The sequence below is a fragment of the Oryza glaberrima genome, chromosome 4 (genome assembly GCF_000147395.1).
Source record: "Oryza glaberrima chromosome 4, OglaRS2, whole genome shotgun sequence".
NCBI lineage: Eukaryota > Viridiplantae > Streptophyta > Magnoliopsida > Poales > Poaceae > Oryza > Oryza glaberrima.
In genome coordinates, this window is record NC_068329.1 from 6,158,699 (window position 1) to 6,280,594 (window position 121,896).

At 42.3% G+C, this 121,896-nt stretch overlaps 4 protein-coding genes, 3 long non-coding RNA genes and 1 pseudogene across 30 annotated transcripts; 3 read left to right on the forward strand and 5 right to left on the reverse strand.

Moving 5' to 3' along the window:
• Positions 1–19,206: 19,206 nt before the first annotated feature.
• On the reverse strand, positions 19,207–20,861 carry LOC127771123 (uncharacterized). The gene is made up of 2 exons (XR_008017091.1): positions 20,753–20,861; positions 19,207–19,507 (listed from the first exon to the last, which is right to left on the reverse strand). It is a non-coding gene; the product is annotated as an uncharacterized LOC127771123 (long non-coding RNA).
• A 1,512-nt stretch (positions 20,862–22,373) lies between these two features.
• On the forward strand, positions 22,374–87,585 carry LOC127771118 (pentatricopeptide repeat-containing protein At5g16860-like). 4 transcript variants are annotated; one of them, XR_008017082.1, is made up of 5 exons: positions 22,374–22,809; positions 23,366–23,521; positions 23,774–23,970; positions 29,344–33,297; positions 36,075–37,732. XR_008017082.1 is itself a non-coding variant. In XM_052296947.1 (5 exons), exons 4-5 carry the CDS (start codon positions 29,376–29,378, stop codon positions 32,054–32,056), a joined length of 2,610 nt encoding a protein of 869 aa, XP_052152907.1. In that variant the 5' UTR covers positions 22,374–22,809; positions 23,366–23,521; positions 23,774–23,970; positions 29,344–29,375; the 3' UTR covers positions 32,057–37,746. The 4 variants fall into 4 exon arrangements, 3 of the variants coding, with proteins under 3 accessions (XP_052152907.1, XP_052152905.1, XP_052152908.1); XM_052296947.1 differs by having other exon boundaries at positions 29,344–29,385; positions 29,457–37,746; XM_052296948.1 differs by lacking the exons at positions 29,344–33,297; positions 36,075–37,732 and adding exons at positions 85,949–86,876; positions 87,047–87,585 and having other exon boundaries at positions 22,391–22,809.
• Positions 38,964–47,251, reverse strand: LOC127771119 (uncharacterized). 2 transcript variants are annotated; one of them, XM_052296949.1, is made up of 5 exons: positions 46,828–47,251; positions 46,116–46,271; positions 45,667–45,863; positions 39,673–40,600; positions 38,964–39,502 (listed from the first exon to the last, which is right to left on the reverse strand). In XM_052296949.1, exons 4-5 carry the CDS (start codon positions 40,576–40,578, stop codon positions 39,404–39,406), a joined length of 1,005 nt encoding a protein of 334 aa, XP_052152909.1. In that variant the 5' UTR covers positions 40,579–40,600; positions 45,667–45,863; positions 46,116–46,271; positions 46,828–47,251; the 3' UTR covers positions 38,964–39,403. The 2 variants fall into 2 exon arrangements, with proteins under 2 accessions (XP_052152909.1, XP_052152910.1); XM_052296950.1 differs by lacking the exons at positions 45,667–45,863; positions 46,116–46,271; positions 46,828–47,251 and adding an exon at positions 41,121–45,655.
• On the forward strand, positions 57,648–59,032 carry LOC127771120 (probable methyltransferase PMT20). Its single transcript, XM_052296951.1, has 3 exons — positions 57,648–58,036; positions 58,125–58,202; positions 58,314–59,032. Exons 1-3 carry the CDS (start codon positions 57,663–57,665, stop codon positions 58,531–58,533), a joined length of 672 nt encoding a protein of 223 aa, XP_052152911.1. The 5' UTR covers positions 57,648–57,662; the 3' UTR covers positions 58,534–59,032.
• LOC127771117 (uncharacterized) lies at positions 63,387–76,766 on the forward strand (annotated as a pseudogene).
• On the reverse strand, positions 77,457–81,620 carry LOC127771121 (uncharacterized). 8 transcript variants are annotated; one of them, XR_008017090.1, is made up of 8 exons: positions 80,826–81,620; positions 80,461–80,556; positions 79,655–79,719; positions 79,245–79,287; positions 78,672–78,766; positions 78,439–78,558; positions 77,867–77,909; positions 77,457–77,742 (listed from the first exon to the last, which is right to left on the reverse strand). It is a non-coding gene; the product is annotated as an uncharacterized LOC127771121 (long non-coding RNA). The 8 variants fall into 8 exon arrangements; XR_008017088.1 differs by lacking the exon at positions 77,867–77,909 and having other exon boundaries at positions 80,826–80,912; positions 81,216–81,618; XR_008017084.1 differs by lacking the exon at positions 77,867–77,909 and having other exon boundaries at positions 80,826–80,907; positions 81,216–81,617.
• Positions 87,586–98,283: 10,698 nt separating the features above from the next.
• On the reverse strand, positions 98,284–107,908 carry LOC127770183 (uncharacterized). Of its 11 annotated transcripts, none has more exons than XR_008016889.1 (8): positions 107,482–107,908; positions 107,218–107,251; positions 105,189–107,125; positions 105,058–105,122; positions 104,784–104,924; positions 102,075–103,938; positions 100,720–100,785; positions 98,284–99,655 (listed from the first exon to the last, which is right to left on the reverse strand). It is a non-coding gene; the product is annotated as an uncharacterized LOC127770183 (long non-coding RNA). The 11 variants fall into 11 exon arrangements; XR_008016896.1 differs by having other exon boundaries at positions 102,075–102,165; positions 103,693–103,801; positions 103,885–103,938; positions 105,189–107,908; XR_008016893.1 differs by lacking the exon at positions 107,218–107,251.
• Positions 107,909–110,466: 2,558 nt separating this feature from the next.
• On the reverse strand, positions 110,467–120,744 carry LOC127769313 (disease resistance protein RPM1-like). 3 transcript variants are annotated; one of them, XM_052294854.1, is made up of 3 exons: positions 120,610–120,744; positions 115,401–116,723; positions 110,467–113,531 (listed from the first exon to the last, which is right to left on the reverse strand). In XM_052294854.1, exons 2-3 carry the CDS (start codon positions 115,408–115,410, stop codon positions 110,803–110,805), a joined length of 2,739 nt encoding a protein of 912 aa, XP_052150814.1. In that variant the 5' UTR covers positions 115,411–116,723; positions 120,610–120,744; the 3' UTR covers positions 110,467–110,802. The 3 variants fall into 3 exon arrangements, with proteins under 3 accessions (XP_052150814.1, XP_052150815.1, XP_052150816.1); XM_052294855.1 differs by lacking the exon at positions 115,401–116,723 and having other exon boundaries at positions 120,610–120,743; XM_052294856.1 differs by lacking the exon at positions 115,401–116,723 and having other exon boundaries at positions 110,467–113,615; positions 120,610–120,743.
• Between the last annotated feature and the right edge of the window lie 1,152 nt (positions 120,745–121,896).

Below are 121,896 nucleotides of genomic sequence, written 5' to 3' on the forward strand. Positions count from 1 at the left end.
TTTGTGACGGACGACAACGGGTGAGCTCGGTCTTTTAAAGGCGCGACGCCTTTTCCAAGATGATGAGAAGGCCGCTCCACCTCCCGCCGAGCGATATGTGGGCACCATGTTCACAAAAGCAGGAGATGAGGTGCTCCACAAGTACACTACACCACCGCTACTCCATCCACTCCGAAGGAGGATCGGTTTCGCATTCAAGGAGTGTTAACTCCCGGCGGTGGGTATGGCAAGGGTTTGCTCTGGCCTTTGACGACATCGGAGAAGGAGGGGGCAGCGGAATCCCGTAGCCCTCCACCTATGAAGGTGAAGCGTCATTTGACGCCCCCTCCAATTATAAGGGCGGACGGCCAATTCCAAGAAGATGAAGTAAAATCACAGGAGCCCTCGGTCTATAAGCTCGCCGCGCAAGTAAAGAAACTCCGCAAGGACAACATAGAGCTTAGGGATCGCAACGCGGAGCTAAGGGTAGAACTCGCTGAACTTAGAAATAATTTTGATACCCTTAGTCATGGTTTGTGCGCTAAAATCAAGCGTGCATTCATAGAGATGGGGAAGGAGAATAAGTATTATGCTAATTAGATGTACCCTCTCCCACGAATAAAGTAGTAGTAGGTGCTTGGTTTTTATTTTCCAATCATGTAAGCACTTGCTATAAATAATGTGGCTCATTGGTGTTAACCCCAATGCATGCCAAGTTTGGTTTTTGTTTCATGTTTAATAAAGTTCAGGTTTTGAATAAGTGTGGGGAAGATATCCCAGCTTCTGACGTGCGCATACTCTGAAAATTGCTGAATCTCTGAACACCTGGAAGACATTGAACTCTACAGAAAATTGCAAAGGGAATGGGCACCAGAGTGGTTCGGCCGAACCACCACAACTCTGCAGAAAATTGCAGAGGGAATGGGCACCAGAGTGGTTCGGCCGAACCTGGTGGTTTGGCCAAACCAAAACTGGCCCCAATCCCTCTCAATTTTCACAGGTAAGTAGGTGAGCGCGTCTTTTATCTATATATCTCCACCATGGTATAGTACTAGAGCTGAAAATTCAGAAAACAATTGGTTCAAGCATAATTAAAAAGATAAAATTTCCAACTAATGAAAATCTTCATATGGTTGGTCTTGTATATTCATTATTCTCAGCTGAACTTGTGCTTGTGAACAACCATCCATGTTTAGGAACCCTTATACATCTAAGTAATTGCTTTAAGTGAGATGATTAAAGTTGAAAGGAATTTTTGCAACTTTTGTTATGACTCTTGGGAATCTGTTTTCAAAAATAAAATTGTTTTAAAAAGCTCATTCCTCCAATTGACTTCATTTTATACCTACCAAGGACATATGCAAATATATCTTTGATGAACCTTATTATGTGTATGACTGCTTGACATTATATTGAGCTTTGTCAAATCTGTGTGACTCGTGCTAGATATCTTACATACTCTCATAATCAAGGGGTCATTTCCACTTTTGTTTCCACATACATAATTAAGCTAAGCTTCTACACTGGAAGTTGGCTTCCCACAAAAATTCCATTCAAATAAACTTCTACATTAGATTATGCTTTCTTCTCCTAGAAAAAAAAGGGGGGGTCTTGGCAAAAAGAAAATGAGAAAAGGAGGGAAAGGCGTGGCTATGGAAAAGAAAAAAAGAGAGGAAATAAAGCGTGCTCTCAAAACATTGAGCATGATGAAAAGAAATATAGCCATGCCTGTCACGCCCGGAATTTCTATCCAAAATTCCAAACGCTTACATGTGCGCGAACCCTCGTCCAGGAATCAGCCGAGGCACACAATAACAAATTGGTAATAGAGTACAATTATTACTCTAATTAATAAGCGAATAAAATGTCATTACAGAGGTAGATAGTTCCTCTCAATCAATAAAGATCTAAGCAGCGGAAAATAAGATAAACGGCGCAGACGATTCCACTCCACAGGCAGCTTGACCAGGGCTACACCTAATCCTCCACACCATCAGCATCACTGTAGAACTCCTCCTCTGATGAATGATTGCAAGGTGAGTATATGACATACTCAGCAAGCCACGCAGCAAATATGCAAGTGCACAGGATAACAAAGGATGGCATAGTAGGGTTTCATTTGCATAAACAGCATTTAATAAACATTTCAGAATTTAGTAAAACAGTTGAGTAATAATTAAACAATATTAATCCAACGCTATACAACATACCCTGTTGCATAGGCCCAACCATTCTGAACAACCAATCCCGGCTGCACAGATCTATCTCCAAACCAGGAATATTCCATTCCAAACCAGGAGCTAATCAAATTATTACCAGTCATAGTATCTTTTATTATGATGAGAGGTGTGAGACTAATCACGAAAGACATTGTTAGACCCGCCCATAACCGCGGGCACGGCTATTCGAATAGTTTTACTCTGACCAGAGGTGTACCACTGTACCCACAAGACACAGCCCCACGACATGTCACCATGCGCCTTGATACCACCACGGTACCTCAGAAAGGAGCTGTGACAGTACCCCTCGCACAACACAATCCACCACAGCGCACCGTTCCTGGATCATAATCACCCCCTTATAAACAAGGCATGGACTCCCCAGCGACCCCCGTGGGCTTATCTCCACCACTTCTCAGTCTGGTGCCCCGCCATGAACCATGCTATACAAAAGGTAAAGCCGTTGCCCACGCTGGCTTGTGGTTGACACGGTTAATGTTTCACAACCGAAACTCGTGAACCGGTCCTTAATTGTCATGAGCACGACCATCAAAACCATGTGCTCACAACCCACCATTATCAGGTTTTAGTTGGCAAATTAATTAATTTACCAATCATGATTAACCATCATGAGTCATCATTAAGCCATCATTAAATAATAGTGAGTCATAAGTTATCCCAATAGTGTGCTAAAGTTTCTAAGCATGGCTAAGCAATCACATCTAATATCTAGCTGAACCAATATAAAGCTCAACTAGTCAATTTATAAGAACCCAAGGTATCAAGGAATAAAGTAATCAAGAACAAAAGGGCTATAACAAACAATAGGTTAATTCCACCCAATGACATTCGAAAATAAATGCAATAGTTGAATAGAAACAATAGCTTTAAATGGGATCAACATGCTCAAAGGGGTTGTTTGGGATCTGTGTGACTTGCCTTGCTGGCCTTGGAACTCTTCAAATTCTTCTCCTGCGAAAACGGACTCTCCGGAAACGTCGGAATCTAAACAAAAAAGAGCAAAACACCAAAACAGCACATAAACAAGCATGAACAGTACATGTGGATATTTTTAACATGTAGATCTCAATTTTAGAAAAATTTAGAGACTTGAACCAACTAAATCCGAGCTAAGATGAATTAGTTATGAATTTTTAAAGATTAAATCGGATTAAAACACTTATATGGATTTTAATTGAATTATGACGCAATAATGAATTATTTTTGAAAAGGAAAAGAGGATTTATTGCGTCAGCGGCTAGGGTTTGCGGTGGACCGGGTGCACGGCGACGGTTCACGAGAACGGACGGCCGAGATCGATCCATCCAAAACGAACGGCCGGGATCGATCGGTCCACAGCCAGACCACAGCGGTCGGCACCGATGGCGTCAGCGGTGACGTCACCTCCGGCGGCGACCGAACCGCGCGAGCTCGCCGGTGAACGACGGCGCGGCGGCGCGAACGGAGAGCACCTACGGGTAGCGGACGGCACGGCGAACTCACCGGTGACCAAAGAAACGGCGGAAGAACAACGGTCAGCGACAGCGGCGAAGAAGAAGCGGCGGCGACCTCCGGCTTGACGACGGCGACGATGTTCTGGCGGTCGACAGCGACGGCGGAGGGGCGGACGAGGACGGCGACGCGACGGCGACCACGACGGCGGCCTTCCCGAGCGACGGCGACGACTGGAGCGACGGCGGCGCACGGCTGGAGCAGCGGCGGCGACGGCGGCGCTAAGCTACACGGTGCTAGAGCTCTACCGGCGACGAGAGGCGAAGGCGAGGGTGGCGACGGGTAGCGGAGACACCGGGGATCCTTTTAAAGGGGCAAGGAGGCGGCGGCGAAGGCCCACGGCGACCAGCGACGCGAAGGAAAGGTTAGGGTTCGGGAGAGAGAGACGAATCCGATTCGAGATCGAATCCACGAATTTCCAAAGCGATTTAGATAAAGTTCCAAAAGGGAAAAGGTAGAGGAGGTCCCGAAGATCATTTCCCCTCTATTGATTTCATCAGAAACGGAAAGGATCGGCCGGATTTGGAAGGCGACGACGGCGGCGCGACGCTAGGGTTTCGGGCGGCGGCGGCGCGAGGAAGACGACGACCCTGACAGGCGGGCCCCACCTATCAGCGGGCGGACGCGCGCGAACGGCGGCTGCGGACTGGGCCGACTTGGGCCGAGGAGGAGAGAGAGAGGGTTTTGGGCCGACTTTCGGCCCAAAGCCAAAAGAGACTTTTTGAAACTTTTTCCAATTTAAATTATTCATGAAATGCAATTCCATTTATTAAAAATACTTCCTTAGCTCAAATAAATCCCAGAAAAATCTAGGAATTATAGAATTAAGCAAAGTATTTAATAAAATTTTATCTGGCCCCATTTTATATTGGAATTTATTATTTAAAATTAGATCTTCTCTTCTAGGCTTTTAAAATCAATTCTAATAATTCCAATTAAACAACAATTTATATATTTGAAATTTTTAGGATGTGATAATGCCCCTTCCATATTCATGCCAAGAAAACAAAAAGGAGGAGAAAGTATAGGAAAAAAGGGAGAATCATTTCTTTATTCCACCATTCCACAAAAAAATTTACTTTTCCATTTTCTACCACAAATAAAGACCCTTGATCTAGGAGTATCACTGATGATCTTCTTGAGTCCGTATTTTTGGCTTTGTAATATATATGATGCAGGTATGTCACAATTTGTCCCTACCGAGCTCCACATATCAGCCTTAGAATAGGGGTAAATTCTGGTACATTTTGCCTTGGTGAGGATCCAAAAAGAAAATATACATCCTTGAGAGATAAGAGAGAAAGTCAATATGAGGAAAAGAGCTAGTTTGCAAAAATTCATAAAAATCCCATGAGTCTGGCAGAGAAGCAAGAAGGAATCGAATCGAGATCGTTCCATTTATCAATTGCTCAAGATGGTAAGATAGCCATTGATAAAGTTCACAGGTACATGTATGGTTGTAAATGATTTTATATGCCTGATTTATATCTTGAAGAAATTCATTCTACACTAACTTTTACTCAGGGATGAGCAAAGAGCTAAGTGTGGGGGGTTTTGTTGGCGGCTGTTAAATTTTGATTCTATACCACCAACATCTGCATAAAAGTCCAGATAATAAAACATCCAACATAGTGATAGGTGCTTAATCTCACATATTCCACAAGTGTTGGTGTATATTTGTATGCAGGTGATAAACCCCGAAGTTGGGAGGAAATCTAGACTAAAGTGAGGAAATCTTGTATCAACACAAGGATGGGTTGTGAACTTCATCAAAATACCAGAGAATCAGTCCAAAATACCGAGGAATGGATAGAGGAGGACCAGGGGAGGACATGGGCCAAAGGCCAGGCCTGGGGGGCATGGCCCAAGTTCGGCAGAACCCTGGTGATCACCGTTGATCTCAGGTTTTGGCATGGACATTCGAGATCACTCCCTGATGGCGGTTGCGGGGCAGTTCGGACATTTCCCCTTCGCTAACCGTCATACCTACCTCTATATAAAGACTTCACTTTACTCACTTTGACACACACTTCCAAGCTTGAGCTGAATTATAAGAGGCTCTATTGTACTACATTGCATACTAGAATAGGAAGAGAGTAGAGTAGAAGAAGTCGGAAGAATTCTGGAGTTATCGGTAATCTTCTCTCATTTATTTTATTCTGTTTATTACTCTGAATTCAATATAATATTCTTCCTGAGTAATTTAGATTTATCTCGTGAGAATTATTTCTTGGTTAGTTCCTAAATAGCATACGGGATCATTGTTCACTATAGTTTATTTATTTATAGTGGTTGCTTTAGTGTTTGATCGGCACTAGAGTAGTTATTAATTGTGTAGACACGGTGTCTGGGTAATTAATCTCCAGTGGTTGCTGTGCATCCCACAGTACGTTTGAGGTAAGTATAGAGGTGGTGACAGCACTCAAGAGCACTTAAGTTCTCCCTGTCCGGGTACGTAGTAGAGCGACATCTCGGAACAGCGGGTTGCCAGTGCCCGAAGTATTGCGTTAGGATTAAAATTAAGCTTTCCGTAGACACTGTTTCTCACTAGTAAATCATCTCTATCCTGGCCTATTATCTGCTTAGTGTCCTTGGATGAACCGGAGGAAGATCTGACCACACACGTTTCCTTGGATTCAATACCCTTCGAATACTCCGTAGGGGAAGTGCTACATCGGTATATCCGTGCGCTTGCGGATCTTATCTGTGATCGTAAAAAATACCAACAATGATCTAAGCCCTTTAAGAAAACATTTTCTTCACATAGGTTGTTCGAAAATAGATTCTTTTTTCTTATCTACATGCTTTAACACACTAAGATTTTCTGGAAGAATTTTCTCTCGTATTGGATGTAACATCCATTATCTAAATGTTTTCACTTGCCCATCGTCATTTTGCCACATTGACTGCGATCGAGAAGTAAAGAAAAGGCGAGCTAGTTGATTCAAGATATGGAGCTAGCAAGGTGGGCATAATGGTCGAGTAAGGCAATAGCGTAAAAGAAAAGAGGAGGTGGTTGCTCAATGGTGGAGGGATATTGCGGCATTTCCAAACCTTAGGTAGAGAGAGGAAGAGGGAAGTAGAGGGCCGAGTAGAACACAATCAGAATTAAACATGGAAAGAACGATGAATCAAGTCCTACGACGTGTCTCAAATCGGCATATAGTTTTAAATCAAAACTTGACATGAGCTAAGCGTCGCGTGGGATATACATGATCTTGTCGAGACATCAAATCTAATCAACCCAATCTTTGACAATAGAATGCCTTACACTGTAATCATGAGCTCCGAGACGGTGAAGAATGCTGCCTAAAGGCACGAGGAATGGATACTACTCTACAATGCACAATTGTTTTGGATGGGATATGATGATTTAAAATTTTAGCCCTTTGTATTTTTTAAACCAGTCTATAAATTTTGCTAAAATATACTTTTCCTAAATAAAAATGCAAAATAGCTCTAACATAAGAAAAATTTACATTCATAGCCTTGGCCCACCTGTAAGCCACACATGACATTATATCCCTCCCTCCACCTACCTTCCAGATGCATCGGAACTTCCCCCAAATATCCATGTTCCTAGCGCGAAAAAAGAAAAAAAAGGACACCACCCACCCCCCCCCCCCCAACCACAAATCGACACCGTTTCTCTCCCTCCACTCCCAGAAATCAACGCCACCACTGCTGAATTCCTCTATACATTCATGGAGATGCTCCTGCCACCACCGGTGAAGTCCACCCCCCCCCCCCCCCCGCCCCCTCCACCCTTCCCCGCCGGCGACTTTCCCCTCCACCTCCTCCACCCACACTAGCAGCGCCGCTGCTCCCACTCCCTCTCCCCCTTCGCAACGGCCCACGGCGCCCTTGCATGACGCCTTCCCTGGCGAGCGGCGCACTAACCTTTGCAGCCGGCACCTCAGCCGCGGCGCCCTCCCCACGGCCAGCGGAGCTCCTTCCCACCGGCAACTTTTCCCGTCACACTGTCCTACCCCTGCCGGCAGCGCCACTGCTCTTGCTCCCCCTCCCCCGCTGCCACGACTCATGGCGCCCTCGCACGGCGCCTTCCCTAGCGAATGGCGCCGTACCCTTGGCGGTCGGCGCCTCAGCCGCCGTGCCCTCCCTCCGGCCAGCGGAGCTCCTTCCCTAGCGGGCGACGCCCTATTCTCGGTGGCATCATCCTCTTCTCTAGAAGTGGCTCTGTGGCAGCACCCTCCTCGCGGCACGTGGCGGTGCGCCCGCCAAGCCGCCACAGCCTCAGGGCATGGGCGTGCTTGGCCTCCGATGAGCAGTGACACCTGTGATTTAGTTCTTCGGATTTAGTTTTTTGGATATTTGATTCATTGTTGTTGTATTTGTGATTTTGTGATTCAGTTTCCCTATTTCCGTTCATATTTCTTGGCTCATATGGATTGGATTTGTTCTTCTGTACGTGCGTGCGGGACGGGAGCGACGCGTGGTCTCTCGATCTCGCGGACAGACGAACGAAATGACACACGGACGAAATGGACAAGTGACGAGCAGAAAATTACAGTTAAGATTAAGATTTTGTAAGTAGGTTATGTTAGGTTAGACTAGCAAAAGTGCCCGTGCGTTGCACCGGATAATTGCGGGATGTGTACAGTAACCCAAAAAGTATTGTTTGGTTTAGACAACTAATCTGCTAAAAAATTATTTGTTTTTAGATAAATAATTTGCTCTATATTTGCGGAATATATATGGTGTTTAGTTTGGATAATTTGTAGCTTGGGAGAAAATGGATGGATGAACAATGCGATTGTCTTTGCCCAATAGGCAACGGATGAAAATTTGTATGACGAACGGAAATATTTATTTTTTATGTAGGTAAGTCTGATAAAATACGAGTGGAATTTTTGTACTCGATGTACTTTGAATTTCGAGAATATATATTTTTTTAAGAAACACATAAACGCGCTCACAACACGAGCATTGAGATTGACGAAGTCACCACGGAAGCCTTAAACACACGTGTCAAATCAAAGATTTGAATCCAGATTGACTGGTTTCACCACAAGAAACTACGGGAATATACCTGTGTATGTTATCTGAAATAAAATGTGTGGAGTTTAACAAATCGTAAAAATCAATCTTTTTTATTTTTGTGAGAGTGAGTATTGTTTTTGAGTTACAAATTATATTTGAAGTCAAATATTAATTAGTAGACATGAAAAAAAATGAAAGACGATTAGACAGTGAGGGGAAAAAAATTTTAAAAAAAAAGAGCAGACAGGAACAAAGAGAAAAACAGAGAAGAGGGGACCGATCGAGAATTTTTTTATTATTTAAACATTTTAATAAATAGATGCAACGGGTAAAATAAAAATATAACAAATACAAAAATATTAGGTTATTAGGATTTTAGTTTTTCATGATATGAGCCCTTAAAAGATATACTCCTTAGAAATAAAGAAGTTGTAAAAAAAAGAAAAAAAAAGGCCCATTAGCCCTTACTTTTCTGATTCAAGTGAGTGAACCATGAGTCCATAATGGCGACCACCCGGAGCAACAGCAATGACATCACAACACAGCCATGAGCGACGTACTCATGTCGTTCGTGTCTCTAGTGAGCCCCGGCGACAATGGAGACCCACGACCAAAGCGAAGCCAGCTAGCTCGTGTTGCACGTTGCACTGGTCTAAGCGAGAGATGTGAGGGCGACTTGGTGGAGTGATGACGGCAAAGCTTCCATGCGGAGTTAGCTGATGCCACGGTGTAAGAGAAGGAGGTGGGAGACCAGCTTATCGGGGAGACGGAAGCCAGATACCCAGAGCGGACGACACGTGCAATGTGGCGGCGGCGGCGACTGAGGCAGGCGCTCTGATGGCGAGGGTGCTGCTCGTGATGTCGTGCGTGGCGTGCCTCAACGACAACCCAGACTAATTAAAATAATTAATTAGTGCAGGTAAAATAATTAATTATGTTTTGTAAAAGGGGTATTTCGCTCTGGGTATCTGGAGCCAGATACCCAGAGCGGATGACGCGTGCGACATGGCGACGGGGACTGAGGCAGGCACTCTGATGGTGAGGACGCTGCTCGTGATGTCGTGTGTGGCGCGTCTCGACGACGAAGACAATAGGGGCCGGAGGCATCATGGAGAAGGCGTGGCGACGAGCAGGTGGCCAGTGCCCAGTGCCGATGCAAAGTACCAGGTGATTGATCGATTTTATTGTATTGCAATCTCATGGTTCCATTCAAGCTGATTTTATTGTGGTTACTGGTCCGATTCTGGGTCCAGATCGAATCCATCCTTGTTTTTCCCTTCGTTTTAGTAGCACCTTGGCTGGTTGCATCGCTCAAATCGGATTGCGAGAAAGGAACGAAGGACGAACGCTAACACAAATGTGCGTACGGTCGAAAAATGGATTTACGAACGAAAAAATTAGGTGGCGAACGAAAAATTACTATTTTTTTAAGTAGTTAAGATAAGATATACCGCTTTTATAAATAAAGTACTAAGTTATAAATGGTTTTCTTAAGAGGCATTAAATTTGCTATCGGTTTTTTAATTTTTACAAGGATGTCACTCGAATGATAATTCTAGTGGTATTTTTATATTTTTTTAGTGCCATTTTTTAATAACGTTTAAAAATGGTAAATTTATAAGGGACGCGCAAAAATCAAAATTGAACAGTCTTGCGGAGCCCAGTTGACTCTGCCCCTACAGAGCCCACGTCACCTTGCCACACTTGGGCCGATTCAAGCACACATCTCAAAGAATATGTGACGACCAAAAAAATCGCATGATGCAGGCCACTAAAATCTGTTGACAGCTTACTTAGCAATAACCGCTCGGGGAGAGAGAGAGGAGAGACCGAGAGAGAGCGTCGTGCACGGTGCGCCTCGATTCTTCCACCCATTCTAATCTCCTCATTTTTCTCTCCTCCACCACTCATCCTTTTCTCTTATCTTCTCTTTTTCTTCTTCTCTCCTCAGCCCTCCGTCTCCGTCCCTTTCTCTCCCCACGGAGGCGCCGCTCCCTAGGAGATATTGAACTATATACCACTTTTAGATGTGTCAATTAACTATTTGCCATTGGACCCATATGTCATAGAGACATGTGGACCCACATGTCATTGAGATAGGTGTGGCAAATAGTTAATTGCCACATCTAAAAGTGGCAAATAGTTAAATGCCCCGCTCCCTAGAGCTGACGGTGCCCTTCCTCCGAGCCGGCGGCTCAGCCATGCTCTCCCTCTACCTACGACCCCGCCGTGGCGCCTCCTCTCTCCCTCTCCCTCTACATGCGACGCCATGCCAAGGCTGCCTGGCGAGCAGCGGTCTACGACGGGCTGGGGAGCAGCGGCCGGCAAGCTACTCCTCGGCGTCGGCGGCGCTCCTTCTGCGAGCGGCGACGGGCGGCGGCGTCTCTCCGCCTCTCGCCTTCTCTCCCTCGCCATGGGGCCGTGGGAGGGCTCTACCGTAGCGGGCGGCAGCGCCCTCCCTTCCGGCGGGAGGGGAGGCGGCGGACAGGGGCGGTGCCCTTCCCTCCGCCGGATCCAACGGGAGGAGGGAGGGGAGCCGACGGCGGCCCACCGGCGTCCCAGCGGCGGCGGCACCCTCCCCTCCGCCGGATCCAACGGGAGGGGAGCCGGCTGCGGTTCTGTGGCACCTTCTCCTTCGATCTAGTTGCATGGCAATTTTGGGATATATTTGTGTATATATGCTTCAGTTTTTCCTTTCTCCGTCTATTTGTGTGATGAAATTTCAACTGTGATCTTTTCTGGGGGACGGACGAAAAATTAGATTAAGATAAGATAAGATTTGAATTTGATTTGGGTTTTCATGCATTCGGTCATACAATCGAATTAAGGTTATTAATTTTGGAAATTTTGGGGGAAATTTCAATCTGATTTATTCCCTCTTCCCCAATTCCTTTCTTCTTCCCCGCAAGGCCGTGCGGTGGATTTCCCACTCCGATTGCCCTACCTAAATACAATCGGATAATGAACAGAAGAAGCGGAGTCGTGGCTATCGCATCTTGCGGACGAAGGGACGAACGAAAATTGAGGTGACGATTGGAAAAATACCAATCTTTTAATTAGTTATAAGATATGCGCACACGGGCAGTATTACCCGGAGCCAACACAAACCGACTAGGCTCTGGGTTCCACCGAGACCTGGACAGTAGCTACATAGGCAGGAATTCACAAAGCCATACCGTTGGAACTATATATTAAAATAATAATATCTATAGCTAATTATTAGCCTACTCATATTCAGGGTAATACAAATCAACTAGGAGAGCCATCATCTTACATAAAAGACAACATAAGCAAATATTATATACTTCCAAAAGGGACTTTCTCAGAGGTGAAAACCAATGTTTCAGGATTGTTTTAAAAAAGAAAAAAAAATAGAATAGCACAATAGCAAATTCAAAGCTACTGATAGCATGTTAGTTAAGGATTAATAAGGCATGACAAGATGCGTTATGTAGTAGTGTGCAGAGGCATTTTAGCAGGAACTAGTAATATATCCGTGCTAAACGCTAAAGTGTAATTGATAATACAAACCAAACAATTCACCATGCTAAACGCTATGGTGTAATTGATAATACAAACCATGTTTTTTTTTTAGCTTCATGTAAGGTTGTAAACGGATATAAAAGAATGGCATGAAATAAATATCATTTCTTGTTTTCCTTCACAATACTAATGTTTTAATCCTAAAAGTGGTAATAGATAAATTTGAGCAGTCAACATTAAACTCGCATAGTATGAGCTCCTCTCATCCTAGGTGACTTGGCCATCTGATTAAAAAAAAAAGACATGCCTAGCTCCAAAATAGATTTGCTCCACCTCCTACCTCCTTGATTCAGGACTTCTCTGTTTCCCCCCACATCAATGTCTTCTTCTATCACAAATAGTAGTCAGCATAGCACCTGATGGTGTATGATGAATCTTCATAGCCAAAAAATGATATTCCAGCACAAATGATCTTCCATCTCTTTACAACCAGCAAATTGCAAACAATGATAGGTTGATGATTAGCCATGGCATGAGAAAGTTCATAACTGGAAATGACCGGCCAGGGTTGACGGAGCTCTAGATCGGCGTCGCTGTTGAAGGTGGGAAATGGGATCGTTGCAGTGATCTATAGCCACCGCAACAGGGGATTGGCAGCTAAGGATCATGCAGGAAACACCATATCTCTACTAAAAACTTTTTCTGTCCGATTGAAAAAGGAAGTGCAAAAAAGGATTTCCGTTTTCCGTTAAAAAAATAAAGAAATATTTCTGTACGGAAAAAACAAGGGCTAAAAAAAGGGTGAAAAAAGTGTGAAAAAATATTTCCGTCCGATTAAAAAAAATATCCCGTCGTCCGTGCCATAAAAAAAGCAAGCGCAAATTTTTTTCTGTCCTATTAAAAAAATCTCTATCCTTATCTATATCTATATCTATCTATTATCTATCTATTATACTACTTAAAAAATTAGAGAAATTTCCGTCATCTGTGCGCCAAAAAAAAAGTGCGAAAAACTTTTTCTGTCCGATTGAAAGAGGAAATGCATGAAAGGATTTCCGTTTTCCGTTAAAAAAGAAAGAAAGATTTCTGTACCGAAAAAACAAGGGCTAAAAAAAGGGCGAAAAAAGTGTGAAAAAATATCAGAAAATCTAGATAAAGGGAACGGGATGCCTTAAAAGGTCTACATTATTTCCATCAAAATAATTGTACACGCATGCGACACAATTTCCTACTAAGTGGCAGGTCTATACTCCACAACACATCCACTTGTACGCGTTCTTCCTGCAGCACAAGGACTCTAGATATATTGGTTGGGCACTTAGGCCATGTGAATCAATTTGGGCATGCACCTCTGTAGGCTTGACTTACATCTTCTATATACCACGGTCATTTTTAATTTTTCGTTTTCTCCTTTTCTTGCTTTGTTTCTTTTCTTGAGTGAGACACATTGAGATTTAGTATGTCGTGTAAATTAATTGACACAATGATATTATGTAACATAGATTTTTTTTTCTCTTTTTGACTGGTGTTCTTTTTTCTCTTTTTGACTGGTGTTCGCTTTTCCGCCGCATGCTGATACCAGCTGATACCAGTATGGTACCAGTTGCATGGTACCTGGTACCTGTGACAGCTGTGTAGCGCCCGTTCCGTCGTGGCGCCTAGCGGGAAAACTATCTCTTAAAAACCCTAGTTGCGAAATCTGTTTCTTTGCTTGTTGTCTAGTGTCCGTGCCATCTCAGATCTCAAATCCCCGATCTATCGTCGAGTTCAATCCCGAATCCAAATCCTTCCCAAATCAAATCCCTCCACAAAAGTCTATTTTGCCTTCCTCGGGTTCAATGGGCCGAATCCCTCTCGGCCCATCTCCCCCTCCCTCCCCGACTCTCTCTCTCTCTCGCCGCTCTGTCGTGAGCCGCGCCGAACCCTCCCTCCCGCTCTCGCTGCCATTCCCGCCGATGCCGCCCAAATCGCCGCGCCGCCCGCGCGCGCGCGCGCGCCGTGGTGGCCGACCGGCCAGTCGCCGCCGCCGTCAGCGCCTGCCGCGCCTGCCCCGCGTCTGCCACCCGTGTCGCCGCTCTACTCCAAACCGGTCCGCCGTCATCGCCGTCGTCATCGACCCGGCCCCGCCACCGCCGCGCGCTGGCTTCCAAGGGACGGAGGCTGAGCCCCGCCCCCCTCTACCGCATCGCCCCCGTTCCCTCCTCCTTTTCCCAAAGTGGCAAGGGGCAGGCCCCCTTTCTTCCTTCCTTTTTCCTTTTTTTCTTCCTCCGCCGGCGTCATTCCCCTCCTCCCTGTCGCCGATTTGGCCGCTAGCCGGAGCGCCAGCTCGCTGGCTTGACCGTCCAATGTCGGTTCCCCTCTCCCAAACCGACATTGTCGCCCATATAAACCCAAGCTTCCCCCCCTTTCCTTTCCTCTCCCATTCGCCCTCGCTCCACCGCGCCATTGCCGTCCCTTCTGTCTCGCCGATCGCCGACCGCCGCCGTCACGTGTGCCGAAGGAGTCGGTGCGCGTTAGGACGAGGAAGGGGACTCCGGACGCACTCTCTCCTTCCTCTTCCCCGGCCCGAGGCCGGAGAGATCACTCCCGTGCCGTCGGCTCATCGTCTCTGCGCCCCGTCCGCACGGTAGTGCATCTCCCCGTTCTCCCTCCTCAATCCATCTCTTCCCCTTAGTTTTCGGTAGTAGCATGTGTAGCCTCCCCGTAGCTAGCCGGCGCCGCCCCGACTGCTGCCGTCGCTCGCCGTGTGCTCGCCGTCGTCGCCACCCGAGCTCGGAAGTGCCTCTCGTCGCCGGCCTCCCTCGATGCGATTCCTCCTAATCCGGTGCAAGGGTGGGTTCCCATAGCCGCGTAGATGCTCTCACCGCCGGGAATCGGCCCCTCATGATCTCATCGCCGTTTCCCCCCTCTCCCGCCGCCGGTTGCCGCCACCGCAATCCGCCGCGTCGAGCATCCCCCGGCGAATCCGAGCCATTGGCTCGTCTCCCCTTGTCCTGTGCAACATCCCGGTGTGCTCGCCTTCGCCTGTATCGCCATGGTTCGCTCCACCGCTCGCCGCTGTCGTCCGCCGTCCGTTCCGGCCGGCGTCATCGTCTACCTCCCGCCGGCCCGCGTGGCAGCCACGTAGGCGCCACGTCGGCGCCACCTCGGCCGCGACCGGGTCAAGCAGACCCCGGTCCGCCGCTTCCCTCTGCCCCCTCGCGCGCGCGGTCCACCGCGAGCCGTGAGGCTGCGCGTGGGCCCGCCGCACCGCATCCTCCGCGAACCGCGCGCATGCGCGCCTCCGTCCCCAAACCCTAGCACGCCCCGCGTGCACCTCGCTCACGGTGAGCCGAGTCGCCGACAAGCGGGTCCCACCCGGGACAACGCGGGATGGACCCGGCCCACCGGCTCTCTCTCTCCCCTCCCCGCCCGCGCGCGCGCCTTGGGCCGCCTTCTTGGGCCAGCCGGCCCATTAAGCTCGGCCGAGCCGTCCTTTTCTCTCGGGCCGCGCCCTAGCCGTCCGAGGAACGTCTAATTTCCCTCCATCCTTCTTTTCTTTTCTTTTCTTTTTCAAAAAGGATTTAAATAAATCCTTTTCCTTTAGACCAAAAATCCAATAATCTTAGAAATTCAATATCTTCCCAACCGTAAGTCCGTTTGACTCCGTTCAACTTCCAAAATTCCTCAAATCTCGAGATCTATCTAATGGCACACTTAGAGGTCAATAATAGGGCTTTATTTTCGCCGTTTGCTGAGTTGTCCCGTTTCGCGTGTAGTTTCGGAGCCCGAAGACCCGCAGTGCGAGGATTTCGAGGATCAAGCTCAAGATCTCGAGCGAGGCAAGCCACCTTTGAACATCTTGAGCCTATATTTGAACTTAATTGTGTTGCTTGAAAAATATTATGCATTGATAGGATCGTACTTAATCTGCTTGTCCCGTCTGCAAGGCAGATTGGCGGACTTACCTAATTTGTTGCATTTGACCCTCCCATTGTAATTGTTATACCATGTTCCCTTGTACCCACCTAGTTGCGCCTCGGTAATCGTGCACTCTGCACGAGTATCGACGGTCGCCTTCAAACTTAAAATCTGAGAAACATCTTGGGTAAAACTTGGGTTTTACAAAAGACTTGGAAAACCCGACACCTGGGTCGGTGCTTGCGAACCTAAATGAATTTCCAAAATCGTGGACCGGGTAACGTACCGAGTGTACGGTTTCCCACTCTTGCACTTAAGGACCGTTTCCTTGGAATTTCATCCGAACACATGACAAGTACGACCACATGGGTGGAATGGGACACCCCTGGCTGAGTAACTAGCTTATCGGGGGAGCCATGATGCTAAGAGACATGTGGATTCGCCGGGGTGGTGTCGGGGAGGACCCCTGGGCTTCCTGGCACAGTATGGTCTGGGACCTAATCTGGTGTTGGTCTGGGACCCCTCTCGTTGGCATATGGTGAACCTGTGTCGGCTTTCGAAATGCCTTGTCATGAAAGCCTTAAGGTCTCTAGTCGTGGCCGTTCTGCACGGGCTGGATGATCCGGGTTAGTAATGTCGTGTGGGTAAAGTGTACCCCCTCTGCAGAGGTTATTAAACTGTTCGAACAGCCGTGCCCACGGTCATGGGCGGATGTGAGGTGATTCCTAGCGTAGTTTTGTTTGACTACTGCTTTGTGAAATTTGCTGATGTGGTTTGGGATTGATGTTTGGAAAATCTGCGGCTGATGGGATCAGCCAGGCCCGGGTGGCCGTTTGAAAGCTGTTGGCCGGGTGCCAATCTTGATCAATTCAAAAGACTGATACATGGCACATACTCCGACCAGACGAGACGCACTGTCTCATCCATGTCGTTTGAGAAGCACTCACTTAGTTGTTTCAGAAAAGAGTTCAAATAAAATCAGTTGCAAAAACAACAGCCTTTCCTTGAAGCCTGCATTAAACACTTATTTCCCATGGCTTGCTGAGTACTCCCGTACTCACCCTTGCTCTATATAAATAATCCCCCCCAGTTGCTGAAGAAGATGAAGTGGATCCCGCTGACGAGTTCTTCCACGCAAGCCGGCTACGATGAGTTTTAGGGTTCCGCCTAGTCCCCAAGTCGCGCCTGTGATGTTTGGTCCAAGTCTTGGCTTCCGCTTCCCTTTTGTAATGCAGTTGTGAGCTCGGGATCTATCCGCAGCCCAACATGACTGTACTCCTACTCTATAATAAAGAGACCTCTGTTGCTGTGATATTCTGTCTTCCTGTGATACCAGCACTGTTTCCTAGGACTGGTATCGATTAACAGGTTAATTTGGAGCGTCACGGGCTAGTTCCGCTCGGGACTAGTTCGGGGCGTGACAAGCTGCTACCTGATATCTATGATACCTGATACCTGTGACACATGATACCTGATACCTGGCACCTGGTACCTGTGATATCTGGCACTTGGTACATGTGATACCTGGTACCTGATACCTGTGACATCTGGTACCTGATACCTGTGACACATGATACCTGATACCTGGCACCTGGTACCTGTGATACCTGGCACTTGGTACATGTGATACCTGGTACCTGATACCTGTGACACTTGGTACCTGATACCTGTGATACCTAGTACCTTAGGTACAACATGTTGTACGCTAATTGATCACACGTAAAAATTGTCCCGTGACTTCACTTTTCCAAAGTATCCCGTGGGCTAGCTGCCCTCAAAAATATTTCCGTCCGATTAAAAAAAATATCCCGGCGTCCTTGCCAAAAAAAAGCAAGCGCGATTTTTTTCTGTCCGATTAGAAAAAAGTGTGAAAAAAGGGTTTCCATCTTCCTAAAAAAAGGAAAAAAAATATTTCTATTAGATTCTTAAAAATAGTATGTATAAGCCGGTCCTCCAAAAAAAGGTTAATGGAAAAAAAGTTCCCGTGCAACGTTAAAAAAAATGCCTGATTCCATAAAAACCGTCAAAGTAGATTTGGAAATGTAAAAGCGAATTCAATTTTCTCCTTTCGAATTACTTTTTTTATTCATTCAAATTATCATATATTAAAATCCACCTAAAGATGTCGAAGTTTATATAAACCGCGCGAGAAAAAAAGCCCTTATAAAAATGAGTAAAACACCTTTATAAAAAAGATAATAAAACCATCCGACTCAATGCGAGGAAAAAACCACCTTTTCGTGAGAAATCCGTATGATTACGCGTGAAAAACATCACTATTTATAAAAGAACAGCTTTGAAAAAACCGTGTGACTCAACGCGAGAAAAACACCACCGTTTATTAAAAGAAAAAAACTGGTTCGGCACTGTGCAATGCAAAAAAAAGTCCGAATTTAGAAAAAATGCATCTGATTCCATGAAAAAGATTCGTGACATTTGTATCGTCCATAATCTACCATGTCGGTTTGGTTTTTTCAAAGCGTTGGTTGAATGTTCTAACATCTGGAACTAAGACAAGTCTTGTTTGGGCCTTCTTTTTATGAGCACAAGATCAAATTGATGGACGTTTATGTCTGATAGGATCCATCGATTTTTTCCATCTCCTTCACGGCTTTTGTTTTCTCATCTATTCTCCTATAAATTATCATACTACTATAGCTACTATTCTTTATAACATATTATATGGAAATAATATTAAAAGGAAAATATGTTTTAAATTGATATTTAGAGAAGAGTGCACGATGGCTCTATTTTTTTAGACTTTACCATGCAAGGCAGTGTAGGATTTTGATTAATCATATTTTTTATTGCAAGAATAGGATTGAAAGAGTATTTTAGATTATGGCTGTGTTTAGTTCCACGACAAAATTGGAAGTTTGGTTGAAATTGGAATGATGTGACGGAAAAGTTGGAAACTTGTGTGTGTAGAAAAGTTCGATGTGACGGAAAAGTTGAAAGTTTGAAAAAAAAAGTTGGAATCTAAACATGGCCTATATGTATGCTGTCACATGAATAATCCAATTCTTTTGGGCAAAGCATTAGTAAGATTGTCATCGTCGAGGTTGGGCCATCAATGGAAGATGTTCTATTTTTCCTTATGATATGTCTTAGCTACAACAATCAACACAAACATTATTATTCACATGGTTATTTATGAAAAACATATATTGTCATTGGAATTTTTCTCCCGTTGCAGCGCACGGGCAATTTTGCTAGTCTGATCTAAAAAGAAAGAGCCATGCTCAGTGCCACCAACTGATTAGTACATGCTTGCTTACTGATCACAAACAATGGAAAATCTCATAAAATAGCAGCACTGAAGTCACCAAAACTGAAAGAAAAACTGCATCCACAGTAGTTCTCATTGAGCAGGACATCGGCTCCTCATCCACGGTCAAGCGCCATCCTTCGTTCTGCAAAAATGAGTAAAAAAATCAACATTATATAGCAAAAAACTAAATATGACTCAAGTCAATAGTACATCTCAGTTCCGCAACCAGGATCTCAAGCACAAAACAATACTACCCTAGTTAGTTCCCTTCCTATTCAATCATCATTGGAGGCACTGAGTTCAGCTAATCCAATTATATGAATTCAGGGTAAGAGCTGCCTACATGTGCATCAAAGGGAAGTGCTATCAATAATATGTTTAACACAAATGTACCATGTTTCACCCACAATGACTCAAAATGATGTAATTAATTAAGCATTGACTAATCACAAGTTTGGATAAGGTTATGTTATCCTTATTGTAACATTGTATTGTATAATGAGCTTTGAAGGAGAATTTTATCTCCTGACCTAGTAGTAATAAATAAATAAATTATGGCAAGATTAAACCAAAATATACATCCATACATGCCAAAAAGAAAATCAAACTTTAAAGATTCCTAGACTCGTAGCATCTGATCAGTGATGATCTTGAAAAAGAATCTCCCAAGAAATACAGGGAAGCAGCAGTATATTATATTTCCATTTTATATATTTTTGGTCATGTTCTCCACACAATTAAACAATATTATAGGGATTCTAAGCCATTAGACTCAATTAAAGGAAGTATAATTTCGTAATACATAGGGCACTGCATTCTAAAGCAAATAAATAACATTTTGTTCCAACCCAACCAAATCTCCAGGAAGCAAACACACAAGCATATCTAAAAGGACACATATCCGGCGATGTTTATTAGTGATTCCACTAAGAGCATAAGCATATCTAAGTAAGCAACGTCGGACATACCATGAACACTGCACAATTGGGTCTAAGTTACAGCAGAGCAAAGTTTAGCTGTTCCGCTCCATAATCCATGAAGATTTCAAAATACATCTATCAGTAAAAAATAGTACCTATGCCTATGTTAATTCTCCTGAACTACCATTGTATAATTCCACGTCTCCGCTCGCCAAACTGCTCGATCAAAATAGACATAAACCACTTTACCACTCTGCGCCTAACATATGGACTTCAAAGTTAAGCTATAAGGGTTAAAATATCTGGGTTTGGTGATTGCAAATCAGCTGCATATACCCACATATCTGGGGTTGAGAAAATTGTATGTTGAAGTCTAGTAGATTTGAAGGGAAAAAATAGATGGATATGTATTACCTGCAGATTATAGTATTAGTAGTTTAGTACAATGCTTATCAATGGTGAATTACCGAAAGATGCATCCCTTGCAATGTTTATATAAGTAGAACTCTGTCAATAGAGTGCAGATGCAGAATTCCTCCACGATTTCCATCCACACCATGTCATATCTTTTTGTATATGTATGTATATGTGCCTGCAATTGTAGTATTCATGAGATCGTGCTAATCAGTTAGCATACTGCATAAATTAATTGCAGGAAAGACAGGGTAATTCAAAAGAACATGCCTGTAAAATCACAGGATATTTTAATCAATTAGCTAAATGCATAACACAATAATGTGTACCCATCTGCAAAAGAAAGTACATGCCTGCTTGAATGATCAAGAGCAGTGGAGGACAATTGTGATCATCTCCAACATTGGTGTTTTCTTGAGCAGAAGATTATCCTGTTCCAATCTATTGTGATACCATGAAAAACAAGGGGAAATTTTTAGTACAAATCATTCAGGCTTAAACAAAGATTGCTAATTACTTAGAAATAAATTCAGCAAGCAGACCATCAGTGGATTAATGCTGGGCTAGCTGTTTGTGAACAACCAAATATCACATGTCCTATTTTGACCCCTAAAGCACGAGATAATTTTTTTCCTTTTGTCCCCAGACTATCATGAATGCATCGAATAGTATGTTAGCATTTCAGGCAGAAACCCAAAAATTAGTTGGCACTAACACATTGGCGTAATACATTCCAACCAACGATAACAAAATTGCTTGACGAACAGGGTGGCGGACTGTTTCTGCAGCATTCAATAGAAAACATCATGTGCGTGTTCAAAAACATACCTTGCTGGTATATCACAGCCAAAATCAAATTGGCCAGTTTGTTAAAAAAAAATCAATCAGGCCAAAGAAAAATAATGAACTGGAAGGGAGAAGAGATTGAAACTGGACAACAGAAGAAAAAACAAACCGTGCAGAGGAGACCGGTGGCGGCGCGAAGGTGGGCGACAGTGTGACATGAGCCACCGAGGGCGACAACCCAACGCTGCTCCGGCGGCGGATTTCGAGGTGGAGATCAGGTGAGACGCGGAGGAACCGGCGAGTGGGGAGGGGAGCGCGCAACAGCGTGCAGCGCGTATTCGTGGAGAGAGAGGAGGTTAGGGTTAGGGTTTGGAGAGAGTTCCTCCCGCGAGTGGGGAGAGGAGCGGCATGCGGCGACGGCGACCTGACGGCGCACGATGGGGAGTCCAGGAGAGAGGAGGGGGGCGATGCGTGAGTTGGGGGTTGAAGATGTGGCAGGGAGGGGTGAGGGCGTGATGTGCGCGGGGGGTTGGCAGGGGAGGCGCGGAAACGGAGCCGTGACGAGCGATCGGCATGCGGAAGAGAGGCGGAGCTGATCTTGATCGTTCGATCGGGGTAGAGATATATGAGCCATTGGATTTGATGAATGAGTAATGTAGGTGTAAGAGTGAGTTGATGTATCTATCTACCCTATAGTTGAACAAATGGTTTTACTCATTCATCATTCATCATGTCACACATCCAAGATCCAAATCCATTTGATGACTTAAATCCGACGGCTCCCCGCCTCCCTCCCGATCCGATCCAGATCGCGGATCGCTTCCCCTCCCCCGGGCAAAATCACCGCGCACTCCCTCCTCTTTCTATCGCTCCTGTCGCCTCGCCTTTCGCCCCCCTCCATCTCGCCAACGCCACCGCCTCCGCCTCCGCCACCCCCTCCGCCCGCCGCCCGCCGCCCCTCCTCCCCTGCGCCGCCGCATCCGCACCGCCCAACCCCGCCGGCCACCGAGGACGCGGAAACCGCACCTCACTCCCGGTCTCCCACGCCTCCCTCTCCTCTTTTAGTCAGAACGCGGACGCCCTCCTCTCTCGCAGCCGTCGTTGGAGCGAGCACCGCCACTCCAATCGCCGGCAATCCCCTTCGCCGTGCGCACCCGTCGTTGGAGCGAGAGCCGTCGTCGGTTCCTCCTCCACCGTCGCCGCCACCGGATCACCGACGCCGACCGCCCGCATCGTAGCCTCCGTGCCAATCCCCCCATCTCGCGAGCAGAGCAGGGGAGGGGAGGGGAGGGGTGCCGACGTGCCGTGGTCCTGCTGCATCCCGGTGAGCATCCACATCATCTTTCTGATTCATCTCTCTCTCTCTCCCACACCCACTTTTGTCTCAAATTTACCTGCATTAACCCTAGCTTCTCTTCTAGATCTGGATGGAGCTCTTCTCTTATTTTGTTTGTTTGTCTCCCCAAAAGTCCAAGTTCGATCCGCCCCTGCTAGGGATAAATAAGATTCAATTCAACACGAAACACACGCAAAATTAATCTGAAGCACAAGCCCCTTCACTCCCTTCACACGCAAAATCACATCTGGTTCTTGTAGTTTAGAATGAACATAATGCTACAGTATGCCTTGCTGCTCATGAACTGCTTGACAAAATGTCTCTCAAGGTTATATCTGAAATTCTGAGCATGTTAATTTGTGTCTCCCAGTAAGGTTCTGTCATCTTCTGTCATCCATTAGTGCCCAATCAAAGAACTTGCATATAATAACATATATTCTATTCTTTTAAAAAAGCAGAAGCTATTACCTGAAGTTCAGCTCTCAGTTTCACAGTAAATTTACATAATTAACAGTGCATGTAATTTGTGGGTACTCTTATATAGGAAAGGAAGATCAGCACAATACTGACGGGTTTCTCTTCAAGATGATCCCGTGGTTGTCAGTTTTCTGCTTTCTACACTGTCTACATCTTATATGTGTTCATTGAAGCTACAGATTGATGGACATAGCTGTCAAACCTGAACCTACCAGGCCTCCAGGTCATGTTTCTCCTCAGCTCTCATCACATTTATATGTTTTCTTACCCAATTCCATACAAAAAATTTTACCAAGGCAGACCCGTTAATTTTGGTATGGATCATGTGAATTTTGAAGAGAATACGTACACCGTTAATTTATTCATGCATTCTGCTTTATACTATAGTCTACCCAATTTATTCAATTATTCTGCTTTGTACTGTGGTCTAGCCATTTTATTCATTTTTTTCGCGTTGCCCTCCGCTGTCGTCCAGGACCGTCGCCCACGGCGCCAGCGACGATTCACCGCCGACGTCATCGTCCAACACCGTGACTTGGCCCTTCGTCCTCCATGTCCCCCGCGCCCTCGCCGCCATTCATAAGAACAACATTGCAGCACCCAATCTGTGGCACCCCGTCGACACATACAACCGCGTCGCCCTGGCTCATCGTGGCTAACCCCACCGACGAGGTAACTAGATTTACCTTTTGCTTTTGTTTGATTGTTTGACGGCCGAGCAACAGGGATCGCGACCAGTCGGCAAGCTGACTGTTTTGGTTAACTGATAAGTGATAACTGAGGAATTTAAAGCTGTGTGTGCTTGTCATGTGCTTTCGGGTAGCTGTTCTTAACCACTGCCAAAAGTTTTGGAAGGTGATAGAACCAAACAGGTAGTTCCTTAGCTGCCTGTGCAGTGTGCAGTGTGTCTCTGGACCAAAGGTTGTAAATGTTGCATAAATGTTTTTTTTTAAAAAAAAATCCAGTTGAGGTACTCTTGGGTCCAAAGCCATAAATGCATAAATAAGGTCCAAAGGCACTAATTTCCATTGCTAGCTTTCTTGTCACTTAGTTTCATTACATTTGACATATACCCAGATGATTTTTGTTCTTGTTTGTGTACAGGTTCAGAGTTTTTTATGTAATAATTACTCTCTTTCCATATATGCAGTACATTTTTATTACACGATAACATCAGTGTTAATGTTCTATATGGCATTACTATCATTATTTTTCAACTTATGTCATGCATATCATTCCATATCTTTTACTTCTCTTTTATTATGAAAATGACATCTTTCTGATTCGTTGAGGGCATGCGGGGTAGTATATCTGTTATTTTAATATATTCAGTGTTTTCATCAATATATTGACCAAATATTCGGTTTATATCAGTAAAGGGCCATGTTCTTTTCACAAGATCTGTTTCTGAATATACAGACTGTGTTGCAACATTTATAGAATTCAAGTTGTCCGTAGTCCTGCTTTGCATGAGTAAATGCCAATCTTATGTGTCTGAACTCTTTTCTTCTGTGTCTGAACTCTCAAGTGATGATCTATGTTTCCCAAAAAATCTTATGTCTAGCAAACTTAGTTTCTGTTTCCAAATGAAAAATCAAGTAGTGAATAATGTACCTGTATTAAATGTACTGGTCTCTTATTTAGTAATGTATCTAGATACATATGCTGAATTTTTATATATAGAAGCATATGTTGCTTTTACACATGAAGGTGTATATGCTATCAGGTTTCTATAATATGGTTCACAAGTGAACAGCATCAAATGTCTACATTACTTTAGTTTGAATGTACACGCTGATATAAAATTTAGAGAGCATTCTTGGAATGTACATACTGTTAAGAAAATTTAGATGAATTAAATCCTTATGCCTTATATGTTTTTTCTCACACAGTTGTAAGTTTGTTTGGAGAAGGGGACATTCACAAACTGCTTGAAAGAGGTGTTTTGGTATCTCAATATATGGTGGAATATTTACTACTGCTTTTAGTAACTCCTAGATAATCTTTTTTTACATACATGCATAACTAAATTTGCATATATCTTCATGTGCAATTGCGCTCTCTGATATTACAATGGTAGGATTTGTCTTTGAATTGGTATAGTGACGTATTTCTGATTCATTAAGGGCAAACTGGGGAGTAGAACTGTTATGTGCGAGATATTCAGTTTATATTTCTAAACTTGGGTGCACTTTGAATCAGGACGAATAGGCTCAGTTGAATCTGTTGAGTTACATAAAGAAGAGGTGGATGTATTGAACTCACTAATGTTTTTAGGATGATGCTTACTGGATTGCCAATTTTGAAGTTCCATTCAGATCAAATATTAATGATTTATAGATTCAGGTTTGTCTGAAAACGATATAAAACAATATGCTTTGCTGAACTTAATACTGGGAGATCACTAGGGTGGGGTAGACGGCCTTCATGGCGTCTAGGTTCTATTGTGGTCCAACACATACTCTTTTTACCGATCCTAATAGATTTGGCATAGGTTTATCTACATCTGACTATGACTACTGTATATTCCTCAAAAATCCTATTAGTATATGTTTTCTGTTCTGACTCGTCTGGTTGTCTCTTATATTAAAGGTAAGGAAATTGAAGGAGTTGTAGCTATCCAAATACATCAGCTTCTCAAAATAGAAGAGCTAAATATACTAGTAATATGCCCGTGCTAACGCTACGTGTATGTTTAGTAATAGAAATCATGACACATGGTTCGGTATCAAGTATCTAATATGATAAATTTAATATTTAGGAAAAAAGAACTACGGAGAGAGTTATTATATTGTTGCTAATTATATAGCCTCCAAATACTCATTACTCATTCATCATATCACACATCTAATGGTATAGAATCAAAAGATGAGGTCGATCCGACGGCTCTGATCGATAACAAATCGCGCACCCCATCAGTATCGCGCAAAACGCGTCACCCGACTCGCGGCGCAGATCGCAGACTCTCGATCAAATCGCGCTCGCCCCTCCCAGACGCGCGCGCTGCGCTCGCCTTGCATCGCCGCCGCCGCCGCTGCCGGTCTCCACACCGCGCCGCCGCCCCTCACCTCTCCACCGCGCCGGCCTCCTCTGCAGCGCTGCCCACGATTCGCCCCCGTCGCTCACAAATTGTCGCCGCCGTCCCCACACCACGCCGCCGCCCCTTGCCTCTCCACCGCGCCGGTCTCCTCCGACAAATTGCTGCGGCGACTTCGTCCTCGGCCTCCGCCTCAACCGCTGCCGATTCCTCTAGATCAGGCGCCACCAAGTCGTCGTCCATCCCTCCACCAGTCGTGCTGCCACGCCGCCACATCCGGCGACTAGCATTGTAGGGAAGGACCTGATTCCTTCTACCTCCGCGCGCTGGCTGCCGCCGCCTTTTTCCGCACGTCTGCACGCCGGCCACCCCCGGCCTCCCCCTCACGCCAGCCGCCCTGGCCTCCCTCCTCGCGCCACTCCTCCATTGCTCCTCTCTCTGCGCTCCGGCGCCGTTGTCGTGCCTCCTCCCCGCGCCGCCGCCACCTCCTGCTCGCTCCCCGCATCGGCGCCACCACCGCTGCCGCCATCGAGATGTGAACGAGAAAGAGGGTCAGGCAGGTTGTGAGATTGGGTTGAAGTGAAAATGTATGGAGGGTATTTTGGTCAGTTTTAATAGTAGAATGATTTTTTTTCTTTTCTTTTTGTGAAACCCTAAGGCGTAATGTAAATAGGGTCAAACGGCATGCTCGATTTTAAAAAACGGGATGAAATTAGCAAACTAAAAAATGTAGGATCAGATTGGTAGTTAGGCTTCAAAACATGGTCAAATGAGCATTTGTCCCTATAACTAGCCTGTGGCGCGCAATAGATCTGTGAAACCATTCGAGTTGAAAACCTGCTCCCCTATATTTGTGTTCATAAGAGAGAAAACCGTGCTCAAATGACATGGCAGCTTGATCTCAGCCTTATAGGAGAAGCTATTTTCGCTGGCGGTCCTTTAGGTGCATTGCCAGCGAAAACCTCAACATCTTTGCTGGTGGCCCGCTTAACTTGGCTGCCAGCGAAGATAAGTTTTCACTGGCGGTCCGAAACCCCCTACCCCTCCTTACGTTGTTTCTGACGGTTTTCGCATATGGCCCCTAGCGAAAAGTTTAGTGTGACGCCATGAAAAAAGGGTCGTTTTACAGTGAGATGTCAACCCAATATTTAGATGCTCATATATATGGGAAAATATGCTCGTTGGAAGCGTTTGTGACGACTTTACCAATCTTAAGATTGGTCGATCTAGTCTCAGGAAGTGATAACATTATGGGCCGTACGTGTGGCTTCAGATTGGGCCGCTCCAAAATCCAGACTCTGGACGGCTCCGTCACAAGTCACGCCGCCGCCGCCGCCCTGCAGCTCCGCTCCCCTGGTCTCCGCGCGTCCGCCCCAACGCTCCGCTGGCCCTTCCCTCGCTTGCTCAATGCCATTGCCTTCCGGCCACTGCCTCGTGCCTTGGCCTGTTGCGGCTCGTCGGCGCCCTCCGCCGTCCGCCACCTCCGTGCCTGCGGCTCCAACGTCTTCTTCTTGCGCGCGGACGCCTGGAGGGCAGGTAATAACAAAGCTCTTCCTTCTCCCAGCTCCTCTCCAACTCCAGTGGTGCTGGTGCTGGTGCTGTGGCGGTGGCTCTCCCACATGTGCTCCATTTGATCTTCTTCTCCTCTTTTTTTTTTTTTTTTTTTGTTTTTGTCACTGAAACATATAGCTTACTGTATTTAAAGAAAATCTCTATACATTGTAGTGGGACGGGTTCAGCATCGGCAATTAATCGTGTCTGATAGAAATTGAAGGATGATGAAGTTTCATGGTTACTTTCCTTTATTCATGTTTTCTTCTTTGGCAATTATACATTGCCGACTCCCACTGCTTCCAGTGTTGATAGTTACGCCATATACCGCTTAAGCCCAACAAAAAAATGAAATCATTATTTATGTTGTCAATTAATTTTGAAAAACTGTTACTATGAATTATTATGCCAGATTTAGATTTTATTGCTCAAAATAAATGCTTATGGTTAATCAATAGTACAGACCACAGATAGAGAGTAGTACAAGCAAATCCAATTATCAAAGGTTTCCTTAAAAAGTGGATTTCAGTTGTTCTAAATTGAAACAAGGGGACTTGTACCAGGACTTCAAGATTTAGATCGTAAGAAGTGGAACCATTCATGTTTTTATCTTCTTTTTTTTTCCATTGTGTTCTGGTTGTTGTAAGGTTTTCAAAGAATTGAATCAAAATGGATGGGACATGGTATAGTGAGAAAAGTTGACACCCTTCAATGGCTTCGATTTGTCTTATTAGTTGTAGTACTGAACTTCGAATTTTTTCCACATACTCCTCATAGATTTAGGAGGCGTTGATATGATATAAAGAACAATTTAGTTTGCATTCCTGGTTGATTTGAAATCATTCCACTGTTGCTTCTCATGGTTGATTTGAACTGCAGTGTTTGTGAATACAAAAGGTACAAACAGTTGCTCCTTTGTTATTATTCTTCCTTTCTCATTCTCTCGTGCGTTCTGACAATTTGGTAAACCTATAGTCATGTCTATGTGTGCATCTGTTGCAGCTCAAATTATTTTCATGTTATACCCCCTTATCACACATAAATAGTCAAAATTTTCCTACTAGGGCTAGTATTTCCGCTGTTGTCCTGAGATTGACATTTGAAGTGAAATGATGAAATGGACATTCAGAGTCACATGCTCAGGTGGATAATTTGTAAGCATCGCAATGCTTTAGTGCTACATAGAACAAGCTTTGGGCATGAATATTGTCACTGGGAGTTGACAATTGATCTTGCATGATGTTAGGTTGTTAAAACCTCAATAATCCAGATAAGAAGGATTTTACAGGATGGTAGGATACTACAAACTACCTTTGATTCTGCAACCCTGATGGATAGCATGCCTATTCCCCTTTGTGATCTTTGACTTATTCTTGCTTTACATTACATTGTTTTGCATTAGATTGATGTAATATGTATGATGGCTTTTGCTAATTCAGTTATTTTTGGTCATACAGTGATGCAATGGCTGTTTCTTTGAGGATTCATTATGCATAATGGTATTCTACTGCAGCTATGCTTTTGAACTTGCCTAAGGCGGTAAAACCAATTGGAGTATGGTTCCTTTCAGGTGCAAGGGCAGCATGCATTGGTGTAGATGTTTATCCTAGTCACTTTGCATCCCTATTGAAGGAATGCAAGTCTGCAAATACAGTTCATCAAATTCACCAACAGATAATTGCTTCTGGTCTTCTTTCTTTGCCCACACCATTATTGTCAGTCTCACTGCCAGCATTGCCATCCGAACCATTTATATCTCCAAGATCTCTGGGTACTGGTGTCGTAGCTTCTTATCTTGCTTGTGGTGCTACCGACTATGCTCTCTTGGTGTTGGAACGTGTTACACCGTCACCAGCTGTGTGGTGGAATCTACTTATCCGAGAACACATCAAACAAGGCCGCCTTGACAGTGCAATTAATGTCTCTTGCCGCATGCTGCGTGCTGGAACTAGGCCGGACCATTTTACTCTACCACATGTATTAAAAGCATGTGGAGAGCTACCTTCATACCGTTGTGGTAGTGCATTCCATGGATTGATATGCTGCAATGGCTTTGAGTCCAATGTCTTCATATGCAATGCGTTGGTGGCAATGTATTCCCGTTGTGGTTCTTTGGAGGAAGCCAGCATGATCTTTGATGAAATAACTCAGAGGGGTATTGATGATGTTATCTCATGGAACTCTATTGTTTCAGCCCATGTTAAAAGTAGTAATGCTTGGACTGCATTGGATCTGTTTTCAAAGATGACATTGATTGTCCATGAGAAGCCTACAAATGAAAGGTCAGACATCATTAGCATTGTCAACATACTCCCTGCATGTGGTTCTCTAAAGGCAGTACCTCAAACTAAAGAAGTCCATGGTAATGCTATTCGTAATGGCACATTTCCAGATGTTTTTGTTGGTAATGCCCTGATTGATGCTTACGCTAAGTGTGGTTTGATGGAAAACGCGGTAAAGGTTTTCAACATGATGGAATTCAAAGATGTGGTTTCTTGGAACGCAATGGTGGCTGGGTACTCCCAAAGTGGCAACTTTGAGGCAGCCTTTGAGCTTTTCAAGAACATGCGCAAGGAAAATATCCCATTAGATGTGGTAACATGGACTGCTGTAATTGCAGGCTATTCTCAGAGGGGATGCAGCCATGAAGCACTCAATTTATTCCGTCAAATGACATTTTCTGGGTCCTTGCCAAATTGTGTCACAATCATCTCTGTGTTGTCTGCCTGCGCTTCTTTGGGAGCATTTTCTCAGGGTATGGAAATTCATGCCTACTCCCTAAAGAACTGTCTTCTAACCTTGGATAATGATTTTGGTGGTGAGGATGAGGATCTTATGGTGTACAACGCGCTAATAGATATGTACTCAAAGTGCAGAAGCTTCAAAGCTGCACGCTCCATATTTGATGATATACCTCTAGAGGAACGCAATGTTGTGACCTGGACTGTCATGATCGGGGGGCATGCACAATATGGGGACTCAAATGATGCCCTCAAGCTTTTCGTGGAGATGATTTCGGAACCATATGGAGTAGCCCCAAATGCTTATACAATTTCGTGCATTTTGATGGCCTGTGCACATTTGGCAGCCATACGTATAGGTAAGCAGATTCATGCTTATGTGCTTCGTCATCACCGATATGAATCATCTGCATACTTTGTGGCGAACTGCCTCATTGATATGTACTCGAAGTGTGGGGATGTTGATACAGCTAGGCATGTATTCGATAGCATGTCTCAAAAGAGTGCTATTTCTTGGACATCAATGATGACAGGGTATGGAATGCACGGTCGTGGTAGTGAGGCCCTGGACATATTTGACAAGATGCGGAAAGCAGGCTTTGTTCCTGACGATATAACCTTCCTGGTTGTTCTTTATGCTTGTAGTCATTGTGGAATGGTTGATCAAGGTCTATCGTACTTTGACAGCATGAGTGCAGATTATGGTTTGACACCTCGGGCAGAGCACTATGCCTGTGCTATTGACTTGCTGGCCCGCTCTGGGCGATTAGATAAGGCATGGAAAACAGTTAAGGATATGCCAATGGAGCCCACCGCAGTAGTTTGGGTTGCATTACTGAGTGCCTGTAGAGTACATTCAAATGTTGAACTTGCTGAACATGCTCTGAACAAACTGGTCGAGATGAATGCTGAAAATGATGGATCTTACACGCTTATCTCCAACATATATGCCACTGCAGGGCGGTGGAAGGATGTAGCGAGGATCAGGCACTTGATGAAGAAATCAGGAATTAAGAAGAGGCCAGGATGCAGCTGGGTCCAGGGTCAAAAGGGCACAGCATCTTTCTTTGTCGGAGATCGATCACACCCACTATCCCCACAAATTTATGCTCTTCTGGAGAGTCTAATTGATCGCATCAAAGCTATGGGATATGTTCCTGAGACAAACTTCGCATTACATGATGTTGATGAGGAAGAGAAAAATAATCTTCTTGTTGAGCACAGTGAGAAACTTGCTCTTGCATATGGTCTCCTCACAACTTCCCCTGGTTGCCCAATAAGGATCACAAAGAACCTGCGTGTATGTGGTGATTGCCATAGCGCATTCACCTACATTTCCAAGATTGTGGACCATGAGATCGTAGTGCGTGACCCCAGTCGTTTTCATCATTTCAAGAATGGTTCATGCTCATGTGGTGGCTATTGGTGAGGGTTTCTTTTGTGAAAGCATCAGAGGTAGAAGCATAAACTAAGTAGTTAACAATGTATTACTATATATTTTCCCACAGTAAGGAATACTGATGTAATCTAGATTCTTTATACTCTAGCCATGAAAACTTATCATTTTGGGCATCAACATGGTCTCCTAAATATAACTTTGATAAAAATTTCTATCACAATATATTTGCAAGACAATACTTTGATCACTAATCTCTAGCCCTTCTATCAGGCCTTACCCTACTTACACTTGCATTAACCGGAGTTATTTTTTTGGAACTGTTAATTTTATACTCTGGCCTTAACCTATTTATTAAACTCATCATGTAAGAGTGTGAGACTTATACCACCATATTATTACCTCCATTCTTTTTTACTTATATTTTGGATATCGTCAGTCTTCCATGCACATGTTTGATCATTAATTTTTCAAACTATGTATTTATAAAACTTAATAAAAGTATAACTATATGAAATAGTTTTTCATAGCAAATCTACTAATATATATTTTCATATTCAAATCCTAATATGTTTTCCATATATTAATCGTTTAACATTTTGAGGTTTGACCGCATGCATTTTATGATGTCATCCTTTTAAGGATGGCGGTAGTATATATAACTCATGGGCCCTATGGGTTCTACACCTACATACACGAAACCCCTTTAGGCCTTGTTCGTTTAATCCCTCTTATGGGTGGATTTGAAGGGGATTTATTCCCTTCCAATCCCTCTCTCTTGGGGATTAAACGAACAACGCCTTAGAAATATGGCTGCTCAGTGCTGGCTGGCCATTGTATTCTCCAAAACCAGTTACTCAGTTTGCTAACTACCTTTGTGTATTAGTTTCTGATTAGGTATGGAAAGAGCTGGCTTATCTATCGTTTGGAATTACAAATATATCATATATGGAATAGCAAATATATGGAATAAAAAAATGTCATATATGCTACAAACATTTCAAGCACTTCTTTGTATTTCATGGAGAATTGGAGACAGATATTTATATTATTCTGCTTTTTCTGGAGTAATATTGTAGCTTTCAGATCTGTTGCAGTACAGGTTTGGTATTTGTAAACTCTTTTGGTCCTAATCGAATTTTGCATGTCAATCTAATTGTGGTTGCTTCTTGTACCATCTGACATATGTAGCTAGCTCTTTCAAAGATCAGTAGCTGTCCTTGTTGGTGCCTCCTGACAAATGCATGCACTGCAAGCATAGGAAGCCTTTGCAGGTATGGAAACTAATCAATAATCTTTATCAGGATGGGAAATTATTTCACTGCATTACTATATGCCAAATTTGGACCTTTTTGCGATATAATTTTCTTAGAATTGCTTAGACAATAAAGTAACGATTGTTTGTCTAATATTGAGGTGAAGAAAGTCACCTGCGTACTGTTCAATTCAGATTCACCTGCTTCTGTTCTGCAGCACTTTAGAAATTGTGTTACTGATTCCTTACACAAAGGTAGATTATTAAAACTATATAAGAAGATATCGGTGATTAAAATAAACCTCATTATCATCATATCATTTTTATGTACGTTCAGTATTTTTTTTATCATTTGTGGTTGTCTCATAAAATAACTTATAGTGGAGAACCTTCTATGCCAATTTGTGAGAATTTGATTGTCATGTGCACCCACACATATATCATGTTATACACATATGCCATCATGCCATCATGGATCTACCCTATAGTTCAACAAATCCTTTTACTCATTCATCATTCATCATATCACATATCCAATGGTCTAAAATCATCCAATCCAACGCCTCAGATTACCCCACCTCTCCCCCTCCTCTCCTCCCCGCACTTGAAATGGCGAAATCACGCCGCATCCACCGTCCTGTGTCTCGCTCTTCCCTCCTCTTTCTCCCGCATCTCCCATGCATTTCCTCCTCGCGCTCTCTCGCCCCCTCACAGTCGTGCACTCGTGCACCGGATTTTTCACAGAATCGACGCGCTCCTCCGCAGCCCGCACCACCATCGTGCCGCGCCTCTCCCTACCGTGAAAAAACGCCGCGCCGGCGCCCACCATCGTCACCGCCGCCCATCGCTCTCCACCGCGCCCCCATTGCGCCTGACGCGAAGGAGGAGCCCGAGGAGGAAGAAGAAGAACAAGGAGGCTGACGCCGACGCCTGCAGGTAAAGAAGACGACCGAGACCTTCTTGTATGAGGGAACACCGAAGAAGTCGTCCACGCGCGGGCGACCGGGGGCGAACCCTAGCCCCTGGCCGCCGCCACCCACCCCTCCTCTCACCGCCTCGCCACCGCCGGAAACCACGCGGACGCTGGGATGGCGGCGGCGGGGCCAAAACCCCTGACGGCGGCTCGTCTCCGGCGCAAGGAGGCGTCACAGCGCGCCACGAAGGCCTCGCGGCGCGTGGCTGCGGATCCGCCGCCGCCGGATCTGGCCCTTCCGTGGCTGGATCCGGCCCGTCATCACCGGAACTGACCGGTGAGCTGACGGAGCGGGCGACGGCGGCAGGTGGCGTGAGGACGGCGGCGTTTGGCGGGGGAGACGGCCGACGGGAGACGCGGGCGACGCCGCGGCTAGAACTTGCTGACAGGAGGTGGTACGGCTCCGGCCGCTGCGGGTACCTCCCCCTCCGCCACCCACCACACGTCGCCCCCCGGCAGATTCACCGCCTGCCTGCTCGCCGTCGCCGCCATCACCACCATCTTCGCCCTCGCCCTCACCCTCCACCGCCCTGACCTCTCCGCCGCCTCGCCACGGTGAGCGCCCGCCCCCCCTTGCTCCCTCCACCAATTGCTCGCGGGTGCGGTTCGCGATCAACGCGGAGGACAGCCTCAACAAACAGGTTCAGGCCCATCCAAGGGCTCACCACCGACGCCGTCTTCTCCGTTGACGACGACCTCATCGTGCCGTGCTCCACGCTGCGGTTTGCCTTCGCCGTGTGGCGGAGTGCGCTCTCTGCCATGGTGGGCTTTGTGCCCCGGATGCACTGGCTTGCTGACCCGGTATGCACAAATGCACTCAAACTCACGACCATTTCTGAATTTTTAGTGCACCATGAGTAATCTTTGAATTTGTGGTGCATCATGAGTAATCTCTGAATTTCTGAACTTTTGGTGCATCATGAGTAATCTGTGCACTAATTGAGGATGGCTACACATTAAATAGCTACTCATCTCTTGCAATTACCAACATAAGTAAAGTACTTAGCACAATGTTAGCCTTTTGTGCTTGCTTCATCCCTTGTGCTTTAGGCATGATGAACAATAGAATAATAGATTATCATCCCGGCCAACACACGGGAACTGGCTTTACTACTGCACTTGTCACACTTGATGCCAGGTATGTTCAAATGTAGAAGAGATTAATTCTAGCAATTTCGTTCTACAGTTGATTGCAGATTGTAAAGTTCAGTGAACCACCCTTTGACATCAGAAACCTCTCACTAGTGTGTCTATCTAATCCGTTGATGCTTTCTTTAGTTAGACAAACTATGTGTGTTCTGAGTTAGAATATAATATCCTGGATCTTCTGTGTTCTGTGCATGTCTCTTTGTGTATATATGCTTGGAGTCATGCTGTAATGATCTTCAATTTTGTCCAAGATTACCACTATCCATGAGAACATCTGCTATTGCTTTATTTGGATTTTTTGGTGATCTATGAGATTTTACTATATCCTATACTGTTCAGATAGCCTGAAATTCTGAAATCTTTTTCTTCAGGAGCTATGTTATTCCTGTTTAGTTTTTATATTATGAGAAATATGTGGATCATTTATACCCTGGGTTGAACTGCACTTAACTTCTCCTGAAGACCATGTGTTGCCTCTATATTTCCATCATATCTTGTGCCATTGTTTGTTCTGAGGGCTGTAGTTAAACTCATTTTTTTTTTCCTGTTGGACTGCTGTGTTTTCCCCTGATTTTTCCATGGTTATGTGTTTATAATTTTACTCCTTTGACTTGACATCTATTTGTAGCACAAACGGATAAGGAATCAGAGTTGTACATTTTATTTTCTAGCAGTTATCCATGGGATGGCAGCTGGGAGGCATCTGACCCTGGCTGGTAAGACATACAAGTGCCCCTCTGCAGCTGTAAAATTCAGTCCTGAATCTTTTCACTTAATTTATATCTGTAGTGTTAGCAGAACAATATGATCATTAGCCATTGAGATGATGTAGCAGGCAGTCATATGAGATTTTTTTGGACCTCAATGTTAGCATGGCCCATTTCCTGATTAATTGGACTGGTTGATCTGCAAAGGTTGGTCTTGTTAGCTGAAGTGACACCATATGCAGCTTATTACCTTGATAAAAATGGGAGCAATGCTCTCATGCGTTTTTGAGGGAAAAAAAGAGGAAGCAGTGTCAACGGAAACTGATCCTTACTGCAGAGGTGCATCAATACTGAAATGAGTCTTGTGCTACAGTTAATTGTAGTAAATCACTACAGCAGTAGCAATGGTGTTTCCAGTGTAGTGCAGACAACTTCTGTTACTGTAGAATTTCAACTGGAAAGTACACCTCTGATCTGATGTTCAGAATTGATCCTAAAACATGACCCAAAATTGATGCCGACTCAAGTGAACTTGTCAAGAGTCTGCGTGACAAGTTGCTTCTGTATTTAAAGTTGGTGATGATAATGCCAAAATTCTGGTGCATGAAGGTTCTCTAACCCGTTGTTGGATGGGTTTTAAGAAAAACAAGTTGTCAACCGATTTTTATTGTAAATCATTCTAGGAAACATACTCCAAACTACTATGAATTTTCCTGGTTATTTATTTAATCCGTGTGCCACTTTACGTAGAAAATCATGTGTTTGTGTAAACCTTAAATTGACATGTTGGCAAATGTCAATATAGAATTGTTTTTCAGAATTTCGAGGTGTTGAAGACATTTCAGTGAGGAAGGTTACAATATAACATCGAGTATAAGGTGGTTACAACGCATAGTTGGATGATTTCAGAGGCGTGTACAACATGCATAAGGTGTTTTTCATATTTCGTTTTACTTATATATTTTGGACGTACATGAAATTGTTTTAGAATCAGTGGCGTTCTACAATCAATGTCTTTACCGCAAGAAAGATTCAAGTTTTCCAGTGCTTGTAGTAAAAGTTTCTTTATAGGGATTTTTATGGTCAATAGGAGGTATCGAGAGGTTATTAGAGCTAATACTTCCTCCATCTAATTTTAATAGTCATATTTTATCTTGGCACACAGAACAAGGATAAGTAATTTTACTTATCATCCATTTAAACATACTACTAGTGAGAAATACCCATGTAGCCAATCATATGTGGAAGAATAGAGAGACATACATTGAATCCGAGAAAGTCATTAAGAGGATATGTTGTTGGATTGAAATATGCCTATCAAAAATAAATTTTTTAGATTTAAAAAAAATGACTATGGAGGGAGTATAAAGGTACGTAAAATCTATTTGGAGAGGCATCTTGATTTTACCTTAACTAGCGACGCCTAAACAGAGGATTACTGCGTGACCATATTCGTAGGAAAAAATGTAAATCTAAATAACATGTCATGTAAATTACCGGGCACACAGTTAGTGAGGTATTGTATGCACCTATGTACCTAGAACTAATATCGAAAACAATTATGCCATTCTCTATCTCCTACGAAAATTATCATTTTACTTTTACCCCCTACTCCCTCCGTCAAAAAAAAAAAAACTCAACTTCTAGAGTTTGAATTTTGTCCCATAAAAAAACCAACTTCTACTATCCTATACCATCCTACCATCCTACCTACTCTTTATAGATAAAACTCCCTTTAATACCCTTTACCTACCTATTATTACTCTTACTACTTTTCTCAATGATTAAGGACATTTTAGTCATTTCTATCCTCCACTAATTCTATCTTGGGATGCTAGGATTGGATTTTTCGTGGGACGGAGGTAGTAAGTCACTATATCAACCTTTTAAGTGGTACCTTTCATTGTGCAGCGATAGACTTTTACCCTTTTTAAAATACAAACACCGTAAAAGATCTCCAGATTATTTGTTAGGATAAAACCTAGGAAACCAGTATTTGCAAAAAGTACCAGCCACCCAAGCCTGACCAGTAATTAGCGATCTATTCCCTCCGTTTCATATCATAAAACTGATTGAGAGAAATTGATTAGGTAGAAACAGAAAAACTCCCTCGTATTTTACACGCATATTTTCTGAACTACTAAATGATGTTTATTTTATAAAAAAAATCTATAGAAAAATTGCTTTAAAATATCATATTAATCTATTTTTTAAATTTTAAAATAATTAATACTCAATTAATTATTCGCTAATGCTCACCTTGTTTTGCGTATCTTCTCAATTCTCTCTTTTCCCCTCATATAAAAAAGACTTTAAGTTGCTTGATTTTTTTTCCTAGTCAAACTTTTTTAAGTTTGATCAAATAATAAAAGAATATAGCAACATTTAAAAAAAACATATTCAATGTTACATTTAACCGAACTATTTTTTTTAATAAACTGTCAAACCTAAATAAATTTGGCTAGAAAAGATTCAAAATAACTTATAATATGAAACAGAGGGAGTAGAATTTACTGGACATAAATCCAAATCGAATATTAGAATTTGAATAACGGTTTTCCCAGAAAAAAAAAGAATTTGAATAATGGTTACGGATCAGGGACTAGTTGAAAAAAAAATGTTTGACATTCTTGTAATAATTTATACATTGAAATAAACATCATACACGAATCCATGATAAATGAAAACGACACAACTTGTAGGAGGTGGAGATATCCTATCAATGGGCATTATACATGTGAGGGCATGTAAACGGTACTAAGTGTAAATCAAAAAATAAAATTTGAATTTAAACCATTCCAACAGTTTACCGATAAATGCTAGTGTTCCTAACCTTGATCTGGATCATTGAAAAAAAAAGTTTCCAAAAAACAAATAATAACATTGTGAGGAATAGCATTTAACTTCAGCTAGTGGGTATTTAGCTGGTACAGGGAACGGAATCAGACTGGGAAAAACATCCCTTACTTCGAGCATCGCCCTTCCATAAATTAAACAAAAATTAGCATTCCTGATAAATTATTCTCAATTTATATGAAAAAAAAGAGTTCCTTGGACAAAATAGCAAGGATAAAATAATGTTATACTTTTACACCATAAAAAACTAACCGATTTTGAGAAAAGAAAAATCATGAGGGGAAAATTATAGTTGTAAAGGAAAAACGTGCAGAATCTTGTTCTCTTCTGTGTATACTGTGAGTGGAAACAACTCTTCAACTATACCATTCAATATCCATGCTGCATTTTGCTGCCTCAAAAAAAAAAACTTGCATTTTGCTCTGGAGACGCCATCCACTCTAACTCGAATCATCTTTTATTTTGGCTTCAAGATTCTTTACAACATTAGTAAGAGATCTTACATCCCGAGATTTAGCCAGTTTACCATCATTGTCATGCTGCAGAACAAAACCAGATTATTTCAGTAAATCATATTGTTGCAGTCCATGTATGTCTTCTTTTTCACAATAGTTTGACAGCAATGTTTCCAAATCAAGAAAATAAGGCAGCCATTTTAATTGAAAAACATATGTTGCACATTGTAAATTAACAAGATCAGGAGCCTAACCTTTTCCAGCAGTAGAGCATGGTCCTTGAGCCCCTCATCTGTAAAACCTTTCTTATGAATAGCCTTGAGGAGTTTATGGAGGTGTGCCTGAAGAAACTCAGAACAGTGCTGCTCAAGATTACGCTCAGGAAAGGAGGAATCACAGCCGAAAGGGCATTTCATGGGCCTCATGGGGCACACAGTCACGCAGTGCCTATCCATATCACGCCTCAGAAGCCGCTTCTCACAGTTCTGCTCACATGTAAGGATTTTAAACAGGCAAGCTGAATCATGGTCTTGCATGCAGCGAACAGAAACTTTCGCTCGGCATCCATCATTGGGGCAGGTAACAGGTCTGAAGCTACACTGGGCCTTATGATCAGCGAGACGTTCTTCATTTTCATATTTCTCAGGGCAGTGGTACTTGGTTTTCAGGTCTACATTCTTGAGGAGGACCTCAGCAATAACTTCTCTCCTTTCCAGCGGCCAGAAGCGGGCCATCTCCATTTCTTGGACAAAGTCATCAATCTTATCTTCGCGGCTGTCGCTCATCAACCACCCAGAGACATGGCCGATAATGTTCCTCTTCGTGCTACTAAAATCATCCATGAAGATGGACACGATCTCAAAAGGGTCCTCCGGCATCTCGTTCTCTTGATCCTGACTTGCTTCTGATTCGATAAGTGAATCGGATATGAATGTCTCGCTTCTCTGCGTGACATAGTCCACCATTTCCTTCCTCATGTCAACGGCGACAACCGACGGCTTCCTGAAGAGATCGCCTGTCGTGCAGTCAATGCATACCGCAGCCAAGCCGGGGAGCAAGAACTGCGCGAGTTTGTGCATTGCCTCTGAATCACAATAGGGACACTGCAGAAGCAATCCTTCAGCCCTCACCGGCCCAGGATCAGCAACTGGGAGCTCCATTTCGCAAAGCGATCAACAACACCTGCATAGGTCGAATACAGATCAAGCAACATTCATATGCTGAAGTCAAGATCAAGATTGGAAATTGGGGCCGACTCAAGGTGAAAGACAAATACCTGTATCACCCAACATTTCGGAATTAAATTGTAATTTACTAGAGATATCAGAAAATTGCTATGTCCAAATCGAATTCGTCCTAGAATCTACTATATATCTTCGATGAAATATATAATTTACTAGGACAATGACAATAATGTTTAAAGAATTCAGAGTTTCAGGCACCAAGAAAACACATTGCAACTAATTAATCCCCCATTACAGTATGACCAATCCCCCATTACACGTGCCGCACACGCCGGAGCGAGAGCGAGAGAGACTTGAAAAAAACAGAATTAATTGATATTTTAAAACAATTCTGTATCTTAATCAGAAAGGATTTTTTTCCCCCCAAGAACCGCACGCGATACAGTACAGGTAGGAAACAACAACGGAGTGGGGATCGAGCAACGCGAGGAGGAAAGGATCTCGGCTGGATCGCTCACCTGGGGGGGGTCGGCGGCGGAGGGAGAGGAGTCGGTCGATCTCTTGCTTTGGTGGAAGGGCGACGAGGAGAGGGAGGAAGAGGAAGAGGAGAGGAGAGGAGAGGAGGAGAGGGTGGCCGAAGGAGGCAAGGGGTGACCGAGTCACCACCTGAGGAGAGGAACGCACGCGGCAAAGAAAAGAGAAACCCCCTTCTTATTGAGGAATTTATTTATTTATTTATTGCTAACAAAAACTGAATATTCCGTCCCTAAATTTTTGTATTCAATCTAATTTTCATCTCCTTTCCTAATCTTTATCTTTTCTTTACCTATTATAAAAATTAGAGATGATTATGTACTCACACCCTCTTCTTCCATCCTCTTCGTCCGTCATTCTAGTCACCATTGGATCGGGCGATACAAAATAAACTGAGTGATTTATTGGTACATCATCTGACTCCCCTGCTTGCCCTCGTCGTTAGCTTTCGCTTTTGCACCGTTAGGCGTTGCACACATCCAATTCAAGAGTGTGTTCGTCTTCGCGTCCGCCTGTGGTTCTCACATGTTCACGTCCGTGGTCCGCCTACGAATCGTTCGTATGTGTCGCCTTGGAAAAGGAGGGGAACTTCAATTTCTCAGCAAACTTTATAGATGGAAGAGGTGTCCGGCTGCCAACACAAGTGGGCTGGTTGAGGCGGCAGCATCCTCACTGATGGTTGTTCCCATAGGCGGAGACAGAGAGGCAAACGGTGGCGTGTAAGCGTAGTCTGCGGTGGCTGTGCGCGAGAGATCGGGAGCTACAGGGTGAACCAAATAAGACCAAATCCAAGCAGTAGAGAGGAGGAAGAGGCTAGATCCAACAAAACCAACCTCATCTAGCTGCACCAAGCTCATTGACCAAGACCTCATAGAATGGATGGTGGTGGATTTTGCCGAACAACAACTCATGATGTCGTTAACCCGGAGCACCGCGCCCATCTTCCCCCTCTTTTGTTTCTGGCCTTCGACTAGGGAAAACGATGAACAGTTGTCGATGGGGAATACCCGCAGACCGTATTCTGAAGGTATTGGGGTATGTTGATTCGAGGATCCACACAATACCACATCAAACACATATTCCCAACTTCTCTCCCTCATTTTCCGCGCGCACACTTTTCAAACTGCTAAACGGTGTGTTGTTTGCAAAAAAAAAAAAAAAATTCTATACGAAAGTTTCTTAAAAAAATCATATTAATCCTTTTTGAAAAAAAAGCCAATACTTAATTAATCACCTGCTAATCGCTGCTCCGTTTTCCGTGCCTCTCGAACGCAACCATAGGTTATACTAATTCAAGCCCCTCGTAAGGTAATAGCCCTAACCCAGTTTACAGAGGATTACGAAGAAAACCACATAGTACAATTGTCACGTACAGAAATTCACGAACCATAATTCTAATGTGCATTAAAACCCTTGTCTAAAACCCGCCAAGGTACACACAACAAAGTTGATATACAAATTCACATCTTACAAACATATTGAAGTCTTACATATGCAATGAAACTAAAAGCGAGCTAAACTTTGTGATCACAAATCACAATAACTCTGGTTTTAGGAAATCACTTGAAAATGATAAACATAACACTCTCAAAACCATATCACCACTGACTTAGTTAAGCTTTTCAATAACACGCAAAATGAGATAAATCATTAGCACATGAATAATTAAGTATTAATTATTAGAAAGTTCTAAAATAATTAAGTGCACACTACTTTCATCACCATCCTTTTAGTTGAACAAATGACCATGTGTTTGTGGTCTCCCTATAGTTCAACAAATCCTTTTACTCATTCATCATTCATCATATCACATATCCTTGGTCTAAAATCATCCAATCCAACGCCGTTGCACAGATCGGCACTGCCGCCGACCCGATGCTCGCCCTCGTGCATTCATCGCCACCCCATCTGGCCCCTCTGCCCATCGCGCCAACTCGCCCTAGCGCCGTCTCGCCGCCTCGCGCCATCTCTACCGGTCGCCGTCGCACCGCATCAAGTGGTCGCCGATCCCATCGCCGACCGCTCTCCATCGGGACTTCATCAAATCGCCGCCATGCCGCCTGACCACTATCCCCGCCAGTCTCTGTAGCGCGCTCGGTCTCCATCACGTCAACTCGCCTTCACGTCGACACCGATCCTCTCCGGGCCCTGACGTTCGGTGTCTAGAGCTCTACGGCAAGTTTGATTCTTCTCCATCCCAGTTCATTATTTTTCTTGTGACTATTTGATTTTGACTACGATGCAAGAGCAAACTATTAGATGTTAGCGAGCCTGATCTACCTCTGTTAGTCCACCAGCTAATTTGTAATATGAAGTTTGGTTTGTATTATTTGTAGGCAATATGTTTTGTTTGTATTCCTAAGATACAAAAGTTGTGATTTTATATTTGGAGGCTATATAATTAGCAACAATATAATAACTCTCTCCGTAGTTCTTTTTTCCTAAATATTAAATTTATCATATTAGATACTTGATACCGAACCATGTGTCATGATTTCTATTACTAAACATACACGTAGCGTTAGCACGGGCATATTACTAGTATATTTAGCTCTTCTATTTTGAGAAGCTGATGTATTTGGATAGCTACAACTCCTTCAATTTCCTTACCTTTAATATAAGAGACAACCAGACGAGTCAGAACAGAAAACATATACTAATAGGATTTTTGAGGAATATACAGTAGTCATAGTCAGATGTAGATAAACCTATGCCAAATCTATTAGGATCGGTAAAAAGAGTATGTGTTGGACCACAATAGAACCTAGACGCCATGAAGGCCGTCTACCCCACCCTAGTGATCTCCCAGTATTAAGTTCAGCAAAGCATATTGTTTTATATCGTTTTCAGACAAACCTGAATCTATAAATCATTAATATTTGATCTGAATGGAACTTCAAAATTGGCAATCCAGTAAGCATCATCCTAAAAACATTAGTGAGTTCAATACATCCACCTCTTCTTTATGTAACTCAACAGATTCAACTGAGCCTATTCGTCCTGATTCAAAGTGCACCCAAGTTTAGAAATATAAACTGAATATCTCGCACATAACAGTTCTACTCCCCAGTTTGCCCTTAATGAATCAGAAATACGTCACTATACCAATTCAAAGACAAATCCTACCATTGTAATATCAGAGAGCGCAATTGCACATGAAGATATATGCAAATTTAGTTATGCATGTATGTAAAAAAAGATTATCTAGGAGTTACTAAAAGCAGTAGTAAATATTCCACCATATATTGAGATACCAAAACACCTCTTTCAAGCAGTTTGTGAATGTCCCCTTCTCCAAACAAACTTACAACTGTGTGAGAAAAAACATATAAGGCATAAGGATTTAATTCATCTAAATTTTCTTAACAGTATGTACATTCCAAGAATGCTCTCTAAATTTTATATCAGCGTGTACATTCAAACTAAAGTAATGTAGACATTTGATGCTGTTCACTTGTGAACCATATTATAGAAACCTGATAGCATATACACCTTCATGTGTAAAAGCAACATATGCTTCTATATATAAAAATTCAGCATATGTATCTAGATACATTACTAAATAAGAGACCAGTACATTTAATACAGGTACATTATTCACTACTTGATTTTTCATTTGGAAACAGAAACTAAGTTTGCTAGACATAAGATTTTTTGGGAAACATAGATCATCACTTGAGAGTTCAGACACAGAAGAAAAGAGTTCAGACACATAAGATTGGCATTTACTCATGCAAAGCAGGACTACGGACAACTTGAATTCTATAAATGTTGCAACACAGTCTGTATATTCAGAAACAGATCTTGTGAAAAGAACATGGCCCTTTACTGATATAAACCGAATATTTGGTCAATATATTGATGAAAACACTGAATATATTAAAATAACAGATATACTACCCCGCATGCCCTCAACGAATCAGAAAGATGTCATTTTCATAATAAAAGAGAAGTAAAAGATATGGAATGATATGCATGACATAAGTTGAAAAATAATGATAGTAATGCCATATAGAACATTAACACTGATGTTATCGTGTAATAAAAATGTACTGCATATATGGAAAGAGAGTAATTATTACATAAAAAACTCTGAACCTGTACACAAACAAGAACAAAAATCATCTGGGTATATGTCAAATGTAATGAAACTAAGTGACAAGAAAGCTAGCAATGGAAATTAGTGCCTTTGGACCTTATTTATGCATTTATGGCTTTGGACCCAAGAGTACCTCAACTGGATTTTTTTTTAAAAAAAAACATTTATGCAACATTTACAACCTTTGGTCCAGAGACACACTGCACACTGCACAGGCAGCTAAGGAACTACCTGTTTGGTTCTATCACCTTCCAAAACTTTTGGCAGTGGTTAAGAACAGCTACCCGAAAGCACATGACAAGCACACACAGCTTTAAATTCCTCAGTTATCACTTATCAGTTAACCAAAACAGTCAGCTTGCCGACTGGTCGCGATCCCTGTTGCTCGGCCGTCAAACAATCAAACAAAAGCAAAAGGTAAATCTAGTTACCTCGTCGGTGGGGTTAGCCACGATGAGCCAGGGCGACGCGGTTGTATGTGTCGACGGGGTGCCACAGATTGGGTGCTGCAATGTTGTTCTTATGAATGGCGGCGAGGGCGCGGGGGACATGGAGGACGAAGGGCCAAGTCACGGTGTTGGACGATGACGTCGGCGGTGAATCGTCGCTGGCGCCGTGGGCGACGGTCCTGGACGACAGCGGAGGGCAACGCGAAAAAAATGAATAAAATGGCTAGACCACAGTACAAAGCAGAATAATTGAATAAATTGGGTAGACTATAGTATAAAGCAGAATGCATGAATAAATTAACGGTGTACGTATTCTCTTCAAAATTCACATGATCCATACCAAAATTAACGGGTCTGCCTTGGTAAAATTTTTTGTATGGAATTGGGTAAGAAAACATATAAATGTGATGAGAGCTGAGGAGAAACATGACCTGGAGGCCTGGTAGGTTCAGGTTTGACAGCTATGTCCATCAATCTGTAGCTTCAATGAACACATATAAGATGTAGACAGTGTAGAAAGCAGAAAACTGACAACCACGGGATCATCTTGAAGAGAAACCCGTCAGTATTGTGCTGATCTTCCTTTCCTATATAAGAGTACCCACAAATTACATGCACTGTTAATTATGTAAATTTACTGTGAAACTGAGAGCTGAACTTCAGGTAATAGCTTCTGCTTTTTTAAAAGAATAGAATATATGTTATTATATGCAAGTTCTTTGATTGGGCACTAATGGATGACAGAAGATGACAGAACCTTACTGGGAGACACAAATTAACATGCTCAGAATTTCAGATATAACCTTGAGAGACATTTTGTCAAGCAGTTCATGAGCAGCAAGGCATACTGTAGCATTATGTTCATTCTAAACTACAAGAACCAGATGTGATTTTGCGTGTGAAGGGAGTGAAGGGGCTTGTGCTTCAGATTAATTTTGCGTGTGTTTCGTGTTGAATTGAATCTTATTTATCCCTAGCAGGGGCGGATCGAACTTGGACTTTTGGGGAGACAAACAAACAAAATAAGAGAAGAGCTCCATCCAGATCTAGAAGAGAAGCTAGGGTTAATGCAGGTAAATTTGAGACAAAAGTGGGTGTGGGAGAGAGAGAGAGATGAATCAGAAAGATGATGTGGATGCTCACCGGGATGCAGCAGGACCACGGCACGTCGGCACCCCTCCCCTCCCCTCCCCTGCTCTGCTCGCGAGATGGGGGGATTGGCACGGAGGCTACGATGCGGGCGGTCGGCGTCGGTGATCCGGTGGCGGCGACGGTGGAGGAGGAACCGACGACGGCTCTCGCTCCAACGACGGGTGCGCACGGCGAAGGGGATTGCCGGCGATTGGAGTGGCGGTGCTCGCTCCAACGACGGCTGCGAGAGAGGAGGGCGTCCGCGTTCTGACTAAAAGAGGAGAGGGAGGCGTGGGAGACCGGGAGTGAGGTGCGGTTTCCGCGTCCTCGGTGGCCGGCGGGGTTGGGCGGTGCGGATGCGGCGGCGCAGGGGAGGAGGGGCGGCGGGCGGCGGGCGGAGGGGGTGGCGGAGGCGGAGGCGGTGGCGTTGGCGAGATGGAGGGGGGCGAAAGGCGAGGCGGCAGGAGCGATAGAAAGAGGAGGGAGTGCGCGGTGATTTTGCCCGGGGGAGGGGAAGCGATCCGCGATCTGGATCGGATCGGGAGGGAGGCGGGGAGCCGTCGGATTTAAGTCATCAGATGGATTTGGATCGTTGGATGTGTGACATGATGAATGAGTAAAACCATTTGTTCAACTATAGGGTAGAACTATATAATAAATTAACTATAAATTAGCTTTAATTTTTTTTCTTCTTTCTATCTTTTACTTATACTTTTAATGTATGTCTTGGAACATATATTAAGCTAGCTTTATATGAGAACCAACACTCTTTATGTTTTGATATCTTTCTTGTTCATACAGGGCTTGTTCACTTTGCTATAATTTTCAACCTTACCAAGTTTTAGCATTGTCAAATTTTGATAAGGTTGCCAAAATTTTGATAAGGTTGTTAATTTTTAGCACGATTTCATATGTACTTACTAAAATTTGGCAACAACTAAACGTAGCTAAAATTTTGATAACTTTACTTTAAAAAAATAGTATGGTTAAAAATGATATCGAAGTGGACAGACCATAAGTTTACGATATACTTGTACTCAGTACGAAGTAGTACTATTATACTTGCTGTGGGTGATGTGGCGCGTCACCCGCCCACCCGACCGGAAGAACCCACTTGGGAATAGCGAAAACGAAAATTCCGCGGTCGCTGATACTACCACATCTTGCCGAGCTCGAGCGCGTGTGTTCCTACCACCACACCTAGGCGATCGATTGATCGATCGATCGCTACAACGATCCACGCAGCATAGCCAGCCGCCCGAGCCGCGGACGCACGCAGGCGCAGGACGTACGGGTAGTGGTCCGCTCGATCGGTCCCGCGAGTCGCGGCGCATCGCTGGTCGCGGTCGCGCGTACGAACGTACTCCGTATACGTACGGGTACGCCCGCGGGGGCAAGGCGTCTCGCTGTCACACACACTTGGTCTCCAATTCTCTCGTCGTCTCCCCGGCGCGCGCGAGCGTTCTTCCCGGGCGTGTTGGCTCGGCAGTTACACGTACGTGGTGTAAGTACATGTTACGTAGGTTAGAAAACGATAGGCAAACAAACGATAAATAACAGTAGATCAATCACAAAACACGAGATTTTAACGTGGAGCTGGCTTTTATTAAGTGCAAATAAATTTGGATCACAACTCAACAACGTACGTGGACGTGTGGTGGCGTGTGGGTGATCGATCGATCGACGAACGTGTACGTGGTGTCCCGTCCCGCGTTATCAAAGGCTCGCGCGCGTGCGTGCGGCGCCACCGTCGTATTTTGCCGATTAGTTCGACCGGTCTTAGGTAGGAGTAGTATACGTCGTACGTGTACAGTACTATGCGCGGTGAGTAGTGGAACGCCGTACGTACACGATCGATCGACGGCGCGGATAGGTCCAGCCGAGTGGCCGACCCCACGCAACGTTGTCTACCGCCGTACGTACAACTTCGGCGGTCAGACTGTGATCAACTGTCATATGCATTCCAACATGTGGTGGGACGTGGTTGGTGGTTAGGCGGCTCCTATTCCCTCCGTCCCATAAAAGAACGATCTATGATGAAATATGACGTTTACTAGTACAATAAATTTAAGTATATTAAAAAAATAGCATATTTTATTTTAGATTAGTTTTTTATGAGAAAAAATACGTTGAAAGACTTGTTTATATTGATGTTATTTCAAATCATATCACTTTTTGGTAGAGTTTTTGCCAAACTTTAGTACATAAGAAATCCTACTAAAATTTTAACAATATTATCAAATTGTCAAAATTTGGTTTATTTTGTCTACAATTTGAACAGCCCAAAATATTGAATGGTTGTTAGATAGATGTGCACGGGCCCTATTACAAAATTGATGAATGATAGTGCCAGCTCTCGTTTGTTGTCAACTTGGCATGATATGAACGGTGTGGGATGGTTCTGTAATAAAGAGGACCGTTGTCACACCATGGAGTATATTAGTGTCACAGGATTTTTATACTCCATCCGTCTCTAAATATTTGATGCCGATAACTTTTTTAAACATGTTTGACCGTTCATCTTATTCAAAAACTTTTGTGAAATATATAAAACTATATGTATACATAAAAGTATATTTAACAATAAATCAAATGATACGAAAAGAATTAATAATTACTTAAATTTTTTGTATCCTTGCTATTTTACCCGTGCTAAACGCTACGGCGTAACTCTATTTATCTTTAATAACTATCGCCAATGCCTATATTAAAAGATGGATTTTCACGTTTTCCTTTTACATATTTGACAGACAAAAAATATATTTTGTTTCTCATTAATCGAATTCCCCTATTTTAAAGCACTACAATGTGATTCATGTCACGTGAGAACTTTTTTTCCGTGCAGTAATTAAATAGTTTTTTTCACAATCCTTTTTATGGCGTGCATTCGATAGTTAGTGTATTTAAGGATTTATTTGTATCATATTTAAATGGGCAGACCAATTTAATTTTTCATATGTACGAGTATAATGTATTTTGAAAAGCACCACATGGGCGAATTAAGAAAATTACCTCTCGGAATCAATTCAGAGGGGAGGAAACATTGAAACATATGGATCCGTCGAATTTCATCGAAGCTACAGAACAGGCTTATGTATATTAATTGGATGAACAAATTGAAGAACTGCAGCCCACCATTTCACCCGTATTGTCGAGGTTCCTTTTGCACTCGCTTTTGCCGCCTCCTATGTATCAAGCATGAAAAATTTTCACAAGTCAAGGCTATTCAAGTCAAGCAGCTTTGTAATCTTCTTTTCCTATTCTGCTAGCCACTTTTTACAAACACATCTACTTGGTGCGGGGCTCGATCCTATTCTTCTCTAACAATCGCTTGCTGAGCTGCTCTCATTCTGCAGCACAAAAGACATAAAAAGGATAAATACCCAATACTGCACACACAGCAGTTATATAAGCTAAATGGCAAACACATAATTGCCCATGACCACTTCTCTATCCTCTGATGAGATAGCATGATCAGGTTCCCTCTAAAATGTTAGGAAGAAATTTCAGTGACAACCATATGTTTAATCGTAAACAGGATACTTGTTTGATATGCAATTGCCAAACCATTGATAACCGATAATGAGTACTATGATCTGCTCGTCAAAGACCACGAAAAAAAAATGATCTACAGATGTCTGTAACACACTAATTCTTGAGGATATATTAGCAACAATAACCTTTTGGTATGCACTTTTGTTACAAATTTTATAACATCGAATGAATAACAGGAAACCTAACCATTACCAGAAGGATATTAATAGTGTCAGCAAATAAAGTTGGGTAAACATTGCAAAAATCATCTCTCGGGATCAAGGTATATTGCAATCATGTTATCTTACAGGAATCCTGTAAAAAAAGCAAAATACCAAGGCCTATATTGTGCATGTTGGAAGATTTAAAAAATTGGTAAAAGCAAATGTAATTGGCAGAGTAAAATGACAGGAAGGAATAATACGAGATATAGCTTAGGACGTTGACAAATTACAGATTAATTAGCATTCTTTAACTGTAGATAGAAATAAATGTAAGATTTGATGCAGACGCCTACTCAGTGCTCATATTACTTCCATAGATACTCTCCATGCACTTTAGCTTGTTTTCACTTACAGTAAATCGGCATCCTTATGAGAGATTTAGTCTCATGGGAGCATAAATCTCTACTATCTCATAACCATTTGTGATACCTTTTTTTTCGAGGGTGGTCATACCTGAACACAAAAAACTAAACTACATTCTTATCCTTGAAAGTTATCAAAGGCCATTGATATGCAGCTTGAGGTGCCAGGGTAGAAATTAGGCGAGATTCCCCATGTTGATACATCTGCTGATGATTTGCAGTTATGCACCCATCCACAACAAAGTCAATTAGTATACCTGGGGATACTACCAGCTTTATATGAATGATAATCAAATAGTGTGTTCCCAAATTAGATAAGATATATTGAGCACTCAACCATTGGGAGTTTATATATTGAAGGACAATAAGTACAACGTATCTGAGAGCATATTTTGAGAGTTTGTGAACCATTGGGCGGCGACCGGCCGGTGATGGAATCAGTCTGCGGCGCGATGTAGAGATACCACTTCACATAATGGTTCTAGCATGTAGCTCATAGAATAATCAAATAATTTGATACCCTGAATACCCCTATTCTGGAAATAGTACAACTGAATAAATTGGCTAGACTACAGTACAAAGAAGAATAATTGAATAAATTGGCTACACTACAATACAGAGCATAATAACTGAATATGTTGGATAGATTATAGTACCAACCAAGTCTAGGTTTTATTCTGTTCAACAGAATTAACAGTGCACATGCTATTCTCTTCAAAATTCACACGATTCATACCAAAATTAATGGTTCAGACTTAGTAACATTTTTAACATGGAATCAGGTAGGGAAACATACATACACGATGAGAGTTGAGGAGAAACAAAGACCTTTCTAGCAGCTATTGTTAGGGTCTGGCTGTTTGGGCGTCCGACACCCAAATTCAGATGCCGTTTGGGTGGGCGTCTGACACCCAAATTCAGATCCACAGGAGTCAGAAAAGCAGCAGTGACGATCCCATTGAACTGCAGCTCATCCAATGTATAAAGTCTAGTACCTGATTTAGATTTCAGTAAACAAATGACTACATATGATTGAGTAAATAATATGGGCACACATCTGCAAATAAAAGTAACATTATTATGATATAGTTATTGTAGTGAATACTCTTTTCATATATATACTCGAACTGCTTGTAAAATAATTTAACAACGATGTTCTCTTCTCCATTGCAAATATACAAATAAATAAAAACCCATGAAACATGAAGCTCAATTTATTGTAAATCCCATCATCATGACATCATACCATCTCATTTTCAAATTACATTTTCAAGGAAAAAAATTATTAGTCTGCACAAAGCAGAATTTGACTGACAACTAATAGTAAAAACTGAAATCAAGAAAACGAATAATCTGAAAACTCTTCCCTACATTAGTTAGTACTGAGTACATACAGATCAGTGGTGAGAGGGACATACCGAACTCCTTGGCGGAGGTCGCGCTGGACCGGACAGCATGGGCGGTGCCCCGTCGGCGGGGAAATCCGTCTGCGGCGCGATGTAGAGAGACCGAAGGAGGCGCGACGGTGACCGGGTGGCGGCGGCGCGATGGTGACCTGCGGGGCGACGGCGATTGACGGCGACCTGCGGGGAGACGGCGGTTAGGGTTGGGAATCGTGAGGGCGACGGGGTGCGATGGTGGTGAGGGCTTCCGGCGGCGAGGAACGGTGGCGGAGCGGAGAAGATCGGTGAGGAAGGCAATGCAAGTGGGAGAGATCGGTACAGAGCAGATCGGCGCGGGCGGCGACCTGGAGACGAGAGGGTGAGGATGGAATTTTTTTTTGGGGAGAATCGCGAGAATGAGGAGAATCGCGCGTATGGGGATAGAGGGGCTGAGCGCGTCGATGAGTCTGACCGTTGGATAAGCGTTGAGCAAGGAGGTGCGTTGGATGTGTGATACGATGAATGATGAAGGAGTAAAACCATTTGTTGAACTATAAGGTACTCAATTAAAGAATTTTTTATTATTTGTGAGTACCCTACAGTTCAACAAATCCTTTTACTCATTCATCATTCATCATATCACATATCCAATGGTCTAAAATCATCCAATCCAACGCCTTAGATTAGCCCACCTCTCCCCCTCCTCTCCTCCCCGCACCTGAAATGGCGAAATCACGCCGCATCCACCGTCCTGTGTCTCGCTCTTCCCTCCTCTTTCTCCCGCATCTCCCACGCATTTCCTCCTCGCGCTCTCTCGCCCCCTCACTGTCGTGCACTCGTGCGCCGGATTTTTCACAGAATCGACGTGCTCCTCCTCCGCAGCCCGCACCACCATCGTGCCGCGCGCCTCTCCCTACCGCGAAAAAACGCCGCACCGGCGCCCACCATCGTCACCGCCGCCCATCGCTCTCCACCGCTCCCCCATTGCGCCTGACGCGAAGGAGGAGCCCGAGGAGGAAGAAGAAGAACAAGGAGGCTGACGCCGACGTCTGCAGGCAAAGAAGACGACCGAGACCTTCTTGTACGAGGGAACACCGAAGAAGTCGTCCACGCGCGGGCTCCTCTCACCGCCTCGCCGCCGCCGGAAACCACGCGGACGCTGGGATGGCGGCGGCGGGGCCAAAACCCCCGACGACGGCTCGTCTCCGGCGCAAGGAGGCGGCACAGCGCGCCGCGAAGGCCTCGCGGCGCGTGGCTGCGGATCCGCCGCCGCCGGATCTGGCCCTTCCGTGGTTGGATCCGGCCCGTCATCACCGGAACTGACCGGTGAGCTGACGGAGCGGGCGACGGCGGCAGGTGGCGTGAGGACGGCGGCGTTTGGCGGGGGAGACGGCCGACGGGAGACGCGGGCGACGCCGCGGCTGGAACTTGCTGACAGGAGGTGGTACGGCTCCGGCCGCTGCGGGTACCTCCCCCTCCGCCACCCACCACACGTCGCCCCCCGGCAGATTCACCGCCTGCCTGCTTGCCGTCGCCGCCATCACCACCATCTTCGCCCTCGCCCTCACCCTCCACCGCCCTGACCTCTCCGCCGCCTCGCCACGGTGAGCGCCCGCCCCCCCTTGCTCCCTCCACCAATTGCTCGCGGGTGCGGTTCGCGATCAACGCGGAGGACAGCCTCAACAAACAGGTTCAGGCCCATCCAAGGGCTCACCACCGACGCCGTCTTCTCCGTTGACGACGACCTCATCGTGCCGTGCTCCACGCTGCGGTTTGCCTTCGCCGTGTGGCGGAGTGCGCTCTCTGCCATGGTGGGCTTCGTGCTCCGGATGCACTGGCTTGCTGACCCGGTATGCACAAATGCACTCAAACTCACGACCATTTCTGAATTTTTAGTGCACCATGAGTAATCTTTGAATTTGTAGTGCATCATGAGTAATCTCTGAATTTCTGAACTTTTGGTGCATCATGAGTAATCTGTGCACTAATTGAGGATGGCTACACATTAAATAGCTACTCATCTCTTGCAATTACCAACATAAGTAAAGTACTTAGCACAATGTTAGCCTTTTGTGCTTGCTTCATCCCTTGTGCTTTAGGCATGATGAACAATAGAATAATAGATTATCATCCCGGCCAACACACGGGAACTGGCTTTACGTCGCCACTGCTTGTGACCTGCTTGATGGAATGCTTGCCTTGGAGTTCTTAAATATATTATCAAAATGTACATATATGCCTTAAATTACATCTTATAGTACCCATATGAATGTATATACTTATACTTATAGTACCCATATGAATACAAGCATGTGTTTAGTAAAATGCTAACAAGGTGCATAGACCTGTCTAGGGCATTGGGCAATGACATGTCATCATTTCTTAAGTCTTGTTTACTGTCCTTCTATGCATCTATCTAATTAGCTCCATGATAAATAATTTTGAGTTACATGGATGCTTCATTGAACAGAAGCTTCTACAGCTTTGATTATTTATCATGGCTTAAAACCTTTCATTTCTTCTATCGTTGTGCAAAGTTAGAAAAGGATGATTGGGTCGTGCGTGAATGTCTGCATATGATTGTCTATTGTGAAATACTTGTCTTGTATTTTGAGTGATATCTACATGGTCTCCATCATGTTACTTAAATTATTGATTGGACCTAGAGTTTATATCACTGCATCAGTACAAGTTTACAAGAACGGATCTTGTTCGCTCTGAAATTAACCTTCTAGCTTCTACAAATTTATTTTATGCCACATAAGTAGTGGTTTTTCTTGCATCGGTACCTCCAAATTTAGAATATTATCTTTGAGTGAATTTTTTCAACATTTGTCATATGAATAATAGAAACAATCAACATATCCCTTGTCTCCTTCAGAGGTCACCTGACCTGTGGGACTCCTGGCTGTTTTTTCACCTGTCCACCTCGGCTTACTGTCCACCGCCAGGGATGCACGAAGGGAAGCTCGGACCTTGCTAGCTCAAGGTATTCTTGGCTCCTTTACCATGATGTTTGGCTTAGTATTTCCTTGATTTGGTCCTGTGCGCATTTGATTGATATTGCCTGGACTTACCTGTGCATGAACTACGTACGCAAGCTATGTATCGTACCATTTAAAAATTGCTAAGCGGTTCTATCAATAGAGCAGTCTGGAAAATTTTAACTGATGGGGAATATATTTTATATGTTGATGATGATCAGTACAAAATTAAAAATCATATCATCTCTAGAAGATCTCATTGATGCGTTATAACATCTTTCTTTTTCTGCTAATTGAGATACCATGCCTAAAATGCAATGAAATTAACAAAATAGTGGTCGGATCAATAGCAAAAGCAGTATCTCTAAGATGCAATATTTAGTTATTTAGTGAAAAATACATCTAACACAAATATAATGACTGACCACTGTAGCAGTATATGGTATTTCTGTTTTCCTTGTGTGATTGATATGACCAGATATTTTGCACATATTCTTCTCAATGTCAAATGGCCAATGAAGGGTACTGATGTTCATTTTCCCCATTTGGCTGATCTCAACATTGCCACTCCAACTTAACATTACAATTACCATGCATTTAACCATGAAAAATTTTACTCCTAGCATATATGTTACACCATAAATAAAACTACTGAATTTGAAGGCTGGGCGTATTACTGAGAATATTTGAAGACACTTTAGTCCTGAGTCAATATATCCAGACCAGGCACTTCATTGGCAGTCCAGTCAAAACTCAAACATGCATTCTCTAAAGATGGCACCCCTACTGCTGGTAATGTGTAATGAAAGTTTGTTAGGCACAACCGTTGATTAGTTGTATTCACCTCTCAAGATTAGTGTTTGTTTTAACCCATAGGAAACGCTAGCCAAGTAAGTGATGGTGCTCGAGCAGTCTTACTAATGAGACGTGACATTGCAATGCAAAAGGGTCTTCCAATAGTTGGCGTCTTCAGGTATTAATATTTTTCTATATATCTCATATCTTGGGTCACAACTCACATTTATAGGCATCGTTTTCAGCCCTAATTAAAAAGTACCAAAGCACTCAGTTTATAGATCAGACAAGGCTACTCTATGTTTCCTTCTGCTCCCTTAACATCATGAAGTCTGAAAACCAGCGGCATGAAGGCATCAGCGCTCCCGGGTAGAATTTCAGTTCGTTATATTTTATTCTTCTTATTTAATTGGTTAGCACTTTTAGGCGTTTTCTTGAGTGCAACAATTGTACTATAGGTCTGAGTGTCTGACCAATGACTTTTCTGTTCATTTTGTTCCATATTATGGTGTAATGCAAGCAGAATGGAAATGAACAAATTAATTAATATTGAGGATGGCGATTGTTTTGAGTTTCATCTTGCCTGTCTTGTGCCAGTGTGACTGCTGTTTACCACCGATTACTGGTGCTGAATTTTTCATGCCATCGGATCGAAAGGAAAGTTAACAGCATGTAAGCACCATAATGTTTGTGTGGCGAAACCCAAGCACCTGAAGAGCATGGTGGATGGTATGCACGCGACCTTGAAATATGCCTCTGGTTTTGTTAAGTTCGTAGATGCAATTGTTAAGAAAGAAAGCAATGCATTTCTTTTCTGGATTATCTACCAAAACTCAAAAGACATTTGAAAATTCAAAGGCATTCACGAAAATAATTATTTTTTATATAAAAGAGACTTTGTGAATACAATGAGACATGACATATTGATATTGGTATTGCTGCTTACGTTTGCATTGAAAATTTGAGGGTATTTTCTCCATGGAGGCAAGCGTGCAGCTATAGTAGCGTTGTGCCGCCGGGTTGACTATTGCAACCGTAACGTTAGCACGGGCAAATTACTAGTCTACCCTATAATTTACCAACTCATTCTTACACCTACATACTCATTCATCAAATCCTACGGACGAGAATCATCCAATCCAACGCCACAGAATCGTTCCACGTACCCCCTCAACCTCCGCGCGCATTTCCCCCACTCCCCTCAACCGAAAATCACGCCGCTCAGATCGCTCCTCCTGCCATCTTCATCTTCAACGCTCTCCTGGTTTGTTTCCGGCTTATTTCGGTGGCTTTCAGATATAAAAGAAGGGAAAAAAAGAGCAGTGACTGTAGCAAGTGTGGAGCAATACCTGTAGTCATGGCATATTACTAACGCTCGAAGGTTTAGCCAACGCTTATATCCATAGGGTTATAAACCATTTGGCATATTACTAGTAAGCTGTGGCTGTCGCGACGGCCGTGTGGCAGAAGTCCACCGACCCTGCCTGCTACGACAAGCTCACGCCCGTCTCCTCGCCGCCCAAGTGCGACGACAGCGTCGACCCGGACGCCGCCTGGTACGTGCCCATGCGCTCCTGCCTCACCTCGCCTTCTTCCACTTCCTTGCGCTACAAGAAGCTGGCGCTCGACGCCACCCCCAAGTGGCCGCAGCGCCTCGCCGTCGCCCCAGAGCGCATCGCCACCGTCCCCGGGAGCAGTGCCGCCGCCTTCAAGCACGACGATGGCAAGTGGAAGCTCCGGACCAAGCACTACAAGGCTCTGCTCCCGGCGCTGGGGAGCGACAAGATCAGGAACGTGATGGACATGAACACCGTCTACGGAGGCTTCGCCGCCAGCCTCATCAAGGACCCCGTCTGGGTCATGAACGTCGTCTCCTCCTACGGACCCAACTCCCTCGGCGTCGTCTTCGACAGAGGCCTCATCGGCACCAACCACGACTGGTGACTATTTGCATTTAATTCATTCTTCTACTATATCATAGCTTAATTATTCAACTACTCATTGTCCTTCCAATCAACTCTACTGTAGGTGTGAGGCATTCTCTACATACCCCAGGACGTACGATCTATTGCATCTTGATGGCTTGTTTACTGCAGAGTCTCATAGGTACGTACACTTGCAAATCAGCATTTCTAACTTCAAATTCACAAGAAAGCAAGTAAGAAATACTCCATCCAGTTACAATTAACACGTACTTACCGTACGTTGCAATTGCAGGTGCGAGATGAAGTTTGTACTTCTTGAGATGGACCGTATCCTTCGTCCCACTGGTTATGCCATAATCCGCGAGAACGCCTACTTTCTGGATTCTGTAGCCACCATTGCCAAAGGAATGAGATGGAACTGTGACAAGCATGACACCGAATACAAGGCAGACAAGGAGAAGGTCCTCATCTGCCAGAAAAAGCTTTGGTCAGGAAAGAACACCCAGCATTGAAAAAAATAAATCAATAACTTGATAGCCTCACCTTGATCGAACCTGGAGGGATCACAATGTAAATCTGCTCAACGATTTCAAGCCAGTGCTCAACCTAAGGCACTTCACCCTCCCACTAGACTTCACACTCTGATACAAGAACATTCGTATAATGATTAAATTAAATAAAATGAGCAATACTCCAATATAGGATCCAATACTTCCTACTCTCTGCCAGTTATCACACAATTATTTTTTACAGTTACTAGGGGACCAATTAATTAATACCACCAAGAGGCAGCTGTAAGTTATTACTTTTTTTTTTAGAATGGACAACTGTAAGTTACTTTTATACTACTATATAGCGTGTTCATTTGTATTAGCCATAGCTTGTTTCTACGATTGTAACAATAGGAACGGCTATATATTTATTTTAATTGAATGTTTACAGGAGTAAGATATTGTTGTTGGTATATGTTCCTCAAATTAACAAGAGTTGGCTGTGGGTTTTGCTGTTGCAAATCACGATCGATGAAGGAAGAGTATATAACGAGTAACAATACTATTACCATGTGCAATCAAATTGCCCTAACAAGCATGACGAAGCACTGTTTTTCTGAGGCACATCAGTACACTACCACCATGCACAACCAGCAGCACTTGCTTTGGCATACTTTTCAGTGACACTACATCTGAGAATATCAAATTGTAAGCCAAAGAAAACTAAAAGGGGAGCCCTTCTCGGAGCAAGAGGTGCATAGTAGGGCTGTCAAAAAAGCTCGAGGCTCGCGAGCTGCTCGAGCTCGGCTCGTCCTAGGCTCGATTCGAGCTCGGCTCGAGCTCCAGACGAGCCGAGCCGAGCCTCTCCCTAAGCTCGCGAGCTTTGTCGAGCCGAGCTCGAGCTTTTAACGAGCCTAATAATATATCATTTTTATTGTTATTTAATAACTTAGGAGATCAAATATGTTATTTGTATGTCTTATATTGACATAATATATTTATTTTATTCTTTTTTCCTCTTCTATTAGTATGATAAACTAGAAATTAATTATTTTTTTAAAGATTATCTTTGAAATATATATATATTTTACTTAAAAATCAAGCTCGGTAGTCGAGCTCGAGCTTGATCGAGCTCGAGCCGAGCCTGTTGGAAAGCTCGAACATTTTATAGGCTCGGCTCGAGCTCGGCTCGAGCTTGTATCGAGCTCGAGCCTAGGCTGACGAGCTCGCTCGAGCGCGGCTCGTTGACAGCCCTAGTGCATAGGGCCATTAAGGAGATGCCCACCGACAAAGCCCCAGGGCCAGATGGCTTCACTGGGATCTTCTTCAAAGTCTGCTGGGAAATCATCAAAGAAGACATTCTTCTAGTCTTAGACTCAATCTATAATCTCATATGTGCACATCTAAATCTGCTCAACTCCGCGAACATCGTCCTAATACCTAAGAAAGAAGGGGCTGAGGAGGTCGCGGACTACAGGCCAATTAGCCTCATTCACGGTATCGCCAAGATCTTCTCCAAGATGCTTGCGCTGCGGCTAAGGCCACTCATGCATACGTTGATTTCGGTCAATCAAAGTGCCTTCATAAAAGGAAGAAGCATTCATGACAACTTCCTTTTCGTAAGAAACAAGGCTAGAAGATACCACCGCTTGAAGCGAGCAATGCTGCTATTCAAGCTAGACATAACTAAGGCCTTCGATTCCGTTCGCTGGGACTACCTTCTTGCCTTGCTATAGCAAAGGGGTTTCCCAACAAGATGGAGAGATTGGTTGGGGGCTATTTTCTCAACGTCAACTTTGCAAGTACTCCTCAATGGTTCGCTAGGGCAGCGAATTAAGCATGGCAGAGGCCTTAGACAAGGGGACCCCCTTTCACCACTGATATTCATACTTGCAATTGACTCCCTGCAACGAATCCTCTCAAAGGCAACAGAGCTCGGTGCAATCTCGAAGTTGCGAGGGAGAACGACCCGTCTGAGGACCTCGATGTATGCGGACGACGCAGTCATCTTCATTAACCCCACTCGAGGCGATGTCACGGCTTTTGCAGACATCCTACATCGCTTTGGCACTGCCACAGGACTCGTCACCAACCTTCAAAAATCCCAAGTGGCGGCCATCAGATGTGACACCATTGAGTTGACGGAGGTTCTTGAGGGCGTTCCGGCGATAAGAGCAAACTTCCCCATAAAGTACTTGGGCCTCCCCTTGGTACTGGGTAGATTACGAAAGGCGGATTTGCAACCTATCTTTGACAAAATCTCAGGAAGGATAACAAACTGGACAGGGAAGAACATGGCAGCAGCTGGAAGAATCATGCTTGTCAAATCTATGCTTACGGCACAACCTATCTATCTCCTGACTGCCTTGAAAACCACGAAGGAATCCCTTGAGCAAATAGACAAGCAGCGCCGTCGCTTTCTCTGGGCCGGAACAGGAGATATCACCGGAGGAAAATGTAAAGTCAATTGGAAAAAGACGTGCTTGCCAACCAGTCAGGGAGGATTGGGAGTCCTAGATCTAGAGAAATTCACGAGGGTCTTGAGGCTGCGATGGTTATGGCACGAGTGGAAGGATCCGACCAAGCCTTGGGTGGGACTGGAAACGCCCTGCAATGAAATTGACAGGAGTCTTTTCGCCGCCTCAACAAAGATAACAATTGGAGATGGGAACATGACGCGCTTATGGGATTCCGCTTGGATCGAGGGACAAAGACCCAAAGACCTCATGCCACTGGTCTATGCGATCTCTAAAAACAGAGGGAGGTCTCTTCGAAATGGAAAGGAGGAGGACGCCTGGGTTCAGGACCTGGCTCTGGAATCACACTCGCCTATTATAGTAGAACTAGTTGAACAACTGGTTGCCCTGTGGGAAGCGGTCCGGAATGTCCACTTAGGCATTGGAGAACCGGACCAAATTACCTGGAAATTCACAAGTAGCGGACGCTACACGACCTTCTCGGCCTACCATGCGCAATGTCAAGGAACATCGAGCACAAGTTTCAACTCCTTAATCTAGAAAGCCTGGGTGCCGGGGAAATGCAAATTTCATGCTTGGCTCATTATTCAAAATAGAGTATGGACTTCAGATCGACTTGCGACAAGGGGATGGCAAAACAATGGGTGTTTGTCCTCTGCCGCTGCGAGGCTGAGACGGCGCTGCATCTCATTGCCACTTGTAGATACACTAAAAGGATATAGGGCCTCGTTGCTGGACGGGTGGGCTACCAGCAGATTGAGCCGGCTCAATGGGAGGAGGCACTGTCAGTGCAACAGTGGTGGGAGAACCTTGCAAACATGCCAAATGCTCCGAAAAAAGGGCTCCGATCACTCATAATGCTAGTTGTATGAGAAATATGGAAAGAGAGAAATCGGCGAATCTTTGACCACAAAGAGGTGGCAACAAGTTTCCTCATGTCGAGAATCAAAGAATAGGCTAACCTTTGGGCTTTAGCAGGGGTAAAGCGGCTGCGCGAGTTAATCCCGCACTTTGTATAGTGTATAGTTGCAGGCTCCAGATTTTTTTTTCTTTTGCCCCTAGGGGTTGTATTTTCTACTGCTCTATTCAATGAAAAGTCACTATAGTACTGTTTTCCGTTCAAAAAAAAAAGAGCTAACATATTATTTTGTGTGTGGATTAGAGTACATGATCTGCAATTTGAAAAGCACAGCTGTCTCAAAAGAAGTCTAGAACTCTATATCAGTTCAGTAATTAAACTTGATAATTCTTTGGTTTTTTAGATAATGGAAATGGTATATAATGATTCTTTGTTCACCAAGAGATGAATTTTTTTGAAAGGATTCACCAAGAGATGAATTAATCTGCTTTTGACAAAATCAATGAATTGGGAGCGAAAATAAAAGTAAAAAAAAAAATAACAGAAGCACGTTGGCTATGTTTTCAAGCTTCATGTAAAGTTTTAATTTAATCTAGGGATTGATGTCTTAAAAAAATGAGCCTTTGTGCTTGTAAGTCAAGAAAGGTGCAGTCAATGCAAGCTATGGAACTTATAGGTCCATCTGTAAGCAAGGTGGGTACTCAACAAAGTCCACAGGAGACACCGTACGAATGCGACCATGGTATGTACGATACCATGGTGTATTGGTGTATACACACACACGCACCTAATATAACCCCAATCAAGTCCATGCTACACTGTTAAACTATCCCAAAAAGGTGCAGTCAATGCAATCAGTACTTGAATCAGTTAATACAATATATATTTGCAGGCAGAAAGGCTAGCTAGAATGCAATATATTTGCAGGTTAGAGAAAGTACCACACTTAGAGATAGGCACGCGACAATGGATCGAGTCAACAGATAATATATAGGCACCATACGAAGAGCAGTGTGCAGGAGTGTGAATGGCGAAGACCCTTTAGGATTGCAGTGTGAAGGCACACAAACCAGTGAGTTCGATCAGGCCGGCTTCAGTGTGACAGGGTGTATATATCTAGTCCAGATCTAGATAGATGAAACTACAGTATCTAATTCTTGAACCTATTTTTGAATGAACAAACTGTTTCCTGCAGAATTTCAGACTCACAGTTAACAACCAGGTTGGTGAGATTGAAATTAAAGGAGACAGAGATGTAGACACACAGCTCGTGTACATGCATGCATGGAGGCGTTTCATCAAACACCTTGCGCCTGCGGGAGAGGAGGAGAGGAGAGGATCCAAAAGGAAGGCAACTGAAGAAGAAGTTGTAAGGTGTGGTCTGCCGTCTGCGGCGGGGCGAAATGTGTGGTGTGGGCTAAAAAATGTAGTGTAGGAAGTAAGGCCCAAGGCCCATCCGATATCGACTCGACTCTTATCTGTGTGGGCCGTCGTCGTCTTCAACCCTCCTCCTCCTCGGACTAGGACTAGGACTCGGACTCTCCCCTTCCTCCTCCTCCTCTCTACCTCTACCTCTGTGTGGGCAGCCGCAGGAGCAGGCCGGCTGGGCTGCGCTGCGCGATGGAACCGGAGAGGGAGGCATCGTCGGAGTGGGAGATGGTGTCGGGGTGCTGGGTTTCCGGGTGAAGGCGTCTTCGCGCGAGCCGGCGGCGCAGAAGGCGGCCAATGTGCTGGAGCCGGACCTGCGCTCCCACTGGTCCACCGCCACCAACACCAAGGAGTGGATCCTGCTCGAGCTCAGCGTGCGTACTAGCGACTTGTTGTTTCTTCCCCCTCTCTAACTAGGAGTCTCCTTCTCTAGCCCTGAATGAATTGCTGAATTTGCTGCTGCAGGAGCCGTGCCTCCTCTCCCACATCCGCATCTACAACAAGTCCGTCCTCGAGTGGGAGATCACTGCCGGCCTGCGCTACAACAAGCCAGATACCTTCGTCAAGGTTCGCCCGCGCTGCGAGGCTCCCAAGCGCGACATACTCTATCCTGCCAACCACACCCCTTGCCGCTACGTCCGCATCTCTTGTATGCGCGGCAACCCTATCGCCATCTTCTTCATCCAGGTAGGAGTAACTACTAGTATAACTTTTACTCTTCCTCCGGATATATTCCGAGTAATAAGTCACTCTTCTTCTTCAGCTCATTGGAATCCCTATACCTGGACTGGAACCTGACCTCCAGCCTCTAGTCAACTACCTATTGCCACATATCACTGCACACAAACAATCCTCTCAAAATATCCACCTCCAGGTTTGTTTCTTCTTCTTCTTCTTACTTCTGTCTGTGTCTTGGCAACATATAAGTTTCTTCTAATCATGCAATTTTTTTGATATTAGTTACTCAAAGACATTGCAAGCAGGCTACCACCATTTCTGCCCCAGATTGAGGTAAGCTTTCCGACTAGCATGCATCTCCCCATGTCCATGTATGGTATGTTGTGCCTTTGTTGTTTCCCTTTAATCGCCGCTGTCTATCTGAGTGCAGGCTGACCTCGCTAGTGTCACAGACACTCCAGACAGCAGTGTACACTTTTTGGCTCTGCTTGCTGGGCCATTTTATCCAATCCTCCAACTTACAAATGAAAGGTGCCAGTTCCTTGTTCAACATTCAACTGCATATCAATTATTTTTTTTATACTAAGCTCTGTGCTGTCCTAGATTATTTTTCGGACAGATTATGTGTTTGTGCAGGTTGCTGTACAGACATGTGTGCGCACACCTACATGCAAGCACTGCTATCTGAAACACCTTCTTATTTTACAGGGATTTTACTAAATCATTAATTAGCTCTGCTGATTCAGATGCTCTGAAAAGTAGTTTGGCTTCTACTCCAACGGTTTCTTCAAACTTTGAGGCATGTAGTTTTTTTCTTTCCAATGTACTTCTACCGCCTTTCTAGTTTCTGCATTGCACTATGATAATGTGAAATGTTATAGCTGATATATGCTGAAAGAGTGAAAGCTTTGATTAAATGGTGCTGTTGCACTTGCTGCTTTAGTAACACACAATTTTCATTTGTGTGAAGTGTCTGTAAGACCTAACCTTAATCTTCAGCACATTGTTTTCTCGAGAGACTACGGGAATTCATAGTGCTAACTAAGGGTATAGACACCTGGCTCCTTTAGACCTTACCTTGAACTATAGGAACAGAAGCTAATGGCAGGATGCATCCCACAGTGACATAATAAAATTAGATAGGTTTTATGGTTGGATCCAATAGACAAAAAGTCCTTCATGACTATTACTCTGTAGGCTGCAATATCTATGTAAGATTTGACTTAATGAAAACTAAGAAACACAAGTTGTTTCTTTTTTGAAACCAAAAGTAGTATCATGTAAATCATCCACATTTTCTTATATTTTACTGGAGCTTTCTGTATTCCATAAAAACCATCATGTAAACCAATAAGACAATTTGGGATGGTTGGTCAATATTATAAATTATTCCCTACATTCCAAAATATAAGGCTCAACCACCCTTAACCCAAAAACCAAGATATTATCACATCATAGTTTGGATCATCCTAATCCTATATACTTATAGTTCATCCCCACTAAGTGTAGTTAATGCTATTTCTCTCTTCTCTCATGAAGCCACATCATCTCAATTATTTCTAGCCTTTGGATGATAGATCTATGGTACACATAGTCTCTTCTTTCTTCTCTCATAAAACCATGCAATCTCAATTTTTAGGCTCAAAATTCATAAGTATCAATTACATAAAATATGTTCACCTTGCACTATATTGGAACCATTTTTAGGAGGTCATTTTGTTTTGGTTATAAAATATATTGTGGCTTATTTGTACATATTATACAACTTAATTTCCCACAGAAAGACGGCGGGGTATTTATCTAGTAAATATCATGCATGCACCCAACAGAATTAAAGATCTTGAGTATGGAGGATTTAAAAAATAATAATTTAGTGGGAAAGAAGTGCTAGTTAATAGCATGCATTCATTCCTTATATTATGAAACATCTCGAAAAAGTAGTTGCGCCTTATATTATGGAATGGAGGGAGTAGTAAATTATTACTACCTCCATCCCAAAATATAACAACTTCTGGTTATGTATCTTGGGACAGAGGGAGTAGTTATCACCTACTTCCTCCATTTCATATTATAAATCATTTTGGGTTTGTCCTAAGTCAAACCTCTTTTGTGACCAAGCTTATAAGAAAATATAGCAACATTTCCACAAAATAAATATACTACAAAAATATATTTAATGGTGAATTTAATGAAACTAATTTGGTGCTTTAGATGTTAGTACACTTCACTATAAACTTGGTCAAACTTGAAGAGGTTTGACTGGACAAAACCGAAGTGACATATAATATGAAACCGAGGGAGTATTTAGGATTTATGCGTTTTTCATATGGGCATTTATCTTAATTGCTCCTTTCAGTTTCTGAATTCTTTGATTCCCTCCAGGCACAACCTAGGAGATCACGGAGTCCATCTTCTGTTCAGCCTGCTTGTTTTCTGGCATTTCGATCTGAAACAGCCGTACTGCTCTTAAGGAAAGCACACAGAGACAGAGCCCTTGGAATTGTTTGCCTGAAAGTAGGTTCTTTGATGTCCTTTTCCTTTCTTATTGATTACAAACTCTTCCCCTCAGAGGGTTTTCATGACATGTATTTATTTTGAAATTAGGCATCAAAGGTCCTGCAAGAACTTCTGGAGCCCGATCCATTGTTAGATGATGCTTCTGACCAAGTACTTTGTACAGACTACTCTAGTTTGTTTGGAGATGAATTTAGCTTATCGGAGAATCGCTTTGATGCCTCTATTCTGAACATTTTGGATATTGCTGCTGTTGAAGAAGGCATTCTTCATATACTATATGCAGCTTCATCACAGGTTCTGTCTGAACTCTGAAGTTGTATCTTTGTATATTATTTCAGTTCCTCTGCATTTACTTTCTGTTTTTTTTTCTAGAACACCTTTATAACCTTTTTGGTTTCAATTGTAGCCTCTGTTATGTTGCAAGCTTGCTGAGAAAGGTTCAGACATGTGGTCTGTCTTACCACTTGTTCAAGCTCTGCTTCCAGGTATTAAGTGGAACATATACACTTGTGCTTTATATTTTTTACTTTTTGATCCAAATGGCCAAAAAAAATGTGAATAGATAGAACATTTGTTACCAAATAATGTACATATTCCCCCATGCTCATTCATATCTTATCCTATATATACCAAGTGATGACAGGCCTCTGCCAACTGGTGTAACATAATGACACCTTTGTTTTTGTGGATTTTCTGGGATTTATCCTTTGGCCTCTCTGTTGGCATGGGCCTAAGGCTTTGGGATGATTGTAATTAACTGCCTAACTTCACCCATTCGTTGAGTTAGAGAACGGGAATTCCTGCAGTTGCATAAGCGTACAACACAGATGGCTTTGTTGACTGGTGTCACTGATAGTATGCTTTTTCTCTCTCGTGTTCCTGTAGCACTTCGTCCTCCACTTAGCCCTGGTTCTACTGAACAGATTGATGGTTGTCTTAGCCAATGGAATCATCCAAATGTTCATAAAGCTCTCTCTCAGGTACCTGAATTGGCACTATTTTATTAGCTTTGTCATGCATCACGGACATCACTTAATATTCCTCAAGTTAACTGTTTCTGCAGATTGCTACAATGTCAATGTCATCATCAGTTCTTCATCCTCTTCTCAGAGCCTGTGCTGGTTAACTTTCATCCTACCTGTCATCACATGTTTGTTACATAACTCTCTCCTACAAAAATATCCCATTTCTTCTGAAAATTAGTGATGTCTCTTATTTTCATTGTTAGGCAAAAGCAGCCTGTGTTTTGCTTGACTTATGCAGGGGACCATTATCACCATGGGTACCCATGATCACAGCAAAGGTTTCTTTTTATGATTTTTCCCCACACTTATTTCTACAATCCATATCTTTTTCACAACCTTGTATACTCTTTAAACAGGTAGACCTTGCCATTGAACTTCTGGAGGATCTCCTGGGTATTATCCAGGTATGTACAAGTTAAAAAAAAACCTTAGCATGGCATAATTTATGTTAACCTTTGATGCATGTAATCTGGCATATTTCTATATTGAGTAAGTTGCCCACGCATTATAAGAACACTTGGCTGGCTAGAGTTTTATTTTGCATGTCGCTGAAGATATGTGTGGTATGTAATCTGGATCCTCTTGGACAAAAGTACACAGCGAAGTCAGGTCTGGATGCACCACCATACTCTGCTATTGGAATATCAATCAAGTGATCAATCAACTACCTGTAGTGCTCTTCCCTAAGCTCAGCAATTCTATTCCTGTTGTGTGTTTCTAGTAAGATTTTTTAGTGGATAGTCACCTTCTTGTCGTATGCACAATTGTGCATATCTTCTGTGTATCCTGGAGTGGACAGCAGCATAGATGATAGATGGCACATGCAGAAGTGTCTGTATCATCATGGCAGAGTGCATGGCAATGGACCATGTCCGTCGAGTGTGCTGACCCTGCATCTTGAGCATAACAAATCCCAGGTAGAAACGTGAGCGATGTGAAAACATCGAAAAAGTCCGGATAATATTTTTGCAAATCCGAAGTTGACACGTGCTAGCGTTGACATGGGCCTCCTAGGTATCAACCAATGTTATCTGCTGATGTGGAAAAAATCATGCGTGGCATGCTCTATGATAAAAACACGCTACCTGACCAGTCTTTTTCACCTGGAGGCTCATTTTCAAATTCTTGCACCAGATTCTACCCATCTGCCAAGTTATTAGAGCATACATAATTTACTCTTCTGTATCTTACCATACTTCTATAGGATTGACACTTTTGTACCAATAACTAATAAATAAAGAAATCAATTCTTCAATTTATTTATTTTTTATTTTGGGTTGACTCTTGAAGGCATTTAAATATACGATGTGTGAAGGTGGTATGACAATATTGGTCATGTTTTCTCACTACAAAAGGAGTATTTTACCATGACTATGCGCCTTTCCTTTTTGCCATCCTAAGTTAATATAGATGATTTGCTTTGTTACCCCAAATTTATGTGGGATCAAATGGTTTTGTTTCTTTTAATGTTTTTCAGGGAGTTGGTCAATCTCTTACTCGTTCTCGTGCAGCACTGAAGTATATTGCATTGGCCATATCTGGCCATATGGATGATGTTCTCACAGAATATAAAGTACATTCATTTTTCCTCCTGAAAGTGAGCTTTTCCTTGGTGATTGGTTTGTTTTACAGACTCCTTAACTTGTATTATGTAAATTTACCTACTCTCAGGACGTCAAACATAAGTTACTTTTCATTCTGGAGATGCTAGATCCTTTTATTGATCCTTCTGTAAGTGTCATGACAGATGCAATGGCATTTGGTGATGTGTCTGTTGTGCATTTGGAGAAGCAAGCAAGCGCTTGCAATATTTCGTTAAATATTATCCGTACAGCAGTGAAGAGGCCTGCTGTTCTCCCTTCTTTAGAACTTGAATGGCGTCGTGGTGCTGTTGCCACAAGGTTGGTGAACTCTATATGTTTACATGCTTATCATAAATTTGCCATTAAGATTGATCTGAACTTGTCATGGTTGATGAGAACCAGAATAGTACTGTCATTATTTAATTGTGACTTCCTCTGGTCACAAAATTCTCCATTGGAAGCATGCAATTGAACTTCATCATTGCAGAAAAAAAGAATACCTTGGAGGAACTAGTTTTGCCTTTAGCTAATAAGAAAGATATGCACCCAAGTTTGAACCAAAGAGGACTTGGGATGTATCATAGAACCTGGTAAACCGTGTGACTTTAGCATGCACATATGATTGACGGCTTAAACATTAAAGCATTTCTCTAGCTCAGACCTACTTTGTATGCTGGTAAAAACATGCTAAATCTAGATTTGATTTGCAGTGTTATTCTCTCTACCTTGGATCCGCATATGCCACTCCCTCCTGACATAGACCTCTGCAAAAGTTCAATGCCTGAGATTGATCAAATATCTCTGATAGTTCCAAACTGTCCACCGCACTCCTGCAGTGCTGAAGATGCTGATGGGCGTGATACATCTGAAACAACTCCCAGGGCAGATATTCTTGAACAGTGCAATTCTTTATTTGCTCCAGAAGAATTAGAGCAATCTGAGTTGACAAAGACTTTGGAAGAAAAAAAGCATGAGAAAATAAGTACAGATTTGGACCAGGACTTCCCAGAGGACACAAAAAGTAATGGAAAATTACCAGCTGGCCTTTTTCAGTTAGATAATATTTTTGCTACTGATTACTATGATGCACATGCTGATTATCTGCAGCTGGTGAACTATCAGGACTGTGAATTAAGAGCTCTAGAATTTCAGCGCTTAGCACTGAATCTATGCACACAACAAGAACCTACAGTTGAGGGGCATAATGCTGGAATAGATGCTTTTCTGTTAGCTGCTGAATGCTATGTTAATCCACTCTTTCTCTTGGATTTCCATTCTAATTCGGAGTCTTTGGATGAAATTGAACGTATTCATGCAGAATTGATCCAAGGAAATTGTTTCTCTGAGGCGAAACATCTGCGTGCTAAAGATATTGATCTCATGAAAATTTATAATTTGGAGAATAAACGAGATAAAGCGGTCCTGGATTTACTCATGCAAGCTGCAAGATATGATTTTGAATACCAGGGAAAGATACCTGATGGGAAACCTTTTCCAGATGATGTTGAAGATGGCAAGCAATATATAGAAATTTCACCAGAGGCTAGACACCTTGCTGATGCTGTAACTTTGGTCAGAAAGAACCAGGCTATGCTTTGTCACTTTATCATGAAACAATTTGAAAAGAAAGGACACTCTCCTAACGAAATTCTCCTCCAGAGCTTGTTGTTCTTGTTGCACTCAGCAACTGCTCTATTTTGTCCACCAGAGAATGTGATCGATATCATATTGAAATCCGCCGAAGATCTCAATGGAAAACTTGTATGTCTTTACAATTCCGTTAATGCAAGGAATAATAAATTGGATAGAATAAAACTACATTATCTACGAAGACGTTGGGCACTGCTCCAGAAGCTGGTTCTTGCTTCGTCTGGCAGTGATAATACTAGAGAACTTGTCAGCATTAAAAGAGATGGTTTCCGTTTTAAAAGTCTGGTTCCTCCATCAGCATGGATACATAAGATATCAGATTTTTCCAGGTCTTTTAGTCCACTACCTCGATTTTTTGGATGGATGGCAGTGTCCCGTTATGCCAAGGAATATTTAAATGAGCAGCTATTTCTTGCCTCTGACTTCTCACAGCTTACATCTTTGCTGTCAATTTTCACCGATGAACTTTCTTTGATGGGTGGTGTTACTACTCAGAAGGCCAAGTCTGCTAAAATTGAACAATCTGGTTGCAATAACTATGTGCTTCTTAAGAAGGAACCTTTGCTGTCAGACCAACCAAGCATGAGATTGTTTCAGATTTTACTTCCTGAACTGCATTTCTTCTTTCCGAGTATGAGCAAAAAGTTTGATGCATTTGGCCAAAGCATTTTGGAAGCTGTTGGGTTACAATTAAAATGTCTCCCAAAAAGTGCAGTGCATGATGTTCTTTGTTGGTTTTCAGAAATGTGCCTGTGGCCTTATCTTGGAAATATTAGGGAGCATCTTGCATTTGCAAACGGAGTTAATAGTTTAAAAGGAAACATTGCAGCTAAGGCAAAGGCTGTTGTTTTCTACCTACTTGAGTCAATTGTCGCTGAGCACTTGGAAGTTATTGTTCCTGAAATGCCACGGATGGTGCACATTCTTGTGTCACTTTGTAGAGCTTCTTACACTGATGTAGCTTTCCTTGATTCTGTGCTGTGCCTAATGAAGCCAATGATCTCACACTTCTTAAGGAAGAGTACTGATAATGGAAATGTATCAGGTGATATTACTGAATGCAGTGATTTTGAGTTACTGTTTTGAAGAGTTATTTGAAACAATCCAGTTTGGTAAACAATCAGAGGATACACCTGGCAATAAGAACCAGGTGCCCTTTCTCATATTCATTCTGGGTTCGCTATTTCCTGATCTGTCCTTTAAGAGGAGGATTGAGATATTAGGCTCATTATTAGTATGGGTAGACTTCGGCAGTTCTGATCCATCATCATTGTTGTGTAGTTATCTACAAGGCTTTCAGGCATTTATTGATGGTTGTGAAACTATACTAGTTCAGAATATTGAATTATTTGGTATGCATGTCCTTTCTGAGAGAAACCAGTCTACAGAGTTTGCTAACTCCGCAAGTCCAGATGACACCATGGATAACAAGAAAGCACAGGCCAGTGTAGCACAGGTACAGAGGAGGTCCACAGAATATCATGAGAATGGTGAAAATTCTAAGGGAGTTGATTCCCCACATACTGTTTGTATTAAAGAATTTTGTGGTGCCCTGGAGAGGTTAGTGTCAAACCTTGCACCATCTATTGAGGGCAGTTGGAAATGGCACCTTCAGTTGGTCTCTAGGTTATCTTTATCGATTGCAAAATGTTTGCTGTATGCAAAATGCCTAAAGTCTATTGCCGAAGGAGGTATGATCTATAGTAGCATCAAACAAGAGGTTGGTACTGAAATATCCACTGATCTTTCCCAAAAACACTAGGAGAGTGCTCTCCAAGGTCTCGCAGAAACCATTTTAGTAAATCAGAAGAAGCAGTGCTGGCAGGTGGCATCAGTTATGCTCGATTATATGATTAAGCTTCCAAATATTCTTGCTTGGGATAATGTTCTTAATGTCATGTCTTCTGCAATGAAACACCTCTGCTCTCATGCACCCAGGATATCTTGGAGGCTTCAGACAGAGAAATGGTTATCAATATTGGTTTCTTATGGAATTGAAGGCCTTAAGAACAGTGAGAATTCATTGATTGATCTTTTCTGCACATTGTTGAGTCATGCTGAACCAGAACAGCGCTCTGTTGCATTGCAGCAACTTGGGAGGATTATTATGAGTACAACTAAAGTTGATTCTGAATATACTACTTATAAGCAAAATTCACTCTCATCTGGTTCAACAGTAACATCCCTTTTGGTTACTCATACCTGGGACCGAGTAGCAGCATTGGCTTTCTATGATTCTTCTATGTTATTAAGGAAGCATGCATTGGCTTTGCTTACTGAATACATTCCATTTGTTGATAGAAATCATCTACAGTCCTTTCTTGGATCCAGTAACAGCATCCTTAATGGTGCGGAACAATTTTCTTATGCAATAGAACAGGGGTATTTGACACGAATGTCTTTGCTGTTGCTTTCAAGGGCGCGTCTCTATTCTGCTCCTGAAGATATTGCTTTAATACCTGAATGTGTTTGGAGAAAACTGGAAAATATGCAAACATCAATACCTGGTAAATTTATGCTCCTTAACAATCTGCACTTTCTTTTTTGCATAAACACATGTAAATTATGTTGTACATCCTTTCAAGATCAATAACTACCAATTAACCATGCATCTAACTTTTTTATGTCTTACTTGGATGCTTTGGTGATATGGAGAAAGATCTCTGCCGAGCACTGTGTCAACTAAGAAGTGAATCTGATGCTAAAACTGTAGTGCTCTCTCTCTCTCTCTCTCTCTCATACCTAAAAGTTATTTTAATATCTTAAAAATCAGTTCTGTGGTTGAGTTGATACCATAGCACGACAAAGGGAAGTAGCTTCAGTAGAATTTTGTACATGTCTCTAATACTGATTACTGATTGCATACCTGTTCCCTTAGGTCGTAAAAGAACTTCTCACGGAATCTACTGCGAAACCAGTCGAAACTGATTTTAAGGGCATCCGTGAATCGATTCTCCAGGTCATATTCTTCAGGGCACTCTATTGTTGGCTATCTTTCTTCTTTCTTGCTTGATCCTCTGCCTTCAAACATCACTGCTTATAGTTCAAAAACTCAAACTAGGTTGTCAGTGCTGACTGCTGACTGTGCTTGCACAGTTAAACTGTACAACATAAATGACAATACTTGCAAATTAGCTAACTAGTTCTCCTAATTGAGCCAAATGAGCATCTATTTTTAGAATTTGATAATGACAGGATCAGTGCAATTACTTTGCCCAAATGAATAATTCTTGATGACAACTATTATTGTTGTGGATTTTTTATTCGTCATGCAATCAATAGGCACAACTGGTCCACTGCAGTGTGCTTGTATTATAGTTTCTTTGTTCAAAAGGTTATTATCTCTATACCAGAAGATGCTGTAAATTATATTTCCTGATCTTGTCAGTGCTGGTCTATCTCGATTCATGATTCTCTCTTTTATAGGTGCTGTCCTCTTTGAGTTCTGTTGAATCATACTTTGAGTTCTTCTCAACAAGATCTGATCAGGAATATCAGGTTAGAAATGCAACAAGGGCTTTCCTTTTGGGCCTTTGTTTTGAACACCTTATACTGACACTTGGTTAATCATAACATTAAGGAACTTGAAGAAGCAGAGATCGAATTGGAGATTGTTAAAAATGAGAAAGCACGTCACAGCTTTATTGTACATCCCCAGGACACCATGATTCCGGACATGTCATCATGTAAGACTAACGACTTTTAAGGCATCCTTTCATTAACGATGTACTTTTGATGTGTTATGATATTATTCTATTTCCAGACTATAAGGATGGTAATGAGGTTAATAAGCAGCTCCAGCAAATTCAGGAAGATATACGGTCCTTGTAAGTCCTGAACTCCTGATTTGTTTCAACTGAACTATTTTTCTGTCATGGTAATAGACCAGCCCTGCCAAGCCCTTTAGGGGGCTATGGCCTATGGGCAATAATATATGGTCCTGCCCAGTCAGCATGTCATGCGCTCATGCCTGGCTTTTGATCGTTCCTTTTGGGTATGATGAGTCTCAAGTGGTTGGATATTGGTTCAATTGTTCAACGTCTAAAAATGCTGATAAGAGAAGAAACCAGCCTACTAATGAGTAAATAGGCTCAATTTGTCCCATAGAGTATATTTTCATGAAAATAGAAAGTACATTACTTTCCTATATTATACTTCATTTGGATTTTTTTTTTAAAAAAATAACTATACATGTTGTAGACCACTAAAAAGCTAAAAAAAATAACACCTGTGATTTTCTCCAGGAGGCACGGATTGTCTGCTAAGGTGAACTAAAGTTCTAATACATGTTTGCTTTCTGGATTTTTTTTTTGGAATTGCTCGATAAGCTTCTATATAATACTGCCTTAGCTCTAGTTCCTTGTAAAATTCTTTATTATCTTTGTGAAATGTCCTTTTTTTCACCAATTTGAATTCTAGAAGAATTTCAAATTTAGTGCTAGTCTTATTTATAGACTTATAGTTTGTGTTCTTCTTCAATAGGGAAAGGTCCAAACTCAGGGAGGAAATTATAGCACGCAGACAAAAGAAGCTGCTTATCCGACATACTCGTGAAAAATACTTGGAGGAGACTAGTTCAAGGGAAATGGAGCTTTTGCAAGAACTTGACAGGTTTAGAGTTGTTGCCTTTGTCATTTAGCATGTCAGAAACAATATAAATGTTCCTATCCCTATTTCTTTGTTGTGTTATATGTATAGGGAAAGGGCTCATGAGATGGAACGTGAAATCGAAAGACAGCGACAACTGGATCTTGAGCGCGTTAAGTCTATGGAACTGCAATTTAACCTCGATATGGAAAGAGAAAAACAAACTCAGGTGCCAGAATAGTTTACTCTTATGCACATATTTTTAGACGAACAAGAATCTTTGTATTTCTCTTTGCACTCTGTGCTTAGTATATGACTATGGGCCTGTTCAGATTGTAGCAAAAATAAACTTTACCAAATTTTGGCGATGCCAATACTTTGGCAATTTGGCAATATTGCCAAGTTTTTGTAGGATTTCTTATGTATTTACTAGAGCTTGGTAAAAAAAACTAAATGGATGCACATATTTTGCAGCTTTAAAAAAATTGGTATGGTTTGAAATGGCATCAATCTGAACAACCCCTATATGTATATGTGTTCCTATGTTGTGGTGGGTGGGTTCACTTCATATTGATAGCGCATGTTTATTTGATGTTTCGCCACATCCTTTGTGGCTAGTAATTTAGGGTGAAGTATCGTAGGTTTTGACGATACTCAACATTTTGCATGAATTTGATATTTCTTGCCATGTCATATACTGATTGCTTTTGTAGAGAGAGCTTCAACGAGAATTGGATCAAGTTGAGTTGGGGCGGTCATCAAGGCGGGAGTTTTCAGCCAATACTAACAGGTGTGTTATGCTGGTAGGCGGTTGCCTCCCTCATTGTCTCACCATACTGCTTCTGATGAAACTTCACTTGACCTGTTTGTTACCCTTGCCATGTGTGTGATGTGATGGGTGTTTTTGCAGCCGGTCTAGGGAGAGATACCGTGAAAGGGATAACGGTAGGGGACAGCAGGAAGGAAGGAGCCGAGGTGGAGGAGGGGTGGAGGCCGGTGGGTCTGCGACAAGATCATTTTCAGGCAACCTTCCCACAATACTGCAGCAACCTCGAGAGCGTACTACGAGTGACGAGCGTACTAGCACAGGAGGAAATTATTATGAGGAGAATGCTGAGGGAAGTGGTGACGCCAGCAGCGTCGGAGATCCAGAATCAGCGGCGGCTTTGGAAGCTGGCACGAGGCATACTCCTTCTCGGGGCAGCAAGTCGTCGTCCTCAACCTCAACCTCAACCTCAAGGCAGGTTGTAGTAGAACGCAGGGAGCGTCGAGAAGGGAAATGGGAGAGGAAGCATTCTTGAGCAGGTTGTGGTCAAATTGGCTGCCAGTACGAACGAACTGTATCGATTATCTCCTGGTTGCCCTGTACTGTACTTTTCTCTATTATGTATGTGTACGCGGAGCGGCTAATGAAAATGGCTATTTCGATCGGTGGCTTCGGTGTTCTTTTTCATCGCTCGTTCTCTTCACGGATATTTGTCGAACCGATAAACGGTGTCTTTTATTTACTAGGAATATGCCCGTGCTAAACGCTACGGTGCAATTCTATTGTCTTTAGTAACTTGAAATTTCATTTTAGCAAAAAAAAATTATATGATCTATGTCATTAAGCTTTAGTTCAATTTATGTCGTACATCAAATATATTCCACACAAAGTTCAAAAATATGATATTGCATGGGCATAATAAATCTTGACCAGAATTAACTAAATTAAATTGACATCCAGTTCCACGCCAACTCACATCATTTATTTTCATAATTTTACATATGACAAAATAATAATTATCCAAAGAAATTATTATGGTTAAGCGGTTGACAGATCTAAATAAATTGAAACGCAATGACGACTGCGTACTGCCCTTACATTTGGAACTTCTTGATGACCGGACTGCATTCATATCGACAGGAAGAGTGTCTTTATTTACGTGAGTACATCATGGTATGAAGTACAAGTTAAAATATTACATATTATTGTACACTATACTATGAATTTGGAGCTGATTTAAAAATAACTTGTATTAAGCAAAATAGAAAATTAGAAATTAATAGGTCTACCGTCTATGCATGAAACTGAATCATTTGCCCATGCTAACACAACGAAATCATTTAATAATGTAAAGTAAACAATAAAAAGAATATATATGTTTCGACAATCAAGAATAAAATGAGATATGATTAATATTAAAGAAAAGAATGATATCACGAGTTATTACATTATTAATTACATAGCCACATGGCTAAAAATAACATCCCAAATTTTCCATCTTTCGAAACCATGCAAAAGGGCAAATCCATATTTCTTTCTCATCTATGGTATAGAGACACTGGACAGCTTCGACAATCAACCCAACACTTTTTGGTTGGTGCCCCTGTGCCAAAAAGGTCATCATCTCTCTGGTGCTTATGCCATGTGGTTTTATTGTGCCCTAAAGGAAATGCAAAAGGATCTCCAATTAGTCAAAATAGAAGACCAAATACATAGAGCCCTTAGAGGAGAAAAATGTTCCTCTATATCACAGGACAAAATATTATGTTTAAACTGCATAATACAATTGATTCTGTAGATGTTCCTTGATCATGCTTTTCGACTCAGCTGGACAAATAACAAAATACAATAAATAGCTTAGAAACTGTCATGCCATAAGATTCTTTCAAGTTATTCATGAGATAAACATTTCATAAGTATGATATGGAAGCAATTCCATACTTGAGTAAACAAAATATAAGAAATGATGACCATAGCAATTTTATCATGCAAAGTTATTTGTTTGGAGCTCGTAGAGTAAATTATTTGGAAGGCAGACATATTAATCATGGCAGACATATTAAACATTCCTAGTTTAAAACATATTAATCTCCAGCAGAAAATAACATACGCACTTAATCGTGGCAATGATTGTGATTGCTGAGCACCAGCATAGTACTGAGTCTGAAATTACCATTGATTCCACCATGTTCAATAACAGGAATAGAAAACACACAGTAATAAATTTATCTTGCAAGGACTACAACAAATAGCTTGCCTGCACACGTCCACCAGAACAAAATGCTATATATATGAGTACCAACCATTTGAATTAATCTAACCAAAACAAGAAAAAAGAAGCATGGTCAATGCTCACCAAGGATCGACATCTAACTTGCTGCATGCTGAAGGATAGAAGCACTGAAGCAGCTCGTCGACCCATGACAGGCTCGCTGTGCTGGACATTCTGTAAATCTCATCTGCTGGAGGAAGCTCTCTAGCAGAAGATGCAAATTAGATTTACATTATAAATCTCCTTGGTGGAAGAAAAATCGTTATACTTATGAAACTTCTTCAAGAAAGTATATTCATATGGATTGAGCTACGAACCTCTTATTTATACATCAATGGGTACATGTGCTTCTCAATTTTGTGCAAATGTACTTAAAAAATGGTCATGGTCAGGTCCGCGACTCCTTGCCTTGCTATAACAAATTAAATCGACCAATAAGAATACCTGCTGTTGACGTGCTGCATAATCCCAAATTCAGTAGTGCACATACTGACAACAAACTGCATTACTTTTCCTCAGAGATTATACTACGTTGTTATACCCATTAATTGCATCAGCTATGGTTGTAGTCAAAATCACTGTGCAATCAATTTGACAACGGAGAAAATCATAACTTGATGCTGTAACCATAAGCAGCTCTAATGATACCAAGATTTTACCATGAATCACTAACGAAGTGAAGTTGAGGAGTACAAAAGTCTATAATATTATGTTTCCACGAAAATACACAGCATATTCAAAGAGAGATGTAAAAATGAATGGCATCCACAGCTACTACTCATAGCAAGTTCAGAAATTTACGAGATAAATAGCACAGATTGTTCATTCCAGTTTTGTTGAGGAGCTTTATTTATTATACTCATGCCTCTGATAATAACTTTTCTTTTTACCTCTTATTGCAGAACTCTTGGAAATCAATGGATTCAGTAGGATCTGCACGGCATATAAAGCGAGATCAGCAACACATCACTTTTAGTTTCAGGAGAGTTTTACGCAATGCAACTATTGAAATCTTCCTATGCTTCAGGCCTCTTAATTATTTGGTCACAAATGCAAAGGTGTGAATGGGCTAAATGTCATCTCTTCTGCAAATTAGAAGAGGCCGAAAATGATCTTATATTGCTAATTGTGTCGTAGTGACAACCTGCGTGGTAATACTCTTCTATCATTTAAAAGGGTTATCTACCATTTTTTTGCTATTCCATTTATTTACAAGTAGTACTCCTAAATTTTCAAAATTATTCCTGCAAGCATTAATTTACTAATTTGAAAAGAGTACAAATATTTTTCTTGCCCTCACAATTTTATCCGCCGATGCAACTGGAGAGAAGGTGACACAGCTTCAGCTCCCCGTCCACCTTGTCCCTTGTATGTAGGAGACAACTAAACGAATCAGTATAGATATCACACATATATAGAAGTGAAAATCACAAAGCAGTTTCCAAAATAGTATATCCACAGTGCTCATTGATAACATATAGAACACAACATAGGATGTGTGGCAATGTGCCATGTTTCGGAAGACCCATAGCATAATTAACCATGATATAGAACATAATGAATCTAAACCCCGGAAACTGATCACAGATGCATGACAATATTAAAAATATAAAGGACCAAAATAAATCTGATGGTCTCCACTTCACCTCTTCAATTCACAACTCACAACTACTTATCATTCATGCCCGTACCTTAATTTCTCAGTAGTATAAACTATTCAAGTACAGTTCACTAATTAGAACTCAAAACAAATGAATCCGTCATGCAATATTAACAGTTTGGAATATTGTGAGGGAAAAAAGTATGAGCCAAGAATTGCTATTGTTGCAAACCTCAGACGTTTAGCAAAAAGCAAACATAACCATTGCACCCATCCTAATCATTCTCTGTTTCTTCCACTGAAACAGACAGCCTTTATACTGGCATACCTTTTGTGTCATAATGGAAATTCAGAAAAGCATAATCCAATTATAGAAGTTATATCATGTAGATAGTGCAATTAAGCATTTATTTCATTTATAATGGCCATGATCAAGGGATAATTCATCAGCTGAACGAAATTCTCCATTTCTGAAATAACCACGGGACAAGGTTTCCAATACTCACCTTGGAGAGAGCAGAGAGCAGGATGAGACTGATGGAGAGTGGTGGTGATGGGGAAGATCTAATTTTGATTTGGAATAAATTTAGCACAGTATCGACCTAAATGAAATGAAACCAAATCAGCGGGAGAGCTTAAAAAATAAAATACTGATGGCATCCTATATTTTGGCAATTCAGCTGAACCAACAACACTATATACTAATTAATTTTAACATGAAACTGAACTCAATGGCACTGATGGATGCTATAGTGCAATAGAGGAAAATATATCAAAAAGAATAGATTCATTTTTATTTTGAATTTTATGTCTCTTTCAGTCACTTTCGAACAAATTTGTATCTTCAGACAAAAATTAAACAGGTACTCACAATTAGAGTTCGGTTCTTCAGTAGTTTAGCTCGAAGGTCTGAGAATCACCGTACTTCAAGAATTAGTTGCAGATCAAACACTCTGCACTAATGGTGAGACAGTTAGCATTTTTCCTAGCTTGACAAAAGATCAGGCCTGCTATCTCTTTCTCACACGCGCAGATAATAACTTTTTTTTATCACACACACGGACAATAATTTATTTTCTCACAGGTACTACTTCAGCTTATTCAGGAAATAATCAGAGAAACATATAGAGTGAAACTGAATTGATCAAACATCAATTTCAGTGATAAAAATGCAGATCATGCCAACCATTGCATCACATCTGTTGGTAACATCGCACTGAATGGTTATAGGGAGGGGTGAGGAGGAGGGTTTCTGTACCACCTATCGGTGGCGGATGGGATTTGGTTGGCGGCGCCGGCGCTTGATGCGTAGGAGGTGACAGCACGTTGGTGGAGGAGGCAGCGGCATGACCAGCTTGGCGACGACGAGCCCGGCGACTCCGGCCAATGGTGAACTGGTGACGCGGAGGCGGGCGGCCAGGCGGAGATCGGTGGCAGCGAAGTTGTGGGTGTTCCGGCGGCGCCGATCGGTGGCGGATCGGTGCGATGGGCGGGAGGGTGGCGCGGATGAGATCGTCGTTGGTGGGCGGAGGCGCAGCGGGCGGCGCCCCGGGGGGGAGGGGGGTGCTGCCGACAGAGGGCGGGGAAACGGGATCGCGGGCTCGCGGCGGTTCCTCGGATGGGAGAGGAGGGGGCGTAGAGGCGCGATCTGTGGAGGCTGATCCGGGAGTGGCGTGGGGGAGAGACGCGATCAGGATGAGGCAGTGGGGAGCCGTCGGATGCCGCTCATCTGATCGTTTTCCATCGTTTGATGTGTGATATGATGAATGATAAACGAGTAAAACCATTTGTTCAACTATAGGAAGACCACTAGGGTTCGCCCCCGGTCGCCCGCGCGTGGACGACTTCTTCGGTGTTCCCTCATACAAGAAGGTCTCGGTCGTCTTCTTTGCCTGCAGGCGTCGGCGTCAGCCTCCTTGTTCTTCTTCTTCCTCCTCGGGCTCCTCCTTCGCGTTAGGCGCAATGGGGGCGCGGTGGAGAGCGATGGGCGGCGGTGACGATGGTGGGCGCCGGCGCGGCGTTTTTTCGCGGTAGGGAGAGGCGCGCGGCACGATGGTGGTGTGGACTGCGGAGGAGGAGCGCGTCAATTCTGTGAAAAATCCGGCGCACGAGTGCACGACGGTGAGGGGGCGAGAGAGCGCGAGGAGGAAATGCGTGGGAGATGCGGGAGAAAGAGGAGGGAAGAGCGAGACACAGGATGGTGGATGCGGCGTGATTTCGCCATTTCAGGTGCGGGGAGGAGAGGAGGGGGAGAGGTGGGGTAATCTGAGGCGTTGGATTGGATGATTTTAGACCATTGGATATGTGATATGATGAATGATGAATGAGTAAAAGGATTTGTTGAACTATAGGGAGACCACAAACACATGGTCATTTGTTCAACTAAAAGGATGGTGATGAAAGTAGTGTGCACTTAATTATTTTAGAACTTTCTAATAATTAATACTTAATTATTCATGTGCTAATGATTTATCTCATTTTGCGTGTTATTGAAAAGCTTAACTAAGTCAGTGGTGATATGGTTTTGAGAGTGTTATGTTTATCATTTTCAAGTGATTTCCTAAAACCAGAGTTATTGTGATTTGTGATCACAAAGTTTAGCTCGCTTTTAGTTTCATTGCATATGTAAGACTTCAATATGTTTGTAAGATGTGAATTTGTATATCAACTTTGTTGTGTGTACCTTGGCGGGTTTTAGACAAGGGTTTTAATGCACATTAGAATTATGGTTCATGAATTTCTGTACGTGACAATTGTACTATGTGGTTTTCTTCGTAATCCTCTGTAAACTGGGTTAGGGCTATTACCTTACGAGGGGCTTGAATTAGTATAACCTATGGTTGCGTTCGGGAGGCACGGAAAACGGAGCAGCGATTAGCAGGTGATTAATTAAGTATTTGCTTTTTTTTTCAAAAAGGATTAATATGATTTTTTTAAGAAACTTTCGTATAGAATTTTTTTTTGCAAACAACACACCGTTTAGCAGTTTGAAAAGTGTGCGCGCGGAAAATAAGGGAGAGAAGTTGGGAATATGTGTTTGATGTGGTATTGTGTGGATCCTCGAATCAACATACCCCAATACCTTCAGAATACGGTCTGCGGGTATTCCTCATCGACAATTGTTCATCGTTATCCCTAGTCGAAGGCCAGAAACAAAAGAGGGGGAAGATGGGCGCGGTGCTCCGGGTTAACGACATCATGAGTTGTTGTCCGGCAAAATCCACCACCATCCATTCAATGAGGTCTTGGTCAATGAGCTTGGTGCAGCTAGATGAGGTTGGTTTTGTTGGATCTAGCCTCTTCCTCCTCTCTACTGCTTGGATTTGGTCTTATTTGGTTCACCCTGTAGCTCCCGATCTCTCGCGCACAGCCACCGCAGACTACACTTACACGCCACCGTTTGCCTCTCTGTCTCCGCCTATGGGAACAACCATCAGTGAGGATGTTGCCGCCTCAACCAGCCCACTTGTGTTGGCAGCCGGACACCTCTTCCATCTATAAAGTTTGCTGAGAAATTGAAGTTCCCCTCCTTTTCCAAGGCGACACATACGAACGATTCGTAGGCTGACCACGGACGTGAACATGTGAGAACCACAGGCGGACGCGAAGACGAACACACTCTTGAATTGGATGTGTGCAACGCCTAACGGTGCAAAAGCGAAAGCTAACGACGAGGGCAAGCAGGGGAGTCAGATGATGTACCAATAAATCACTCAGTTTATTTTGTATCGCCCGATCCAATGGTGACTTGAATGACGGACGAAGAGGATGGAAGAAGAGGGTGTGAGTACATAATCATTTCTAATTTTTATAACTAGAAAGGAAGTCCGCGCATATGCGCGGGCATCTAATTTAATGTGCTTGAAATATTATTCTACACATGTGAATATAAAGTTTGTATATGCGTGATTGTTCCAGATTCTATTGGCAACATGTTTTTTTTGTCAATATTTTGTTTGTGAATATTTTGAATGCTAATTATCCTTGCAACACATAAATTCTAAACTAAAATTACTTACAAACATGAAATCTTTAATTATTGGAAAGTATTATGTCGCAAAAATGAAGTTGGTTCCTATGAACTGTCATCTAAACTATATGTTATTTTTAATACATATCAAATCTTTGTTTTGGAGTTCTAAACTTTGAGAAATTTGTGTTCTTAAGAATAGTTATTGAACTTTAAGCGAAAAAAATTCAAATGATTTTTTCAATTTATATTGGGCTTTGGATTCAACAAAATTTGTTTAAATTTAGCCCAAATTTTGTCTGAATTCCAGTCATCCTTTCTGTTTTTTTGGGAATATTGGAGGTCTATGTTCTATCAATTGTTCTTGAAATGCTTTTGATCTCTTAAAATTGGGATGTAAACATAACTATGTTGAGTGTACAACTTGGTATGGGATAAATGTGTCCTTTCTAATGCAGCGAGAATATATATATCTCCAGTTGAATCAAGAGCAGCATCAATATTAAGATAGAGATCTCATCCAGCAAAGTATATAGGATCGCACACATATGATCGTTTACTCCAGATAGACTGAACTGAATAGCTCCAGTAGCATCAAATTTAAACAGACAGATGATTCAGTTTATAATGAATAAACTAACGGAACCTGTACATAAACTCCACCCATGCAGCAAGAATGATAGCCGATCAGAGCAAGAAGACTTTGTCAGAAATCAGAACATGCCTAGGACCAAATTAACCAACGCAGCAACGATGGTGCCAAAACGTATGGAATCGCCATCTCCTTCCTGACCTAGGCGGTGGCGGCGGCATAACACAGAGGAAAACTAAAAACCAATCTCCTAATACAAGGAACATGGCATATATAGGTGGCACAAAGGCCTAGCCAGCTGAACGGACTAAAGCCCAACATGGACTCCTACATACCGATCCAAATAACAGAAAAAAACCTTATTAATGTAAAACCCTGATTACTTGGTAATCCTGCCGCTAAGCATGGAAGGAAAGCATCCACATGCATGCGTACATGCGGACGTTGTGGGAGAGGATTTCGTTTTTTTGTGGGTCCTCATCTCCTCTCCTCCCATCACGTGGCAGCTTGAGAGCGCTTTTAGGATGCCACATGTCAGCTTGAGAGCGATTTTAGAAAGGTTAATGGACTTTTAGTATATAATAGATAGATAGGTAAAGAAAGGATAAAGATTAGGAAAGGAGATGAAAATTAGATTGAATACAAAAATTTAGGGACGGAATATTCAGTTTTTGTTAGCAATAAATAAATAAATAAATTCCTCAATAAGAAGGGGGTTTCTCTTTTCTTTGCCGCGTGCGTTCCTCTCCTCAGGTGGTGACTCGGTCACCCCTTGCCTCCTTCGGCCACCCTCTCCTCCTCTCCTCTCCTCTCCTCTCCTCTTCCTCTTCCTCCCTCTCCTCGTCGCCCTTCCACCAAAGCGAGAGATCGACCGACTCCTCTCCCTCCGCCGCCGACCCCCCCCCCCAGGTGAGCGATCCAGCCGAGATCCTTTCCTCCTCCTCGCGTTGCTCGATCCCCACTCCGTTGTTGTTTCCTACCTGTACTGTATCGCGCGCGGTTCTTGGGGGAAAAAAAATCCTTTCTGATTAAGATACAGAATTGTTTTAAAATATCAATTAATTCTGTTTTTTTCAAGTCTCTCTCGCTCTCGCTCCGGCGTGTGCGGCGCGTGTAATGGGGGATTGGTCATACTGTAATGGGGGATTAATTAGTTGCAATGTGTTTTCTTGGTGCCTGAAACTCTGAATTCTTTAAACATTATTGTCATTGTCCTAGTAAATTATATATTTCATCGAAGATATATAGTAGATTCTAGGACGAATTCGATTTGGACTTAGCAATTTTCTGATATCTCTAGTAAATTACAATTTATTTCCGAAATGTTGGGTGATACAGGTATTTGTCTTTCACCTTGAGTCGGCCCCAATTTCCAATCTTGATCTTGACTTCAGCATATGAATGTTGCTTGATCTGTATTCGACCTATGCAGGTGTTGTTGATCGCTTTGCGAAATGGAGCTCCCAGTTGCTGATCCTGGGCCGGTGAGGGCTGAAGGATTGCTTCTGCAGTGTCCCTATTGTGATTCAGAGGCAATGCACAAACTCGCGCAGTTCTTGCTCCCCGGCTTGGCTGCGGTATGCATTGACTGCACGACAGGCGATCTCTTCAGGAAGCCGTCGGTTGTCGCCGTTGACATGAGGAAGGAAATGGTGGACTATGTCACGCAGAGAAGCGAGACATTCATATCCGATTCACTTATCGAATCAGAAGCAAGTCAGGATCAAGAGAACGAGATGCCGGAGGACCCTTTTGAGATCGTGTCCATCTTCATGGATGATTTTAGTAGCACGAAGAGGAACATTATCGGCCATGTCTCTGGGTGGTTGATGAGCGACAGCCGCGAAGATAAGATTGATGACTTTGTCCAAGAAATGGAGATGGCCCGCTTCTGGCCGCTGGAAAGGAGAGAAGTTATTGCTGAGGTCCTCCTCAAGAATGTAGACCTGAAAACCAAGTACCACTGCCCTGAGAAATATGAAAATGAAGAACGTCTCGCTGATCATAAGGCCCAGTGTAGCTTCAGACCTGTTACCTGCCCCAATGATGGATGCCGAGCGAAAGTTTCTGTTCGCTGCATGCAAGACCATGATTCAGCTTGCCTGTTTAAAATCCTTACATGTGAGCAGAACTGTGAGAAGCGGCTTCTGAGGCGTGATATGGATAGGCACTGCGTGACTGTGTGCCCCATGAGGCCCATGAAATGCCCTTTCGGCTGTGATTCCTCCTTTCCTGAGCGTAATCTTGAGCAGCACTGTTCTGAGTTTCTTCAGGCACACCTCCATAAACTCCTCAAGGCTATTCATAAGAAAGGTTTTACAGATGAGGGGCTCAAGGACCATGCTCTACTGCTGGAAAAGGTTAGGCTCCTGATCTTGTTAATTTACAATGTGCAACATATGTTTTTCAATTAAAATGGCTGCCTTATTTTCTTGATTTGGAAACATTGCTGTCAAACTATTGTGAAAAAGAAGACATACATGGACTGCAACAATATGATTTACTGAAATAATCTGGTTTTGTTCTGCAGCATGACAATGATGGTAAACTGGCTAAATCTCGGGATGTAAGATCTCTTACTAATGTTGTAAAGAATCTTGAAGCCAAAATAAAAGATGATTCGAGTTAGAGTGGATGGCGTCTCCAGAGCAAAATGCAAGTTTTTTTTTTTGAGGCAGCAAAATGCAGCATGGATATTGAATGGTATAGTTGAAGAGTTGTTTCCACTCACAGTATACACAGAAGAGAACAAGATTCTGCACGTTTTTCCTTTACAACTATAATTTTCCCCTCATGATTTTTCTTTTCTCAAAATCGGTTAGTTTTTTATGGTGTAAAAGTATAACATTATTTTATCCTTGCTATTTTGTCCAAGGAACTCTTTTTTTTCATATAAATTGAGAATAATTTATCAGGAATGCTAATTTTTGTTTAATTTATGGAAGGGCGATGCTCGAAGTAAGGGATGTTTTTCCCAGTCTGATTCCGTTCCCTGTACCAGCTAAATACCCACTAGCTGAAGTTAAATGCTATTCCTCACAATGTTATTATTTGTTTTTTGGAAACTTTTTTTTTTCAATGATCCAGATCAAGGTTAGGAACACTAGCATTTATCGGTAAACTGTTGGAATGGTTTAAATTCAAATTTTATTTTTTGATTTACACTTAGTACCGTTTACATGCCCTCACATGTATAATGCCCATTGATAGGATATCTCCACCTCCCACAAGTTGTGTCGTTTTCATTTAACATGGATTCGTGTATGATGTTTATTTCAATGTATAAATTATTACAAGAATGTCAAACATTTTTTTTTCAACTAGTCCCTGATCCGTAACCATTATTCAAATTCCTTTTTTTTCTGGGAAAACCGTTATTCAAATTCTAATATTCGATTTGGATTTATGTCCAGTAAATTCTACTCCCTCTGTTTCATATTATAAGTTATTTTGAATCTTTTCTAGCCAAATTTATTTAGGTTTGACAGTTTATTAAAAAAATAGTTCGGTTAAATGTAACATTGAATATGTTTTTTTTAAATGTTGCTATATTCTTTTATTATGTGATCAAACTTAAAAAAGTTTGACTAGGAAAAAAAATCAAGCAACTTAAAGTCTTTTTTATATGAGGGGAAAAGAGAGAATTGAGAAGATACGCAAAACAAGGTGAGCATTAGCGAATAATTAATTGAGTATTAATTATTTTAAATTTTAAAAAATAGATTAATATGATATTTTAAAGCAATTTTTCTATAGATTTTTTTATAAAATAAATATCATTTAGTAGTTCAGAAAATATGCGCGTAAAATACGAGGGAGTTTTTCTGTCTCTACCTAATCAATTTCTCTCAATCAGTTTTATGATATGAAACAGAGGGAGTAGATCACTAATTACTGGTCAGGCTTGGGTGACTGGTACTTTTTGCAAATACTGGTTTCCTAGGTTTTATCCTAACAAATAATCTGGAGATCTTTTACGGTGTTTGCATTTTAAAAAGGGTAAAAGTCTATCGCTGCACAATGAAAGGTACCACTTAAAAGGTTGATATAGTTACTTACTACCTCCGTCCCACGAAAAATCCAATCCTAGCATCCCAAGATAGAATTAGTGGAGGATAGAAATGACTAAAATGCCCTTAATCATTGAAAAAAGTAGTAAGAGTAATAATAGGTAGGTAAAGGGTATTAAAGGGAGTTTTATCTATAAAGAGTAGGTAGGATGGTATAGGATGGTAGAAGTTGGTTTTTTTATGGGACAAAATTCAAACTCTAGAAGTTGAGTTTTTTTTTTTTACGGAGGGAGTAGGTGGTAAAAGTAAAATGATAATTTTCGTAGGAGATAGAGAATGGCATAATTGTTTTCGATATTAGTTCTAGGTACATAGGTGCATACAATACCTCACTAACTGTGTGCCCGGTAATTTACATGACATGTTTTTTAGATTTACATTTTTTCCTACGAATATAGTCACGAAGTAATCCTCTGTTACATTATTTACGTGTTTGTTTTAGATTTATATTTACGTGATATTTTCTAGATTTTCATTTTGTTCTAGGAGCACGATTGGTTAAAATATGACCGAATGTTTGCCAGGTTATTTTGATATTTACATTTTATCACAAAGAACATCTAACCTTGGTAAAAAGATCAGTGGTTAGTAGGTTCATGTGTAATTCATCCTCAATACGATATATTTATATTGTTTCCACGTGTTTGCGTCATCTCCCCGATGAAATTTAACTAAAATGTCTTAAGCAATTAAATAGCTTATTTCCTTACAGTTATTTTGTAATGTATCGGGTAAAATGGAAATCACATGCATGCTTGGATAGCATGTATTGTTCGGAAGTGCTAATGGGCGATCAATCGCCCGGCGACAAGGGTTGCCATCGATCCCCCTTCCCCCTCCCTCCCTCCCTCCACCCGGTTTCCTTTTTTGGCACCGTATTACTTTCCTATTTTAGTAAATTTATGCACCTAAAGTTTATACATCTCAAGTTTACACATCTAAAGTTTATACACCTCAAGTTTACACATCTAAAATTTAGAGACCAAAAGTTTATAAGTCAAAAGTTTATATATCCGATTCAAATTTAAATTTGAATTTAAATATTTTTTTATATATAGTATTTCTATATATACATCTAAAGTTTATAGAACCAAAGTTTATAAGTCAAAAAGTTTACATACCCGATTCAAATTTGAATTTAAATTCAAATATTAGTTTATAGACCCAAAGTTTATAGGTCAAAAGTTTACATACCCGTTTCAAATTTGAATTTGAATTCAAATATTAGTTTATAGACCCAAAGTTTATAAGTAAAAAGTTTACATACCAATTTCAAATTTGAATTTTTATTCAAATTTGTATGGTGTAGTAGTAAGAGAAGAAGGGGGGGTAAAGTAGTAGGGGCAGGGGCGGGTGATCGCTTGGGAGGGGAGGGAGCGATCACCCGCCCATTAGGAGTCCCCTGTATTGTTGCCATTGAAAATTAACTACCTCCTTGATTTTAGGATTTATGGATTTAGAATAAGGTATTCGGATATCTGGATCAACGTGCGCCTAGTCTACAGATTTGCGAACTAATCACCTATGTAACCAAGCATAAGGAAGATAAGTACCTATTCTTTTTTAATACGTACCGGTTCAATCAAGAAAGATATTCACATCAAACAAAATTATCGTTGTTTTACTAGTTACTTACCCTACTGCCATTGGTTATAATAATTTTATTTCACATCTTGCCCTTGCCTTTCTCTTGATCAATGATCCACATCGCACCACCTCTCAATACCTTTACGTATCTCGCAAACACCGTAAAAGATCTTAATAAACTAAGATGAATGTGAGGCCATAGGCCACACGTTTTCCTTCATATCCCCGAAAACTATATCGTATCATGTAACAAATAGTCTAGAACAGCTAACTATGCGTCCAAACAAAACTAGTGGTAGCTAGGAGGATCGTTGGTATCAAAGGTACCAGGAGGTAAAAAAATTATACTAAAAAATATATATTACCTTTATGGACGTGACTACACAACTAGTGGTAGCTAGTTTGTCTAAACCAGCTACCACTCCATTTATAAGAGACATTATCCACATATACTTCAAATACAATTTTCTCTTAAACTACTCATCCGATTTACGATCCGATTGCACCGTTATGTTTGTAACAATTAAATATTTATAACAAGATCTCACGTGATTATATTCTGATAAAAAAATATAAATTACTTTTATAATATATCTAAATTACTTTTAGATTTCACTAAATTACTTCTTATACATGTAAAAGTAAATTAAATGAAGCCTAAAAGTAATTTACATATATTATAGAAGTAACTTGTAACAAAAAGAAAGTAACTTTAATGAATGTGTCGACGGGGGATACCCGTAGACCGGATATAGAGGGTATTGGGGTCTGTTGGTACGAGGATCTATGTAGTATGACATCAAGCAGACAAAAGACAAGGATTATACTAGTTCAGGCCCCTTAGCAGGTAATAGCCCTAATCCAGTTGGTATGGGATTATATGGTGGAAACCACATATTACAAAGGAATAGAAGAACTCGGTGATATGGATGAGACCGTAGTCGAGTTGGCCCAACTAGATCTCCCGGTGACTTGGCTCCTGTAAGCTCCGGCTTCGTAGGCTGTGGTGGGTGTGTTGGCGGTGAGATTTGATGCCTTAGATCCTGCCAGGGGGTCCCTTTTATACCGCGGGTCAGTCGATCTCCAAGTAGAACTCGGAGATATCGGACCCCTCACGATATGGTAAAGACCCAATCTCGTCCGAGTAGGACTCTTTCCATCCGTAGATTCTGTTCCTATTACGGGATAGATTTCCTTAATGTAAACGGAAACTATTCGTACACGCACGGGTATACTATATCGGTACCCATCGTATATCAAGGATAGAGGGCATACCTTATCCGTAACCCTGACAGAATGTCTTTTTAATTGGATGTGACTACACAGCTAGTGGTAGCTACTTTGTACTCCATCTAGTATCTCCTTTCAACTTAAAAAATACAACAGTATCTTCTTTTCTCATTCTACATGAAAACAAAAATGAAAGGGAAAAAAACAATCGATGATTAAACAGATTTATAGAGAGTTACTTTTGAACCATGCAAAAGTTACTTCCAATTAACATTGAAGTTACTTTTAAAAATTGTTAAACTTATGTGTGTTAATCAGTGCTGATTAAATTTAATTTTTAGATAAAGTCATATTTTTATCCGTACAACGAATTTACTTCTATTGTCGTGACAAAATTACTTCCATTTTGTTTTATGTTACTTTTATAATATATGTAAATTACTTTTAGACTCTATTAAATTTACTTTTATATATCTAAGAAGTAATTTAATCAACTCTAAAAGTACCTTTTATCATATATATATATATATATGATAAAAGTAACTTACATATAAAATAAAAGTAATTTACAAATATAAATATTTTTTTCATCTTAATATAATCATGTAAGATCTTGTTGTGAAGATTTAATTGTAACGAACACAATGATGTAATCGGATTGTAGATCGGATAAGTAATTTGAGAGAAAATTTTGTTTGAAGAGAAAAAGGACGTACATGTATATTAAAAAAATGCATGCATGTAGTACTATGTAGTAGCTAGACTTCTCCACGTTTCTCCATGTTTAGGCGTCGCTAGTTAAGGAAAAATCAAGATGCCTCTCCAAATAGATTTTACGTACCTTTATACTCCCTCCATAGTCATTTTTTTTAAATCTAAAAAATTTATTTTTGATAGGCATATTTCAATCCAACAACATATCCTCTTAATGACTTTCTCGGATTCAATGTATGTCTCTCTATTCTTCCACATATGATTGGCTACATGGGTATTGAGAAATATAAATATTAATGAATCGTTTGTTTACGAGGAATGACTAGTAGTATGTTTAAATGGATGATAAGTAAAATTACTTATCCTTGTTCTGTGTGCCAAGATAAAATATGACTATTAAAATTAGATGGAGGAAGTATTAGCTCTAATAACCTCTCGATACCTCCTATTGACCATAAAAATCCCTATAAAGAAACTTTTACTACAAGCACTGGAAAACTTGAATCTTTCTTGCGGTAAAGACATTGATTGTAGAACGCCACTGATTCTAAAACAATTTCATGTACGTCCAAAATATATAAGTAAAACGAAATATGAAAAACACCTTATGCATGTTGTACACGCCTCTGAAATCATCCAACTATGCGTTGTAACCACCTTATACTCGATGTTATATTGTAACCTTCCTCACTGAAATGTCTTCAACACCTCGAAATTCTGAAAAACAATTCTATATTGACATTTGCCAACATGTCAATTTAAGGTTTACACAAACACATGATTTTCTACGTAAAGTGGCACACGGATTAAATAAATAACCAGGAAAATTCATAGTAGTTTGGAGTATGTTTCCTAGAATGATTTACAATAAAAATCGGTTGACAACTTGTTTTTCTTAAAACCCATCCAACAACGGGTTAGAGAACCTTCATGCACCAGAATTTTGGCATTATCATCACCAACTTTAAATACAGAAGCAACTTGTCACGCAGACTCTTGACAAGTTCACTTGAGTCGGCATCAATTTTGGGTCATGTTTTAGGATCAATTCTGAACATCAGATCAGAGGTGTACTTTCCAGTTGAAATTCTACAGTAACAGAAGTTGTCTGCACTACACTGGAAACACCATTGCTACTGCTGTAGTGATTTACTACAATTAACTGTAGCACAAGACTCATTTCAGTATTGATGCACCTCTGCAGTAAGGATCAGTTTCCGTTGACACTGCTTCCTCTTTTTTTCCCTCAAAAACGCATGAGAGCATTGCTCCCATTTTTATCAAGGTAATAAGCTGCATATGGTGTCACTTCAGCTAACAAGACCAACCTTTGCAGATCAACCAGTCCAATTAATCAGGAAATGGGCCATGCTAACATTGAGGTCCAAAAAAATCTCATATGACTGCCTGCTACATCATCTCAATGGCTAATGATCATATTGTTCTGCTAACACTACAGATATAAATTAAGTGAAAAGATTCAGGACTGAATTTTACAGCTGCAGAGGGGCACTTGTATGTCTTACCAGCCAGGGTCAGATGCCTCCCAGCTGCCATCCCATGGATAACTGCTAGAAAATAAAATGTACAACTCTGATTCCTTATCCGTTTGTGCTACAAATAGATGTCAAGTCAAAGGAGTAAAATTATAAACACATAACCATGGAAAAATCAGGGGAAAACACAGCAGTCCAACAGGAAAAAAAAAATGAGTTTAACTACAGCCCTCAGAACAAACAATGGCACAAGATATGATGGAAATATAGAGGCAACACATGGTCTTCAGGAGAAGTTAAGTGCAGTTCAACCCAGGGTATAAATGATCCACATATTTCTCATAATATAAAAACTAAACAGGAATAACATAGCTCCTGAAGAAAAAGATTTCAGAATTTCAGGCTATCTGAACAGTATAGGATATAGTAAAATCTCATCGATCACCAAAAAATCCAAATAAAGCAATAGCAGATGTTCTCATGGATAGTGGTAATCTTGGACAAAATTGAAGATCATTACAGCATGACTCCAAGCATATATACACAAAGAGACATGCACAGAACACAGAAGATCCAGGATATTATATTCTAACTCAGAACACACATAGTTTGTCTAACTAAAGAAAGCATCAACGGATTAGATAGACACACTAGTGAGAGGTTTCTGATGTCAAAGGGTGGTTCACTGAACTTTACAATCTGCAATCAACTGTAGAACGAAATTGCTAGAATTAATCTCTTCTACATTTGAACATACCTGGCATCAAGTGTGACAAGTGCAGTAGTATAGCCCTTCATGGAATCCAAATAGAAAAACACTAAAAAGGGGAAGAGCTTAGACATAGTCAATCAAGAGGACAAGGCCATTGGATTGTGAATGTGATTCATCCATGCAAACAAGATTTGCTATGGTCAGTACTCAGTAAACACTAAACAATATGGAAATAATGTAGGCTAAGCAAGTTGTTAACATTGTGAAGACGTGTGACATCCAAAACCTGAAAAATCATGATGGATTTAAGGCAACAGGAATATATGCTGTACAGATAATCTGACAGCATGCTTTATGAACATTCGAAATACAACATCACTAGTGGCGGATTCACTGTTGGGGCTGGTTGGTGTGCCAGCCCCACCTCTAATCCCTGCTCTTAATTAGTCATTAACAAATCTAATTAGTCATTAGTGAAGAAATTTCCCGAATAGCACAGGCTACCTTAGTTCTTCTACTGCCCAAACTGATAAAACAGAACATCCTCCAAGTATAAATAACAATATATTCACATATATTTGTGAATATTTTAATATAGCCACAAATCAAAATAGAGAGTTTTTTTTTATCATATGCACATTTGGTTTTCATTGGAAAATACTTTAGTTGATATACCTTTATTTATTTTAATCATACTCCCTCCATCCCTAAATATTTGATGCCGTTGACTTTTTTAAATATATTTGACCGTTCGTCTTATTAAAAATTTTAAGTAATTATTAATTCTTTTCCTATCATTTGATTCATTGTTAAATATACTTTTATGTATACATACAGTTTTATATGTTTCACAAAAGTTTTTAATAAGATGAACGGTCAAACATGTTTAAAAAAGTCAACGGCGTCAAATATTTAGCGACGGAGGGAGTATTATATTTTTTACACTAGCACCTCCTCAATTTACACCCTGGATTCGCCACTGAACATCACTGAAACTATAGTCTTATGTTATGTCCAAAGCATTTTGTGGATTCAACAAACATCACATTTGTGAGGCATCTAGTCAAATATTTTTTAAAACTTCAAAATCATGTGCATAGAAAATATGAGTTTTCAGATACTGACAGTTGCTGAAAGGAGAAGCACTCTAATCAAGAATAAATTTAACAATCAGTCTAGCGCTGGCAAGGGGACAAAGAAAACGGAATCCATGCGAGGATAGTAATGGGACTGGGTTCGCCCAGGGAGATGGCTAGAGAGTAGGCAGAATTTTCTGGGAGCAATGTCATTAAAAAGACTTTGTTAAACGCATTAAATTGATGGACTTCTGATCAAATCACGAATGGCCATGATGTCCTGTATCATCTAGCAATCATATATCAGAAAATTTTAAATTGATGCCTTTAAAGCACAAATTATTTGTTTTGGGGAGATTTGGAGGTAAGGATCCAACTTCAAATATGAGGTGTTTGATCAAATCAAGCGCTAGCTAGGACTACTTGTATCAACGCTCCATGTATAGCCAAACTGATGCTGGTGCTGTTATAATAAAGTATAGATACACATCTAAATTTTGGTCAAAAAATTGGAATATCCATGATGGCATGATGTTCATGTTGCTAATATCCTTTTCTAACTTTGCACAACGATAGAAGAAATGAAAGGTTTTAAGCCATGATAAATAATCAAAGCTGTAGAAGCTTCTGTTCAATGAAGCATCCATGTAACTCAAAATTATTTATCATGGAGCTAATTAGATAGATGCATAGAAGGACAGTAAACAAGACTTAAGAAATGATGACATGTCATTGCCCAATGCCCTAGACAGGTCTATGCACCTTGTTAGCATTTTACTAAACACATGCTTGTATTCATATGGGTACTATAAGTATAAGTATATACATTCATATGGGTACTATAAGATGTAATTTAAGGCATATATGTACATTTTGATAATATATTTAAGAACTCCAAGGCAAGCATTCCATCAAGCAGGTCACAAGCAGTGGCGACGTAAAGCCAGTTCCCGTGTGTTGGCCGGGATGATAATCTATTATTCTATTGTTCATCATGCCTAAAGCACAAGGGATGAAGCAAGCACAAAAGGCTAACATTGTGCTAAGTACTTTACTTATGTTGGTAATTGCAAGAGATGAGTAGCTATTTAATGTGTAGCCATCCTCAATTAGTGCACAGATTACTCATGATGCACCAAAAGTTCAGAAATTCAGAGATTACTCATGATGCACCACAAATTCAAAGATTACTCATGGTGCACTAAAAATTCAGAAATGGTCGTGAGTTTGAGTGCATTTGTGCATACCGGGTCAGCAAGCCAGTGCATCCGGGGCACGAAGCCCACCATGGCAGAGAGCGCACTCTGCCACACGGCGAAGGCAAACCGCAGCGTGGAGCACGGCACGATGAGGTCGTCGTCAACGGAGAAGACGGCGTCGGTGGTGAGCCCCTGGATGGGCCTGAACCTGTTGTTGAGGCTGTCCTCCGCGTTGATCGCGAACCGCACCCGCGAGCAATTGGTGGAGGGAGCAAGGGGGGGCGGGCGCTCACCGTGGCGAGGCGGCGGAGAGGTCAGGGCGGTGGAGGGTGAGGGCGAGGGCGAAGATGGTGGTGATGGCGGCGACGGCGAGCAGGCAGGCGGTGAATCTGCCGGGGGGCGACGTGTGGTGGGTGGCGGAGGGGGAGGTACCCACAGCGGCCAGAGCCGTACCACCTCCTGTCAGCAAGTTCCAGCCGCGGTGTCGCCCGCGTCTCCCGTCGGCCGTCTCCCCCGCCAAACGCCGCCGTCCTCACGCCACCTGCCGCCGTCGCCCGCTCCGTCAGCTCACCGGTCAGTTCCGGTGATGACGGGCCGGATCCAGCCACGGAAGGGCCAGATCCGGCGGCGGCGGATCCGCAGCCACGCGCCGCGAGGCCTTCGCGGCGCGCTGTGACGCCTCCTTGCGCCGGAGACGAGCCGCCGTCAGGGGTTTTGGCCCCGCCGCCGCCATCCCAGCGTCCGCGTGGTTTCCGGCGGTGGCGAGGCGGTGAGAGGAGGGGTGGGTGGCGGCGGCCGGGGGCTAGGGTTCGCCCCCGGTCGCCCGCGCGTGGACGACTTCTTCAGTGTTCCCTCGTACAAGAAGGTCTCGGTCGTCTTCTTTACCTGCAGGCGTCGGCGTCAGCCTCCTTGTTCTTCTTCTTCCTCCTCGGGCTCCTCCTTCGCGTCAGGCGCAATGGGGGCGCGGTGGAGAGCGATGGGCGGCAGTGACGATGGTGGGCGCCGGCGCGGCGTTTTTTCGCGGTAGGGAGAGGCGCGCGGCACGATGGTGGTGCGGGCTGCGGAGGAGGAGCGCGTCGATTCTGTGAAAAATCCGGCGCACGAGTGCACGACGGTGAGGGGGCGAGAGAGCGCGAGGAGGAAATGCATGGGAGATGCGGGAGAAAGAGGAGGGAAGAGCGAGACACAGGACGGTGGATGCGGCGTGATTTCGCCATTTCAGGTGCGGGGAGGAGAGGAGGAGGAGAGGTGGGGTAATTTGAGGCGTTGGATTGGATGATTTTAGACCATTGGATATGTGATATGATGAATGATGAATGAGTAAAAGGATTTGTTGAACTATAGGGTAGATCCATGATGGCATATGTGTATAACATGATATATGTGTGGGTGCACATGACAATCAAATTCTCACAAATTGGCATAGAAGGTTCTCCACTATAAGTTATTTTATGAGACAACCACAAATGATAAAAAAAATACTGAACGTACATAAAAATGATATGATGATAATGAGGTTTATTTTAATCACCGATATCTTCTTATATAGTTTTAATAATCTACTGAAATGCTCACATTTGCTGAAAAAAGGGAATTACTAATGAAAAATAAATTAAAAATATATTAAAGAGCTTTTACAAACACATGGTCGGTGGGTTGTAAATATTCCATCCAGATCAAGCATTTTAAGTGAAATATGGTTTGTGATTTTAAAAAAATGTAACATGCATCTATACTGCACAACAGACTTAAATCATAGTATACATTAAGTGTTACCTCCAAACAAGATGGTTAGCGGTCTCAGTGGCAGAGTAAGATGCAGAGCAAGGTTATAGCTCCTTCAAAAAGACTATCTATACAAAAAAGAATCACAAATTTCAGATATGCATATTCATATTGTCCACTAAATTTTTTGCTTACAACTATGATTCTTCCGTCACCATCGCATTGGAGCAGGAAAGAAAGTGCAGCATATGCCTAAAACCTTGTTGTACTACTTCATCAAAAGTTATTGTTGGTGACTTCGATAATTCAGAGTTCCCATCTTCTCCCCTTCTTGTATTGCATTGCATAATCTCGCATATACCATAGTAGATATGTTCCGTCTTCTTCCATTCTTGTGCCAACTCCTAAATTTTCAACAAACCTTGCTGTAACACTTTGCTCTAGAAGTCCTTCTAAAGACTCATCTTTTTTGTCACTGGGAACCCACAATAGCTCTTTGATTGGCACACTTTTCTATTATCACTTTCTACCTGCATACTTACAACACCCAACTAAGTACCACTTATCAGAACAGCTGGTAATAGCAGTGTACTGTTAGTTTATTAACCAATTATTTTTCTGCAAATGGTAGCACAGTGCTTAAAATACTGAAAATTTAGCATATTGTGTATATAGGATTAATTAGAAGCACATTAGATTTAATAGACAATACTGGAACCTGTAGCAAAAAGGAGTTAATTTGACAAACCCTTTTCTTTTTATGTGCATAAAAGATATCTGTGAAAGACAATTTGTTCTGGTTTGTCCTCTTACTTTATATCAGATTATTACTAATTTGTCTCTGCAATAATATAGTAGCCAGATTTTAGAGATATACAGGCAGGGTGCTGAAATGGCACAAATCTCTAAATAGAGCAATCATATTGTATACACCTGATAAATTTGTCCTCAATATTCTTTACATAAATTTTATTCAGTTTCAGGGACATGTTCAAGTTCAGAGAATCATTAAGAGCTTGTTTTCAGCCGTAAATTCAGATTTCAGACACATCCAAAATGATCTGATTTTATTCTTTTACTTAAAAATTCACTTTGGAAGCATATTTTGTGCTATAAAAATCAATTAAAAGGTTGAAGGACAACGAGCGAGGACAGCTAGCAAACCTCAGCTCAATTGACCCTACTTCATGCATCAACGGCCAAGCAATTAACTCTGTACATGAACCTGCTTGTTCTGATGAGGAGTAGGCTCCATGAAAGCTAAACTTGATGCCCACCTATCTGAGACCTATCCAGCACATGGATGGTATCTTGATCTTCACCAGATGACCTGAAAATACAATAATACAACCAAAGCAACAAAAGATCAGGACAAATATGTATTAGGTAAAGATGGTTAGCAAAGAAACCATGAAGGATTTATTAACCAGCTGTTCAAGCACAACCTCATACAAAATTGTAATATAAAAAGCATGAACTTCCTAAATAATCTTCTTTGTACCAAGCAGTCCTGAAAGTTCCAAATTGACTGGTCTCTATCTAAGAGATGGAAGGGCAGAGCTTTTTTATGGTTTTCATCTTTTCATAAGATCAGCTAAAAAAGCTCAGTGTTGCATAGATATATAAAGATAACCTAAAGAGATACAAATAATTCTTGGTCATGAGGGCACGAGTCTACCATCATAGGCAGTAGTCCATAGAGATGATCATTTAGATAAATAATTCATTGGAATAAATAAAAATACAAAATCATAAATCAAGCCTGCTCTCCAGGGACAAATAATCTGGTAAATTTATAAGACGTAAAGAAGCATGTGCATTGCACAAACTTATTGTGCCATGCAAACCATATACTTCCTCCGTCCCAAAATGTAGCTACCTAGTACAGGATGTGACATTATCTAGTACTACGAATCTAGACAGCCCCAAAAAATAGGAAGTGCATTTCATACCAACCAAGAAAATAGTTCGCCTATAATAATGACTCAACTCATATATTCTATTTATATACAAATCAAAAGAAGAATTTAAAGAAAAAGTATATATACAACTCATGTACTCTCTAAATTTCTACATCTCTTCTATGACAGGACCTGATAGGTTAGGGGAAAAATGCAACATGCTGGATAAATAAATACATGCTGGATTGAAACCATTTAAAATCAAGCAACTTGTTGATTTTTATCTTATTGCAGCAGCTACATTTTACAACTCGCGAATGGAAAACCTCGAAATCATTAGAAAAACTATTTCTATTGAGAAAATGATTACCTAAACAACCAACAGAAATCAGGAAATGGACCTAATAAAGTGGATACCCAGGCAGAATGTTTCCATTCAAATAAAAAAAGAAATATCTTGTACTTATAGAGCATAAAAAAACCCAACTATTACCGAGCAAGCACCTGAACAGCTCCCCTTCCATCAGTCCCAGCACCTCCTTTGCTCCCCTCCTAGCTTCTGTAAAAAACAATTTTGCCAATCAGAACTGATGTTAGAACAGCAAAAGAAAAAAAAAACTGAGAGAAGGTCATGGACCCATCCAAAAATAATAATAATATATGATTCGATGCTTCCAAATGGTTAGCCTTGGATCAATCATAAGGTTGAAACCGTAATGGTATGGTTGAAAGCACAACAATAGGATCAAATTATTTTATCGTATCCCTACGAAATCTAGAAGGGAACGCAAATTAGCTGGTGGACTACCAGAGGTAGATCAGGCTCGCTAACATCTAATAGTTTGCTCTTGCATCGTAGTCAAAATCAAATAGGCACAAGAAAAATAATGAACTGGGATGGAGAAGAATCAAACTTGCCGTAGAGCTCTAGACACCGGACGTCAGGGCCCGGAGAGGATCGGTGTCGGCGTGAAGGCGAGTTGACGTGATGGAGACCGAGCGCGCTACAGAGACTGGCGGAGATAGTGGTCAGGCGGCACGGCGGCGATTTGATGAAGTCCCGATGGAGAGCGGTCGGCGATGGGATCGGCGACCACTTGATGCGGTGCGACGGCAACCGGCAGAGATGGCGCGAGGCGGCGAGACGGCGCTAGGGCGAGTTGGCGCGATGGGCAGAGGGGCCAGATGGGGTGGCGATGAATGCGCGAGGGCGAGCATCGGGTCGGCGGCGGTGCCGATCTGTGCAACGGCGAGGGCGAGCGTGGACTGGCGGCTGCTGGGGATAGGCGGCGACCTAGCGGAGGTGAATCAGCGACGGCGCGACGGCAGGGGAGAGATGAGGGCGTCCTGTGTCGGGGCGATGGAGAGCGTGGCGAGCCGACGCCCTTGACGATGGAGGATTGAAGGCCTCGGTGGCGGCGGCGGTGCACTTGACGACGGAGCGGGAGGGGAGAGAGAGGCGCGGATGCGGTACGGGAGGGAGGTGCGGGGGAGTCGCGGCGAATGCGGAAGAGAGGGAGATGCGGGAGAGGATGCGCGGTCGCGCCGATGCGGCGTCGATTGCGGCAGAGAAAGACGGGGGTGCGGGAGAGGAGGAGGAGCGACACGCGCGCATCTGGGACATCCGATCTAACTCATCAGATGATTTTACACCATTGGATGTGTGATATGATGAATGATGAATGAGTAAAACCATTTGTTCAACTATAGGGTGTACTCACAAACTAGAGGTAAGGAAATTGTTTTTATTCTAAATTCCAGCACATGCAAAAAACAGGAAAAATAATATCTTCTAATATCAATCAATCAAGGAAAATAGGAAAAAAAGAGAGAAGAAACTGCTTTTACCTTCAATTGAGGTATGAACCAAGGATGTCTACTGGAAACAACAGGATATGGGCACAGGAGAGCTCTGATCGGCGGGGTTACGCATGGCAATCTGCTAAACTTGTTCAAATTAGCGAAATTTCTGAGAATTGAAAAGAAGCTAAGACATCTATTTTCAGTTATTTACTTAGAGGGTAGAGAAGGGCAATGCAAATAAAAAACTATATGTGCCTAAAACATTTCATCCCAAAATACACCACTGAATCTTGTCTAGTAATTTGTTTCTCATCCTTCTCCAATTCATGGCATTACTAAATGAAGTTTATCTTCCAAAAAAAATATTGATCAGTGGTTAATTGGGTTAGCTTGTTAACATGAAATCAACAATAAAATGATATGATTGGGCCAGCCCTACTATTGAAACCAAGAATAAAATGATATGATTGGTGAAATGGTCTATTTCCTATGACATTTCTCAATAATACTAATCTACAATTTGGCTGCCATTCCATGAAAGATTGGAAGTGAGAAAGCACCTGGAAAGAGAAAAACCAAATCATGCGAACTCTTAGTTCCAAAAATGCATGGTTGTACCTTCCTGATAGTGTTTTTATTTTCTGGCAGGGCTCTTAATAGGATTTGAACAATTGAAAATGGCCATGCGTGTGCAACAGGAAATGTAAATTCAGTATGAACCCCACAATAGATACAAAGGAAGAATCTGTACAGCAACACTTCTGAACATTTTTGAAGATACAAACAAAAATATAAATTCAGTACGAACCCAGTAATAGATCATAGGTTAGCTCTTGCAAAGTACAAGTACAAAGAAAATCAAAGGAACAAAGATCCCTCTTGGAATTCAGAAGATCTACTCCAATATTCAGAATGACCAATAATAATTCAAACAGTAGATCTCAGAATCAGCTTTTGTACAATACATAATATCATTAGGTTTCAATAATAAATTATCAGAAGAACATTTTTTTTCAAACTAAACAGTAGACCACCATATTTTTATCCTAACTGAACAGTAGACCACAATATTTCCATTTCATCTTTCCCCGGGACAGCACATGCTTTCTCTGATACGGCATGAAAAGAAGAGGACTAATGGTAAAATCTAAAATTTGCACTGGAAAATAGAAGTGAATTTGACAATTGGCATCACACGGAAACACTTTATTCAATCATCCAGATCCATTTCACCCCAAATCCAATCATTTTACTTTTCTATCAACCAACAAAACGGTCGCAGTGCACGGCTTCATATGGCACAACTACATTATCTAGAAACATCATAACTCAAGGAAACGTCTATCACCTTGAGAAGAGGTTGACGGTGCTGCATAAATCAAACTATACATGTCACATTTCAGTTAAAAAAAGTGTTCTTTCAGTCCAAGTTGCATAAACACAAAGTCAGGAATTGTAGGATTTTGTAGGTACAGTTTAATGTTTCTTACAGATGAACTTACATTCATCTACTCAAATCGTAGGTAAAATCTGACCCCGACGCAAGCACAATTCACATGCTATCTTGCGTGCAAAATGGAAACCTTGGCATGGTAGTGCTCACATGCTGTTGACATCAATAGGAGGAATAGAGAGCAGGAGATAGAGTAGGTAGTGTTTTAACTGTTTAGTAAATAGTCTTAGGGAGGTGAGTGCGCCATGGACGAGGTTGCCGGTGGTGTAGTCTGTGCCACGTGAAGGATTATCCCGTGCCAGGGCAAGGCACAGAGTATCTTGGCAACAGATGCAGTTTCAGAGTCTTGACGGCAAATGCAGTTACAAATCGCGGATCAACAGATGCAGTTTATATAGTCACCTTGATATGCCTTAGGAGATCTTTCTTCAAAGCCTAAATCCCAGTGACGCTGACCTATTTTTAACATTTACCTCATGAGGAAAACAGGAATCCACAAATCAATGCATACATAAAGCGAAAGTCAAGACCAAGGACAACACTTTAGGTTTTACATCAACTTATTAACTCGCAAATAACTACAAAAGGTGCATGCATGCATGTAGATTTTACTCTGATCTAGATACCAAAGTGTTGCATCTGCATTTTCTGTCTTAAAATGCTTTCTTTTTCGCTGAAATAGTAGCCACTGATGCAATACAAGGATCATAGTGGCTCCCTGGTTCTCACTTCCTAGTGGGGCCCTGCATTTCAACAACGTCATGTCCTAACTCCTGATCTTAACAATTGTCTAAACCATCTTATCTTGACTGCTGGGATCTTACATTGTGACACAAAAGAGAGATATCATTATATTTTCTTTAAATAGCAAATATGGGGTAAATAAATGAATAAAGTTCAGAAGTGACACTGCCATGGCACAACCCACAGCAGACGGTCGCCCGCTCGAGGGCCGCCTCGCACTCCATGACGAGGAACCACTACTACGGAAATCAGTATAGGTGCCGGTTAGGAACCGGCTATAGATGACGGTTTCCCCGCCGGCACCAATTGGTGGGCACCTATGCCGGTTTTAGAATCGGCACCTACAGAGATTATAGATGCCGGTTATTACCCCCAACCGGCATCTATGGGTTAGGGATTTTTTTTTTAAAAAAAAAGCGTCTCCAAGGAATATAGGAACTGAAGCATCCCGGTGATCTCACCACAATCAGAAGCAAAAACTTACTCCAAGGAAGCAGAAACTTGTACCATCTCACAACAATCTCGAACCCAACCATATATACGAAGTAGAAACTTACCACTAATCATCAATCTGATGAGCTGCTGCTCCTCATGAACATCCCGCGCTTACGAGACGAAGCCCTCCTCGCCTACCAGGGAACCCCACCTCCAGATCGATCGACAGGGCGTCCAGACGTCTGTCGCTAGCGGCACGCACCCTGAATGAAAAGAAACCAAATCAGAGAAAAATGAATCCGCACCTCCGCCGCTAGCAGCACAAACCATGAACGAACAAAAACCAAATCAGAAAAAAAAAAAGAAGAAATCCCTTGATCATAAGGGCGCACGCACCTTCGTCCCTGGAAGCACACCTCCACCGATTCGCCTCGCCCATGCATCAATCGATCAGCCTCGCCCTGAGCGAATCCCACGAGTCAAGAGATGCGGCAGAGGAGGGATTGCTACGAGGAAAATAGGAGTACCTTCGATTCGACTCGAACTGAGACGGAGGGCAGAGGCGGGAGGGGCTCGTCGCTGGCCGTGCGTGGGCGTGCGTGACGCGAGGAGGCCGCACAGAAGGGAGGAGAGGAGTCCGTCGAACACCTCGCCCGCGAAGGGAGAAGGGAATGGGGCCGCCTCGCCGGCGACGAGCGCGAGGGGAGGAGGCCGGAAGGGGAGGGGAGCCGGAGGGGGAGGAGGAGGGGAGGGCGGTGACGGAGGAGGCGAGGGGGAGGGAGCCGGAGGGGAGGGGAGGGTGCGGCGGAGGAGACGAGGGGCGAAGCGAGGAAGAGTGGAGGTGCGGCCTGGCGGTGATCTGACGACGGGAGGAGCCAGAATGGGCGGCGCGGCTTCGGCGGCGGTGGCGACCTGGCGACGGGAGGAGCGAGAATGGCGAGTTTTTTTTTCCGGGATAATCGCGAGATTTAGGGCGACCGTGGGGACGGGAGTTGGGGGGAGAGGAGCGCATGGGTGGGTGCGGGAGGGAGGAGAGGGATCTGGTTCGTTGGATTCCGCGCGCGACGGGAAGACGACGGAGGACGGGCTCACCCTTAACGGGCGTTTACCCCATCGCCAGCTACCGGCGAGGCGTTCCTCCTCGCAGGCGGATTATGCCTGAGGGATTCAGGTGGAGGGCGTGGTGGGAGGGGAGGCGGCGCTCGATCGTGACGTGGAGGGGAGGGATGTGGAGGAGGCGCCGCGAATGCGGAAGAGAGGGAGATGCGGGAGAGGATGCGCGATCGCGCCGATGCGGAGGAGGCACGGCGATTGCGTCGATTGCGGCAGAGAGAGAGAGAGGGGGGGTGTGCGGGAGAGGATGAGGAGCGACACGCGCGCATCTGGGACGTCCGATCTTAACTCATCAGATGATTTTTGCACCGTTAGATGTGTGATATGATGAATGATGAATGAGTAAAACTATTAGCTTTAAATGGTTTTACTCATTCATCTTTCATCATGTCACACATCCAACGATCCAAATCCATCATATCCTATAGTTGTCAAATTAATGAGTAATGAGTAAAACTAAGATATAATGAGTAAAACTAAGATATATAATAAATTAACTATAAATTAGATATAATATGCCCGTGCTAACGCTACGTGTATGTTTAGTAATAGAAATCATGACACATGGTTCGGTATCAAGTATCTAATATGATAAATTTAATATTTAGGAAAAAAGAACTACGGAGAGAGTTATTATATTGTTGCTAATTATATAGCCTCCAAAATATAAAATCACAACTTTTGTATCTTAGGAATACAAACAAAGCATATTGCCTACAAATAATACAAACCAAACTTCATATTACAAGGAGAAGCGTTTTGATTATTTTATAAATTATATTAATCACCGAGACAAATTTCACCTAAATGGAAGGATATAATCATACAGAAATGACCTTCCAAAGTTGGCAGCGTATCCTATGCACACAGGCCCTCGCGTGTACACACCGTGTACACCAACTAAAAATTATTACAAAAAATTCTAGGAAAATTCATATATGTACTTTCAATAGTATTACATCTACGTGCAAAGTCGCATCTTCAAATTCATTCTGCATAGAGAATAACAAAAAAGATAAAATTCTGACAAAATTGCAACCTTAAAACTGTCAGATTTTTTGTTTTTTTTGTTACGGCTAAAATACAATGAATTTGACGTTAAGATTTTAACTCTAGGTGTAATACAATTGAAAGTATGTGTATGATTTTTTCTAGATTTTTTGGTGACATTTTTTAGTTGGTGTGCACGTGTGTACACGTGAGGGCCTGTGTGCATAGGATATGTTGCCTCCAAAGTTTCAGGAGTCATTGTCTAGCTCAAGTATAATCATAAGTAACAAGAACCCTATCTGAACCAATCCACGTGCCTTCGCAAAGCATGTTAGATAGTGCAAAAGCATTTTTTGTCATTCTGCATAATAAATTGAAATTTGTCATTTATGAATTAGTTTATAGAACATGCTGTAAATTTGAACCGCAAATGTATAGAGTATAAGGATATACCAACTATCCTGAATTCTTTCAAGTGCATGCAATCCTATAATAAACCAGATATTAAGAGAGTTAGTATTTCATCAAGTATTTGCTACTATGATTATCTTTTAAAAAATAAATTGTTATAAAATGGCAGCAAACCTTTAGCCGTACTACTTCATGCTTTGTAAAATTAGAATATACTTGAATCAATTCAGATGCTTCAATGGCTGATGAATTTTTCATGCAAAATTCTACTTACTTTCGGTTATGAAGAATATAGATAGCACTTACCATCACCAACTGGCTTGCCATCCCATTTGACAATGGGCAGAAAAGGATCTGACTGCTGCATCCCAGCACACTTCCTTGCTCGCTGGTCATATTAAACACACCGGCATCCACTATCCTGCGCACCGGTGCTGCAGCCACTTAGCCATTTACCTAGTCACCCACAGCGTTGAACGCCAGCACCACCAGATCACCATCGCCCGTGTCGAACACCACGTTCATCATCGGTCCCTCGTCCATATCCCTGGCCTCGATGAGCCACACCAACGCGCACACACCGTGGACCTCTACCAAATGTGATTCTACCTGACCAAATCAAGAACCCACTTCGAGTCTAAATTCAGTACCAACAAGCTCATGCAGTTGTATGGCATCCACAAATGATTGGCTCCCTTCCGTCGATGTCAACACGGTTGTTCCCCTCCTAGCTTCTGTAAAAAAGATAAGAACCAATGTTGAAATTCAATCATCAGAACAACAAAAACGATGGAGTACAATATAACAGTGGAAGTACAGTAAATATATATATGCTTAATTCTCTGATCCCATACTTCCCCTGTTGTCACATCAATAAAGTACACTTGATGATTTGAAATTCCAATCGTCATATACTGCTATACATGTGGCAAATGTGAAAAAATCACTGAAAGATCAAAAATCTGTTTTTGGAGATCTTAACAAATGTATAATCACACATAAATGTTGAATTGTCTCAAATACCCTAGAAAGAAAAAGATGCTCCCACAATCACAGGCAACTTGTCCAATCTGAAATCTACTTAAATCGGTCACCAAAAAGAACATGGCAATATGTTCAGATCAACCTAACTTTAAATGTTCCACTTAATATGTTCAGATCGAACATCACAGTCAGTATGAAATGTTCTATTGTGGGAGTGAGAAGATTCTGAAACCGGACAGCAGAAGAAGCGAGCTTGCCATAGAGCTTTGGAAACCGGCAGAAGAAAGGTAATATTACAAACTTGCCTTCGCCGTCAACCTTTCCACAGGCACCAAGCTCCCTGAACCCACCATACACACCTGCCTCCAATCTGTTTCAGAACAGAGAAGATGGAAAACACATAATCCCGTTCTCTCTCATGAGTGCATTTAAATTCTTATTAGTGCAGGACCAATAGGCTCACAAAAAAAGAGGGATCCCACAATTTGAGCTGGATTGCAAGAAGGAAGGAAGAGGATTGCGTCGGATCGGATCGAACCAGAATTTGAACTCCGGGAGGCGACGAACGAAAGGGCGGAACTCGTCAGATGCGCTGATGGGGAGCACGGGCCCCCCCTCGCCGAGCTCCTCGGCGACCTCGGGGTCGTCCTGGGGCGAGAGGAAGGCGATGAGGAGGTTGAGGATGTAGATGCCGAGGGTGTAGGTCACGATGTAGTACCCTCCCGCGAACCAGGCACGCAGCATGTACGCGGTCGCCACGCCAGCGAAGGCCAGCCACCGTCGCGCCCGCGGAGGAGATGGCGGCCAGCACGGCGGCGGCGGAGGAGGAGGGGTCCATCATGGCGTCGGGCGGGGCAGAGGCGGCGGCGTCGGGTGAGTGCGACAGAGATGCGGGAAGAGCGAGAGAGAGAGAGAGAGAGGAGGGCGGAGGCGGCGGCGTCTGCGCGTGAGGGGATGGATGCGGCCGTGCAGGGAGGGGAGGGGAGGGTGAGGGGGAGACATGGGCCGATCGGAACCGTCAGATTCAAGGGATTTGGACCGTTGGATGTGTGACATGATGAATGATGAATGATGAATGAGTAAAACCATTTGTTCAACTATAGGGTAGATAACCATTATTTCATCGTGACACTGACACAATCCCAACGGAACGGGATCACGGAGTCTAGCTGGTCTACATCCGAAGTGTTTGTTTGGAGGAAATACAAGTAGTAGTTGTTTCCCATCCTTAGTGCTATATATTTAACGTATAATGTGTTTATGTGGTTATGCAAATGTATGACAATATTTTGTGATATTTAAAGGTGCATGGGAATGGTTTTCGATACCAACGACGGTTCAATGAGGAGGATCACACATTTGTGTTTAATGTGTAACTTTCATGTTTGATGGAATGGTTATAGATTGGCTTGAGTATATTTTATATGCGACATGAATTGAATTATAAATCATTTGGATTGATTATGCAAAAATTACTTTTGCTAAGAGCCTATGATGGAATTTTATTACTTTATAAATATAATGGCGCTGTAGCGTTAGCACGGGCTTATTACTAGTTATAGGTAGGTAGATAGATATTATTGCAAAAGGAAGGTAAAATTGTTGCTCCTAGATGCGGCAAACCTCTTGTCCACACACCATCTTCTCGTGCATTCCATTTCTCTTCGAGTAAGTGTTGAAGTCCTTATGTAGATTCAGCAACCATAGCTTCTTTAAGGAGCGAAGAAACTCGATGCCTTCCGATACTTTTTTCACAATGTGCAAACCTTCAATGTGTGGAAGGGCTTCAGCTTCGACCTCCACCTTGTTGACATCCGACATATGCATCAGCACGAGTGTCTTCAGCATTGGAAAACACCCTGCAGAAAGAATCAATGTCTTTGTAGTATTCGCCTTGTTTAGTTTTAGAAAAGTGAGGTATGGCACATGTTATGCTAGCAGCAATAGTAGATCTTCCCAAGCCGACACCGGCCTAGAGCTAAATATTTGAGATTTCACCGACAACCCTTTAGAAAAATTCAATGTCTTCCTACAATAGAGAGAACTGTTCCCATGGAATATATTATCGATTAGTTGTCTCTGATATGCTAAAAAGGTTTTGAATTGACAGTATTTCATAAACAACATCGTTAGTCGATATGAATTAGAATTTTAGGGATGTATGGGAGTATGTGACAGGAAGAGAGTTGATCATGTCGACATTGCTTCAAACATATATATGGTTTATCCATTTTGAGAAACAAAAAGATAGTAATAAACCCTCTAGAAAGCTAAACAATATGATGAGATGGTATGTCAGTACTGATTCTTATATTGCAAGGTACATGCATGTATGGATTATAACATGTAGTTTACAGCCTTATACAATTCAATTGGTAGATCCAGCATATTACATGAAAATATTATATATCTTCCAATATACTCCCAAGAGGGACTTTCTCAGAGGAGAAAGCCAATGTTTCAGGATTATTTAAAAAAATAAAAAAAAATAGCATAGCACATTACCAAATACTCCACAAATCTATTGATAGCACATTAGCTAAGGATTAATTGGGCAGGACAAGATGCGTTATTTAGTACTGTGCAGAGGCATCTTGGCACGAGTACGTGTTACTGCAGAAGGAAGAGTAAAATATGTCACTCCTAGATGCGGTAGAGCTCCTGTACATGCGCCATTTTCTCGTGCATTCCATTGCTCTCCCAGTAAGTGTTGAAGTCCTTATGTAGATGCAGCAGCCATAGCTTCTTCAAGGAGCGAAGAAACTCGATGCCTTCAGGTACCTTTTTCACATTGTACAAAGACACAATGTGCAAACCTTCAATCCGTGGAAGGGCACGGTCTTCAATCTCCACCTTGTTGACATCCGGCATGTGTTTCAAAACGAGTGTCTTTAGCTCTGGAAAACACCCTGCAGAAAGAACTAATGTCTTTGCAGTATACACCCTGTTTAGTCTTAGAAAGGTGAGGTATGGCACATGTGATGCTAACAGTGACAGGGGTTCTTCCCCAAGATGACACCAGCTTAGAGCTAAGTACTTGAGATTTCTCCCACAGTCCTGAAATGATTGGCATTGCAGTGTCCCATTGGCCCAGTGCCCTCTGACAATTAGCTTGTGGAGCCTCCCTGAAATAGGCTCGAGGGTTTTGAAGCAAAGCGTCTCAGTTTTACTACTTGCGGAAAGAAGCAGGGTTGAAAGAAGTGGCATATTTGATAGTGTAGAAAAAAGAACTGCACAATCAACATCAGTTATGTTGTCAATCCATACGCTTCGCAGTTGCGTAAGTTTCTTCAGCTGCTCGGCGAAATCTTTGCTGGCTTCCACAGTTTCGAGTGTCTGCAGCTCTTCTAAGTTGGATAGCTCTTTCGGAGGTTGAACTCCAGTGAAGTACCGGAAATCTGAATGCTTTTCATCAGCACATCTGTCAGCTAAAAGGTGTCGTAGCTTCCTGACCTTGACAATCCCTCGTGGTAGCTTCTCTATTTTTGTCTGCTTGATGTCTAGAGTGTGGAGATTATAGAGTTTCTCAATTGTCTCTGGAAATGACTTGACTTTGGTGCGCCTTAAGCCGATATATCTTAGGTTAAACAGATTCCCTATACTTGTTGGCACTTCAGAATCTTGCAGCTCAAGGACAGTGAGGTAGGTGGATTCAGAGAAAATTGAGGACAACATGTTAGAGGAGGATGAAATTGTTTGAACTGATATTAATGTTCGAAGGTGAGGAAATTTAGCTTTATAGACACCTTTGTCCTCCAAACGACACATTGACAAGCGGCGGACTTCATTATCCATCAGCATCATTGTGCCAGAATCATTTGCTGAACCAAATCTCTCATCTTTAGCCACAAAAAGAGCCAGATCACGCATAATGTCATGCATCTTACAGGTACTAACCCTACCAAGTTCATCTGTCTCTACCACTTCCAGCATATTCCGGTTGATCAGTTCATTGAGATTTCCTTCAGCCACGTCTTCTGGCGTGTTGTTTTCTTTTCTTGCAGCAAATCCTTCAGCAACCCAAAGTCGTACAAGGTGGTCTCGTGGCATGGGGCAATCCTCAGGGAACATGCTGCAATACAAAAAGCAGTTCCTGAGGTCTCCTGGTAAGTCATAGTAGCTTAGGTTCAGAATTGCTTGTACATGATCACTCTTTGCTAGCTCGCTCTGTAGCTGATTGTATGTTTGCTTCCAAGCATGCTGTATCGGCTGCTTTGAGGACAACAGGCTCCCAATAGATACGATAGCTAGAGGTAGGCCTTGACACCTATCGACGATTGAATTAGCCAGCTCTAGAAGTTCTGAGGGGCAATCGTAGTCCTTCCTGCTATAAAAAGCCCTTCTGCAGAAGAGACTGAATGCATCGACCTTGTCCAAAGGTTGGAGTTTAAGGTGACGTGTTGGTAGAGCTAATGCTGCCACATGCTTACTCCGTGTAGTGATGATGATGCGGCTTGCCTGGAGATTTTGGAAGGCATCATGTATTTGGTTGTATGCTTCTCTATCCCAGACATCATCCAACACTATCAAACACCTTCTATCACTTATGTTTTCTTTGAACTTCTCTTTTAAGTCATGAACATCCATACCATCCAAGTGTGCTTGATCTGCATATCCAATCTTCCTGAGTACCTTCCTCAGCAATTCTTCTACGTCATAGGTCTGTGACACGACAATCCAAGCATGAGCATGGAACCTGATCTTCCCACGCTCATACACATTGGCAACAATGGTAGTTTTTCCTAATCCACCCATGCCAGATACTGTTATCACTGTGCTATCTAGTTCATTTGAGTACAACCATCCAGTCAATAACATCCTGTTGCCTTCGATCCCCACAAGATCTTCATCCTTTACGAGCTCTGGCAAGCAGCCTTGTGACCACTTTCTTTCAAAGTCAGAATGTTTATTACGGATAAGCTGGGATGGTTGCAGCCATTTATCTTTCAGCTTTATAACTCTTTGGATTTCCTGCTCAATCTGGACTGTCTCAGCAACAATTCCATCGAAAACAATGGCATAATGTGATCCTTTGACAACGTACTTTTTCAGGAACCCTTCTTCCTCCATTTGAAGAGCATGATATGAGTATTTGTCCATTACATCCTCAACATGGTAGGCCAGCTTTCGTACCTCCGCAATCCAACCCTTGACAACTTTGTCAGTGAGATGTGCTGTATCTAGTTGTTCTATGACATTTTCCATTGTTGTTAGTTCCATTCTTATTTCTTCAACCTTCCCCGGTAACTCCGCCAAACTCTTTCCTTTCTGATATAGCTTGGATACTGCAGATTTGGCAATATTTGTGGGATCCAATCCAAAAGTACTATTAATCTTTGATAGAGCAAGAATAATTGCTTCTGCCATTTGTGCTGAGGAAAAAAAAAGTTCATGTTACACAGTGCAGGAACAAGATTCAGGACTCAGTAAAACTCCATCCAGCCTTCTTGCGTTACCTAATTATTAATTTCAATAAGTAGAAAATCAAACCATCATATAGCAAATCAAATATATATATATATATATATATATATATATATATATATATATATATATATATATTAAAGGAAAATGTCCGATCTAATGCGAATTAAAAAAAATCAATTTGGTAATTTGTTGTGTTTCAGACAAGAAACAGACCAAATTTGCAGTTTTGGCAAATGAAAGCTAATTAACAAGCCAGATAATATCTTTAATACAACATTTAGATTACAAATATGAAATAATAATTTTGGATTTGAAATCCAATAGAACCCAACTGCAATGAAGGTTTCAGCTTTATGTTTACAAAACAACAATTTTCCCACCAATCAAAGTAACATAGGAGATCAATCTTTCTCCAGTACCTTTTCTTTTGTTATAAAGCTTTAAATCTGTTTGGAAATTTATTATTTTCCTGCATGTTCGATAAATCAATTGGACATTGGACTTTTGATACTCCTAAGGACGTTATTAGAGATACCGATAGTATGCTTCCAAAATTATTTTATTTGCCAGATGACGTGCAGGCTATCTATTTTGCATTTCTAGCAGGCTGTGGAAACAATGGAATAAATGATGCAAATTAGAAATGGGTTTTCATTTTCTTGGATGTCTCAACAACTAGAGTTGCATTTTTTATAAGGAATTGTATAAAGAAGTTGTACTTGCTATGGGCCTATGGGTCTTACGTCTAAGATCAGCTACTGTAGCACTACTAGTTATACTCATCCGTCATACTAACCACCAGGGAATTAGCCTAAGAAATTAGGTCAGATTGGTTAATGTTATAGTATCGTTTGTTTCCATGATGTTAGGGCATACATTATTATACTATTTATTAGTTGGGCGTGCTAAGTAGAGCCCATGGTGCTACGTCCTTACATGGGGCCCCATCCTCACACAACCATATATTGTCTTGTCATGCCCCGGCAAACAATAAGGCTGTAAATGACTAAATACCCATCTATGTAAATAAGAGTAGTTGAATGCATCACACAAGTGTAAATCCTCATTTCTTTTTGAAGGGCAATTATTGGTCCTGAATTGGTAGCTTGGCAAGATCTACTGCCCAAAGTAGCTACGATAAATCTTCAACAACATGGACGGTTTAAACTATTCAACGCGTTGAGCTTTGATGTACTGCAAAAATTCCATATTACATCGAACAACTTTGTGATACTTTATGAAACTTGCAAAGTAGAGTTGTTTTTTATGGTACTTGTGAAAAGGTGTTACTCCAACCAAGGATAGTTGAGTGAAAAGGAGATGACGAGGTAGTAAAATATGTTGTTTTCATGGTGCTGATGAGGCTACACAACACTCTTTCATTGACTGTAACAGTTTGCTACTAGTTTTATTTGGCAGACTATTCATATAGTTTATGGTTTACAGCCACCCAAAAACATTGATCATATTTTAGGAACTGGATTTTGGGTTTGGATAAAAAAACAAGATCTAAGGTTTCAGCATGTGCTAATGATATGTTGGGTAATCTGGTTAAGTTGTAATCGCAACGATTCAATCTTGTATGTAGGATATCTATAGTGGACATATTGGCTTTGTTATTGGTCATTGCTAAAAAATGAGGATGAGAAAGCAGAAATCAACATGGGCTCGTGGGGACATATATTTGCTAATTAACACTCTACCGGAAGATTAAAACAAAACTTTGAATAAGAAAAAAATTTCGCTGCATCCAAGAGCAATACCCCGAATGAAGCTGGTGCCAGAGGAAGGAAAATGAGGAATGAGTTAGGTACCTGCAGCCATTGGCGCCAGGTGCGGCGGACGCTCATCCGGCTAAGCCCGAACTCCAATACCTCGCCACTGCACCGAGAGTGTGCATAAGAAACATCGCCGCGAGCCAGGAGGGCTCCGCACTTGCTACGGCTGGGCCGAGAGGAAGGGGGGGCACAGCTGATTCACCGTGGGAGAGGGCAGCAGCACCACCGCATGATGGGGTGTCCAGGTGAGCGCCGCCGGTAGGCGCTATTTTAGCTCGAGGAGAGGAGACGACGACGCGGAACATGGTTTTTGACTAATTTCCACCAAATAACTGATATTTTTTTATGAGTGGATGACTACGGGGACCCCAAGAACTGAACTAGTGGAAGTTTCTGAAATTGCAGGGTGAAATTTGAAATCAATTATGAGGTGCATCTCAATACTGCTGCAAAGTTTAGAATCCTAAAGCTTTGGATTTTTTTTTTAATTTTCACTGAAAGAGGAGAGCAGGAAACGTCAAATGCTAGAAATGTCCTGGCCACACTAGTTATATTATCCTCTCTCATGCTTGCTTTCCATTTGCTTGTGAGCAATGATTTGATATTCCGTGGAGTCTTGTCGCGTGCCCGTGGTGCCAACGTTACAGCGATGAAGGCCGGTGGCTGACGAGGAGGGTGGAAAAGGATGCAGTTGCATGGCATAGTCACCGTGGGGAAGCTGGGTTGGTAGCGGTGGCTAGGTAGGGTAACGAGGAGGCATCAGTGAAGATGTGGGTGCTGTGGCTGCTTAACTGTTACTCAGGTGTACCGAGACGGTGTCCATGGACCAACTACCATAGGTGCAGGACCTGCTTCTGGAGATTGCCTAGGTGTCCCGGTTTAGGTCATCATCTGAGAATGTCACAGCCTACTTGGGGATGAATTGTGCGCACGTGGGCTAAACTCATGCTAGGGGCCTACTCGCCGATTGCGCTCCAACTGCTTGCCGTCATGCACAGCCACTGCACCTCCGGAGCACATTCCACGCATACAACGCACTCTCGCCGCTTGTCAAGTTATAGTATGCTTCACGCCCAACCATGCTATTTCTTCCAAGCGCTCGACAGTGAGGACCACATCCACATGATTGATCTCAAAATCATACAAGGGCTGCTGTGCTTGGGACTCTTTCATATTCTTTCTTCTCAGCTGGCCAGCCATGCTCGCTTCACATGACAGGGCTTCGCTCGTCGCTCCATGTCCTTGAAGCCAATGTGGTCACCACCTCACTACTTCACTGTCTCTCTCGGTCTACCCTTTGATTTTTGGCCCATCAAGGGCTAGATCGGGCATGACGCTGATGCTGCTGTGCTCCTCGGCCTGCACCACCATGGAGAGAAAGGGAAAGTAGAGCGGAACTGAAATAATCTGATCCAATTGGGCTAGTGCCATTTCTAACATTTCAAATTATTTCCATAAACCTAAATAAATATTTTATTAGATGTGGTGTCTAGCAGCAAATTGACAAATTTTGATAGTGTTTTCCTCCAAAAATTAACTTTTGTCGTGCCCACGAACTAAGATCCTCAGGACAATAAATTTTGCCATTTTTCTGATGTCTTCATTTGGGTTCATTTGGTTAGATTTATTGGGCTATTTATTAATTAGATCAGGATCAACGATAGTTGACGTATTCACCGTACATTCAATTTGATACTAACCAAAGATCTAGATCAAGGAGATGATATCTGTAATTTGTATTTGCAACTAATTGTTGTTCCAAGCTATTTGCATTTTGTTATGACCATATTTTCCTCTCTTTATCTATAAATATAACCAAATAATTCAGTACTTTGTCATCATAAATTTAAGACTTAGTTGTTCGACAATATTTGCAGAGCTCCTGGTCTCATAATAAATGCAGCTCAGAGCGCTAATTTGATTTATTAGTCTTGATTATACTTATATTACTTTTCAATAAGTTCAATTCCTCGCTCACCAGGATGCATGTGACTTTTAATGTTATATTTGTTGAGACTTGAGAACCCTCCTTTATATCTATCCCTTCTCTCTTCTTATCTAACCTAGTAGTTATCTCTGGCACCTTTGTAATATACCTCATTCTATTTAGTCTGTTTTGCTCCATGTGTGTTTCTGTTTCAATTTAAATCCACTAGACACTAGTGTTTGTTTAATGGGAATAGTCCCACATGAAGAGTTTAGATTAGTCTGGAGCTGCTTGTATACCCACCTCACTCCAACCATAATACATGCGGGTTAACCCTTTTATATGAGCTGAGGATGAAAGTGTAAGTGGAGTGCTATATGAACATGGATCCACATAACGTGTAGAGAAGACTAATGTTGTTATTATTTGGGGCTAGGATGTACCATGGTGCTTGGGAAGTACATATAATTTTCTCAAGTTATTTGCATACATGTTTAATCAGGGAGACTGGAATAAGTGAGATGTATATACTCCCTCCAATCCCAAATGATACTTCCTCCGTCCTTAAAAAAAACTCAACTTCTAGAGTTTGAATTTTGTCCCACAAAAACCAACTTCTACCATCCTACCTACCCTCACAAATAAAATAAGAACTTTTATTCCCTTTACCTACCTATTATTACTTTTTTAAATAATAAGGGACATTTTGGTCATTTTTCTCTCCATTAATTTTACCTTGGCATGTTAGGAATGCTCTTTTGGTGGGATAAAGGGAGTACTTGTCACCTGACATCATTTATAACTAAATCACTTCTGTTTCTTTTGAAAAAAAAATAAGCTGTTGCATTCTATAAATAAACATTAAGATTCCGTTAATCATAATCTAACCATACCATTTAAAATATATTAATATTCAAAGATTAAATAAACAATGACAAATATTTAGAATAACAAGTACGAAACAGAGGGAGTATATTTTAGGATGAATTCCGATTTACCTCTAAACTATTGCGTTTGTCTAATTTACACCCCTAAACTACAATACCAGATACTTTTAATTGTGATCTATCCAAACCGGACGAATTACCCCCCTAAGTCCATCCGAGGGGGTTTTAGTCCTAAGTGCACACATGGCATCGGCCCCGCTTGTCAGCCTCCACTTCATTCGCCCTCCCCTATCAGGCTAGTGGGACCCTCCTATCAGCGTCGACTCATCTCATCTTCTTCCTTTGGCCATGAGGGCAATAAAAGGGCAGGGCAGGTAGTCGGGCTAGAGCTTGAGCCCTCCCATCCCCTCCGCTCTGCAATCCTCCTTGTGACCTTTTCACCGCTGGATGCCGCTCTCCTTCCTCCGTACTTACTCCCCTCATTTCTCCGTCAGGTCTGATCACGGTGAGCCAGGCAAGCCTAGATCTATCTGGTCAAGCTAATATGGTCCCATGGAGTGGTGTGCCCCTAGTGATGCCGGTGCCCGGTGGTGCGAAGAGGAGGGACAATGGGGCTGATGGAGAGGAGGGGGAAAGGGCCCTCGTGCAAAAACTGGAGGCTTGCTGCCGGTGGAGTTCCTACTTCCTAGAAGGGTTTCGTGGTAGACCTGCAGCGAAGCTGATGGCGAGACAATTCTCTGGAACATGCAGCTAGTGGTAGATCAAAGATTGAGACGACCAGCCCGAGAGGAGATGGCAACAGGCATGGTGATGGCTGTGGTGGTGGGAGACCAGGACAGATTAAAGTACGCGAGCAATTGTACCCACCTAGCGTGGGTGAGGTTTTCGGTATGGCCGACGGCAGCGCCTGCATCTGTGCCTCCTGCTTGCAGGAGAAGCTCGGGATGCTCGACTCTTCGTCCCAGTCAAACCCTTCCCACCCACTGTCTGTGTGTCGTCCACCTTCTCTTCCTATTCTTTGACCAGCAACCTCACCGCTGAGAATGGTTGTTGGTGAGCTCACTGAGAGAAAAGCAGGTTGAAGGGTGAGGAATAGGGATGAAGATATATTTTTATCTCAGAATGGTTGTTGGTGAGCCGACGCCGCTCTTCCCCCTCGTAGGCTTGCCGCTCGCGCCGTGCGTCCTCGTCTGCCATCTAGGAGGGCAAGTGTAGAGTCCCGGAGCAAATACACAAGCACGCCGTCCTCGTCGGCAGCGGCAGCAGCACGAACAAGCAGGGCCCTGCTGCAGGAGCTTGCGACTCCACTGCTGGCGCCAGGAGATCCAAATCAAGAGCAAAAGTTCAAGCTTGTTGTCCTCGTCGCCGTCGGCAGTTCGTCAGTTCGGCAAGTTGATCTGCTTAATTTTGGTTGGCCTAGGATTCACTAGGAAGAATCTAGGATGTCTGCTTGGTTTTTTGTTTGGTTCCAATATAACGAAGCTTTCAGATCTATAAGCTCGGTTCTGTTGATGGGTGCAATATTCCAAATTGATGTGTACAAAAATTTTGTGGCAAGACTTTGTGATTTGTCGGTTGTTTGATCTATTATGCAATTACAAAAAATATTGTTCGCAGCCACAATCTTTGATATTTTCTTTGAAGCAAAAGATTTTTGTTGAGTCACTGGTGTTTATTGACTCGCAAGCTAAACGAGCTAGCTCGAGCTACCAACCGAGCCGAGCCGAGCTAGGATTTTAGCTCGTTAGGATAGCTCAGCTCGTTATCAGACCGAGCTAAGCCGACCCGAGCCGAGCCAGCTCAGTATCCACCTCTAATTATGTAGGACCATTAATGTCTCGAAATATATTAGAGGGTAATTTGTCTGCTTTAAAAAGTTTGAGACTTGAAACGTCCGGTATTGAAAATGAGGGGGTAAAACAAACTATGTCAGAGGTTGAGGGGGATAATTAAGACTTTTTCCTATATTTTATTGACAAATACTGGCTAGATATATCACACCTAATTCTTTTTTATTCTGTTTTATTATTTAGAGCAAAGATATTTCAATCTAGCTTTATAAAAATGCTACATACGGTACATACATTCATGTCTATAATGTGAAAGTGTTGCATGACAAGTATACGCTATAACATAACATAGGGTGTTAAAAGCAAAATATATTAATGACCGGGGTGAGTATAGGTTATAAGCACTACCCAGAAAAAAAACATGGAAACCGACAGGAGTCTTTTCCGCCTTGGAAGAAATTTTAAATATGAATGAAAAATTGCAGGTCTATGAGTAAATTTCAAGAAAGGGAATAATCAAGGGGGAACAAAATTGCCACAGAATGACAGAAACTTCAGCAACAATGAAATCAATACAGTTTTGTAAAATTTCTTTCAGCTAGCGTAGATATGATGCTGTAAAACAGTAGTAAAATTGGTACCTTGAGTTGTAGATCAAGATAGCTAACTCAAACTAGCTCATGCATGGAAGAACAGCCGGTTGATGTTGGTAGCAAGGAAAATATGGACCCGAACTTCAGATCGTGATGCAACAAGCCTTCTAAATATATCTACTTTTCTCGTTTTGCCCCCTCTCAATTATTATGAAATATTCGTTGAAGGCTTCAGGCCTACGGCTGTGTTGTATCTAGTGGGCAAGTTTCATTGAGAATAATAAACGCATAATCAACATTATTGGTACACTTTGGGTCATCAACATTCTATTCTTCATCATATTCTTCTCTATCAGATTCATCCTTACTAGCTAGCATCCACTTTTGTTTTAGTGTGTAATAGGTCCCACTTCCCAGGATGCATGACATGCATGCCTTCATTGAATTGATGGCATTTTCTACATTACTATAAATATCTACATCTATATATTGCTTAAAAAACCAGTGGGGTGAGTTCTGTCACTAGGGGCGGATCAGAAAGGACTAACAGGAGGGGCTGAACAAACTATACAAAACTATAGCCTCATCTTCTAATGGATGCATGACAGAAAATTTTAGTGGTGACTTCATGCGGACTCCCGTGGTTACAACGTACGCCGGTAGTGGGGGCTCAAGACCCCATAGCTCCCGTTGTAGATCGGCTCCTGTCTGCACTCCTACCACCAACTCCCCTAAACTGAAATGTGAGAGTGAGACCTGATTGAAAGGCCTTTTTCATTCAAATATCTTGTACCTCTAACCTCTACCTTTAATAGTACAAAAGTAATGTTTTTTATGCTGGTGGTAGTGAGTTTGTCACTCCCACCATAACTTTCTCTAAACTGATTTTGTGGGACTGCTTGAAAGGCATTTTTCATTCAAATATTTTATACCTTAACATCTACCTTTAATGGTCCAAAAGCAATGGTTGAAAACTGAAAAAAAAAGATAAAACCTAATTAATTTTAAAAATAAGTTCTCGCTCTCTCAGTCAGATCTAGATCCGCCCACCTCTCTCTCTCTCTCCTCGTCGTCGACGCCGAGTGCCGCCTCCCCGCTGTTGACTACCGGTTACCGCCTCCTTGCCCTCGACAACTACCGCCGCCTTCTCCTTGGCCTCCACGACGATGGCTGCCTCCTTGGTCTCCACGACAATGGCCGCCTCCCCGATGCCGAGCACCTCCTGTCCGCCCCCTATGACCGCCGGCTACCTCCTCCTTGGCCTCCACGAGGACGGCCGCCTCCCCGCCCTCCTTGATACCGAGCGCCTCCTCCCCTCCCTCAACGACAACTGCC

What these genes read in the sequence shown, in the direction of transcription:
- LOC127771118 (XM_052296945.1), top strand. Translation starts at nt 29,402, where the DNA reads ATGCTTTTGAACTTGCCTAAGGCGGTAAAACCAATTGGAGTATGGTTC.
- LOC127771119 (XM_052296949.1), bottom strand. Translation starts at nt 40,578, where the DNA reads ATGGAGCTCCCAGTTGCTGATCCTGGGCCGGTGAGGGCTGAAGGATTG. An exon ending in ATGCTCTACTGCTGGAAAAG is followed by an intron (nt 39,503 to 39,672) that starts GTTAGGCTCCTG and finishes TTTGTTCTGCAG; the next exon opens with CATGACAATGATGGTAAACT.
- LOC127771120 (XM_052296951.1), top strand. Translation starts at nt 57,663, where the DNA reads ATGCGCTCCTGCCTCACCTCGCCTTCTTCCACTTCCTTGCGCTACAAG. An exon ending in ATCGGCACCAACCACGACTG is followed by an intron (nt 58,037 to 58,124) that starts GTGACTATTTGC and finishes ACTCTACTGTAG; the next exon opens with GTGTGAGGCATTCTCTACAT. An exon ending in TTTACTGCAGAGTCTCATAG is followed by an intron (nt 58,203 to 58,313) that starts GTACGTACACTT and finishes TTGCAATTGCAG; the next exon opens with GTGCGAGATGAAGTTTGTAC.